The 120,540-nt window shown below is 40.7% G+C and overlaps 3 protein-coding genes, 1 long non-coding RNA gene and 1 other non-coding gene across 15 annotated transcripts; 2 read left to right on the forward strand and 3 right to left on the reverse strand.

Annotated features, from left to right (window-relative positions):
* Positions 1-10,779: 10,779 nt before the first annotated feature.
* Positions 10,780-83,235, reverse strand: TECPR2 (tectonin beta-propeller repeat containing 2). Of its 6 annotated transcripts, none has more exons than XM_030558709.1 (20): positions 83,148-83,235; positions 75,255-75,537; positions 74,983-75,111; positions 73,126-73,257; positions 69,273-69,430; positions 67,439-67,751; positions 62,134-62,266; positions 60,149-60,628; positions 58,299-59,290; positions 57,396-57,579; positions 55,428-55,601; positions 52,425-52,605; positions 50,742-50,883; positions 47,523-47,763; positions 44,624-44,713; positions 40,317-40,550; positions 34,699-34,847; positions 14,372-14,513; positions 13,332-13,481; positions 10,780-13,042 (listed from the first exon to the last, which is right to left on the reverse strand). In XM_030558709.1, exons 2-20 carry the CDS (start codon positions 75,507-75,509, stop codon positions 12,885-12,887), a joined length of 4,437 nt encoding a protein of 1,478 aa, XP_030414569.1. In that variant the 5' UTR covers positions 75,510-75,537; positions 83,148-83,235; the 3' UTR covers positions 10,780-12,884. The 6 variants fall into 6 exon arrangements, 5 of the variants coding, with proteins under 5 accessions (XP_030414569.1, XP_030414568.1, XP_030414567.1 ...); XM_030558708.1 differs by having other exon boundaries at positions 34,699-34,862; XM_030558707.1 differs by having other exon boundaries at positions 40,302-40,550.
* LOC115649774 lies at positions 69,721-76,280 on the forward strand. The gene is made up of 3 exons (XR_003999911.1): positions 69,721-69,789; positions 74,881-74,888; positions 76,266-76,280. It is a non-coding gene; the product is annotated as an uncharacterized LOC115649774 (long non-coding RNA).
* CINP (cyclin dependent kinase 2 interacting protein) lies at positions 82,819-91,997 on the forward strand. Of its 5 annotated transcripts, none has more exons than XM_030558716.1 (5): positions 82,819-82,935; positions 84,730-84,898; positions 85,711-85,837; positions 89,249-89,378; positions 91,684-91,997. In XM_030558716.1, the coding sequence occupies exons 2-5, from the start codon at positions 84,822-84,824 to the stop codon at positions 91,884-91,886; spliced, it is 537 nt and encodes a 178-aa protein (XP_030414576.1). In that variant the 5' UTR covers positions 82,819-82,935; positions 84,730-84,821; the 3' UTR covers positions 91,887-91,997. The 5 variants fall into 5 exon arrangements, with proteins under 5 accessions (XP_030414576.1, XP_030414572.1, XP_030414575.1 ...); XM_030558712.1 differs by lacking the exon at positions 82,819-82,935 and adding an exon at positions 83,152-83,285; XM_030558715.1 differs by lacking the exon at positions 82,819-82,935 and adding an exon at positions 83,281-83,361.
* A 4,385-nt stretch (positions 91,998-96,382) lies between these two features.
* ZNF839 (zinc finger protein 839) lies at positions 96,383-113,742 on the reverse strand. Of its 2 annotated transcripts, none has more exons than XM_030558719.1 (8): positions 112,812-113,742; positions 109,393-110,223; positions 104,894-105,145; positions 103,946-104,038; positions 103,427-103,579; positions 101,392-101,532; positions 99,025-99,163; positions 96,383-97,789 (listed from the first exon to the last, which is right to left on the reverse strand). In XM_030558719.1, the coding sequence occupies exons 1-8, from the start codon at positions 113,655-113,657 to the stop codon at positions 96,783-96,785; spliced, it is 3,462 nt and encodes a 1,153-aa protein (XP_030414579.1). In that variant the 5' UTR covers positions 113,658-113,742; the 3' UTR covers positions 96,383-96,782. The 2 variants fall into 2 exon arrangements, with proteins under 2 accessions (XP_030414579.1, XP_030414578.1); XM_030558718.1 differs by having other exon boundaries at positions 109,291-110,223; positions 112,812-113,741.
* Positions 113,743-115,026: 1,284 nt separating this feature from the next.
* On the reverse strand, positions 115,027-115,100 carry TRNAI-AAU. The gene has a single exon. It is a non-coding gene; the product is annotated as a tRNA-Ile (tRNA).
* Between the last annotated feature and the right edge of the window lie 5,440 nt (positions 115,101-120,540).

The raw sequence follows: 120,540 nt of genomic DNA on the forward strand, positions 1-120,540 counted from the left end.
TAATATACCATCCTCTCCACTTTCAGTGCTTCTAACCATGCCCTTCAAAGCTGAGAGGTATTCAGCCATAGTTGCCTCTGGGTTACTGACCCAGAGTGACCAGATATATTCAGCAGCAGGCCCTTGTGGACTTTCTACCAGGCTGTTTTGTTTTTCCCTTTTGGAGCAGGTCCATTCCTGTTCCATCTGAACAACCAGGCTTCAAATTCTTCCTTCTGCACAGGGGGTAGGTTTTAGCCCTGAAAAGGTTCTTAGTCTCTGATGGCTGCTTGTTCCAGTTTCCAGGCCTGCCACTTGTCCCATGGCCTGGGTAAAGGCCTTCAGGAATGAATCTTCTGTAAGAGGGTGAGAAGATGGGGCAGAAGGACTATACACTGCTGTCAAATTGTTTTCCTTCTTTCCCATTCTCAGGAGCAAATGTTGAATTTCTCTTTGAAAATCAGGTCTCATCTGATGGTATAGGAGGCATAATAGGCCTAGTGCCTACAGTTTGTAGAGCCCACTTCATCCCCAATTATTTCTCTAGGTGCCATCTGCACCTCAAACCTCATGGACCCAGAACAGAAGGCATCCCATCTCTGTTCTTCCTCTCAATAGGTTTTGCCAAGGAAGGTGACCTTTCCCAAGACCTGTACAATCTGCGCTCTGGAGATACTCTTGCTAAAGCTTCTCACACCACAGCCTATTGTGGATCTACTTTATCCCCTTCACACAACTCTAGGACCTGTCCTCTATCCATGCTGACTAACAGAGGGAATGTTAGGGGCATGAGTGTTACAAGTGGTGGTCCATATGAGGAATTCAACTGGAAGGTCTCTGAAGTTCAGGACACTGCCCCTCCCAGGGCAGTATGTAAGCTATGCCTGCTCAGTGTGGCACTCTGTCCCCCTCTAGTAGTGGCTATGCCAGCTAGAGGAGTATCTCTTTTGTCTCAGACAGTAGAGACTCATGCATTAAGATCAAGAGGTTCCAGGGATGTTGGCATTACATTACGAAAAACTTTCTACCTCTAAGGATAGTTAAGCGCTAGAATAGGTTGCCAAGGGAAGTTTTGGACCATCCTTTAAGGTTTTTAGAACAAATTAGCCAAACACCTGTCAGAGATGGGCTAGGGATACTTGGTCCTGCCTCAGCACTGGAAGAGGGACTAGATGACACTTCAGCTCTTTTCTAGCCCCACATTTCTATGATTCTGTTTTAATTTTAGAAGCAACAAGACAATTTGGATGGGGAAAGGAATCAACTTGTCTAATTAAAGTGGCAAATCATTTAAAGGAAAAATTAAAAGGCCCTTTTAGATCATCTTGTCCCTTCGTGTCAGTGCAGGATTGCTCCTTGCTGTATATTTTCCAGTGCTCTGTGAAGTCATAAATGCCTCAAGCAATGGAACTTCCACTATTCCCCAGGAAAGACAATTGCAGAGTCTAATAAACCTTATTGTGAGGAAATATTTCCTGTTAGTGAGCTTGGCCTTTTCTTTACTCCATTTCATCCCATTTCTCCTAGTTAATCCCCTTTAAGGATGTACAGACAAATGTATTCCCCTACACTCATCCCATCAGCTATGCTTTACTCAAGCCATACATATTAGGTTCTTTAAACATGTACTCATGAGTCATTCTCTGCAGCCACTTAATCATTTAGGACAGTCTGCTCAAATTTCTTTTAGGGACTGAGGTGCTTAGGTGCAGTCTCCATCATGTCACACAGAAAGAGGAGCTAAAAGGCTATAAGACAAGATGATATAGGAACTTTAAGAATTGGATCATTTATTTTGCTCCAACAGAAGTTTTACTGAATGGTAAATCTCCCATTGACTTCCATGGGACTCCAGTTAAGTCAATATTAGACATTTTTTAGAAGCCCACACTAAACCCTTATCTTTCCAAATAGAAGTTATCTTTATAGCTGCTTGCTGGCTTCTATATCCTATTGTGTTGAGTCCTCACTACCCCTTGCACATGTAATTACTCAGAGAAGGCCTCACAGACACCAAGGGAATTACCAGTTGCTGTCAATGGTTGTCATCAACAAATCCCAAGACGTCACTTAAAAGTGGTGTTGAACTCAGGCTAGTTGTTGCTGTGGACAGGACAGGACAGCTCTCTGCACCCTTCCAGGAGCTTTGTAGAAACCTTGGTCCATCAGGGCTCAGTGCTGCTCCCCGAAGGGGTGATAACAATAGTTTTGCTGCCAGAATGGCCAGGAATCCATTTCCAGCGTGGTTATAGGAAGTGTGGCTGAGACCTGGAGGAACATGGTATCCCCCTCATGCTTTCTATAAGGTGCTGATGTGACGCTATTGATATAAACTGGGACCATATAGAACATGGTTTGCAACCAAGGTCCTGTAGTGGCACCAAATCCTATGTAAAGGGGGTCATATAAGGTGTCTAAGACCAAGTTATGGGTTACTGGTTATGATTATGTTGTCTGTGTGTCTGTATCCTTTTGTAGTTGAAGTTATAAGTAGTGGCTCTATACTGTCTGTATTTCAAACTTGTGCTGTGTTACTGGGAAAGATCCCAGACAAGTTGGTGTTAACTCTGCTTAGCCTGCTTGATGGCCCATTAAGGACCATCAGCTACACAATTGACCCATTGAGAGGAGGCAGATACGCCTTGTGACTCAGCAAAGTATGCAGGGACTTGCCCATGTGACTCCAAACTCCATTTTGCTGTAATTTTCCACAGTAAGAATAAAGAAGTGTTCTTATACCTGGAAGTGCCTATATAAGGCTGATGCCTCATCTCCATCTTGTCTCCAATCCTGCTTCCTACCTCTGGAGGGACTTTGCTACAAACTGAGGCTCTACACAAAGGACTGATGACCCATCCCAGCAGGGGATGTACTCCAGAGACTTGATTTGAACCTGCAGTTTACTCCATCACTGCTACAAGCCTGAACAAAGAACTTTGCCATTACTGTATGTAGTTGATTCCATTTAACCAGTTTTAGCTCTCATCTCTATCTTTTTCCTTTTATGAATAAACCTTTAGTTTTTAGATTCTAAAGGATTGGCAACAGCGTGATTTGTGGGTAAGATCTGATGTGTATATTGACCTGGGTCTGGGGCTTGGTCCTTTGGGATCGAGAAAACCATTTTCTTTTACTGGGGTGTTGGTTTTCATAACCATTCATCCCCAGGACGGGTGGCACTGGTGGTGATACTGGGAGACTGGAGTGTTTAAGGAAATTGCTTGTGTGACTTGTGGTTAGCCAGTGGGGTGAAACCAAAGTCATTTTTGTCTGGCTAGTTTGGTTTGCCTTAGAGGTGGAAAAACCCCAGCCTGGGGCTGTGACTGCCCTGTTTAAGCAATTGGTCCTGAACTGGCACTCTCAGTTGGGTCCTGCCAGAACTGCATCGTCACAGCTGAAATGGTGTTTTTTTTCCCCACCTGCACTAGCAGCACAACGGTTTTCAACATCACTTGAGAAAGGGCCATGGGGCACCCACTGCTAAACCACTCTCAGCACTGGGTCACTTTACTAGTGCAAATAAGGCCTTGCTGCTTTACCAGCCCCACACCTGAGGCCCTGCTTTGCTATCTCCATCCTTCCAGCCAAGGAAACTGAACATGTCAGCCCCCATAAGTAGCTCTTGATCATCACTTATTGAGTAATGCCAGGTACAGTCATCCTGCCACCAACCACTGATCAAGCTGCCTCTAAAATGGATCACAGAGCACATCCCTTGCTTACATGGACCATGAGAGAGACATTGGAGTACAAGCTGGACAGGGACAACATCGCATCTCACAGCCCAGACGGCATGAGGCAAAGTCTTAGACTTACAAATGCACTTAAAGACAACCCCAGGACCTACAGGAATCTGAGTTTTACCACAGAAGAACATGAGAGCAGGATTTGACCCTTAAAGGTGCGATAATCCCACAATTTCCATTTGTTTGTTGCAATCGCTATGCTAAGAATATAACCTAAGGAAATGTCAGTGATCAGTAACATTAAGATGTAATCCAAGACCAAAAAGAGGCTTTGCCTAGAGAATCCATTACTTGAAAAAGAATAGTATCTGAACAGTTATACCAATGCTAATAGATAAAACTAAGCTCATGTTCATAGAAGGTGCCAGGTGGGTCTCTCCTTTAAAGGCCAGGAACACAACATATATGTATGTACTGCTACGTAGTGGTGTTCTTTAGAATTATTTATTCTGATGAGTAGGTGCCTTAAATGGAAACCAAGAGAGAAAAGAGTCCTTTGAGGCAGTAGGAAGCAAGAATCACAATGAGCAGAAGAGTCTGGGTGCAGGCTCAGATATCATGGTAAAGACACTCAGATACTACAGGGATGAAAACACTATAAGGCTAGGGTCCTCGCCCAATTTTCACTGAAAGTCAATGGGATTTGGGAGCTTCACTCCTTTAAGATCCTTTGCAAATCCCTGCCTTGTTCCCTAGACAGAATAGGACTTGCACTGCTCCCCAGCACATTGACCTTTTAACTGAGCAATTGCATATTACGGGGGGAAATTCACCAGCATGCAGAGGGCCAGTCCTGGGCCTATGCACCACTACAGTGCTATTCTGAAAGATTAAGTGGGATTTAAATTGTTCAGAGCTGGCAGCTGACACCAGGGATTGAACGAGGGCTGTCTAGCACTAAAAGCATGGCCTGTACAGCTTGAGTTAAAGAGCCGGGCTCTAGAACTGAGAGTTGTAGTAAACTCACTTCCTTTGTAGATCAGACGAAGCAGACAAGGGACACAACATGCAGACCAGGAGGCCTTCTGCACTAGGATGAATTTCACCCAAAATGAACTTCCTTATGGGAGATGTTGAACTCCATGGCATGACTCCTAAGGATGCTCTTTAGATAATGTTCCTCTTCAGATTTCTGAGCCCTGCTCTGGTCTAAAGCCATGCCTAGACCTAAAACTGGCTTTGAGAAATCCGTGATTGCAAAACTCAGGGATTGAATGAAGCATGGCCTTTTAAATGAAAGCTGAGCCCATTGCTCAATGCAACCCTCTCAGTTCACATGGCAAGAAGCCTGTCTTGCCCATGCACAAACTGTCTGCCACAGTTCCAGTTAAATACAAGGTTTTAATTAAAACAGGTACCAATGAGTCTCCTTGCTGGCAGCACGTGGGTTGCTCAAAAGTGCCATAAAGCATGAATTAGCAGAGCAAGAGCTATAATGTCAGAGCTAACACACCAGTTCCAACCTGGCTTTAATAAAGGGTGAACAATCTGACAGCACTTTAGTGGAAGGAAACAGCTCAATTGCCTTTTGGTATCTCTTGCTGTGGGGCAGTTATGAGCAGTAAGGTGGGTGGGAGGAGAGAGAGGGGAAATCATGAAAGGAAGGAGGCTGGCGCACAACAACACAGGCAGCAGCTTTTCTCAGATGATCATTTGGTTGGGTGTCAGTCAAATGGAGTAGTTACATTCAGAGCATTCACCCTCCTCCAGAGAGTGCTTTACATCGGTGCCATGTAATCAAGCCATTTTGTGGGTGGGGCGGGTGCGTGGGGCTCTTTCAACTAAACAAAGACTAGCATGAAAAGACAGTGAGCTCTCTCGAAGGCAATGGGATTTGGCTCTCTGATTTCGCTGGGCAACAGTTAGGTCAGCCAAATACAAGGCTTTACCAATTTTTTAGATCCCTACTGCATGCTGATAACATTTGAAACAATCATCCAGATAATCTGTGTGGAAGTGCAATAGATCTCCTACACCAGTACTTATGGCATCCCTATTAATATCTGATGAGGTAAGCATTTTAGTACTACAATTACAAAATGAATTAACAGAGATTAACCTGTTATGATAAAGTGTTACCCTGACAATTTATCATGCTCTCCACAAACTCAAGAGAATTAGACTTTCACCACAGGCAAACTATGAGTGCAATATTGATGACAGGTCTTTGCTGGCTTATTTCTATGTATAGGTCACACAGCAGTTGCTCTTACAAAGTTCAAACTATTATACAAATGTGGGTGTGAAATTGACACATAGTTGATATACAACCTTAGGGCTATTTTCTCTGAAGGGGATATTCCAACACACAAGCTGCAATCTCTTTTTTATTCAAAAGAGATGCAGAAGTAGACAGTGGCAATTTAGAAATCCACAAAACACCATCTCATATTTCACTGAGAAGCAGCTTTCCTTTCTCTGTATCTGCAACATGGAAATCCCACATACGGTTTCTTAAATATAATTTCACTGTATCTACTCAGAAAACTACACTACACCAATCACTAGCTTGTCATGAGGAGACAGACTAAGAACAGAGAATGGTGTTTGAAGGCCATATGTAACATTTAAAGAAAAAGTCCTCATATATTACAAGAAGGTAGAATTGAGAGTGTCTGGGAAAAAAAAATCTTTATTTCTCCTGCAGGCCCCACTTGTTCACTAGTATAAATATAATTTTATGGCTGATATAAGGTTTGTGGCAGATCTATTAATAGCCCTTAAAGCCATTATGATCTGACCGCCTACGTAACACAGGCCATAGAATTTCATGCCGCAATTCCTGCATTGAGCCCAGTGACTTGCATATGAACTAGATCATCTCTTTTAGACAGACATCCAATCTTGATTTAAAGATTTAAGGGATGGGGAATCCATTACAGCCCTTGCTAAACTGTTCCAATGGTAAGCCTGAGAGTATCACCACTCTGCAGGCTGGCTATATGGCACATTTTCAAATCCTTTAATCATTATTACTCTTTGAACCCTCCTCCAATTTCTCAACATTCCTTCTTGAACTGTGTATACCAGACCCGGACGCAGTATTCCAGCAGTGGTCACACAGTGCCAAAGACAGAGGTTGTCATAACATTGGAGTGCTATTGTCTGACAAAAGACCCGTTTGTCACAGCTTAATGGTTCCTTGCTTAATATGCAAGCTACTGCCAGGAGAGAACAGAAAAAAAAATTCTCTCTGGTTCCTTTTAAAACCAAACCCTCTCTGCTTAAAAGCCCCTAGCAGAGAAAAGAAAAATATAATATTCCTACTGGCTTCTATCTATCCCACAACGCTGCCACTTATGTCATAACATTTTTTTCCAGATCTGGACCTTAGCGTCCAAAATATGGGTGTTAGCATGAAAACCTCCAAGCTTAGTTACCAGCTTGGACCTGGTAAAGCTGCCACCAGCCAGGAATCTATACAGTGCCTGGCACACTGTGGTCTCCCCAAAACCTTCCCTGGGGGACCCCCAGAAAAAAAAACTCCAACAAGTCTTAGGAAGAAGGCTTTATATAAAAAAGAAAGAAAAGGACATAAAAATGGTCTCTCTGTATTAAGGTAACAAATACAGGGTCAATTGCTTAAAAAATAAATAAACAAACAAAAAGAATACAATTTAAAACATTTCAGCAACTACACACATGTAAATACAAAAAAAAAACCAATATAAACATATTGTCTAACTATTTTTGTACTTACAACTTGAAAACAAAAGATTAAAAAGCCAGGAGACAAAAAGATTACTCTCATAGCCGAGAGGGTCAGACCCAAGACAAAGAAAGAACTCACACACAAACTTCCCTCCACCCAGATTTAAAAAAGTCTTGTTTCCTGATTGGTCCTCTGGTCAGGTGTTTCAGGTAAAAAAACATTAACCCTTAGCTATCTGTTTATAACAGAGGTAATATAGCCCCTCTACTCCTAAGAAAATGTCAGGACCTTTGCTCAGTATCACAGTGTGCTCATTTGCACTTGAGCATCCACATCACCATCCACATCTTTTTTAGAGTCTCTGTTTCCCAGGATAGAGTACCCCCTTCTGGTAAGTATAGTCTACGATCTTTGTTCCTGGAGGTACACACTCACATTTAGCCACATTAAAATGCATATTGTTTGCTTGTGCCCAGCTTACCAAGCAATCCAGATCGCTCTGTTTCAGAGATCTGTTATCTTCATTATGCCACACCGCCAATTTGTCACTTGCAAACTTGATCAGTAATGATTTTTTGTTTTCTTCCCCCCCATCATTAATACAAGCATTAAATACCATAATGCCAAGAACTGATCTCTACAGGACCCCACTAGAAACACTCCACATTTATAGTTACCTTTTGAAACCAATTGAGTAGCCAGCTTTCAATCCATTTAATATCTTTTTAGTTTTTAATCAAAACATCATGCAGTACCATATCAAAAATCTTATAGAACTCTATTACATCAACACTATTTATTAACCAAACTTGTCATCTCAAAGCAGGATATCAAATTAGTCTGACATTTGCCATAAACCCATGTTGATCAGCATTAGTTACATTACCCTCCTTTAACTCTTGATTAATCAAGTCCCATCTCAGCAGCTCCATTGTCTTACCTGGCATCGATGTCAGACTAACAGGCTTACAATTACCTGAATTATCCCATTTACCCTTTTTAAATATTGGCACAACATTAAGGAAATTCCAGAAGACTGGAGAAAACAGAATAGAGCAGAGGTTTGTTACAAAATTGATGGCCTTGAACTCAGAACTGGATTTGCTACAAAGCATTTTTTTATGGGGTGCTCCCTAAATCAATCCAGAACTCAAAGAGGTGCAATCTGTAGTGGCTTGTTAAGCAGTGCTTCATACTCAAAGAAAAAGACTCTTTGAGCTTCAGGATCTGCATGGGCTGCCTATTGGTTTCGGGATGATTTAAGGGGCTGGTTTCAGTCTCAAGAGCCTGCCACCTTCCTATTTGGCAACATCTACACTGGGAAAATGTATTGTTAGAAAATGTTAGCACAAATATGAAACCTGACTTGGCATCTAGAATAGACAGGAGCAAGTCATGTTTAAAAATGTTTGGTGGTCATGGCTGTGATCAGGAGAGGCACTGAATGGAATCCCCCTAGATTGAAAAGTGAGGGGACAGCACTCCCCTCCGGTCTGAAATAGCCAGTCTACTAGCGTTCAGGACAATCTTCAGGGTTCTTCTACTTGTTGGGCCTGATGCAGAGGGAGGAGCATGATGGGGTTGGGCATGTGTGAGGGTGGGGAATTCTGTAGCTGTTGAGGTTTGTTGGCAATTGTGGGAGTTTTCTTGTTCTTGCAATTTGTGTCAAGGGTGCAAAGGGGCATAGGGAGGTGCTGCTTTTTATATTTGTATAAATATTTTTTAGAAACTGAAAACCTGCAATTAAAAGTTTATTTCCTTAGCATCAGGAGAACTTTTAGAAAACAACATACATACGTATATAATTCATCTATTACACAATTCTCCTCAATGCTTTTGACAGTTCAAATATTTCCAACAAACAACTTATTTTCTTCTGTTCAGTCCTGCAGTGAAATCAATATGAAAATGAAACTATTTTTGTCTGCCAAGCGCAGTAATCTATACTGCACCCATCCCGGGGCACCTGACCTGTAAACTTTTACTCGTGTGTCATAGAAATAGATTGAGGTTAGAAGCAAAAGATATAATTTCACTGCAAGATTCAGCAGAAGCTGGGTTTTCAGGACAAAAGCTATACTGATCCTCACTGAAAACACTAACATCTGAATCTAAGCAGGAGAGCCAGTATGGTCTTGTGGTTAGAACCTGGGAGTCAGAAGCCATGGTTCTGGTGCTAATATACAATATACAAGTGCTTTGAGATACTGGGATATTTATAAATGCTAAGTATAATATTGAGGGCACAGATATTGTTTGAATCCTCTTCATGTATTTCCTATGCGAGACCTTCATTTAATGTGCAAATAAAACTTCTGTACATTAGCAAATAGAGTATTATCATGATATCACAGTAGCATCATGATATCACAGTAGCAAGTGATAAAAACATAGGAATGGCCATATGGGTCAGTCCAATGGTCCATCTAGCCCAGTATCCTGTCTTCCACCAGTGACCAGTGCCAGATGCTTCAGAGGGAATGAACAGGAGAGGACAATTCAGAGATCCCGTCGTTTAGTCCCAGCATCTAGCAGTCAGAGGCTTAGGGACACCCAGAGCATGGGATTGCCTCCCTGACTATCTTGATTAGCAATTGATGGACCTATCCTCCATGAACTTCTCATTCTTTTTTGAACGCAGTTACACCTATGATCGTCACAAGAAGTTCCACAGGTTGACTCTGCATTGTGTGAAGTACTTCTTTATGTTTGTTTTAAACCTGTTGCCTATTAATTTCATTGGGTGACCCTGTCTGTCAATTACCTGTTACAGAAGGCCAAGATCAAAGGCCTGAGCTGTATACAGAAATGGGTGATCAGCCCAGCCTTTGTTTTGATTCTGAATTTAAGGCAGATAAACTTGTAACCACAGGAAAAACGCAGTTGTTGGTTTTCAAGGTGCACTTCAGTCCCTCCTATTCTCTCCCTGTAGCACATAATAGTCTAGTCTCCTGTAGGCTGTAATACTTGGCCACATTTTGGCTTTTGGATTTAGTGTGCGGGCACTGGGTGATGTCCTGTGATATACAGGAGGTCAGACTAGATGATCTAGTGGTCCCTTCTAGCCTTAAACTCCAGGACTCTGACTCAGGACTAAAACCTACAGAGCCCTATGTTGAAGTTGGGGGTGACCTGTTTGCAATAAGGTAATAATGTTTCTTACACTGGGGATGGCTTATGTTGTACAGTACTCAAAGCACTTTGATGTATGCGTATGATGCTTTGAAAATCAAAATTGTGTTCTTTAATGTACCCAGTCCCCATCATAGTGTCTGGCGCTTCTGGCCATTGGTGGGTGGTATTTCATATGTATGTTTCTCCAGCATCAAGAGGAGCTCCCAGGATGAACAGACTCCCTCTTCTATTTGTCAATCATAATAATTGAGGCTCTGAACACAGTAGTTTGAAAAAAGTCTAGTTTATTGCACTCTCTCTCAAAGCACAACAAAAATAAAAGAAAATCAAAAGTATTGAAATAAAGGAAAGTAAGGAGGTTAAAAGGGTTTCAAATTATTACCTGGGTTTAGGTTTAATCAAATTAAACAAAGTCCCACCAATTTAGAAGGGCTTTCAACACCAACTAATATTAATGAACAAAGCAAAGTACAGTATTATGCAGTGTACAAACAGCTAGCAAGCTCGCGCCATTACCAAGATGACTTTTTAAAAGTGTAATAAAAAAAAGCGTCAGTATTAAATAACACCGTTCTATCTGAGCATCTGGTCCTTGACAGGGAGTGGGGAAGATGTCTTGTCCCTCCTCTGAACTGGCTGACTTGGGAGCTGCCACAAGATACTTTTAAACTGCATTTCCACTTGCCAAGGGGTTCTCAAAAAAACCCTGCCATGCTTGTATAAAACAAACTGGGTAACTTCAGAAGCTGAATCCATTAGAGTGCGGTGCCAGGAAGACTAAAAAAAGAAACTCTGTGGCAGTCTCTATATACAGATGAGAAAGAAATCAAAACAGATCAGCTGTCAAAAGGAAACAAACCTGACCTCTCCCCAATCACCACAGATTTAAAAATCAGACAGAAACAAGTCAATAATACACATGCTATATTTAAAAAAAAAAAGAGTGATCCAAGTTAGTTCTCTCTCTACAGTCAGATTTACATTTAAACTTTTCACTGTGTCTATTCCAAACCAAGCACAGAACGTTCAAGAGCTATTTTGAAAGAGCAGAGGTTAAAAGGAAACGTCTTTCTATGCATTGACTCCTCGGTTCTCCATACTGAATTCTCTCTCCACTTTTTCCTCATCTCCTCCTCAAGCTGGCTCATTTGCAGCATTGGTTAACAGCTGTTTAAACATTCTGATGATGTATGAGTATAGAATGAACACAAAAAATATTCTTCCGCTTACATCAGTGAACTCAAGTTCTTTTCATCTACAATTCTAGTCTTTAAAAATGAGGTATCCTTTAGAGAACATTTAGAACATAAAGAAAAATAAACAGCACTGATTAATTTATTCAGCATGTTGCCCAGTTCATTAAACACCTCTGCTGCAACATTTGTTAAGACACTTCAAACTTTAGCTAATGTAGCTAAAAATCACAATATTGTTAAGCACCTCCCCACAGTATCACAAACTTTTTATGGGTGATAGAATTATTTATATATATATAAATAATTAATTCTATCAATTGCCATATTTTTTAAATTGCCTGAATTCAGTACTTTAAAAAAACGAGTCTAGTCCATAAAGCGCTGGCTACAGGGACAAATACAGTGCATCAGGTACCAAGAATGCTGCCTCACACAATCCCCTGCCAATATACCAGAAACTTTGCTGCTATTCCAGCCCTGGGCCTCATGGAGCAGTCAGTCAGCTTCTTGATGGTATGTGGGGTGGACAAATATCCACCTGAGATTACGGTAATTTCAAACTTCTCATCTGTGAATGAAACCAGTTATCGAACCCAAATGTCCAGAGATGGGAGGTCAATGAAGCACTGGAGATTTTGAAATGAAAATGGTCCAAACAATATTCATTTTGACACCCGTGCTGTAGAATGTTTTTAGTCCCTATTGGGATCATCTTAAATTGGTAGACACGACAGACAGATGGCATTTCTCTAACTAGAGTTTCAAGTACAGGAAGAAATTGAGAAATATTTAATGTTTCTGCTATTGAGAAATATTTAATGCAACAGAAAGCCTTCTCAAAAGAAGAAGTACATATATATTAGTGTGCATGCTGTTGTAAAATATTCACTTTCATTGCTAATAAGGTTAACAGAGTTATATTTCCAAATGAGCTGCTAGGGTAATACAATTGAACAATTTCAGTATGCCACACTTACTGTCTCCCAAGAAATACTGGAAAAAACATACGAATGCACAGTTTGGGGGTTATTTGACAGATCAGTTGTTTAGTTAAAAAAGTGCTAGTATTGCATTTTAAATACAAGTGGCTTTAAACCCCAACATTTTCTATGCATGTTACTGGAAATACAGGCATTGCTCTCTCGTTATTCCACTGCCTCACATGCTTGAGTGCCTTCATATCACTTCCCATTCATCTTCAAAATCATCGGGATGAAGCAAAACAGAAGTGTCATTACTTTTTTGCAAGCTATGAGAGTGGCTGAATGTTTTCGTCAGACGTTGAAGAAGGTATCCTGAAGAACCAATCGCCCACAGTTCATCTAGAGGTGTCACTGCCAAGCAAAAGTTATCCAGATTTTAATCAAAGCAGTATGTTCCAGTTGCAAACACTCAAAAAGTAGCTAATATTTCACTAAATTTTTCTAACTAGACCCAAGAAAAAAAATTTGGGGAGGGGAGAGATTATAAAAGCTAAATTAATGAAAGAGTCATGGTCAAATAACAAAAGAGCAGCATTTAACAATAGTATTTCTCTTTACTAATAATCAATTTGAGAACACACGCTAGCTATCATAAGATCAGTCAGTGAAGGTTTCAGCTCATCATGCAAAACTGACTTGCCTGTTAAACAAGACACGCTCCCTGGAATCTTCTTCCAGTAGTCTCCTGCTGGGTTTTTGTCAGTAATGCCATACCGACGTGCTACATCTCCATTTGGACAGCATGCCCAAACAGTTCTTGTACTTATAGCCAGCTGACATGCCTGCAACCCTAAATGGAAACACATGAAGGAAATAACAAAATGCTTTCTTTTTAAACTGTATGTAACAGTTTCATATAAAGGTACCAAGCCTGTCAAGTTTTCCACATTTCTTTCTTGACTGTCCCTTTGACTTTAAGACGGTTGCTCAGGCATGAGGGCAGAATTTGGACTTAAGATGGACAGGATAACTTCCTCAATATTATGAAAGTGGGAATAATCTTACATTTATTTAACACCTTTTAGCCAAACTGAGCTCAAATAGATTGTGCAGACTAACTTGTGCTCAGCAGTCATTTCTGGCGTGGAATGTGGGAACTTTTTAAAAGCACACAGCAACACTACTCAGCCATTTAGAACACGGGGTCAGGAAGACTACTGTATCCAACTTCAACCAAACTTTTTGGCAGGCAGATGGAATTTGTCCAGGACAAGGGGATTAATACATGCAGATTTGAAAAATGAGATTAAGTTTTTAATAATCACATGGAGGCAGGACCCTGGTTTTTATCACATTCAAAGACAGAACTTCCAGGCGCATAGCAGGCCCAGATACCTTGCTGAGCACTGCTTTAGTACCAACTCAGAGGGAAGAGTGCACCACCAGCATCACTGATTGCGACAACTTGGAAATGGTGCGGTGCAGCCTGTTCTACAATGGAAACACTTCCAGAATCTGAAATTTCTCATCAAGGGGCACTTACAATGTTTAGTGAAAGTGAGACCATATTTAAGAGAGACATAGTCAAGATAAGGATTATCTGGTAACCAAATAAGTCTCGTTAATTACAACAATCTAGCACGCTTGGCATTGGAACAGCTCACTAACAAAAACAGAATTAAAGTGTTTCAGGGATTGAATGTGTGAGGAAGCACATAGGAATATCATCATTATTTTTACCTGGTACATGTTCCCAGTCAGTTCCTACTGGCATTTCTTCTGTAATTCCTATTCGTACATGGACATTCCATTTGCTATCAATTGCCCATAGGATCTGATCATTTGGACTTGAATGAACACTGACCAAGTTTATTCCCACTGGCTAGAAACAAAAACAGTACTTAAAGTCTCAGCCAGTACAACATTTAAAACAGATCAATTCACTCTCTTACAGATATCTGCTATGGAAGTAATAAAATGTCAGACTACAGACAAAAACAAAACAAAACAACCCCAAACCCTGACAGTTTTGCAAATACAGACCACATTGCATAGTTACCATGTAAAATGTAATGTTTCCTCTAAGTTAACATGTTAAGGTTGCAAAAAAGGAAATAATCTGGGCCAGCATAAATTGATGCTACTTTGTTTTCAAAATCTAATTGTTATATTTTAATTTGCAACATCCAAGCTCAGTAACTGCAAACCTAAATTTTATTGTTCCAATGTTCATATAAGCAAATCAGTCAGCGTTGCAACTGGGATACGGCAAGATTAAAAATGATTTGTAAATTCAGTAGAAACCTTCCTATGCAGAGCAACAAATGCACCAATTCATTATTTTCTTACTGCCTTCTCAAATTCTCCTAGCATATTTACATCTTGACCTGGACATTTTTAAAGAGTCCAACTGTCTCAGATTTGGGACCATTTGGTGACTTGCCTCCACTGTTCCCACCCTCACTATTAGTAAGGGGGTCTGGCTCTGCAGGTTATGTCTACATGGCGAGCGAGAGGTGTGATTTGACACATACTCATGCTAGCTAAATAGCAGAAGAGGTGCAGGATGAGCCATGCCAAGTACAGACTCACCAGCTTCAGGCAGGTATGTACTTGGCTACCCTGCTACTGCAGCTACATGGCTATTTATACTTGAGATAGCACAACCATGTATACACAAGCAGAAGAATCACACCCCTAGCTTGTAGTCTAGACACAGCTGCAGATACATCTTCTTAGGTCTGGATCACCCACATTTTCACTAGAATATCTGAAATCCTAGTTTCCTGGGAGCCCAAGTGAAACATTTATCTCACTCTTCCCAGGGCATCAGTCTTTATTCAGTGAAGACTCCCACTGAACTCTGGGGAGCTTTGAATGAGCAGGGGGGGGGAAACTTATCTGCCCTTCAAAACCAAATGTTTCTGACCAGAATGTTTGTTGTGTATCATATAAGGAGGTGTTTTGTAGCAAGGTAAGAGTCAGGAAGCTTAACAAATGCAAATATAATCTGAAAAAACTGCATATCAGAGCAAAAACAATGCTTCCCTCTAAATGAACTTTAGAAGGGCTCCATTGAATGACAGGCAGATACAGCTTTAAAAAGGTCAACATCTTACAAGGAAATGAGGTATTTACAATCATGTATTTATAATCATTTGTAAGCACCAAGAGTCTAACAGGGTAATAAGTAATAGTCAACAAGGATTTGTCAAGAACAAATAATGCGACACCAATCTTATTTCCTTCTTTGATAGGTTTACTGGCCCAGCGGATGGGGGAAAAAAGATGTAGATGTGATATAACTTGATTTTAGTAAGCCTTTTGATCCAGTCTCGTGACAGTCTCATCAGAATATGAGGCATATGTGGTCTACATTATATTACTATGAAGTGGGTGCACAACTAGTTGAAAGACCATCGTAACAGAGTATATCTATCAAGGGTTTGTTGTCAAACTGGGAGGATGTATCACTTGGGATTCTGCAGGAGTTTGTCCTGGATCCAATACTAGTCAATATTTTTATTAATTACTTGGATAAAGGAATGGAGAGTGTGCTTATAAAATTTGTAAATGATACGAAGCTAGGAGGAGTTGTAAGCACTTTGGAGGACAGGATTAGAATTCAAAATAACCTTAACAAGTAGGACAATTGGTCTGAAATCAACATGATGAAATTCAGTAAGGACAAGCATAAAGTACTACATGTAGGAAGGGAAAAAAAACCAAACCAAATGCACAACCACCAAGTGGGGAATAACTGGCTAGGCAGCAGTACTACTGAAAATAATCTGGAGGTTGTAGTGGGTCATAAATTGAATATGAGTAAACATGATGTAGTTGTAAAAAAGGCTAATATTCTGGAGTATATTAACAGGAGTACAATATGTAAGACACAGGAGACAATTATCCCTCTCTACTCAGCACTGGCGAGGCCTCAACTAGGATACTGTGTCCAGTTCTAAGCACCACAGTTTCAGAAAGATGTTGCCAAATCGGAGAGAGTCCAGAAGAGAGCAACAAAAATGATAAAAGGTTTAGAAAACTTGACCTAAAAGTAAAGATTTAAAAAAACTGGGCATGTTTAGTTTTAGAAAATATGACAAGGGGAGGGAGAACACCTGATAGCCCTTAATGTATTTGAAGATGATTGTTATAAAGATCAATTGTTCTCAATGTCTACTGAAGGTAGTACAAGTAGTATTGGGCTTTATCCGAAGCAAGGGTGATTTAGAAAGGTAAGATATTAGAGGGAAAAAAAAGAACTATAAAAGGAGTTAAGCTCTGCAATAGGCTTCCACAGGAGGTTGTAGAATCCCCATCACTGGAAGTTTTTAAGAACAGCTTAAACTAAGTCCATCCCTGACAGGTGCAAGCATTCTTGGCCCTGCCTCAACACAGGGAGTTGGATTACAATGACCTTCCAAGGGTCCAGCCCAGTGATTCTGTGTTGTCACATATGTGCTGGATTGCATTGTCAATGTGAGATACACAGTTGCAATCATCTCTGCAGGTACCTAATTTAGGAGCACACACATACATGCACAAATCCACACATAACCCTGTGCCAAACTGAGCTCGTGCACATGCGGACTTGCCTGCTTTGCATTTAACTTTAAAATTCTGGCCCAATGTCTGTCTGGCCCTCTTTCTGACACTCCCCCCCGCACTTCTTTCCTTTTCAGGCTGCCTTCATAGCATTCTCTAAACCAGCTCTGCTTTTTATCCCTATAAAGACCATCTCAAGATGCCTACTATAGTATCTGCTTTTTGTGACACGCTTTTCATGTAGGCTAACTGGCCAGCGAAGATCAGGCCTACACAAAAGCATATTCCTTCTCTACTAGCTGGGAACTTGGTCTTTGCAATCTTTATCTCCTAGGAGATATACCAGGAGAGGCGGAAGGCAGGTCTCATGCAACATTTCATCTACCAAAGAAAGTCTATGGCATTTCAGGAACTTAAATCAAGCTTTTTTCACTGTAAGTGACTCATCAGCGTGGACATACCATCAACTTTACCATGACATTTTTCACACCTACATGCTATATGCTCTTAAATGCCCTTTAATCTATGCAGGGAAGAACAGTAAACACACCCTCTTATCCAGTCACCTGGTATTTTTAATATATATTTCTAGAACGTTTTGTATACTTTATACTTATGCTAAACTGTGAACCATGTTCCCAGGGTACCTTGCTGTAACGCCAATATGCTAATAGGTGAACTCAACCTCTGGTCTGTGTATCTGCAGAATCTGTCAGAGAAGATGTACGTTGTGTTGAAGCTTGTCAGATATGATAAGTGTAATACGTATAGCTCGCAGAGTGTACTAAGGAAGAAGATGGATGATTTTGTTGACACTTGACCAACATGCCTCTGCACCAACCTATGGCAGTGCAGAATATCTCCAATTTTGCTGACTTTTGGGTAAACTATGTTCAAAACAAGATAAACTGGTAAGAAGTTGTGCATAAGTCTTGGCTAATGTTTCATCAATCATAAACAATTCCTGTATAAACATAAACAGGCTTGAACTCAGACTTTTGAAAAGAGGGTAAAGTATGGCTTCTTTTCAAGTTGTGCTGTTCTAGGTTTGACAGATAAAGCTGAATGAGCCAGGATTATTTGACATCTCATCAATAATCTAAATCAAACCTTAACAGTTAATTTTACCAATTTCATTCCTGATGGAAATCTGAGTGCTTAGGTATGCACTTGGAGTGATGAGTATCTGCCCTCATAAGAACTTATCTTTCATACCTCCTATTACAAACCTGAAACACATGCTACGCAACTGGGTTTTCCACAAAGTTAATTACACAACTGAACTCCCAAGTAACTCCTTATCATGGACTTTAAGAGAACAATTTAGAGAGTCGTAATGGAGATGTAAACTTTCTAGCACATCTTGTTAAAAACTTTCCATTGTGCTTAAGTGCAACAGTAAAAAAAAATCACAGATAAAAACATTATAAAAACCATGGCACTAACATGGCACTTGCCAACCATCACTGAGTTTGTGTTGCATCCTTTTGCCCATTCCATCTATTTAGGCGGTAAGCTCTTTGACACACCATTATGTTTGTGTAGTGTACTGCAAAATGGGACCCTGATCTCTGTTGCAAACTCTAGGTAGTATTGTAATACAAATAAATATCCCACAATCTGTGTCTCATACTTTGTGAACATGGAAGAGAAATTAGTTTCCTAACTATGAGTCTAGTCAACCCTCCATGGAGATGGGGGGGGGGAGAAACACACCTTTCCCCATTTCTTTCTCTCCCCTCCTCATCCATCTTTCCTTTTTCTTTCGACTGTTCTTCTTTTCCAATATTGTCTTCCTCTTCCCATGGCTAGTATCAATCTTTTTCTGCCTCCATTCCTTTCCAATATTTTACTGATATATTTACAATTTTTTTAGCCAACAGCCCGAGCCCTGCCGTCTGAGGCCGACGGCCCGAGCCAGGCCCATTTCTCCTGATTACCCAAATTTTTGATTATCCGATCCGGCTCTGGTCCCAATTAGATCAGGTAATCGGGGTTCTACTGTATATGTTTTTATTTTTTCCACAAAATATAAAAACTAAAAGATTCTCTTTAAAAATGTGAATTTGCATTTTTCCATGGCAGATAAATTTTGCGGACCCCTGATAAAGGTAACTAGATACTGGTACAAGATTAGATGGTGTTCTTTTCCCATTACTACTAAGAAAAGTATCAGTGGAGGTATATAAATTGGCTTATGTTTCAAAGGGCAAAAATCTTGCAATTTTAAACTGAAACTATCAGAGACAATTCTCCCTAATGTTTACTTAACTTCTACTTGCGTTATTGGGATTTATACACACTTACCGATTGTAGAAGATGCCATATTTGTAACTTGTACAATGGTTTGGTATTTTAAAAAGTAGCATACAAGCCTCCCAACCTTCCTGATCAACAGCTGACATGCCAAAAACGTATTTATAGGCTTTTATGTGGTGCTCATGACTATAGTCTCCAAGTTCCTCAAAAACACTAATTTAGCCTTATCACTCCTGTCAGGTAGGGGAGTATTGTCATTTTACAGCTAGGGGCAACTGAATCAAAGAGAAATTAATCTATTTCCCAAGATTGCAAAGGAAGTCTGTCTGAACCAGGGTCAAAACCCAGATTCTCCCAGCTCCCAATCTTGTGCTTAATCACACCATTGCTGTGTCTTCACCTATTGGGACAGAGATCCTCACACTCATTTCAGATACGGAGACTAAAACAGACGTGTGGTTTTCAACATTTAATCCAATGTTCCTATAAACAATGAATATTTGGTTTTCTGTCTCTGCCTACAAAATCATTTTTTGAAAGCAAGATGCTAGCAGAACAGAAACTAAGTGCTTGGGAAAAATCAGAGCTGATTAAGCAGTTTATAAATACAAATAAATGAAAAAGGAAACACGACAACTTCCAAACATCAGTTGTGAAACAACATCAAGAAATGACAAGACATAAAATAGATACAACAGAAATGTTTTTCACTAGCTCAGTAGTGCTTTCTAACGTGTAAACGATGATCCTATAGAAACAAGTGGCTTTGGGGGCATATTTCTGAAGTACACCTTGTGAGTAAGGTGAACGTGCTGAAAGACAAGAATTGCTTCCTGGAAGAACAGTATGTATATCTCCTTTTCATAATGCACTGTTTTACCTTTAGACAATACGTTTGGCTAAGTTTGGTTATTTGGTCAAACATTTTTCAAAATAAACCACAAGTGTAGCAATACGTGTAGCTAATCTGACAACAGTATGAATCTTCCTTCCATCTTCTGCTCCTAACTCATAAATGTACCAGATTTCTAGAGTTTTTTGGCACCTAAGCTTTAAGAACTCCATATTACGTTAAACATCTTGAAAAGAGGATGGGCCAATCCTCTTGACCTCTCCTATACCCATTTCAAACTTTAAGCTCCAAAATATATTTCTCTCACAAATATTTTAAGGTACAACATACGAGACCAAAAAAAAAAAAATAGCATGTACTCAAGCTGGTCATGCCTAAGTCTACAATTTTGGCATGGACATTACAAATTGTGAATTTGTGGAGGTGGGGGAGACTTGGAGAGAAAACCCATTCCATACTCATGCTGCAGCCGCAGCTCCCATCCTGAGAGGCTGATCCCAGCTTTCCACATCTGCCCCTCTGTAGAGTGAGACAGAAGGGCAAACTGGCCAAATCTGAGTGGCACCCACACAGGAGCGGCCACTGTAGGGTAAATGCGGGATGGGCTCTCCAACACCCACCTCCACTCCAGCCATTTCCAAGATTTCACAGGCTTTATTTGGGCCATTGAAAACCACACCACTGAGAAATGTATTTTCCTTGAGGAAATCCCTGAAGAAGCACATGGCTAATCTACAAAAAGAGCAAAGCTACATGACTCCTGCCAGGAAGGCTACTGTTTGCTCTCCAATACCTGCCCACCCACCCCTGTGCCTTTTCATTTTTCCCCCTGCACTTCTGCTGTGAAGTTGACCCCTAAAAAAAACCAAACAAACCTGTGCTCAACTAATCTATAAGTTCTCTCTAAAGAATATTCAGTACAATATACTTCTCAATAAACACATCAAACAGAACACTGCGTGGAGTAGTATAATGCTTTTATGGGCACAGCTTCTTTACTCGCAAAGGTGAGAGTTATACAAGTCATCCTAAAGGATTGCTAATAGAGTCCTTATCCCACCATATCTCATCGTGTATGTTAATGTTTTACAGAAAAGCCACTATGAATATTTTAGAGAGTTTTAAAATATTTTGCTGGTATTCTATTTGAATCTATTTGAATCCTTTCACTTCCAGGTCACCTTAATGCTTGAGTGAAATAGAAGTGCTAAACACAGGTATATGGTTGCAATAGAAATACTATTTGGATATGAAGTTGTTTTATTTAGTATTAGTACTTGACTATCAAGGACCAATTTTCCAAAAGGTAGAGGGTACTTTGGCATGCAAACCCACATGCATATTTTTGCATGCAAATACCAGATTTGCGCCTACAATTACAGTAATTGGACTTGAAAATAAAGGAATTGCAATACAAACTAGTTCATATGAGGACCTCAGTCCTCAGCATTTAAACTTCTGAACCTCAATAAGATCACCTCCATAGTTTTGGAAGGTATAGGATGCCTCATTGAAGGAAAGAAGGGATTTCTCAGAGAAGCAAGCACTCTAGATTCTAGTTTCAGCTCTGTTCTATGCTGTATGTGATAATGGTCATTATCAAAGCAGTTTTTAAAAAGTGTTAATCCATGTTATTTAAACATTCTTAAGAGGTTTGTGCTGAAAATGCCACAATGGAGATGGTAAACAGAACCCTGCTAATTTTACAAGCCAACACAGTAGTTTCTCACTCTCCAAACTCAACAAAGTAAATACAAGTGACCTTGAGAAGCCATTTATACAGACGGAGCAAAAACTAGATACACCTCTTCCCCAATATAACGCAACCCGATATAATATGGATTTGGATACAACGCGATAAAGCAGCGCTCTGGGAGGGCGGGGGTGCGTCCTCCGGCGGATCAAAGCAAATTAGATATAACGTAGTTTCACCTATAACACGGTAAGATTTTTTGGCTCCCAAGGACAGCGTTATATCAGGGTAGAGGTGTATTCCATTAAAATCAAAGATTAGGGTTAGGGTCTTCTTTAAACAGCCACTGATCCAGGACTGAATATAGCTCTGAATACAAGACCAGCATAATTTCCATACTTGCTTTAACTTGATTCATATTTGAGAGGACAACCAGGAGAAGTCTTGGAGAGGGGTGTTGTTTTTTTTTTGTTTGGTTGGTTGGGGGGGGCATTAATTATTTTTTTAATCTCAGCTGCTTGAAAAACAGCTCACATGTTTGAGCACAAGTCCAAGTGGAGAAGCTGAGGCACCCCTCAGATGCACACTCTTGTTTAACTTTAAGAACATGAATCGCCCCACTGGTTTCAGCAATATGAGTCACAAGCTTAAAGTGACAGTTATAAGTGTGTTTATAGTATTAGTTACATAGGGTACGTCTACACTGCAAAAAACCTCATGGAAGCAAGGCTCTGAGCCTGTCAATTGAGACCAACACAGCTACACCACCACCACCCAGACAAGAAACTCTACTGTAATGCACAGGCACAGCAGGGCAGGTATAAGATTTGTGCGCTGAACTTCCTGACTTTGGTGCAACAAGAAAAAAAACAAACTGTGTTAATATGACTAAAGGCTGAGATTTTAAAGATTAACATTGGGGAAAAAATTCCAGTGTTTAAAAAAAAAAATGTACCATGTGTTTCTTTAAAAGGTTCACCACTCAATCAAGTACTGCTGGACAGGTTTTCTTCAAACTTCCCCCCCACAAAACCACCCACCAGCCAATCCATTTCCCCTTAAGCGAACAGTAAAATTTTTGAAATTACCCTTTGAACTAAAAAGTTATACACCTTTGAAAACAGGACTTTATAGAGAACCTGCTCTCTCTCTCTCAATCACAGTTAAATGCATATAAAGATAGCTGAACAGCTATAGTAAATATTAACAATGTGTTCCACCTAAAACAGTCATAATGCCAGATCTGGCCATTGCAGAATACAGGAAGTTGGTGAGTAAAAAATAGATCTTGATTAATCTTTCCTAACAAAAACAATGAACCAGGAACATCTGCACCCAAAGACAAGAATCTGTGTCTGTTATTACTAGTCCAATCTGAAAACTACAAGCAAATGTTGCTCAATAGATACTCTTGTTCTACAGACTTTGTCCCTTTGAAGGTCTCTCACTTCAGTACTGACTAGATCCAGTCCTTCTTGGCCTTTAAAACCGGATAAGCTTAAGCCTACTCTGAAAAGAGCAGCACTGACTCTTCTCAAGCATCCAGAAACTGGTGCTTAAATTAATTCACAAAAAAATTTAATTAATGCCACGATTAATCATTTTATCTCTAAATCTCACATGAAAAGTCTCTACTCAGCAAGTATTCCATCACACACCTAACTTTAAGCCTGTTAATTTCAAGGTAAACACTTGCTTTTTGGGCAAATAGCCTAAAGAGAAGAAAGTGAAAATACCAGTTTAAGAGGAATGTTTTTAAAAGTAACAAAGAAAAACATCACCATGTACTGCAGTAATCTAGTCCCAGAGTCTCTAGGGTGTGGTCACAACATTTTTGGTACCGATAAGAGTAGCTATCAAACACATAACAGGCTGCACGTATACTTCCTGCACCATGACTGCAGCAATATCTTAAACAAAAAATACTGGAAGGCTAGAATTCCTAGCAAAAGCAGCTTAGAGTTTGTTAATATTGGCTTTCTTGACCGGTAGAAGGAGGAAAATACTGCGTCTCACTGGACAATGGACTCAGTTTGAAACAAAGACTTTAAACAGATTTAAAGTGTTGTAAGAGTGTGACTGTGTATGTGCGTGCAAGTGTATATGAATGATTGCCTGCTAATTAAAATACTTCAACTACAAAGATGGTTTCTAACAGAATAAAATGCTGATGTTAAGGAAAAGCAAATACTTGAAACGAGACACTATGGAATTCTACATCAGCTGAATAAGCCACTTTAGTGGTAGCCCTCATATGCTGTATTTATCCAGTTTCATTTATCTATAACATGTGCTGACTAAAACATTCATGTGGAGCATTGCCAAGTCATTGTTTGCCTTTTCCCTCCCTCCCTCCCGATTGAAAAAGACAGTCCTCTAGGAAAATCCTCTCCTCCATCACTGCCTTGAATAGAACCCACGTGGCTAAAGAGGGCTGGCACCGATTCCTCCAGAGGCTATCTGGACTAGTCTGTATGTTAGTCAGACACGAGTTACAAGAGTGTACTACCTCCCTGGCAGTATTCACAGCAGCACCGGAAAACATCTCTGGGATAGTCAGGCAAAATCTATTCATATTGCAAATGAAAACAAATATTAGACTTGAGATGAACGCTTCTGTGCTCCACGGTAAATACCTTGAAGACTAAGACAGATTCTAAACAAACGTAATTCAAAATTAAAGATCACCTCCAACACAGAAATTGTTCAAAATGACATTACTGTAAGTTTCACTTCAGAAGAGCTCTTTCCAAAATTCCAATTAAAGTTCATCGTACCCAGTAAAGGCATGACCCAAGGTTAGAGTCTGATATTGTGGAGTTCTCAGCACTTCCTGCTATGTGCTGAGCATTCTCAAGACCACTGAAATTAATGGCATGAGGTCACTCAGAGGTCAGAGGTCACTCTGTTTCATGGGATGGGGGCCTGCATGAGAGAAGAAGGGATAATTGGGCACAGACCAACATATTTACATGCTATATGTTTAACCTTAGCCAGAGTATGGTTTTGTTTCTTTTTGTCCTCTTACATAAAAAAAGAGGAAAATACCTGAGGATTAGTACCAGTGAGTCAATCATGTTTCTATTTCATCTGCGAAGAGACTAAGCAAGAACCAATACTAAAGAACCAGGAAGGTACATAAAAGAAATGGAATCAGACAATGTTATTTTGTTCTGCAAAAACTTTACAAAAACTGAACAGCCTTACCAGGTCACACCAATGGTTCATCTAGCCCAGTATCTTGTCTTCCAACAGTGGCCAGTGACAGATACTTCAGAGGGAATGAACAGACCTGAGCAACTATTGAGTGATCCATCCCCTCTTGTCCAGTTCACGTTTCTGGCAGTCAGATGCTTAGGGACACCCAGAGCATGGAGTTTTGTCCCATCTTGGTAATTGCCACTGATGGACCTATCCTTCTTTAACTTATCTAATTCTTTTTTGAACTCTGTTATACTTTTGGTCTTCACAGCATCCCCTAGCAATGAGTTCCACCGGTTGACTGTGTGTTGTATGAAGAAGCACATCCTTATATTTATTTTAAGCCCACTGCCTATTAATTTCATTGGGTAACCTCTAGATCTTAGGTTACATGAAGGAGTAAACAGTCACTTTCTCCACACCATTTATGATTTTAGAGACCTCTATCACATTCTACTTTAGTCGTCTCTTTTCTAAGATGAGCAGTCTCAGCCCTGGTCTACACTACGAGTTTAGGTTGAATTTAGCAGCGTTACATCTATTTAACCCTGCACCTGCCCACGCTGCACGTTAACCCAAAAACTGCAGCCCCTCCTTTTAAATGGCCAATCCATTTTAAATGGCCAACCCAAAGGCTGCTTGGTATGGGAAACGAGGGCACTGCTGTTTGAAACCATTCCCACATGTTATGAAGGTTAAAGAAACCAAAAGACTGTGTCTTACCATGGCTGCCTGCAAGTCAAATTCTGTTGCCCAGCCCTGCATGTGTGATCTCTCACACCAAACCGGCATACTCTCAGTAAGAGGCAAAATGTGACCTTGTACCGAAAGCACATGTGCTATGTAATGTTAACAGCAAGGTTTACCATGAAAAAGTCTACCCATTGTTCTCTAAAATGTCTTTTTAACTACCAATCTCCCCCCTTTTTTTTTTTAAACTCCACCAGCTGCAAATGTTTCAACGCTCACACTATCTTCTCCTTCCTAGAGGCTAGTGAAGATTAGAAGGCAAAAAAAAAATGCACTCACGATGAAATGTTCTCTGAGCTCATGCAGTCCTCCCACACTGAAAGAGCACAGCAGAATGCATGGAGGCAGACAATGTCAGAGTCCAGGAAAGCACAATATGAACGTGAGGACAGGTGGCGGGCTGAAGATAAGTGGTGGGCTGAAGATGATAGGTGGTATCAGCTTGCAGACAGAAGGCAAGAGGCAACGGTGAGGCTACTGGAGGAACAAACTGATATGCTCTGGCGTATGGCTGAGGTTCAGGAAAGGCAGCATGAGCACATACTGCCGCTACAGCCCCTGTGTAACCAACTGCCCTCCTCCCAAGAATGCGGTGAGGGAGCCTCCAGACACCCAACCATTTCACCCCAGAGGACTGTCCAAGCAACAGAAAGCTGGCATTCAATAAGTTTTAAAGTGCAGTGTGGCCTTGTCCTTCCCTCCTCCCCCACCCCACCTCGTGCTTCCTTCCTCACCCACCCCTCCCAGGCTACCTTGGCAGTTATCCCTCTATTTGTGTGATGAATTAATAAAGAATGCATGAATGTGAAGCAACAATGACTATTGCCTCTGCAGGCAGTGACTGAAGGGGGGAGGTGAGGGTGGTTAGCTTACAGGGAAGTAGAGTGAACCAAGGAGGGATGGGGGTGGGGTCATCAAGGAGAAACAAACAGTACTTTCGCACCATAGTGTGGCCAGTCATGAAACTGGTTTTCAAAGTTTCTCTGATATACACCACGCCCTCCTGTACTCTGCTAAGCACCCTCGTGTCTGGCTGCGCACAATCAGCGGCCAGGCAATTTGCCTCAACCTCCCATCCTGCCATAAATGTCTCCCCCTTACTCTCAGAGATATTGTGAAGCGCACAGCAAGCGGTAATAACAATGGGAATAATGGTTTCGCTGAGGTCTATCCGAGTCAGTAAACTGCACCGGGGGCTTTTAAACGTCCGAATGCACATTCTACCACCATTCTGCACTTGCTCAATCTATAGTTGAACAGCTCCTGACTACTGTCCAGGCTGCCTGTGTATGGTTTCATGAGCCATGGCATTAAGGGGTAGGCTGGGTCCCCAAGGATAACTATGGGGATGTTGAAATGCTTAACGGTTATTTTCTGGCTTGGGAAGAAAGTCCCTTGCTGCAGCTTTTGAAACAGAGCAGAGTTCCTGAAGATGCAAGTGTCACGTACCTTTCCCGGCCATCCCATGTTGATGTTGGTGAAATGTCCCTTGTGATCCACCAGTGTTTGCAGCACTATTGAAAAAGTACCCCTTGCAGTTTATGAACTTGCTGCCTTGGTATTCCGGTGCCAAGATTGTGATATGGGTTCTGTCTATCGTCCCACCCCAGTTAGGGAATCCCATTGAAGCAAAGCCATTCACTATGATCTGCACATTTCCCAGAGTCACTACCCTTGATGGCAGCAGCCCTTTGATTGCGTTGGCTACTTGGATCACAGCAGCCCCCACAGTAGATTTGCCCACTCCAAATTGATGCCCAACTGACTGGTAGCTGTCTAGCGTTGCAAGCTTCCACAGGGCTATCACCACTCGCTTCTCAACTGTGAGGGCTGCTCTCATCTTGGTATTCTTGCGCTTCAGGGCAGGGGAAAGCAAGTCAAAGTTCCATGAAAGTGCCCTTACGCATGCAAAAGTTTCACATGCCACTGGAATTGTCCCAGACATGCAACATTATGCGGTCTCACCCGTCTGTGCTTGTTTCCCGGGCCCAGAATTGGTGTTCCATGGCATGAACCTGCCCCATTAACACCATGATCTCCAAAGTGCCGGGGACTGTACTTTGAGAGCAGTCTGTGTCCATGTCCTCATCACTGCACTGCTGTCGCCTCCTTGCTTTTGCAGGTTCTGGTTCTGCATATACTGCAGGATAATGTGCGTGGTGTTTACAGTGCTCATAATTGCCGCGGTGATCTGAGCAGGCTCCATGCTTGCCGTGCTATGGTGTCTGCACTGAAAAGAGGCGCGAAACGATTGTCTGCCCTTGCTCTGACAGATGGAGGGGCGACTGATGACATGGCTTACAGGGTTGGCTTACAGGGAATTAAAAATCAATAAAGGGGGTGGGTTTGCATCAAGGAGAAACACACAACTGTCACACACAATGGCTCCCTCAAGGATTGAACTCAAAAGCCTGGGTTTAGCTGGCCAATGTTCAAACCACTGAACTAACCCTCCCCCTACTATTCACAGAGGGAGGAAGAGGGGAGCAAATGAATACAAAACAAATCTGGTCTCTTTATTGTTTTGATCCACTCCATCTCTCTTTTACATCTTAGGCTGGTAGCAGATGGTGCAGTATGACTGCTAGCCATCTTCATCTCCTGGTTGCTTGTCAGAAGATGGTGCAGTACGACTGCAGGCAGGATTGAATCTCCATAAGACGAAACTTAAAGAGAATGATCTGGAGTCACTCCCATTTACATCCAGGTGCCCCTGACCGACCTCACCGAGGTCAGCTAAAAGAGGACCCAGGAGACGACGATGACTACCAGTTGTAATGCACCGTCTGCTGCCAAAAGGCAATGAGCTGCTGCTGTGTAGCAATGCAGTACCACGTCTGCCAGCACCCAGGAGACATATGGTGATGGTGAGCTGAGCGGGCTCCATGCTTGCCGTGGTATGGCATCTGCACGGGTAACCCAGGAAAAAAGGCTCAAAACTATTGTCTGCCGTTGCTTTCACAGAGGAAGGGAAGAAGGGGGGCCTTGACAACATGTACCCAGAACCATCTGCAACAAAGTTTTTGACCCATCAGGCATTGGGATCTCAACCCAGAATTCCAATCGGCAGCGGAGACTGTGGGAACTGTGGGATAGCTACCCACAGTGCAACGCTTTGGAAGTTGACGCTAGCCTCAGTACTGTGGATGCACTCCGCCGAGTTAATGGCCTTAATGGTCTTAAGTGGGGACACACACAATCGACTGTATAAAATCGATTTCTAAAAAACTGGACTTCTATAAATGCGACCTAATTTCATCGTGTAGACATACCCTCAATCTTTCTAACTTCTCCTCATATGGAAGCTGTTCCATATCCCAATCATTTTTGTTGCCCTTCTCTGTACTTTTGTCCAAGTCTTTTTTTGAGATGGGGTGACCAAAATTTCACACAGTATTCAAGATGGGGGCATACCATGGATTTATATAGTGACGTTATATGTTCTATTATCTATTTCCTCATGGTTCCTAAAATTATTAGCTTTTTTGACTGCTGCTGCACATAGTTCTCTCAAAACATCTGCCCTATCCGCTATAACTCCAAGAGCCCTTTCATGAATGATAACAGCTAATTTAGACTCAATCATTTTGTATGCATAGTTGGGATGTTTTCCCATGTGTATTACTGTATATTGATCACCACAGAATTTAATCTGCCATTTTCCTGCCAAATCACAAAGTTTTGTGAGACCCCTCGTAGCTCTGCAGTCAGCTTTGGGCTCAACTATCTTGAGCAATTTTGCATCGTCTGCAAACTTTGCCACTTAACTGTTTCCCTCTCACTGTTTACAGTCATGTTTCTTCAAAAGCAGTTTTAAGGATTGGTTACGATACACAATGAAATGTGAATGGGTCATAGATTTTTAACATTTGTGCCAGAAAATTATCTTAGCATTCTAACTGTGCTAAAATGGGTAAGTTTTCTGCTGGTGATAAAGTCAAGTTGAAAGACCAGACAAAAGTACGTAGATTTATTGTTTGTTCTCCTGTGTGCTTAGGAGCCCTAATCATGGACCAGGACCCCAATGTGATAGGTATAGTATGCAAACAGAACAAAGAGCATGTCCCTTCCCTGAGGAGCTTATGATTGTCAGAAGTAGACTGGTTAGAGGAAATGTAGAAAAAAGTCTTCAGTATTCACCAACTCAGACTACAAGAGAGCATCTACAGGCAATTACATGAACTTCAGCAGTACTCATCTGCTAATTAAAGAAAGCGGATAGCAATTACACAAAATAGTCAAATAGTAGCCATCTAATTAGGTAAATCCTTTCCCTTCAATGATAGCCAGAGAGTAAATGAAAATCTTAGTTTAAAAATGGTAACTTCATACCACCTTCTTCTCTCCACAATGTCTTTGTTATAAAGCAGAGTAGAGATTAATAGGTGAATTGCTTTTCTCTTTTGTAATTCTGTACCTACTTTATTATTTCTTTACACTGGGTGTCTTGGAAGTACTACATTTATATTTATATTTCATAAACATTCTATAACACTGTATATCTGGACACATGATATAGTGTAGCATTATCTTTGTATTGCATATAAGCAATAAAATCAAAGGCCTTCTGTATATGCTATAATCAAATCATACCACGAAGAGAGATTTTTGACCAGTCTAGTCAACGGCCTTATATAGCAGCTCCCTTAGGATAAAGGCATCAATGACAGCTTTAAACATGTTTTGTAACTTTTAGAAGTGTAGAAACTACAAAATGGAACAGGCAGAAGTCTAGAAAACCACTGGTCAAGATTTTACAGCACTTAATCTAGTCTTCTTGCTGACCACAATTCTAAGGTGTTGGATAAGACAGGAAAGCATGAAACAAGATGAAATAGCATACCTTCTTTTACATGAAGTGGCACAACAATCATTGTACAGACTGTGGGGAAGAGGATGGAGAGAAGAAGAAAACAGGAATGCCTACATATCCACTTTAGATTAGCTAATCAGATTCACCTTTCTTAAAAACAGAGGTGCGGTTTAATTGTTAGCTGATTTTATTTTGATTAAAGTCTTATCAAAACTGTATTGTTTCTGAATACAGCCCATGAAACTGCTTGAATACTGATATACAAGGAAAGCTATGATAGTACAGCTTCTGAATACTGACATTATTAAAGCAGAGCCAGTAGTTTATGGGTACTTCATGAATCCTAAGCTCTGGGATACAGAAGACTATTTTTTACATTCATGAGAGACTGAATTTTAAAACTAATTACATACATTCTATATTTTGAGAGAGCTTCTGTACCTCAAGCAACTGAAATGCAGTTTTGCCCTTTGATTTTCGTCTTTAAACAGAAAATATGATTGAACTATTCGTAAATATTTCTGACAATACTCTTGCTGCTATGAATATATAGTGATGCAGTATAAACTCTGTGTCAAGTCAATTAAGGGACACATATCAACTAAGGAGCAGCTAATAATAAAACTAGGTATTATTCCCTATTAATCAGTCATTGATTTGTTACATTTGCTGGTCAAATGCTACGTTAAAATATATAAACTTTCAAATGTTCTTATTTTGCATTCAGTCTTTCACATGTGCATGAATAATTGCTCTTTTAATACTCTTGTAATGACTTGATCTAATACCCTGGAATTGCCTCAGGACTGTTATGTAAACAATGAGTTTTCATTTTCCCTGCAAGAAAGAGTTTGAATGTTTTGCCTTTTGATATTGACTTATTAAATCTGCAATGCTGAAATTTGGCAAGAGGACATGAAAGAACTACATTGCTCTGGGTATAAGAGTTATCAACTGGAAACACCACATCTTATGGGAAGGCGCTGTCACCCAGATGCTTTGGGAACTGTAGCAAATAACTTGTTGTTCAGCCTTATCCAGTTGGTAAAAGCTAACATTGTCAGAGGTTACTTTAATTTGATATTTTTGCTGTTGGAAAGCGCAAAGTAGAAAACAGGTTGGTGTTGCTTTTCAATTTTTGTTTTTATTGTTAAGCAATTTTACCTATGGGAAAAGCTCATAATTGGGTTTGGGTTTTCCCTCCCTCCCCCCTTTTTCAACATAGTCCATAGGCAGAAACTATGCCTTTCACTGATTAGGTCAGAATGAACCATATGCAGCAGCCCTAGAAGGGTGAGTGATGTAATCTACCTCCTATTGCTAAAGTCACTGTTCAAAGGACAGTTGGTGGTAACTTATTGGTCTGCCCCTCTCCTTTGCAAAACACCCTCTTCTTCAGAATTGGCCACCTGTCTGGCTCATGTCCATTAATCCCAAGCAGTCAAGGAGTCTGAGCACTGCTGTGTTAAATGATGAGGTGCAACTGAGAGCCTCATTTCTCTGTTGCCTCCTCCCCTTTTCTGCTAATCCCCTGAGGGAGGTGGAACTGGCAGCTGGCTATCATGAGATAAGCAAAGCTAAAAGGGAACGATGTAAACACAAACTATTGCAATTATAAATGCTGGGATTTAACTTCATTCCATATTATGAATTTTTTAGAACACTGCATTTTAAAATATTCAAGAAAAAGTCTGTAATGTTGTTAATGTGACTGGAAGATTGTGGTTTTCTCACAGCAAGAGCTTCGCATTAGCCACTTTTTGCTCTACTAGCAAATTAAAAAGAAAACTCCAGACACCACCTCCCCAAATTTTATAGTTCAGGCTTCCTTTTTGTCCTCTTTGCCCAAGCAAGTGTTATTCAAAACAAATAATTATACAGCAGCACTGTACTTACCTATATCTGGTAAGCATTGGTATCTGGTAAGTATTCAAACCTTGGTTCTATTACATGCCTATAAAGCTGCTTTGTTAATAAAATCTGTCATTTTTAGTAATGATGGGAAACAAGACACTTTATGAGCTTTGCAGAAGTTAAGAAAAATTCTTTAAAATGGAGTTACACAAACTGGGGGGGGGGTACTGGGCAGGAAGAGTACCATTTTCAGGATATGTTACCTGTAGCATTCCGAGATCTAGGACTTATAAAGTTTAAACCTGGCAATTGCAGCCCAGCAAGCCTAACTTCAGCGCTGGGCAAACTGATAGAAACTATAGTAAAGATCGGAATTATCAGACACACAGATGAATACCATTTGTTGGTGGAAGAGTCAATGTAGCTTTTGTAACCAACCTAACAGAATTCTTTGACAGAGTCAACAAGCGCACGGATAAAGGTGACCCAGTTAATACAGTGTACTTGGATTTTCAGAAAGACTCGACACGGTTTGTCACCAAAAGGCTTAAGGAAACTAAGTAATCATGGGATAAGAGGGAAAGTCCTTTCATGGGCTAATAATTGGTTAAAAGATAGGAAACAAAGGGTAGGGATAAATGATCAGTTTTCACAATGGCGAGAGGTGAATAGTAGGGTCACCCAAGGATCTCTACTGTGACCTGTGCAGCTCAACACAGTCATTAACTGTTCACTCCCTTTGCCAGATCATTAAGTGTCAAAGTTTGCAGATGATACAAAGTTATTCAAGATCATTCCAAAGCTGACTGTGCAGTGTTACAGGGGAATCTCACAAAATTGGGTGACTAGGCAGCAAAATGGAAGATGAAATTTAATAATTGGAGATATACCAATCTCCTAGAACTGGAAGGGACCTTGAAAGGTCATTGAGTCCAGCCCCCTGCCTTCACTAGCAGGACCAAGTACTGATTTTTGCCCCAGATCCGTAAGTGGACTCCTCAGGGATTGAACTCACAACCCTGGGTTTAGCAGGCCAATGCTCAAACCACTTAACTATCATCCCCCCACCCCTAATTCAGTGTTGAGAAGTTCAAAGTAATGGACATTGGAAAAAATAATTCCAACTTTATATCTAAAGTGATGGGGTCTAAATTAGCTGTTACCACACAATTAAGAGATCTTGGCATCATGGATAGTTCTCTCAAAACTTCAGCTCAATGCAGTAGACAAAAAGGCTAACAGACTGTTAAGAACTAATAAGAAAGGGATAGAAAAGTAAGACCAAATATCATAATGCCACTATATAAATCCATGGTCTAGTCACACTTTGAAGATTTTGTCCAGTTCCAGTCTCCCCATCTCAGATACAGTGGAACTGGAAAAGGTTCAGAGAAGGACAACTAAGATAATCAGGGGTATGGAATGGTTTCCATAGGAGGAGAGACTAAAAAGATTAGAGCTGTTCAGTTTAGAGGGGAAAAAAAAAAAAGAGACTACTAAAAGAGGATAGGATAGTGATCTATAAAATTATGAACAGTGTGGGAAAAAAACAAGTATTTTCCCTTTCCACAATACAAAAAACAGGCGTCATCCGATGAAATTAACAAGCAGCAGGTTTAACATAAACAAGAGGAAGTACTTTTTCATACAACGCACAATTAACTTTTGGAACTCATTGCCATGGGATGCGTGATGGCCAAAAGTATAACTGGGTTTAAAAAAAGAAAAAAAACCTAGCTAAGTTCATGGAGGATAGGTCCATTGATGGATATTATCCAAGATGGCCAGGGATGCAACCTCTGACTGCCAGAAGCTGGGAGGGGAAGACAGGGTTGGATCATCCCAACTGCCCTGTTCTGTACACTTCCCCTGAAGCTCTAGTTCTGTACACTTCCCCTGTCTCTAGTCAGAGACAGGATGCTGGGCTAGATGGATCATTAGTCTGACCCAATATGGCAATTTTTATGTTCTTAATTTCAGACTTTTGGGGGTTCTCCAATGCTTTTCCTTCTGAAAAGATGATAGGTGAAGTTCCTTGATTTTCAAGACTGATAGCTAAATTACCACATTTAAAAAGTTATGATTCACTGTTTTACCTGTACAGGTGGCTCAATCATTATCCACGCAGGAAGCATCAAACTTGGGTTTAGAGGCTGAGTTCCTACACGGAAGTAAACGCCGCCACTAGTATCACACGCCCAGATGTGCTGATTTCCACATGCCAAACTGGTCAATTTTATAGCTCCTAATGATGAAGAGACTGTTAATAATTTGGCATGATTTTTTTTTAAATTCAGCTAATCTCCACTGTAGAACCTGACATTTGATTTTACAGAAATCTCTAAAAAACTAACATTCAAAAAAGTTATCAATATAATCTATGCATTTTTGTACAAGGGAGAACATTTGCGTACAGTCTAACTATAAAGCAAAAGGGGAAAAAAATGAAGATCTCATTTACATTTCATGCATTTATTCTAGTGATTTTTTTCTCATCTGTCTAAAACGGCCTATTTCATGCAGTATCCTGCCATTGTTCAACAACATTTTGACAATGCATCATGTTCTATCACTGCTGCTAGAGAACAACGCAATTCAAACAATTATCATCAGGGAGTAAGAGACAGAAATCATATGAAATATAAATTTTTTCTATGCTTAGAGACACAAACTTTCACGTGACCTAAAGTGAACTCTCTTCTGTAGTTAGTCATGCTTATAGAATCTTAATGGTCTAGGTCTATAAATACATGTCAGCAATGAACATTCCAAATGTTAGCAGCAAATGCTAAGGGTGGGTTAATATTTCAAGGTTAACAAGTCTTTATTACTTGTGTTGAGTATAAAACCTATTTGAAAAAAGTGTCTCCCTATCTGTGTCACACAACTCTTATTTTATAGTGGTCACAACAAAACTATCAATGCTTTAATCCTACATAAACAAGCAACATGAAGACATATAACGCTGAAACAAGTGTATTCCAGAGTTCTTAATTTTATTCTCTCTTTCACAACCGGATTACAAATACCCATCTAATTAAGCTGTGAAATGTCTATGATTTTACAAGGATGGGAAAGAAAGCCTATAGGATACTGTAGACTGAAATGCTGTGATCTTGGTAATTCTTACTCTTTCATATTCATTTACTTTTAAAAACATCCATTACGGTTAACATTTGGATTTTTTTCTAGTGTTAGGAAGGCATGCACAATGTTAAGTAGTGGAAGACATGAACTAACAATGCTGTTAGGCTGCATACTGAATGCTTTGGTCAGATGCCAAATTAAAGAATCTGAGAATAAATCTCACTGGTTTACTAAATGTTCGCTGATCGAGATACTTGTTAATCAACATAATGTTCACTTGGGGGAAGTGAAATCTGGCAACCAACTCTTCATAAAGCACATCACAATACTTTTCACTTTGATTAGAAGATGCAACTTTATCCCTTAAACTGTACGCTTATAGCATTTATCCAAGTACAGATTCTACAATGTATTGATAAAAGTTTGTAGTAAAAAGACACAAACATTATACAGCTTTAACTTTTAGTTTGTTAGAATGGTGAATGGGATTCATTCTTATATCAAGACTATTTGGTATTTGACTGTTTCTGCTTATGGGCTCAAAGGAAAGATTTTATGGCTTATTTCTAAACTCCTTTATTTTAACACTATTACTATTATACTAAAATTAATCAGAGTTCAAAATTCTGTTGCAAGGAGCACAAATTTCTACAACAGTTAGAGGTCTGACAGACAGCTACAAAGTCACTATTAAAATAAAACCTCATTACTCCTTGCAGCACGAAGTATATCTGTCAGCAATCGTTTTATGAGAGAGAAGGTGGGTAAGGTAATATATTTTATTGGACCAGCTTCTGGTGGTGAAATAGACAAACTTTTAAGTTCTAGAGAGCTGAAGAATAAATAAAAGATATTACCTCACCCACTTTGTCTCTCTCATTCTGGGATCAATATGGCTACAACTACAAACAGCAATAGTTTTGTCAAATGATATCTCAGCTGTTTAAACGTTTTGATCCAAATAAGCATCAGCTCATTCAAACATGGAGTCATATGTCACTTACATGGCACTGCAGGTATTACTAACCTCTAAAGTAAAATATGACATGCCAAAATACAATCACTATGCAGACATTTTCAGCTTCCCCACCCCTCATTGCTTTTACCTTAGGGAAAGGGGATGCTAACCACCGTTCATCCACAAAAAAGGACAGAGGTATCTCTACACTGATTCAGATACATTGTTTATTGTTGAATTGTAAAGGTCATTCTTACTGTGTTTAGAAACCTTGAAAATGATAGTGTAAACCTTAATCAAAACAGTTTACCAGATACTATTCTATAGTACATAGTGTAAGGATTGGAGAAAGTTATAACTGACATAATACAAAATATTTCAGCATTTATTCTGGGAACATGCTCATCCAATTTCAAAGCCTGCATCTCTTTTTACAACAGTTATATTAATGTTTCAAGACAGTTTACTACTTTTAAAACTTTTCCATGAATAAAATTTGGCATCTAGATTTGACAATTATTTTATAGTTATTACATTTCTTGGGCCACAACGTAACAAGCTAAAGACCTGATTCAATAATTCACTGCATGTGGATTCACTGCTGTGCCTACACAAAGCCCCACTGACTGCAAAGGTGGACCTGAATGCATTAACTTGAAGGACTATGTCCCAAAATGGTGGTAAGATAATGTAAGATATTTTATTGCACCAATCAGCTACTGTCAATGATTTCTTGGCCTTTTCCCCCTCCCAATGGATAACTGATCTATAGCAGAATCATTTTTTAATTCAGTGGTCACCAACCAGTTGGTCACGATCAACTGGCCCATCCTAGAGGCTCTCCCAGTTGATCATGATTTCTGGTGCTGTAGCGGGGCTGTCGCTAAGGCAGGCTCCCCACCTGCTGGCCTGATCCCACATCACTGCCGGAAGCGGCCAGCGTGGCCCCACAGGCAGGGGGACAAGGGTCTCCCTCCACACACTGCACTTCTCTGCAAGCACCATCCTCGCAGCTCCCTTTGGTAGCTGTGGTGGCGGTGCTCGCAGAGAGGGGCAATGCACGGAGCCACATGTCCTCCATCCTTCTCCCCCAAGGGCTGCAGGGGCGCACTAGCCCCTTTCAGGAGCGGCGTGGGGCCAGGGTAGGCAGGGAGCCTGCCTTAGCAGGGTCATACTGAATTGCCAACTAGGAGTTGCCAGAGGTAAATGCTGCCTGGGAGGCGGCCACACCCCAGCTCCCTCCCGGACCCAGCACCCCATACCCCCTCCTACACCCCAAAACCTGCCCCAGCCCTGAGCCACCACCCTGTTCCCCCTCCTGCATCCCAACTCCCTGCTCCAGCCATGTACCGATCTCCGTATCCCAGCACTCTGCCCCAGCCCGGAGCCCCCTCCTGCACCCAAACATCCTTCCAGAGCTTTCACCCCACACTCCCTTCTGCACCTCAAACCCCTGCTCCTGGCTCGCCCAGAGCCCCCTCCCACACTGTGAGCCTCTCGGCTGCAGGCCAGAGCCCACACCCCTGCCTGAACCTCGCCCCCCTACCTCAGCCTGGTGAAAGTGGAGTGAGCAGGGCAGGGCTTTGGGGAAGGGGCGGGGTAGATCCTGACATGCCCTTAAATTCAAAAAGTGATCTTGGGCATATAAAAAGGTTGGAGACCACTGTCTTAATTCTTAAATAATGTATTAACTAATTGAGAATTTTGTTTATATAAATTAATACTAGAAGGTATTTAAAGTGATTTGAGTCAGTTAACCCACAGATAGTGCATTACAACTATTGTAAGATACACTACAATAACATCTATAATTCACTGTAAAGATATGACTAATCAAACTTTCTGTGAAGCCACCAATGTATGCCAAGAAAGAAAAATACCAGTTTAAATACTCCTGACGCATCATGACAGTTCCTGTAGTCTTTTCAAGAGTTTACATATTGTAGCAATGACTGAAATGACTCCCAGATGATAAGCCAATTTATATTTTAGTGTCCATCCTCCAGCCCTCTCTCTGCTCACTGGCTCCCAAAGACAGGTTTCTTATGCTACAGAATTATTTGCTTAGTACAGTCTGGAGTCTTCTACTACAAACCTCCCTGATCCACCACCACCACCACATGATTTACATCTAATGTGTCATTAAGTCCTGGATATCTCAGAAGTGAGAAATGTACCTGAACGGATCAAGTGCTGTGTGGGTACTGTATGTAACAGAGTGGGGAGACCTAAGGTCTATTCCAAGCTCTGCTGGGTGATCTCGGACAAGTTACTTCACTGCCGTGCCTCAGTTTCCCTTTCTGTAAAAGGAGGCTAGTGATACTTACACCTCCTTTGTAAAGTGCTTGACATCTACCAATGGAAAAGCTATAACAGCTAGGTATTAACCATGAAATTGAAATATCACCACCTAAACTGCTAGAAAATAATAACTATGATTATAGAAGAGGTTCAAAGCCCTGCTAGGCAAGTGAGGGAGCCTGTTGGTGGCCTCACTCACGAACCAGTGAGTGTGAAACAGCTTGAGAGGCATTCAAATTTAAGACATCTTGGCAGCTGGGAGTCAGTCCAATTAAAAAAAAATAGGTCATATTCCACGCTGAAAACTTGAAGCTTTAAACATGGACAATGTTTTTTCTGTGCATAACTTATGATTATTTTTTTAAAAAAACAAAGATTAAAAATGTTAACTGTTTATGTAATTGTTACATAAAATGAAGTCTGTTGCTTATGCTTGCTTAGCTTAAAACTCGCTGAACTGATTTTCATCCAACTTTAAAAAAATTCACCTTTGATCTTATGCCAAATGCAGAAAATTTCATCCCAAAGGAAATGTGAAGTTAAGAGCCAATTTGGTAGTGATGTTAGAATGGACTTCATTCTTAATTATGTCACCTTCGCATGAATCAATTCACTTGTCTCCAGGAGACTTGCATACAATATACTGTGTCAGCTAATGAACAGTGCACAACATTAAAGACTTTAGGACGGGAAGTAGAGACATAGCCAACTCAGAGACACTATAAAAGAAATACACAGGTAGAATAAAATTGGCTAAACTGCTAAGTAACCAGGACAGCCCATTGCTTATGAAGAGAATCATACTGGGAGAATGTTTTAATGACCACAAGCAATCAAAGACTATGGTTTTATGTTTCATCCAACCAAAGACAGCAATTTCAGCAGCACCATAGTCCCCAGTGTCATGCTGAGGCATAAGTTCAGTATCAACTTGAACAGAAGAGCATCACCAACTGAATCACTAGCACTGCCTTCTGAAACAGTTTTCCTTGAAGGGCTCCCACCCAAGTACTGACTGCTTTGCCTGATAAGATCAGACAGACATGAAAACAAAACAAAACAAAAAATACCCTTTGTAAAATAACAGCAAGTGAACAATGAACACTTAAATTCTACCTTTATAGCAAAAGGCTATCTAAAAAGCATGCCTGCTATTGGAAAACTCTGGGATTTTTTCTGACATTTTATGAAGTTGGAAAATTATACATCTTTACTAATACAGCAGTTATTTTCAGGTGTTATTAAATCCAATAAATCTTTAAATTTAAATTGGTATTTGCAAAGCCAATGAAAAATGCAGGAGAATTTTTTTTTAAAAATCTGTTTAAAAATAAGTTGAGTCTTTTCGCTTACCACAAAAAGCCATACCTAGCTGAGAAAGGTCCAGTTTTGTCCAGTGCATCCCAGCTGGGCAACTTGGTGAAAGTGTTCTGATAAAGACCTGTCCTTGTTTATCCAAACCCCATATGGCATCCTGGCAGGCTGAATAACACACCATTTCAGCATCAGGCGGTAGCTGAACTGAAGAAGGATGGAACTGGGGATTCTGATCACTGACACAAAACAGATCCTTGTTGTTTTGGCATAGCCACAGAAAGCTTCCTATGGAGACAACATGTGTGTTACTGTTAAAATCACTCCTAATCCACTCTCAAAAACTTATATAGTTGCTTCACTCTACCATTAAGTGCTGAGTGCATTTAAAAACAAAACTATCAGTCTTCTGAAATGTATTCTTGGGTCAAGATTTTCTAACTTAAATTCCTAGATTTAGGCATCTAAAATAAGTGGCCTGATTTTCCAAGTGCTGAGTATTTAACACTTATTTGGGAGTAAAAATTAGTGTATTTACATACACACACACACACACCTGCAACCACTTCTTTCTGTCATCCTTCTACTTGCTTGCAATCTCTTCTCCCAAATTCCATTGCTGTTTTCGTTTTTCCCCTGTACGACATTAGCACTTGTTCAAAACCCGAGTCTTGCCTAAGCAAAAGGTGCTAAACAGGTCTAGTCTAACACCTCAATTTACATACAAGTAGTAAACAGGTCCTCAAGAAAAGCAGGAGGAGGAGATGGTAGGAAACAGAATAATTTGCATTTTAGCAAACAAGTGGGAGACCAAAGAGCACAGAGCCTTCTTCACCACCAGACTGCACGTTGCCTTCCTCACTGTTTGGATAAACTTTACTTTGAGGGGTAACCTTTAGAATAATCCACTTCAAACGTTCATTGGACTATAAAAGAAAGTGGCAGAAAACCAAGTTCTCTCTTTCATCCAAGACAACAGAGGAACACCTTTGGGCCTCTGGGAGCGATCCTGACCAAGGAGTAGGTCAGTCACTATCTTGCTGGAAGACTCTGGGTGAAGGAGGCCATCTTAAACAAAGCCTTGAACCAAAACATGCTAGATTAAGTTTTAGACTTTTAGATGGAGGTTTTCACTTTTATTTGCTGGTAACCATTTCTAACAATCTCATATACGTGAATACACTTAAAATCCTACCTGCTTTCATTAATAAACTTGTGTTATTTTAACTCTAAATCAATCCAGTGCTGTATTTAAACTGAACCATTCGGTAACTCCAGTTAAAGCAGAAAACTCTTGAATATTGACTCCTTAATGGGACAATGGACCTTAATATCCCTCTGATTGGTCCAGCCCTGTCCTGGAAATTTCAGAACATATGTTTCTGGGAAAAGTTGGGGCTCGGAAGTCACTATGCCAGTTGTTAACCAAGGCTGGTGGAAGCCAATGGAAAGCTGTGGTATTGCAGATGGAGGCCCATCCTGGAACCTATTTTTCTTTTGGGTGAAGAAGTAATGGGAGTAAAATCCCTTCCCTGTGTTGAGGAGGAACTTGTTCCACAGCACATAAGTGTAGAAGACAGTTTACTTCTTGTCATAGAAGGTGCTCATGAGAAGGATCCCTGAAGAGGGACATGGAGGAAGGGAAGTAAAGGGAAACAAGTAGCCCATGTGTATGATTTCTAGGGCCCACTTGGTGGTGGTGATGGAAGACCACGTCGAGTAAAAGGGAGTAAGACAGTCCCTGAAATGGAAGATGGATAGTGTCATCAGCACTGTAGAGTGGGGAAGTTCATTCAGATCCTTGACCAAGCCCTTACCTTTCTTGCTAAGAGTATAAGGTTAAGTAACCAAACTGCTAAGCTAAAACTATGCTAGTAAACTATTTTAATGCTAAATGAGCTAACTTTGTGTCACTGCTTGGAACACCATCTCAGGATGGTCAAAAAGGAATTGGGGGGGGGGGGGGTCAGGTGGTGTGCACACTAGATGAGGTGCCAATGGCGCCATAAGACGGGGATCGTGCATGCTGAAATTCTCCAATCAAAGGCACAGAGATGCACCAACATTTGAAGTGGAGTACCTCTTGTCATAATATAATTCCCAATTCTGAACCTTAGCGTCCGAAATATGGGTACTAGCATGAATTCACCTAAGCTTAATTACCAGCTTAGATCCTTAGTGCTGCCACCAATTAGGACTTAGAGTAGAGTGCCTGATAAACTCTGGTCTCCTCCAAAACCTTCCCTGGGGACCCCAAGACCCAAATTCCTTGAGTCTTACAACAAAGGGGAATAAACCATTTCCCTTCCCCCTCCTTTCTTCCTCCCAGCTCCTTTCCGCCCTGGGTACACTACGAGATCACCGTGATTCAAACTCCTTGAATCACCACACAGAGAGGAATGATACCTTCCCCCCATCTCTTTTCCCTTCACCCAGAGACAATCCAGATTCAAACTCCGTGAATCTAAAACAAAGAGGAAATTCACTTTTCCCTTCTCCCCCCTGCTCTCTTTCCCTTCTTCCCACCAATTCCCTGGTGCACACGGACTCAGTTCCTTTGAGCCTTAACTAGGAGAAAAAAATCAGACAGGCCTTAAAGCAAAGCTTTTAATAAAAAGAAAGAAAAAAGGTAAAACTTTCTCTCTGCAATTTAGATGGTAAAAAGTTACAGGGTCTGTCAGCTTATAGAAACTAGAAAGAAGCCTCCCCCACAGCAAAATACAATTTAAAATACTTCCAGCAAACTACATATTTGCAAATACAGAAACAATCAAAAGACTATAACCACCTTTCTTCCTAAATTACTCACTATAAAAGACAGTAGCAGGGAGATTGGCAAGAAAACTAGTTGCCCGTCTAGTCCCTTCCAGGACCCAGAGAGAACAAAGCAAAACCCAAAAAACACAAACAAAGGCTTCCCTCCACTGAGATTTGAAAGTATCTTGTCTTCTGATTGGTCCCCTGGTTGGGTGTTTGGTTCCCTGTTTGTTAACCCTTTACAGGTAAAAGAGACATTAACCCTTAACTATCTGTTTATGATACTTCTGGGGCATCACTTGAAAAAAAAAACCTACAAATTTGCACCATGGCAGTTTACTGCTTGAAACACAGTAAACTGCAAATTATAGCTTACTTTGTCTACTGGTGGCTGGTCATGAATGGCAGAAACTGGGGCAACTACAGACAAGGCCTGAAGCACCTTAAATATTTCAGAAGTGTTTCCTTAACATGAATCCACCCACCTGCCTAACAACATACTGGACAGATTACTTTCAAAATGTATGCAACTAAGGGAAGGTTTATATATTTTTAGAGAAGTTACATTATGTTTTTAAAAGAAAATAAATAGAATAATAATTTTTTCAGTCCCAGAGACAGAGAAGGATGGATGTGGTTAAGGCACTGGACCTAGAATCAGGAAATCTGAGTTCCATTCCCAGTTCTAAATACGTGATCTTGATTATTTTGGGCAAGTTATTCTCTCTCTCAGTTTCTCCTTCTGTAAAATAGGGATAATATTTCTCACAGGAACATGGTGAGGCTTAGTTTATATCTGTGATGCTGTGGTGAAAAGTATATAAATACTTAAAAAATAAAATAGAGTGGTTTCTTTAATGTTGTGCTGCAGTCTTCCGATGATGATGGCAAAAACTGAAGGGAGTGTCAGTTCACCCACTGGAGAGCTTTACTGACTCCAGTAACCTAACAGGTTAGGCTGCCTAGCCTCTCTCCCTCTAACTGGGTAGTGCTGCTTTAAATTAATAGACTTCCCTAGCACCAGTCACCATTAGCAGCAAGTGTACAGATTAGAAACCCAATACAGAATATGGTATTGCGGGCCCGAATTAGCATAAGAACAAGTATGGTAAAATCCAAATGGTTGATGAGAAAATGTGGATTACAAAGACTCCACTCCCCCTTTCTCCCCCCACCGCCCCCGATCTTTGGTGGCAGACCTACTGATCCCACCAACTCCTTAGCATCTATGCACACCATATCCATTAAAGCTATATTTGTTTTTCCCTCCACATTTACTGGCTCAGCACCCCTCCAAATGAAGGCGATGTAACTTCAAAAAGACACTAAACACGTTATTCCTTGCATGAGCCAGTAAGGATGCTCAAAAAAGCAACACATCTTACTGAAGGCCATTCCACTGCAGCCTCACCATGGTTTTACCTCCAATAACTAAAACAGCAGGAAATTCTAACTTGTTCAAAAAAATATGGGATTTCTGCACACTTAATAGACAAACTCTGGACTAGTTCAGCATTATGGAACTTGTTAGCATCTCAGCTATCAGCTCTAATGCTTGAAGTCAGTTAAATTATGGTATAAGCTTATATTGAAAATTCACAAACCTTCTTTAGTTGGAGCTGTGGAAGCTAACACAAAAGCCCATTTTGTGGCAGAAACCGTACCTCGAGGCACAATATTATTCCAATATGTTCCTGAAAAAGAAAGCAAAACAATGATCACCATGATCACATACTTTGCAACTTAAATGTTATGACAAATTCTTTTGTTGGAAATTTTTTTTTAAAGATCTGAGGATTTCTGTTATAATCAACTATTACATTTATTTGTTTTAATCAATATCCAATATTGCTGTGCCAAAAAACATTATAAAGCCAAATGACTATTTATTAAGATTGAAGAATCCCCATGTTTCCCACCAGCTCATGCTCATAAGTTTGAAAGACTGTTTTCTTGTTAAAAAAATAAAAACATCATTTTTCATTATTTTAGTGCATTTATGTCACTAGATAGTTTGTTACATCATCCTGGATGAACACCAAATCAGCACATAAATGAAGAAGTCATCGCAACTGGGATTCTTTCAGGTTCAATGCTGAAACATTTGGCAACTGTTCACATTTGTGAATTACATCAAGTAGTAATGAAATCTAAAGCCCAAAACAGAACTAAAATCTAGTGCAAAGATTGTATCTGCTGCTTCTCAGCCCTGTGTGGAAGTTCCTCTTTATTGCAAGCTTATATGAAATGATCCATTAGGTCACCTTTTGTGCTAAGCATTAGCAGCAGTTTTGACCCAATACTTACAGCTGAAGATTGTGCTGACTCTTCAGCAAAAAGCTTTGTGACCTTTGTAAATCTAAACAGACAAAAATAAGAAGGATGTTCTTTCCCATCAAATACCAAGTCTGTTACCTGCAACCTTCTGCCCTTCGAGGGATACTTATCATGCAAAATTAATTATAGTTGTGTAAGGCTAAGATTTAGTCATAGGTATTTTTAGTAAAAGTCATGGACAAATCATAGGCAAAAACCAAAAATCCATGGCCCATGATCTGTCCATGACTTTTACTATAAACACCGACAACTAAATCTCTGCTCCTGGGAACCATTGCTCAGGAGAGCCCTGGGGCACTGCTGCTCTGGAGGGCCCTTGCTCCAGTGGCATGGGCTGACTGCCCCTGGTGCCTCACTGCTCAGGTGCTCCCTAGGGCTAGGCACCCAAGGCTGTCCGAGCAGTAGACAGTGCTGCTTGCCCCGGGGCTGCTACAAAACCCCCCTGACGTGGCTGGTCCTGGGACCAGCTACTCAGGTGGTCCTGGGGTCAGCTGCATTAGTTGCTGCAGAAGTCACAAAGATCACAGAAAGTCACGGAATGTGTGACTTCCACAACCTCTGCGCCACAATCAGAGCCTTAGTGATCAGTAATGTCAGTCATGTATTAGTCTCCTGAAATACAAAATCCAGTATGTTGCCCATTCCCATTTAAATGACAAAAACAATGTTAACTTCTTGCACTTATGGCCAAATCTCACCTAAACTGGACTGACTGGGTACCATTCACAAACTGAAAGATCTGCAGAGCAAATAAAGTCAGACTTTGTTGGGAGGACACTATTCTTTTTTTATTAGACAAATACAATTCCATGCAGATGTTTTCTCTTTCAAGTCATTGGTATAAAATACTAGTAACTCCACAAGTCAAACAAATCTAAAAGAAAAACATCTGCACAACCTGCAGAGATCTCTTCTGATGGCTTAGATGTCAATCAACAAGCTTTCCAGTATCAGTTTTCTGCAAATCTTCTCTTAGGCTTGTTTAAATAAATGTCAAGCACTTTTATCTAGTTTAGTGTTTGAGTAATCATGAAATCTACTCTTAAATCTTAATGACACACTCAGAGAGAAGGAACAGGAGTATTTTTTGACAGAATCCCTGTGTAAATACTGGGTACAGTACTACATAATCGTTCATGTCATCTAATGAGAGAGAATCCTAAAGGAGCGTCTAATCTGGCATTTTTTGGCTATTTTGCTGCTATCAAGAGGCCATCAATAAACTTTTTTGGTAGAATAAGAGAATAATTTCTATATTCAAGTTTAGACATATAGCTTTAGGAACATCTCTCACAAAAAGGACTGAGATAAAGAATATAGCTCTGAGCATCCTCCAACAAATCTATGGAAATCCTCTTGAAAAATATAGTTTGAGCAGGATTCTTCACCTGGTTACTCCAAGAGGGAAAGTCTACTTACATTGACAGAACAAATCAGAATCGCTTGAAGACACAGCTGAAAAGGCACCTAGGCCTGCAGATGAAGCCAAGATTGTGTGAGATGAGAGCACAAAGGTTAGAGGCTTCTGGCAGTAGACCAAATCAGTCATGAGCTACAACATTCATCAGCCAGGCTAAAGTCATTAAGTGTCTTGTTTAGTGTTCAGCATGTTCTCTCATCAGATCATAAGTAGTAATACATGGCTCATTTTCCTAAAGTGATCACTATACTAATTATTATTATTATTATTATTATTATTATTATTATTATTGTGTCTACAGCACCATACATAGGTACTGTAGCACCTAGTAGCCCTAGTTATGGAACGAGACTCCACTGTGCTAGTGCTATAGTGCATGGTTGCGTGAGATCAATATGTAATGCTCTTTAATTCAAGATATGGACGCATGCAGTGAAAGAAGCAATATGACCTACTTTTTGGAAAGCATAACAAGCTCTGAGCAACAGGCTCCCAAACTTACCTTCTTCACAGTACTACTTTTAAAAGGACAATTACTCAAACCAAATGTTAAGACAGCATCCCGCAATACTGTCTGCATTCCCACTCTAGTTTAACAAACAAAAGCTTTTGCAGTTTGCTCTTCAATTTGCTGCAGCTGAATGTTACCATGGGTAGGCTAGGGGAATTGTAGGGGATGCAGAGTGGATGCGTTAGTTAGTTTATTTGATTTTTAAAAAACCCAACAGGTGTAAAAATGCACCAACCTATTAGACTTCCCTTTGCTACATGGAACTCGTTTTTGCCTGAAGAGATCCAGACCCCACTACTGTTGACTCCAAGAAGGCTTGGCTGACATAGAAGCTGCTGTGACCAAAATGCCATTCGAAGTTTCTCCGCCACTTTCTCTACTGGAGCCTGGGCTGCTGTTGCCACTGTATGTGTTGCATGGATTATTGTCTGGAAGAGGCTGCATTGGTCAAACACGACGTAATCGGTAATGCTTACCTGGAAAAAAAAATGTTCTGGGTAATCAGTTAAACTAGGGGTGAGTTAAAGGATCTTCCATAAAAAGCACAGCAAACTAGATACATTGCAGAGGTGACGCATGGTGGGAGCGCCCATATTTTTCCCTTAGCCCTGCTTCATCCCCCACAGAGAAACGTGCTGGGGGGAAGAGCAGTGACTTAAGGCATTCTGTGCTGGTCGATGAGTTTGGCCACATAGGCTGCGTAAAGGGAGGGCATGGAGCAGCTCCCCAACTCACCACATAGTCCGCGTGGAGAAACTGACCAGCATGCACAGAGCGCCTGGTGTTAGTGCTCACCCCCTTCCACCTCAGCACCCTAGGGGGCCAAGGAGGAATGTTTGGGGGAAGCCAGGTGTTCTCTGCTAGCAGGTCAGTTTCCCCCTCATGATCAATGTAAGGGGAGGACAAGAAAGCAGTGACCCAAGAGAGCCAGGCAGCTGAACTGCTTCCTAACCATCTGTGCAGTGTACAGCCAGTTGAGTGACAGAGTGAATTACTCCTGGAGGAATTGGAATTTTGCATTTGGCTTAGCTGATGGGGGTGGGCATGAGGGAGAAGAGAAACAGGACTTCCTCTTCCCCTGGAGCAGCTGAGGCCAAGTCAGATTCATCCCCAAAAACCTCCCTGGCTGCAGGAAGCTCTGCACCCCTCCCCCAGTTCCTGTCCCTAATCACTCCTCAGCCATGGAGGGGGAGGCACTGTATAGGGAGCTGTCCCCTCCCCCACAACCTGCCCAATCCCTTTGCATTCAGACCTCTCCCCACACACAGAGAACTTCCTCCACTGAGCCCCTCATGCCTAGACTCCCCTGTGAAGCCGCTCCCACACACTTGAATCACTTCCCCATTTAGCCTCACCCACCACACCTGGATACCCCACTGAGGTCCTCCTCCCCACACACCTCGACCCCCCACCAAGCCACACTCCCCCACACCTTGCCATCCCAAATACAGAAGTCAAACTACACTTATGATAAAAAGATGCCTCCTCTGCCTTCTGAATAGGGTTCAGGAGTCTCAGGAACAATGTTCCTGAGTGAACCTCAGGAATCTCTCTACTGAGTGAGTGGAGGAAGAAACAAGTTTGAGTCCTCTTGAGTTTTTATGTATTTAAGTTTTAGGAGCCTTGATTATAAACCAGAATCACATAACAGATAACAGCTTCCTATATAAATAAAACAAAAACCCAACTAACCAAAAACAAACACTTGCCCAAAATTTCTTAATATTTTTATCTACTTCAAGTACTACAGAACTCTGCTGCACCTGAAGTCCCTTCATTTGGGGAATGGTAAGAGGGGAAAAAAGAATCTCTCCTCTTTCCTGAAATTGTCCTGGAGCCTGACCATGGCCGGCTTTAGGCCGATTCACTCGATTCCCCTGAATTGGGCGCCGTGCCCAAGTCCCGGTGCGGCATACTGGCAAGAGCCAGTGCGCTGCATCACGGTGGCCTGGCTTCCCAGGGGCCAATTTAAAGGGCCTGGGGCTCCAGGTAGGGGCTGGAGCCCCAGGCCCTTTAAATTGCCACCAGAGCCCCACTGCCGGAGCCCTGGGGTAGGGTTGCAGGGCTCTGTGGATTATTTAAAAAGTCCGGGGCTCCCGTTGCTTCTACTGCCCCAGCCCTTTAAATAGCTGTGGGAGCCTCACCGCTTCCCCAGGGCTCCCACGGCTATTTAAAGGGCCAGGGAGGTAGAAGCAGGGGAGCCCCAAGCCCTTTAAATAGCCCCCAGAGCCCTGGGATAGCGGGGGCCTCTGGGGGTTATTTAAAGGGCCAGGGCTCCAGCTGCCTCTGCCATCCCGGTCCTTTAAATAGCCACCGGAGCCCCACCGCTTCCCCAGGGCTCCTGCGGCTATTTAAGGGACGGTAGAAGCAGGGGAGCCCTGGGCTCTTTAAATAGCCCCCGAGCCCTAGGCTGCTGCTGCTGCTGCTACTACTACCCTGGTGGGGGAGGGAGGAGGAAGGGGCACTTCCTGTACAGAGTGGGCTGTACCCCTATATCCGCATCCGCTGCCCATAGCCAGGTCCTGCCTCCAGCCAGCCCTGCACCCCCCCCTTTTTTTAAGTCATCCCTGCCGGGTCCCTGCCAAAAACGTTCCAATTGGGCCCTGAACTTCCTAAAGTCGGCCCTGAGCCTGACAACAAAGAGATGGATCTTCATATAGCTTCATTTAGCTTCCCCAGTGGCCCTGACTCAAGAAGGTGAGATACTATATGGTTAATTGCCCAAGCTCTATTATAAGCAACTAAGTATAACCATGCTTTAGAGCATTCAAAAAAAGGAGGTAATTCCTGCTTTTATGGGAATGTGTATCAAGGTAAGACAACTTACTGACGAAATGAGATGTCATCTCAAAACCATGTTGTCCATGTTGCTCCAATAACAGATTCCATATACACACAGAGAAAGATATTTTTGACTAAACCACTCGGGAAGGACAGGCGGAGGAGTGGACAATCCGCCTCCTCCAGAGATGAAATGGGGAACAAAGACCCAAGAGCATAAGTAAGGATGTGAACAACATGATCAGGGATTCCATACGGATTCCTGAGAATAAGCCCAGTAAGAATTGTTTTGTCATCATTTTCTCTCACAGGATCTGTGGCTGAAGGAAGCAGCCCTATGTGGTTTGGAAATAGTTGGATTAGGTGAAAAGCAGCCTCCCTGCATTATTTTTTTTAATTATTTTTATTTTTATTTTGGCTAAAGGAAACTGTCCTGTCACTGGTTTTATTTTTTCCTCTGGATGATACTGGAATTTTACCAACGTCTTTCGGGGAACAGATTTAAAAGGGGCCTCAGCACCCACAGTCTGGTGGTTCCATTACAGGTGTATTAATAATGCTTGTAAGCCTCCACGCAATTATTTCTTGGTATTTTTAGGTTGGGATCCCTACAAGAAAATATCACAATGATGGGATGATGGACTTTACTGAAAGCTGAATAAGGAGTACATACTTGCCACCAATGGTCATCATCTCCTTGCGGTTTCTTTGAAACTACACCAGTTCTGAACCATAGATTCCCATGTACATCCAAAGCCCATAACGTCTGTTGGTCTCCAAGAGTTATGCACACTGGTTCCAAAGCTTGCATTTCACTGCAAATGCAAAACACGTTTTAAAATACATAACACATTAAAATCTTCCTTAAAACCTTCAAAATGAATAAGAAACTAGAGTGGAAAAGAAGTTCTTCATATGGTACTACCAATGTGTAAAATAAAACACGTCTTTGGACACATCTCCATATTTATCCAGTAACTTAAAATTTATTAGATATCTTCCTCCGAGTATAATTCAGAAAGCAAGATAAGCCTCCGGGACTTGTTCTATGTGAATATCAAGACTAAAAATATCATAATGGACCAGTGTTGAATTCTTCAGCACATAACAGTATAGAAATGATAAAAATAGTAGCTATTGATTTTCTGCAGAAACCTTAAAATGTAATGTCACAAGCTTTTTTTATTTTGTTTCTCACCATTGTGACTAGAACATTAAGAGCACAGACAGCATAATCTTGAACTGGTTGTGACTATACAATAAGGACAGAAGCTGACCTTGATTACAAAAGCTTCCTGTAAGAAACAATCACATCTAAACTCAGAGAAAACTTATCACTATAAACAGTATTTTTAAAATAAAAAAAGTTAAGTTGACAATCCTATTCTGATAGTCACTTCCAACATGCCTTCCAGAATAGCTCAGAAATCTCAATTTGCATTGATTTGAACAGTCCTAAACAGTCTCAGTCAAGTCTGAGAACATGCAGAATACCTGGTTTATAAGTCAGTCTTGTGTATTTACATAGAAGAGATTCAACTTTCTTTGATGTAATAATTAGATGCAAGTTGCAGATTTGAACATTAGTCCTCCCTCCCTCAAATCTTCCAAAAATAAATAAATAATAAATAAAATTGAACAGGTTAAAGGCTAATTTTAAAGTAATTACCTATTGGGAAAGAAATGGCATTGATTTATGCAAGAATGAACACATTTCCCTACATTTTACAAGATAATATAGGATGTAACTACTCTCTGGATCAGGAAGGCAGAACAAACTGGTCTGTTGCTGATAAAGCTAAAAAGCAGGAATTCTGGTGCAACTGGCTACAGAAGTAAAATATACTTCCCAGTGTAGCCGAGGTGAATTTGGGGGTGAGATATCCAGTGCAACTTCTAATCTCATAAGTGACTGACTGACAAAGTCAACTGTAAATATATACATGTATTCTTGAAAAATCAAATATTTAATATTTGGAGATCCAATTTAAATAATGGGAGCACCATTATAGAACAGATGAAAGAACTAAACAGTATTTAGTATAAAAAAGGCCTATTTCATTAATTCACATTTCAAGGATTCTTCCACTGTTTTCCTTCCCATATACAATTCTGTTAAACATTCCCCATTCACGACCAATAAATGTCTTCCAAATAGTGTCCTTTTTTGCTCACTCACTGATTAAAAGTGTGATGTAACAAGATGCACTGATAAGGGATAAGGTAACATGAGGATTACAGTTTGGATGCAAAAAGCTTTATAAGCAAGAGGTAGGTGGTTCAATTACTGTAAAATGAAATACCCATGAATGAAAGCAAACTCTTCTGTCATTCTGATTAAACACTGCCCAATTACCTGACAAGATCACACTTCCATTGTTCTCCTTCAGGACAGAAGCTGCTCACTCCCTCTCGATAAAGAAGTGCCCGCTGCTCAGTCAGTGCCCACACTACATTGTTTCTGGATGTAACCTGAGATAGAGGATACATACAATCAATCTTCACTGCTCTGGCACATGGACGATCCACACTCAGGCCTGGAAACAAAACAAAGAAGAGAAGGCATGGCTGCTGTAATTCATCTGGTAAGTTAGAGCACAAAGGAAAAAATTCAATGAGCATGTTAACATTTTTTTGTATATTCACTTTACTGTACTCTCCATAGACTTAACATTTAGTGTAGGAATGTTCAGTTTATACTTTAACAAACTAAACATTGTACATCAAGCTAGAATGTTTCACTCAAACATTTTCAGTTTAGTAACTTCGTGGATAGCCCACCATTCTCATTCTGCAATTTCCACTCCTTCCCTCCTCTGAGTGGCAGTATCAGGAATCTCCATTTAAAAGATGTTCATCAATAAACAGACCAGAAGCGAAATGGAATGATTCAACAGGTGAAAACTCTTGTAATATCAAAAGTTGTTAGACAATTATTGTACACATTTAGACATATCTATTCTTCCAAACTGCACATCATCCTGTCCAGAACTATATACAAATTGGATTTTCATGTCTGTGAAAGAAAAGCTCAAGAGAGAATTAGCTTTTTCTCAAGTTCTCATGCTAATGAAGCAAGAGGCAGCTGACGATTATCAGTCTAGGGCCTGGTCTACAAGGGGGGGGGGGTATCGATCTAAGATACGCAACTTCAGCTACAAGAATAGCATAGCTGAATTTGACATATCTTAGATCGACTTACCTCCTACCCTCATGGCGCAGGATCGACGGCCACGGCTCCCCTATCGACTTCGCTTCTGCCTCTTGCCCTGGTGGAGTTCTGGAGTCGACGGGGAGCGCATTCGGGGAAATCGATTTATCGCGTCTTGTCTAGATGCGATAAAATCGAATCCCGATAGATCGATCGCTACCCACCGATCCAGCAGGTAGTGTGGACATACCCTAGGGGATACCAAAAAGGAAGTTATAGTAGTCAGCTTCTAACTTTGGGACACAAGTTCCTGGTGCAACTGTTAGATGGGATGCTGGAGGTACTGACGGGATTGTTCTCACCTCACCGTTATTGTCTTTCTTCGTGGTTGCCTTGTGTTAAAAGAGACACACACTGGAGGATTTACTTGGGCATCTAAGTCTATCTATGAAATCCACAAATAGTAGAACACAAGCTGTTAAACTATTGCCCAGCAGGAGAGGAAAATACCGATTAAAAACTCCACATAGCTCTCCACATGTGGAACCAAACTCATTCACTACCATCACTATCACTGCTGAATAGTAGTGCATGGTCCTGGGCAAGTTGCTTTAAATTGCTAATGGTGTTGACTAATTAGCAAAATCATTTAAAAGGAGGCTATCCTTGAAAATATGCTGGATATTTAAGTTTCCTCAAGTAGAGCAATTACAAAGAATGTATATATGTGTTTTTTTTATTACATACATATTAGATATACATGAGAAAACTGAACAAAGAATATGACCAATTTTAAGTGCAAGACAAGATTTCCAACAGGCTATCACAATTCTGCCTTGTCGTTCCATGGCAGGCTTCCATGACTCTGCCCTCTTCTGGTTCCCCTTCTAACTCTCAAATAACTTCTTCAGAGTGTCCTTTCAAGGGCCCTCCTCATCCCCTCTCCAACTTTCTGTGGTTGTGCCACAGGACTGTCCTTGCTCTCCCTCTTCTCCCTCGTCTATGCAGAGATGGTCTGTAATCTCACGCGTAAATACAAATTCAGCCACCACCTCTCTATTCCAAGCCTGTCTCCTTATGTACAAATGAAAATACAGGCCTCTTTCTGACCTCTAGATTTCTAGCCATCAACCCAAGCTCAACATGGCTAAAATAGAGCTTAGTCGCTTCCCTATTGTACCCCCCTGCAATCTCTGTGGACAACTCCACTATCCTTCCAGTCACTCAAGCCCATAACCTGCATGTCACCTTCATCTTGAACCTCCCTCCCAGTTCTCAAATTCAGGCTGTGTCTAAATCTTGCTATTCTTTCTCTATAGGGCCCTTCCTTTCCATCCACACAGCTAAAACTCTTGTCCAGGGTCTCATCATCACATCTTGATTACTGCAATATCCTTATCTCCGGGCTTGACAATGCAGTCTTGCCCCACTCATATCCATTCAGAATGCTACTGCAAAAATCATTTTCCTAGGCCATCACTTTGACCATTTCACCCTTCTCTTTGCATCCCTCTTCCGGTTTCCCTTTCTCTATCAAATCAAACAAACTCGTCTTTAATTTCAAAGACCCGGACAGCCTATCCCCATCCCACCTATTATCTCTCATTTACTACTGAGAGGTCATCTCTCACCTCCAATTACCCATTCAATAAATTTTCAAACATTTGCATACTTTCTTCCTTGTTCTCTCTCATGCTTGGGAGAAGCTCCTCGCAAAACATCTGCAAAACCACCTCGCGACTTACATTCACAACCATGCTTAAACCCTTCCTTTACTTTGATGCCTACAAAAAGCCTGGCAATCGTTACAGAGTGCTAGACCCCAGCCTATCATGCTGACCAACATGGTGTCACATTGTTGCTTTGTGCTCCTGTCTGTATCCATCTATTGTCTCATTTTACACTCAGATTATATAATACTGAGGGGAGGGATTAGGTTTTTTGTTCTGTATTTGTACAGCGTCTAGCACAATGGGGTGCTGGCCCACGATTTGGGCTAGTTGCTATGGTAATGCAAACAACCTTTCCCTGGCTTGTATTGTAACATCTCATAACTGATTCCCAAGATAAAGGATTACTCTGCCATGAATAAGTAACACAGTTTTATTCTGGATTCGGAACATGGCTTAAACCAAATCATGATGATTTGACAGATTTACGCACTTCTGATTCTCATTTACAAAAACTGTAAGGCAACAATTTAAATACCTGTTTGCAGATACAGATCTCCATTAGTTCTGATAATCCAGGCAGTGTCATCACTTAAAGCTACAAATACTGTCTGAGGTAAAGCCTCATACCAGTGGCGCTTTCCTTTTATGGTTACTTTTCCACAGGCAAATGCTTTGTTAGTTTTCTGTTCAATCTTCCAGAGAAGAGCCCCTGTATAAAAATGAATGGTGGGTGATACCAAATATTGATTATAACTTTAGAGACAGCTGGTCTACTGTACACACAACAAAATGATTAACAGAAAAGATTAATGCCAGCCAAGTTAACAGAAAAATGCAAAATTTAGCAAATTTTTATTAATCTTACATAACATTACCTTTTAAAAATGTTTTAAAGTGAGACAACAGTTACCAGCTTTACAGAGAGTTGCTGAACCATATATATTGCCACAGACTAGATGTTACTGAAAAATGTTTTCAACTCATTCACTCTCTAGCCATGGTTATTTTCAAAATATCAAAACACACAGCATCCAGTGCCAAATGAAACAAATATTAAAAGGCCAAATTTACAGATGGCCCCAATGCGCGCATACACACACACACAGTCATACAATTACTAATCCCATGGCTAATCACAGTTGTCAGGTTAAAAAATAATTTCATATATGCAGAACAAGGCAAATTTCTTTAACATGTATATTCTCTATTAGCTCATTAGCAGTAGTAAGGTTAAAGTTTATAATCTCTGTAGGTCAGCCACTGGTGAGTGACAGTCAAATACTTGAACAGGTGTGACATTCCACAGAGCAGAGGTCAGTGGTACAAGCAGACAGAATTTACAGATGCAATTTCAGGGGCTAGTTTTCAAAATCTGGCCCAAATTTTGCTTTGTAAACAGTCCTGTCATAAAAAGGTAACAGCAGCGTAATGGAATTCAAAATCTAAATATGGCATGCTCGTGAGTTTAAATCGCAATCAGAGCAGCATCCTGATACATCAATAGCCTTTACACAGAACAGGAAAGTACAATACCCAGAGTTGCATTTTCTCGTCTTTGGTCTGTTTACATACTCTTATAAATGCTATTATATCTCCATCAGGGTTCAGTCACTGACCAAATGTGACAATTTAAAGAAAAACTGAAGAAGTACTTCTTCCTATCCTTTAGACAGGGCAGTAAGGTTATCAGCTGCTTTAAGGGGCAAGAGACAGAAGAGAGATCATGCTATGGGAGACTAGAATGAGAAAATGGTTGAGAAACCTGCTTACAATCATACCAGCACTGGAGCAATCTGGAAAGGTGAACAGAGTACAAGTTCACATCCAAAACCTGTTCCCTCCCACCACCCCAACTTTCATTCCCAGGCCACAAAAAATAAATTTTAAAAAAGTCAGTCACAATGTAACAATGTGTGTGCTGCAAGAGGGGCGGCAGGGTGGAGAGAGAAGGGGGGTGGTAAGTTCATTTTTATATTTAATCTACATATTAATTAGAAAGTCTTATTTAGGAGTAGGTATTTTTCTAATAAAACATGATGTTTTGTTCAGAAAATAACCTCTATTATTTCACAATTTAACTATAAAATGAGAATCTCAAATAAAAAAAGATTCAATAATGCATCAGCAATACATTTAAAACTGTTCAACAAACAAATTCATATTCTGCTATTTTGAGAACAACCATTTATGCTAGAAAACAGTACTTTAATATTCCATGAATGCAGTCACATGAGCCAAGATAGCCTTTTAACAACTTTTAAAAGAGACAGTTTGTGCACGTGAATTACGGAACTTGGTCCTGGTGTGTTTTGTAAAACAAGTCAGATTACAGACAGCAGAGCAATCCTCAATGACTACTATAAACATTGATACACAAAGTACTGGGATGAGAGGGAATACACGCCACATGTAGTTATACAGTTATATGAAAAAGAGCTTAATTTGCACAAATTTATAGATTAATTTTAAAGGTTAACAAAAAGTAAAATGCAGTTTAACCAACCTGAAGGCGAGACTGCCACCTGCTGGACAGCGTCTTCAAACTTTTGCCACCGCAGACCTGCACTAGGTAAAGCACTACAGTAGAGACTACCTTTGTAGTCCAGGCACCAAATATACTTTTCTGAGACAACCAGGCTGAGTATCCCATAGCCAGGGCCAGAATATCCCATCCAGCTTTCTGCAAACTAAAAACTGGAGAGTCAGAACAATGTCAGGTATCTTCAACTATACAAGAAAACAGTCATACATACAGCATTAAAGTCAGAGTTAAAACTCCCATCATCAGCAGTTCAGGATCAAGACCTTGGTAGTAAATTTCACTCTTTCCACTGTACAGTCCATTAGTTAAAATTTGCTATTTCTGTGGCTTTCTTCCACACAGCAATAGTGAAGGAGAGAGAAAAAACAGAGGAAGGAAAAAACTCAACATTTTAAATAATACGAAAACCTAGTCATAAGTTGTAACTGACAATGTCTCTTTCAGCATCAGTGTGCTCACACTATACAAAACATGAAAAAAAAGACATACTAGTCCCTGCCCTGTGAGCTTACGATTGAGAAACTCAAATGATTGTTCTACCTTAGAGTACTTTTTGGTATTGTACTGCTTTCTGGTGGGTTCACAACAGCATTTTCGCATAGGAAAAACAACTCCTTTTGAAGAGGTGTTAACAGGCATTTCTCCCTCAGCACACTGAAAACACAGCCCTCTGTATATTGTTTTGAAGTCTGCAATAATAATTTGCATTGTGTATTGGATACGCTTAGTTTCCCCCATTTGAATTATACTTGCTGGATCAATGAGAAGAAAACACTTCTATAAAGAACTGAAGAAAAACGTTTGTGATTGCTTCTTCTAGAATACTGGCATCTTAACTATTTTAACTGTAAATAGAACACATACCTGATCTGATTTTAAGAGCATTATTTCATCTAGGCTTGTTCTGGTCATATCCTGGGAAGTAAAACTTCCCCCAATTTCTGTCACACTAGTCTCTGAAGATGAATATGGTAGTCCATGCCCATAAATATCCTCTTCATCACTGGATGCAGATCTCTCAATCCTGGTATCATGGGTGTTGGTTACCAATTCAGCAGCAGCAGCACTACACTTAGCTTTGATTGCATCCTCCAAGTCCCATCCAGAAACTCTCTCTTGTGAACACACATCTTCCCTAGAGATGTCAGGCTGGGGATCTGTAGGGTTTTCTGAGGCAGTATTTATTAAACAATGTGGCTGCTGCTCTCCCCTGTGAACTTCATCACTTCCCTCCTGTGTCAGTGATTTTTCAGCACCACATGTGGTATTAAAACCTAAAGACACTTCGTCTGTGATCTTAGTTTCTTCAAAAGCATTTTCAGTATCCTTCAGATTTATTCTAGCCAAAGTTTCATCTACTTTACATAGCACAGGAAAATTCTGTTCCTTTTGGGGTAATAATTTATAATGGCATTCAGTATTTTCAGAAAGCAGGCTTGGATTACATTCTGTATCTTCGCTACCCCATACGTCTTCAGTGAGGCTTAAGAGAGGGTTGGATGTCTGAGTAGCTGTAACAGCTGGTGTATTCATTCCACTGTCCCTGTTAGGAAGTTTTAGTAATTCAATTGTACCTCCATTTTCTTCCGAATCTGTTGCTGTACTAATGCATGGAGACTGAAGCACACTGAATGATTCCGAGTCATTATCCTCCTGCAAGACAGCATGTGACTCCACACTGAACTCACTTTCCTGATCAGGAGAACCTGTGCTCAAGTGATCTATACTATAGCTCATTAGGCTAGAAGTCATGGACAAGAAATCTGCATTTAGAGAATGTACACTATCACCAGAAAACTGACGCTCATAATTTGGTGTACCTTCCTGAGAGCTGTGGTTTTTCCTGGTCACATTTTCTGATCTCAGAGAAAAAAAAAAAAAGATAAATATTCTTATTAATAAAACTAATCCAAGTTCAATGAAAATAAAAGAACGCAAGTATTTCTACTGTTAACGAGCAAACAGGAAACTTGTATTTTAGAAGATGGAGTTAGTCCAAATTTTGACACACTAAGAATTATATCACTTCTCCGTTGGGTGGCACAAACTGACACAGTGAGAATGCAGGAGTATTGTACTCACATATAAACAACTTGATTAAGGTTTAATTAGAATGGTCAATGTAATCTTAATAGGCAAGAATTCAAAATTGCAATACCAGATTATTACAAGGAATAAAAATTGACAATATAATCTAATCCATGGTATATAAAGAAATGCTTTTTATCTGGCAAAGAAGTGTTACTATTAGCACCCATAAACAAGACTATAAAAACAGTAAAATATTTCAAGTGTAACAAAGATGAGATTAAACAATAAAACAGAAGTGAGGTTATTAGCATTAACCCTTTTTATACTCATTTTTTCTGCTTTGCATAATGTTACAAATAAATGTAAAAACAAATTTAAAATTAGAATAGAAATAATAAAGAGCAAGTAGGGCTGCAGAGAGAAAAATGACACCCTCTTGTAAAGATACAAGTTTATTACTTTCTTAATGGGCTTTCATCAAGTGAAAGGGCAAGACTACAGACCAATTACTGTTAGGTGACAAGTAATGATTACTGAAAGACATGTAACCATAAACATAAGGCTTGTCTTTAAAACCAAACAAAAACTTATGTTTTCAGTGAAAAAGATACCAAAGGTGACAATTATTCTAAGAAGTGGCAGAGTTCGAGAATGGCGGGGGGTGGGGGGTTGTTTTTTTTTACCTTGTCTCTTCTTTTTCTTCTTTTTCACTTTGATGGGTTTTACAATAAGTTCCTGGTCAAAGTCTTCACAGCTGATTACGCTGAACCGTTGTGAAGAAGGTTGACTCTCTCTAGGCACTTCAGACAATGGTTGGTCTCCACTTGTCAGGAGACTAGAGCCACTGTCCACAGAATTGACTGAACTGCTCCTGCTTCTTGATTCACTTACTACCGAACAGCCTCTTTTTTTTGTTTCACTGCTTAAGTCCTCCACTCTATTGAGACTTTTCTCCAATACCAGTGTTGTTTCCAGATCATCTTTCATTACAGAATAAGAGTCATTTTTATCACCAATAATTTTGGGAGAAGGAACCATTTTTATTTTTTGATGTGTTTCCACTGAAGGGCCAGGCAATACAGATACAACCACAGATAGTGGGCTCTGCAATTTGGGACTCAAATCTGGTAACGGACTCAGCAATTTTGAATCTGCATCTGAAACTGACAAAACAAGAAAAAACAACTCTAAGTTAAGTAATTAGAAGTATAGCTCTTGGATAGCGTCCTAAGAAAAGTAAGGTTTTAAATTCCCAGAAGGTATCTGTCTAAACCAAGAATATTTCACATCAATACTGTGCAGTAATCTTATGTAGCTGATCTATATTGAAATGACGTTATTTTAGCAATAGCTCAATTCATGCTCCAATGTCTGGACAAAGCTTCCATTAATGTTAGCCGCAGTTATGTCTGTATATTAAAAAAGAGACATAGTCCTTTAAGTTTCAGGGCCCGACTGTGTGCAGTGCTGAGAGACCCTGCACCCTCAACTCCCATTGTCTCCACTGAGGCGTTTAGCATCTTGCAAGATCATGCCCCTAAATTTAATCCCCCAGTCAAACCATTGTGGCCAAAATCAAAGAAAACATGTTCCAAGAGGACTTCTTTCCAATAGCACACAGAATTAGAGGTTGCATATTTGTCTGGATCTCTAGTCTTGCATTCAAGAGCATTTTAAGAACGTAATTGTCATGATTTTTTTTTAAATGTTCTGGATACAATAGTAATGTACAAAAACAAACACAAGAGGCCTGTGGATGAAGCGCTGCTTACATAACAAAGCTATGCTTGCACATCTATGCATTAAGATAAATGAGAGAGTAAGTCTCTAGATTTTGTAGAGACTGTTGTATATCTTATTCAGTAGTATTTTGTTTGTACTGGAGCAAGGATTAAAAACCACACACACAAATGGCATTAAGCAGCCCAAATGATATAACTGCAAGTAATGCCTGAGAGATGTCTATTCTCATACTAAAGTGATATGCTCTCATGCAGTGCAGATATCTGAATCTGTTTCCATCTGTGGATGCATTTGATATTTTAAAATTGTTCAAGTGCATATTTCCTTCTGTTTTATTTTTTCCATGATTTTTCATACTGCCTTTTTCCACTACAGAAAGAGCACCAGTAAGATGAACAAGTTCATTGTAACTCTGTAAGACCTTTGTTTTACACAATTTCATCCAGTGCTTATGATCCCTTCCCATACTTATGGCCACTTTTATGAGCACAAAGAGTATAACTCATTATCCAACACACCTACAAGTAGAAATTAGAAAAAAGACTGTCAATGAAACATTACCAAGGGAAGAGATAATGCACATCAAGAGTGTGATCCACTCCAGAAACCACAACCTCATATGTAGTTTTTTGGAGACTGCTACCAGATGGAGTAGGTTAGAGTAGTTCCCAAGTCATGGCCAATGCACAACCACCTTCATAAGCAGAGAGCGATAACCTTTTCCCTAATGGTTACCTTTTTAAGGTAGAAAAAGCAGACATTTGGCTCAGTTGAGAATCTAGGCCTTTTGTAATCTTAAGAAACAGGGAGACAATTCTACAGAAGTTACTAGAGGAAGTTTCTTTAAAGGAATAGTACAAGAACACTTTCCATGCACCATTTTCTTTAAAAAGGTACAAATTAAAGTTGATAAATCTATACAAACCTATTGATAAAAGTCCTTCAGGTCTACTTGAAATTCTTATTATGTCTCTATCTCCCTTTAAGAGAAAAATCTCATTGTTGGTACACGACACAGACACAATATCACCAGATCCTTCCAAGCCACCTATCATAGCCTGTTAAAAAAAACAAAACAAAACCACATACATGTAAAGAGCATTAATTAAAAAAAAGATTAACTACCAAATTCACGGTCCATTATGGTTAATTTCACAGCCACAGGACTTGAAAATTGGTAATTTTCACATTTTCAGATGTTTAAATCTGAAATTTCAGTGTTGTAACTGTAGGGGTTCTGACCCAAAAGGGGATGGGAGGTCACAAACCTGTTGTGGGGGGGGGTCATGGTATTGCCACCCTCATTTCTGTGCTGCCTTCAGACTCTGGACTCTGAAGGCAGCAACTGCAGAGCTTCCTGCAGCCCCAGGTGGTTCCCAGAGATGGAGGTGGGTCTGATCTCCCCCATGCTGCTGGAAGCGCCCCAGTCATGGTGCTCCTAGCTGCTAGTCCTGGCCAGCTTGGGAGGGACAAGACTTGCTCTTCCTCTCATGGATGCTCTTAGGTACCTCTCCCATCTGCACAGAGCTCCACAACATCCCTCCTCACTTCTTGCCTCCGTTGCTCTGCAGCCGCAGGGGGAGGAGGCACTGTAGAGGGTGCACCCACCTCTTCCAGATGCAATTAGCAGCTTATTTCAATAAAATAAAGGGGGGGGGAAAAAACCACGTGACCTTGACAGGATTTATTGATTGACACTTTACAGCAGCAAATAACACTCACAGCTCAACTCTCTGATTGGTAGATACGCACATCTGAAACAGTTTTGTAGAGTAGTGATCTCAATTGAGTAGCCTCAACTTAAGGCTGTGGCTCTCAAGTTTAACAAAAACAAGTGAAAAAAAAAGAGTTCTGGTTTCAAATATCATTAATTGAATGTGAGCATGGAGCATCCAGCAACTGTCTTTCTTCATACCCTGTCTCTGTGCTGAACACACCTGCTGTGTTTAGACACGGCTCTCTCTGCATCCACGGAGTTAGTTGGAATTGTCAGACAGCGCCAAACTAGTCTTGCAAGATGGGGGATTCTGCCTCCAACTGAGTTCCAAAATTGTAGCACAGGCAAACTACAGTCCGCTTTTTTCTTAATATTTTTGTAAGCAGACATCTCCAGTATACAAGTCTTATCAAAGTCAGGAATCACATTAAGCGAGCTTAAATCCATCATCAACAGATGCATTTGTGCAGGGTCAAAGATATGCACTGCTTTTAGGAACCCTGCCGCAAGTTACCAAAACTTCTGAGCTGTTTTTGCTACAATCGCTTGACTCTTTCCCATAGCAGTAGTATTGTCTGAGCTTCTTTGCCATGCAAGAAAACACCTGCTGAGTATTGGCATTTAAGTCAGCATTGTCAGAGTGATTTTCATTTGACTGTGCTTCAGCCCAGAAGAGTATATCCATTACTTTGTTGTACACTTGGTGGTTTGTGCCATGTCAAGATTCAAACCAAGTTGTTAAGTCCATGAGTCCTGTGGCATTTTTGGCAACAAACTGAACTTCCTCATTCAGCTGAGCATCATTAGAAGGATTGACAGTTCTGTTAAAACCTGCGTTTTCATTGTCAGTTCTTCAGAGATGAACTCTGTACTACTCTGAACTGAAGTACTACTCCGGTGAGCTGCATGGAACTGTACAGCCCAAAACCAGGAATTCCAACAAGTAACTACTGGCTCTGGGAGAACTGCAGGTTTTTGTTCCCCAGGTTCAGTTACGTTTGCAATGTACTGCCTGTATCGAAGTTTGCAACTAGGGCAGTGTTTAAAGATCTTTTTAATGTAGCTGACCAGTTTATCAAGTTTACCAAATTCACATCTCCACAGCTCACTGACAAGAGAATTTATAAGTGCATTACATGTAATATGGACAGCATTAGACCTTGGAGAACTGATTTGAAAGATTTTGTCATACAAGTTATATTGACACTTATGAAAACAGATACTTTGTTAAAGTTCGCAGTGTTTTTTGAAACTGTTTTAATTATTGCTTGAGAAACTGTAGTATAGTTAACAGCAACCAAATAATGCAGTCAGTGAGCACTGTTAGCTTTCTTGTCTGTACATCTTCAGCCTTGTCAGAAATAAAATCAAACAGAACAATGTTGTCTTACTCATCTGTGGACTCGTCTGAAATAATTGCAAAAGACTCAAATTAATTAATTTGAGACTTCCTGTCCTCAAAATGTGTAGCAAAATCCTTTGGAAGGTAGTTCTGTTGTAGCTTATTTACCCTTAGTAAGCAACCGGCATTTTGCACATTCCATTGAATGAACTCACATGCAGCTTTGAGTGGTCAAGTTTTTCCTCCAATCTCAGAGCTCTCTGTTGCCTTCTTTTAAAAAAAGAATTTGTATTTTGTTATTTTAAACTTTTCATTTACCAGAAATGCACTGTCTGCAGCCCTCTTTCTGCTTTGATAGGTTTCTGAGTTTAAGAGGCACTGAACCATTGCCCGATGTGTGTTATCCAATGAAACATTGCGGCTTGCACAAAATAGTTTATCACCATTGGCATGTAAAATTCGTCATGATTTACTTTGGACACTCATTTTATAGTAACTGCACATCTTCTGGTAGGCAATCAATTGAGATCAATACACTACAAAACCTACCCAATGTCCATATCTATCAATCAGTGAGTTGAGCTCTGAGTGTGATTTGCTGTTGTAGAGTGACTGAATTTTTTGATTGACAAGTGCACCTTTCTTTTTATTTTTATTGAAATAAGCTAATAATTGCATCTGGAGAGGAGCGGGGGCAGCTTCCTGTACAAATGTCTCCTCCCCAAGCAGCTGCAAAGGGAGCGGGACAGGAAGCAAGTGTGAAAGAGGAGGTGCAGAGCTATCTGCAGCCTGGAGAGATTCTCTGCAGGGCTGCTCTTGGTAAGAGCAAGTCCTGTCCTTCCCCAGCCCTGCCCAGCAGCTGGGAGCCCCCTGCTGGGGTGTTCCCTGCAGCACAGAGAAGATCAGATCCAACTCCACAAGCCTCCTCCAGCTCTAGGAACCTCTGGGGCTGTTGCCCAGTTCCAGAGCATCCTGCAGCGGGGGAAGCCACCCAGGGGTGGGTCTGGTTCCCTCTCACCCCCGTCCCCCAGAGCGGCTGTCCTATCCCTCCCCAGCCCAACCGGAGCTAGGAGCCACCTTTGCTGGCGCACGCCTAGGAACAAAGGGACATTGGATTTCATGGGGAAGGGCTTATTTCATGGCCTGTGATGTGTTTTTCATAGCCGTGAAATTGGTAAGGCCCTACTTATACTATTGATATGCTGGGAGAATCAGACAGGTTTTAGCATGTTTTTTTCTTATTAAAGGTTTATTGGATATTAAGTAAGTCTATAGTTATACAATCAGAAAAAGAGGAGAAAGCACTCCACAAAGAAGGAAAACACAGATCATGGAAAAAAGAAACAGAAGAGAAGAACAGATGGTTTCCGTATGATTCTTAGTGAATGAGTAGCATGTAAAGTGGAATTAAGATACAGAGTCCAATATTTTCAAAAATAGGTGATTAAAAGACAGGCTTCTATGTCCATATTTAAGCATCTAAATAAGTGGCTTGATTTTCAATAGTGCTGAGCACCAGCAAAGAAGAATTCATACAGAGACCCCAAACACAAGGAATATTTAAAAAAATGCAAATGATGCGTACAACTACCAGACATTATCATAATTTTACGCTACTGAGGATTTTGACACTAACCACCCACTCATTCATTATTTCCTGTCCAAGAGGTTTCAGTCAAATCACTGAACTTCAACGAGAGTGGTTTGGGGAGGGAGAAGAGCTCTCCTGACCACAAATCACCAATATAATTTGTACCAAAAATAGAGGGATAGCCCAATAATGATACTACTAAAGGTGTGTCTTCTCTCTCACATACACCTTTTAAATTGGAGAAACTGCTTACAGCTTTCTCTTTATAGAATTCAGAGTGGTAGCTGTTTTAGTCTGTATCAGCAACAAGAACAAGGAGTACTTGTGGCACCTTAGAGACTAACAAATTTATTTGGGCATAAGCTTTTGTAGGCTAAAACCCACTTCATCAGATGCATGCAGTGGAAAATACAGTAGGAACAGGGCCAGCTTTAGGCCGATTCCGGCCCCGCGCCTAAGAGGGCCCAGCGCCCTAAAGAAGAGAGCCTAACTTAGGCACCTTTTTAATTTTGACTCACTCGGCGGCGGTTTGGGTCTTTGGTGGCGGGTCCTTCACTCACCCTGGGTCTTTGGCAGTATGTCTTTCAGTGCCACGGAAGACCCGGAGCGAGTGAAGGACCCGCAGCCTAAGAGCTGGACTGCTGCCGGATATTTGAATCGGGCCCCGCACTTCCTAAAGCCGACCCTGAATAGGAAGAGAGAGAGAGAGAGAGAGAGACACACACACACACACACACACACACACACACACACACACACACAGAACATGAAAAAACGGGGGCTGCCGTACAAACTCTAATGAGAATAATCAATTAACATGGGCTATTATCAGCAGGAGAAAAAAAACTTTTGTAGTGATCATCATTAAAAAGTTGGTGATGATCACTGCAAAAGTTCTTTTTCTCCCGCTGATAATAGCCCACCTTAATTGACTACTCTCGTTAGAGCTGGTATGGCAACCCTCACTTTTTCATGTTCTCTGTGTATATATATAACTGTATATCTTCCTACTGTATTTTCCACTGCATGCATCTGATGAGTGGCTTTTAGCTCACAAAAGCTTATGCCCAAATAAATTTGTTAGCCTCTAAGGTGCCACAAGTACTCATATTCTATAAAGAAAAAAGAACAGAAGTGCAATACTTGTGGGGGGGGTGTTAAGTTTGCAAAGGGGTGATGAGGGTAGTGGAAGAGAGAGGACAAACAGTTTGATAATACATTATTATACACTGACAACTCCCTTAAGCTTTTTTTCTTTAAATATACAGCATGAACAACTAGAATTTTAGACATATGTACATTTTCCTAGGTATGTGGAATTCACTTTAGGCAATTAATTTCCATGCTTTAGACTGTAAACCTTAGATAGTATAAATCATTGGAGATATTCGATATCTTATCTTTATGACAAAGTTAATGTAACCAATTCTAAAACCTTTTATTAAAAAAAGTTTAACACCTTTTCTTAGGTCACCACAACACAACAAATGCAGACAAATATGCAGATACAGACAGGAGTTAATACTGATATGATGCCAAACAGTTACAGAACGAAATATTCATCCACTAGATACACCTACCTGGTTCATTGTGTCAAATAAATAGATACTATATTCACTCCAGCTCAGCACCCATCCTTCCTGGGAAAGGCAAGAAATGAGCCCAAAGTGTTTCTCTGGGAAGCTGTAATTTCCTTGGTTAGATGACTCCAGCCGAGGATACAGTTCAAAGGGCTTTATTCCTCCAGCAAATACATCTTTTAGAATAAAGGTGGCCTGCACAGTTCCATGGACGTCAGACTTCCAGAGGCGGAGCCCAGGTCTTGAGGCAAATAGTGTCAGGTCACTTTGCTTACACAGTCCAGGTATAAAACATGCTCCAAATTTGCCAGTGCTAAGATGTAAACAAAGATCTGTAAGAAACTTGTAATCAATTAAAAAAACTGAAAAAAGAAACTAAAAGGTATTTAGTCACTGAGTTTACAATCACAAGTTGAACAAAACAGGGTTTTCCTTTGCTTCCATCAACAAGGTATTATGGAAATCCATAGTCTGCAACACTAAGTTTGAGTTAAAATGTGTTAATCAAGGATATAGCCTCAAAACACTGAACTGTTCTCTCACCTCTAGGAAAAGCATGGGTTGGAGAAGACAGAAAGAAGAGTGTTCTCCCAACATCTCACAATCATGATGATGCCCTCCTTCCTCAACTCTTCCCAGAAAAGAGATTCCTTATTGCAGTGATCCTTCCTCCAGAGGGAAAGTCTGCACACTGCTCCAGGATATGCTGAATCGTCAGCTGACTGTAGCATCACTAGGGAATGATGGGTAACTTCCAGCCTCTGCAAACGGTGGGCAGAACTCAAGTCTTGTATTCTGATCCCCCACAAGCCAATGGCATTGCAACCTCTGGAAGAGTCCCCTCACTTACAGAACTAATCCAGTCACAATAGCTGTATTAGAGTTACTATAGCCCAGTGGATGCACAGGATGTGGGAGACCCAGGTTCAATTCCCTGCTTTCCCATGGACTTCCTATGTGACTGTGGCCATGTCACTTACCCACTCTATGCCTCAATTCACCCATCTGTAAAATTAGGGTTCCTGAAAGGAGATGGACACTACCAGGACAAAAACTGAACATTAAAATGTCATGAAAATGATGCCTCTACAACTGAATTAGTCACAGGATACACACATGGGCATATTCCTAACACGTCTGTTATAAACATTCCTTCAACACTCAAATATCCTCAGGCTGTGTAAACATATACAGTTACTCACAACATCTTTCAGTTCCCAGACTGTCTTTTTTCCTTCCATATCCAGTAAAGATTAAGCAACAGGACATGCCAGAAAACCACGTTACGAGATTTTTTTTTAATATTATAAAAACAAAGAAAGTAATTTCAACTTAAGTCACCTTTTAAAATATTTGCTGTATCCTTTCACTATTAAAGAGTCAATCATAGCAGAAAGGTCTAACTGAGGCTGTTCTATTACTTTCATGTTACATAGGAATTCTAAAAGCTCACAAACAAAATTGAACCCTCTTTGGTGACCGCTATGTTTGTATCAAGCCACAGCAGCTCCCAAGTTGGTGGGAAGAAAGTTACACTTTATAGTTTAAATGGAAAAAAAAAAATCTAGACACAGTAGGGTTGCCAGAGAGTTACACAGGCACAGTCTTATTTTTCAACAAGGCACAGTAATTTCACTGAAAAAATAATAATTGAAGGAATAAACCTAGTTAAAACTCTTTAGGATGGGTATTAATATAAGTGGCTGCTGTGGCTAATAAGCTTGAGCAGAAAATGATTCTGTATTAATTTCACTGCTCAGATCACCGGGTCTCTACAGTCTATTCTGAAAAGCTAGAATTAACAGATGTGCCTGCATTAAGATTTGAGAGTTACTTTTTTCTGGGCTGTGTTCCAACTTGCTTGACAGATTTTTCTTCTGTGTAAAAAAGTAGTGTTCTCTGTAAAGTAGAGACCAGCAGCACTTTCTGGCTATAATCCAATTGTACAATTGAAGATGGCTCTTCCAAAACCAGACTGGAGTTGCAAATACCCTTTAAAGACACATGAAATTAAAAGTCAAGCCCTTTGCAAATTAAAATATCTGGTAATATTTTTTTTTAAATCAGAAAGTGTACCGATTGCTTTAAGTACTAACTAGGGCTGTTGATTAATTGCAGTTAACTCACAGGATTAACTCAAAAAAATTAATCACGATTAATCGGAGTTTTCATTGCATTGTTAAACAATAGAATACCCATCGAAACTTATTAAATATTTTGCATGTTTTTCTACATTTTCATTTAAATTGTATTCTATGTTGTAACTGAAATCGAAGTGTATATTATTTATTACAAATATTTGCACTGTAAAAATGATAAAGAAATAGAATTTTCCAATTCACCTCATACTAGTATTATAGTGCAGTTATTGTCATGAAAGTGCAACTTACAAATGTGGGTTTTTTTTGTTACGTAACTGCACAAAAAAAACCCCACAATGTAAAACTTCAGAGCCTACAAGTCCACTCAGTCCTACTTCCTGTTCAGCCAAAGACAAACAAGTTTGTTTACATTTACAGAGGAGAATGCTGCCCTCTTCTTATTTACAACGTCACCAGAAAGTGAGAACAGGTATTTGCATGGCATTTTTGTAGCTGGCATGTAAGTACCTTGCAATGCCAGCTATGCTAAACATTCATGTGCCCCCTTCATGCTTTGGTCATTATTCCAGAGGACATGCTTCCATGTGGATGGCACTCATTAAAAAAATAATGCATTAATTAAATTTGGGACTGAACTCCTTGGGGGAGAATTGTATGTCCCCTGCTATGTTTTACCTGCATTCCGCCATATATTTTGTTATAGCAGTCTTGGATCATGATCCAACACATGTTGTTCATTTTAAGAACACTTTCACTGCAGATTTGACAAAACACAAAGAAGGTACCAATGTGAGAGTTCTAAACATAGCTACAGCATTCGACCCAAGGTTTAGGAATCCGAAGCGCCTTCCAAAATCTGAGAGAGATGAAGTGTGGAGCATGCTTTTCAAAATCTTAAAAGAGCAACATTCCAATGCAGAAACTACAGAACCCGAACCACCAAAAAAGAACATAAACCTTCTGCTGGTGGCATCTGACTCAGATGATGAAAATGAATGTGAGTCAGTCCGCACTGCTTTGGACTGTTATCGAGCAAAACTCATCATCAGCATGGATGCATGTCCTCCAGAATGGTGTTTGAAGACGGCGATCTATGAATCGCTAGTACATCTGGCACGTAAGTATCTTGCGACGCCAGCTACAATAGTGCCATGCCAATGCCTGTTCTCACTTTCAAGTGACATTGTAAACAAGAAGCAGGCAGCATTATCTTTTTAATCACGCGACTAATCGCGATTAATTTTTAACTGCTTGACAGTCCTAGTACTAACAGATTAAATAATACTCACTTTCAAAAACTGTCCCTTGAAATTCATCCGAATGAATTTCAGACTCTGACATCCCACTCGTCTGTGTGAATTATACGTATAGATAATGTATAGAATTATACGTAAAGTTCAGTTTCTACTGCCATACTAGCTATCACATTTGTCTGAGTTCAATGGGAACTCCACTACACATTCCTCCCCCATCCACATTCCCCCATCCAACTGATGGAGTTCATAAGAGAATGAGATGCTGATCTAATTAGTGGTATTAAATCCTGGAGGGTATATCTACACTATGAAATTAGGTCGATTTTATAGAAGTCAATTGCGTATGTCCACACTAAGCGCATTAAGTTGGCAGACTGCTACTGTGGCTAGCATCGATTTACGGAGCGGTGCACTGTGGGTAGCTATCCCACAGTTCCCGCAGTCTCCGCTGCCCATTGGAATTCTGAGTTAAGCTCCCAATGCCTGACAGAGCAAAAACATTGTCACAAGTGGTTTTGGGTACATGTCGTCAGTTACTCAACCTCCGTGAAAGCAACGGCAGACAATAGTTTCACGTCAGACACCAGGGTGATTAGAAGAGCACAACAAGGTGTGCTGCACATCATAGAGGCTTTGAAAACCAGTTTCATGACTGGCCAGGCTTTGGTGTGAGAGTTGTGTGTGTTTCCCCTTGACGCAAACCCACCCCCTTTGTTGATTTTAATTCCCATTAAGCCACCATCCTCCCCCCTTCAAAATAAAGTAACTATTGTTTTGAAACCATGCGCTCTCTCTTTATTAATTAAAAAAAAAAATTAGATGACAGTCAAGGTAGCCTGGGTGGGGTGGGGGAAGAGGGAAGGACAAGGCCACACAGCTTATTGTAGCCACACTAAAAATAAAACTGTTTGAATGACAGCCTTCTTTTGCTTGGGCCATCCTCTACAGTGGTGTGGCTGGGTGCCTGAGCCTCCCTCCCCCACGTTCTTGGGCATCTGGGTGAGGAGGCTATGGAACGTGGGGAGGAGGATAGGCAATTATACAGTGGACGCAGCGGGGGGTCTGTGCTCTTGGCTTTCCTGCAGCTCCAACAGATGCTTGATCATGTCTGTTTGCTCCCCCATTAGCCTCAGCATTGCATCCTGCCCCGGCTCTTCGTGCTCGCTTAATTCTTTCCTGGCTTCTGCCACTAAATGCCTCCATGCATTAAGCTGCGCCCTATAATTGTGAGAGGACTGCATGAGCTCGGAAATCATGTCAGCAAGAGTGCATTTTTTTCGCCTTCTAATCTGTGATAACCTCAGGGATGGAGAAGATAGGGGAGCGTAGAAACATTCTACACTCTACAATTCTGGGGGGACTGCATGGTCACCTGTGCTGCTGAATTCGCCACACTGACCAAACAGAAAACGAAATTCAAAAGTTCCCGGGGTTTTTCCTGTCTGGCTAGTGCATCGAAGTTCAAAGTGCTGACCAGAGCGGACACAATGGAGCACTCTGGGATAGCTCCTGGAGGACAATATCATCAATTTGCATCCACACTACCCCAAATTTGACCCAGCAAAGTCGATTTTAGCACTACTCCCCTCGCCGTGGAGGAGTACAGAAGTCAATTTTAAGAGTCCTTTAGGTCAACAGAACAGGGTTGGTTGTGTGGACACATTCATTTTTAAAATTGACTTAACACGGCTAAATTTGACCTAACCCTGTAGCGTAGACAAGGCCTTAGTGTCTGTCCAGACTAGAAAGAAATGAGGTTAGATTGGGAGAGCATTTTTCCCTCAAATAGATGCAACTTAATACCTTTATCCTCAGTGTAATTGGTCAAACTAAACCTTTTGTAACACTTTACTTATACAGTCCCTCAGGAAGATTAAATTCAGTGGTAGTATTCTGCAAAGCCACCCAGTGGACCCCAGCTTCATTTTCATCGTACACCCCGGGCTACTGAGATATGAAGTGCTTCTGGAGAAGCACTGGATCACTGTGGTAAGGAAGTGCCTTGTCTTGCTGAATGGGAACTTTACCAGAGAATTAAAAAGGGGCACTGGATGGACTCTCAAGGAAGCCGCATCCAGTATACTTCAAACAGATAGTTGGTGGGCATGACTGGGTGAGAGGGAGAGTAGACGCAAAAGTAGGTAAAAATGGGAGGAGACGACCACTGTCTACATTAGTTGTAATGAAGAAACCACAGTGCTCTCCTTGCCTTACATATAAACAACTTGACTACGAAGAATTGAAGATTTACCCATCTGCTAAATATTTAATTAATATTCTTTCAGAAAATCTTAAAACCAGAATTCTAACCTCCAAAAGAAATATCTACCTGGTCTAAATCCAGAGCAGAATAGACAATTTTCCCTTTGTCATCACCAGAGAATAATTTCATTCCATTGGGACTCCAAGCTAAGGCTGTGATGCTGCTTTTGTGGATACCAGCCACATCAAATCTCCGAAGCTGCAAATTGACACCAAGGGAATACAAAGAAAGAGTAATGGGGAGGGGGAAAAACAGACCCTGGGCATATTCAGTGACTCAGCTTTAAGTATTAGCTCTGAATTGACAAAACTAAGGTTATCTTCATTCCTAATCAGCAATTTTATTTAATTTCATCATACATCAAGCATTGCATGGAAGAGATTTTGACCAAGCTCATTGTTTAAGAGTACTACTGAAGAAAAAAATAATATTTTCATAAGATTAATACATGATTAACATATACTCACAAGATATTTCATTATACACAGATTTCCTGATCCTCACTGTTTTAGATGTGCAAAATCATTATACAACAATTTATTAGGAAAGAACAGTTATTTGCCCTACAGTAACTGAGTTTCTTCAAGATGATGATGTAACTGAAGATCCCACTGTAGATGTGCACACAAAAGCTCAAAACCTTTTTTCTAATAATGTCTAGTGGGATCACAAATGCACACAGGCATAAAGAGTGAAGCGGCCACAACTCTCTTTCAGTTCCCTTGCAAAATGAAGACTTTGTTAACGGATTACTCCAAAACCGGGGATGGAGGGTGAGTTGTGGAATCTACATTATCAGCATGAAGAACAACACCTTACTGTAGGGTAAGTAATCATATTTCTTGGTCTGTGTATCAGTGTGGATCCGGCAAGCAGTATCCTCTTCAGGATGGCAGGCATGAGGACTATTAGCTGCATTAGTCAAACAGAGAGTAAAGTATAGCCCCCCCATAACTTTGGGTCTGATCTGGCAGCCAAATCCTGTGCACAATGCTTGACACAGACCTGAACAGGTTGCGCCACATAGCAGTTTCTGGATATTGGTATGTTGCAAAAGCATGCTGAGGATGCTGCTTGGGCTCTCCTGGAGTGAAGGGCACGTCAGCCAGCTGATCACACAGCAAGATTCAAAATGGGTAACACAGTTTAAGTCTTTGGGATAAAATAGCCTGACATTTGTGCTGGCTAGCTATAGCCACAAATAGACTTGGGGACAGCCTGAAAGATTTGGCCTTGTTAATAGAATACTGAAGAGCCAGAATGCTTGAAGATAATGTCTACTCCTGGATCGGAAGCTACCCTCATAGGTTTCTCGAAGGGGGGTAGTTTGAGTCTTACATCTTGGGATTTCTGGTGTGGGATGAGAAGTGGCAGACAGTATATTTCTTGGGGATATCTGCTTACCCAAAACAGAACAGGCATCTGCTATGTTCATCTGTGATGGGTATTAGCCCATTGCAAGAAATGGTTTGAGCCCAGTGGGTTTAGAATCCACAACTAGCAGTTAGTCTGAAGCACCTCACGCTGCTCCCCTAATCTGTCCTAACTGCTTCTTTTCCCTTTTGGGGGTGAGGGATAGACAAACAGACAAATCAAGTGAAGAAATGAATGAAAAGTCGAAACAAACATGACATTTCTTCACCAGAGAAGAATTCTGAAAATCAAAAGCAAGTGACGTTGGACACAGTCCAGATTACATCTCACTGCCACCAGTAATAAGAGGGAACTGAGGAAGAGCTTCCACTATCCCACCCTTTACTTCCTCATATGGTAGCATGAGGCAACACAGATGGCATGAGCAGGCCTGATGGATACTGTTAGACAAATGAGTCTGAGCTTACGCATCTGCCATGAGACCCACATCGATAGTCAAAGAAGATCATACTTAACATCAAAGAAGTTGTAACCAAATTTAACATTTACTTGTTTGTTTCTTCCAGGTAACAAAGAGACAAGTTGAAAAATTGCAACCCGGCCTGAAACTGTACCAACAGCAACAAGATCATCAAAGCAGTTCAGCAACTTTACAGCAGTAATAGATTCAGTCTTCCCCTGTTGAAATAAGAAAAACAAAATTGCAAAATTAAAGAAGTTTCCTGAAGGAAAGACCTATAAGTGCTAATTTGCCACCAACAGCTAAAGAAGTATTGAAAAACTTCTGATGATAAAGCCAGGCACAAAGAGTTAATTTTTACCTCAAAATTGTATTTTTTCATCTGGTTTAAATGTCTGCAGTACAGATAGAGCATTCCAATGCTACTGCCCACAGCAATGTAGTCCTCATTGGTATCAAGTGCTGTGAGGTACACCACAATGGAGCGAAATCCCTTTTGGACCTTGGTAGGAATGGCATTCAGGAGATAGTACAGGGGGCAAAACTCCTTAAATATAACTGGCAGAGCTGCAGATGCCATGGTAAAGGTTAGTTTCAGTAGTTTACAGGCTGGCATAAACACATTTACTTCACACTAAGGAAACCTGAAAAACAACAAACACCTTTAGTTAAAATGTATTCTTTCCAAATGAGCTAACAGAATAGCTGTAGTTCGGTACAAACAGCAACCAATTAAAAAAAAAAAAAAAGTCTCACTTAGTAGAACAAATCATTCTACAACAAGAAACTAAACATTTCCGCTCAAATTGAGCCAATATTACCACCAGCACCAAATGGTGTACATTGTAATTACCCAACAGTTGATAAGCAATTTTCTCTCCAATCTTGACCAGAACAGATCGGCCTAGACTGAGCCCAAATGCAGCATTCCACTCTCAAAAGAATGGGAAAAACATCAACTGACTATGGTACAATTCATTCCTATTTGGTTACTGAAAGAGTAAAATCATATTAGCATAAAAGTAAAAACTGAGTGCTCACTACATGGCACAAAACAAAACATGCAAGTACATGCAGGAGAAAGACCCCTATAAACACTGGGCTCAATCCTAAAATCACAGAGTTCTCAGTTTCCCTGAATTATAAGAAGAGCATAGGACTGCAAGCTTGTGTCTTTTGACTTTTATACTAAATGGTGTCTATGTCCAATTCCTTAATCCCACCACAGGACTATAATTATATTAGGTATATATTTAAATTGCCTTCATATTTAGCAAGTAAATATAAGAATAAATATTAGCAAGATAATTTGTGGGAACAATAGGGGCAATTGAAAAAGTGAGGGGACTCCCAATTTGACAGGCACATCCAGAGATTTGTTTAGTTATTTCATTTAAATAAGTGACAGGGAAAGCAGTTTAAAAAAAAATAGTGTACACAAGACTTTCCTGTTATGGTTAAACAAGAAGTTTATAGAATGTTTAGGAGAGAATGTGGTATCCTCTCAGGAGTAAAGGAAAGAAAAGCTATAGTTTGCTTCCCTTGAAGTTTAAATGTATGATGATCTTACTGTACTAACTGTCTCAGTTGCTTTCTGAAATCTTCTCCCCATTCATATGGTATGCCAAGATATTAAATAATGCAATTAAAAACTGAAGCCTGTCTGCTTACAGGATCACAGCCTTGATATAAGTCTTTTTTTATTATTATTTGCAGCAGCTAGTCTCCTCATGGATGACTTTGAAAGACAGGAAAGAACAGAAGTCTTCTGGTTTCAAACTTCATTATACCAGAGGGTATTTTGATTAGTAAGATAGTTTTGATCCAGCCAAAAAATATCTACAGTTTTTTAGGCAAGGAATTCTTTATTTCTGGGGAGAAGAAAGGCTGCTATATGATCCCAAAAACAACTCTGAAGCTTAAAGAATTTTTTTTTTTAAATTCTAAAAATGTCTACTATTGTGTGAAGCATTCTGCTATAGTGACCATACACATGTATAGTTTGTATCCAATTGTGCCTGGACTGTATGTTTTCTGAGGAAAGGAAATGTTATTTGTTTGGCACACTGTTGGGAAGCACCATGCACATTACAGTGCTATATAGACTGATTTTTTTAAAAAATACCCATCACCATTTTAACATCTCCATTACTACGAATCAGTTCGGTGTCTCAATTTATTTCATTGTTATTTTCCCAACAGAATTCAGTGTGCTATCTTTGGACCCTGAAACACTTACTCTTACAAAATTCACTTTTTTGGCTTGATTTCCACCACTAATTCTCCATTTCACTCTTATAGCTCAAGGCCAACTATTATTAAAAACAAAAATCTATTAAAAGAAACAAGATGCAAGAAAACAGTTTATGCAACCTGGGACGTTGCACTCCATATGTTTTATGGAAATTTGCTAATGAGTGTGAATATAATGTAACTGGATTATGCTTCATGCAAAAGATCTTTTGTAAGGTATCATTACAAAGCTTATAATCTATGGAGTGTGTTCATCCTATTTGTATGTATGTATCATTCTTGTATCTGAAACTAGAAATATGAAGTATTACTCTGAGTTCCTATTTTAATTATGTAAAGTTGGGGCCATTAATAGTGGCTTAGAATCTTGATGGCTCCCATTTACTATGACAATTGGTTGTAGATGGTTTATTTATCTGCAAGCCTTCTTGTGGACATGGAGACCATGTGAACATGTCACATGATACTGGAATCCATCTTAAACCTGGTGCCTTTCCATTTAGAAGGAAGGGTGGGAACCCAGAGAAAGACAAAGGATTCCCACCTTGTGCCAAAGCTATAAAAAGGGGGTGGAACAGAATAAAGAGGGCTGCAGTCATGAGAATCTCCTAGTTATCACCTGGGCTGGAACTAACAAGAACTGTATCGGGGAAAGGATTAGTCCCAGACTAAGAAGGAGTCTAATCTGTGAAAGAAACTTACATCTCTGAGGGTGAACATCTCTGAGGGTGAGATTTACCTGTATTCAGTTTCTTAACATATTAGGCTTAGACTTGCGTGTTTTGTTTTATTCTGCTTAGTAACTCACTTGGTTCTATCTGTTATTTCTTGAAACCACTTAAATTCTTATTAAACCCAGAGTAAGTGATTAATACCTGGGGAGCAAACAGCTGTGCATCTCTCTCTATCAGTATTATAGACAGCGGACAATTTAGGAGTTTACCCTGTAAAAGCTTTATACGGAGTAAAACATTTATTTGGGGCTTGGATCCCATTGGGAGCTGGAGATAGGTGACCTGCTGAGTGGTTTTCAGTTAAAGCCTGTAGCTTTGGGGGCATGATTCAGACCTGGGTCTGTGTTGCAGCAGACTAGCATGTCTGGCTCAACAAGGCAGGGTTCTGGAGTCTCAAGCTGACAGGGAAAACGGGCTCAGAGATAGTTTCAGCACATCAGGTAACAGTCCCAAGAAGGTCTCTGTGATCAAACCTGCACACAACCTATAAAGCAACATCTCCTCCCCCTCCAACTGCTGTATTCTCATCCTACCATGGGATTTTTACTAGTTTACCCATCTACCTAAATCAAAGTCTCCTTGAGATAAGAACTGAGAGTGAAACCCAGGCCCCACTTAAGATAATGGCATTTTACCACTGATGTCAATGGAGTCAGGATTTCACCTTCTACGTTGTTATAGTTTGAATAGGGCCATACGCACCCAGGGATGCCATATGAAAAAAAGTTATCTTACTTTAAAACACTATAAAAGTTTCCAGAGACTCTCTAATACATTCAAATATTAAACACTTTATCAGAGATTATTGAACCTTTGTGACAAACTGCTCATATGAGTTCTCCCACTGACTCCAGTGAAACTATTCTTGAAAGCGAGGATTGGATCAGGCACTATGTCTTACGACAGAACTTCTGAGAATTCATTTTGGCTTTCTCCAACATAAGTCATAGTTCATTTTATAATTTAAGAAGTGTTTATAAAAAGTACAGCAGCAGTGTTTGTGCTTGTGAGGTTTAGTTTATCATCTTACAATACCCTTGTGAGGGTATTTGAATATTATTCCCCCCTCCCCCCCCCTTTATAGATAGAGAATCTGAAAGTGGCCTTGATCCTGCAAGCTGTCCCACCTGGGAAGACCCTTGGACCATCTGCATACATACAAGGGTACACCTGCTTGGAACAGTTAGCATGAGCAGTGCCTAAATTAATTGTTCTGGACCATACAACACATAAATGGCAAAGCCAGGACTAGAAGAATTTTGGGATACATGACTACCAGGGATGGGTTTTATGTGTTTTAATGGTGTATGTTAATTTGTTTTTGAGCTGGAGGATAGTGGTGGCTTAATTTACAGAGGACGATATCAGATTAGAAGTATCATCCTTAGTCCTTTACATGAATTCCTACCTCAACCCAAGATGGTTAAAACTAATATAGTTATCAGAAAAACAAATCTATGTTTGACTCTTTGTGCTACATTTGGCTTGCACAATTAAAAACAGTTTAGGCAGTTTCATTTTCTAGTAGTTACACAGTTCAGCTTCAGTTTGAGGTACTACCAGACTTTGAGGTACTCCAAAACTAAGAAGAGTCGTCTTTTTTTTGTTTTAAACAATGAAAAATTTTTTGTTTTGTAGGTTATTAAACACAATGAGCCTAATCATCACTGTACCCTGCACAGTCACTTACCTCTGTGAAAAATGAATGTAAAAGTATAAAACGCTCCACAATCAAAATGGCTATATTTTATACCATCTTTGCACAAACATAAAAGCTCAAGACAGAAGAGAATCAGGTTTCAAACATACATCTTGAATTTAAACTACTGGACAGTGATCTTCGGACAACACATGCTTTCTTTTCCTTATTGATTATTCGAAGACAGCATTTGTATCTACTTTTCCCCCTTCATTACTCATATCAGGGAAACTGAAAACAAATGGCTGGCATAACCTGTTTTCCCAGACCAATTTTAGGAATGGTTCTGCATATTCAGTGGAATCAGCAATTGTTATTTTCAAAAACATAATTGCCATGTGCGACAAATCAGGGCAGGGTTGTCATAAACAGATAGCTAAGGGTTAACGTCTCTTTCACCTGGAAAGAAGTAATCTGAAACACCTGACCAGAGGACCAATCAGGAAACCAGACTTTTTCAGGTCTGGGTGGAGGGAAGGTTGTGTGTGAGTCCTTTGTTTTTGGGTTTTCTGTCTGTCTGTCTCTCTCTCGGCTATGAGAGGATTTCTGTTTCCTGCTTTCTAATCTTCTGTTTCCAAGTTGTAAGTACAAATATAGTAAGGCAGTAAGGATTCTATTGTTTTCTTTTGTATTTACCTGGGTATAGTTGCTGGAGTGTTTTGAATTGTATTCTTTTTGAATAAGGCTGTTTATTCATATTTCTTTTAAGCAATTGACCCTGTATTTGTCACCTTGATACAGAGAGACCATTTTTATGTATTTTTCTTTCTTTTTACATAAAGCTTTCTTTTTAAGACCTGTTGGCGTTTTTCTTTAGTGGGGAACTCCAGGGAATTGAGTCTGTGCTCACCAGGGAATTGGTGGGAGGAAGAAGTCAGGGGGAAATCTGTGTGTGTTAGATTTACTAGCCTGACTTTGCATTCCCTCTGGGTGAGGGGGAAAGAGAGATTAGCTCTCGGTACTTCTGTTTTCCAAGGCTGGAAACGGGGAGGGTGGAATCCCTCTGTTTAGATTCACGGAGTTTGCTTCTGTGTATCTCTCCAGGAACACCTGGAGGAGGGAAGGGAAAAGGTTTATTTCCCTTTGTTGTGAGACTCAAAGGATTTGGGGCTTGGGGTCCCCAGAGACGTTTTTTGGGGGGACCAGAGTGCCCCAAAACACTCTAATTTTTTGGGTGGTGGCAGCTTTACCAGGTCCAAGCTGGTAACTAAACTTGGAGATTTTCATGCTAACCCCCATATTTTGGACGCTAAGGTCCAAATCTGGGACTAGGTTTATGATAAGGGTAACAGACATTTTGCAGTGGAAATATAAGCAGCATGAAGTGCCTTACAATTTAGGCTCCAAGTCTGTCATGAGGTCACAGATTCTTTGACTTTTCAGGACCTCAGTGACTTCTGCAGCCACTGGTGCCACTGACCACGGGGCCAGACGCACTGGCCGCTGCTGGGGCAGTCTCAGGCCACCACGTACCTTTGCCCATCAGAGCGCCACTCCAGAACACCCAAGATATAGTTGGAGTATATAGTACAAGTCATGGACAGGACATGGCCCGTGAATTTTTCTGTACTGCCCATGACCTGTCCATGACTTTTACTAAAAATACCATGACTAAACCTTAGCCTTACTTATGATGCATTCCACACCTCCTTGAAGAAAAGGCGCTCCTCCTTCAATCCACAAACACCACAGCCAGCCTCTCTGGCTGTTACTTCTCTACTACTACTTCTCTAGTCTCAATAATGGGGACTATGGCTCAGCAGCTGTGAAACAGCAAAAAGGAAGATAGTCCTGTAATTAAGGGACAAGACTGGGAATCAGGAGATGAGGATTCAATTCCATGCTCTGCCACAGACTTGTGTGACCGCAAGGAAATTATTGCATCGCTCTGTGCCTCAGTTCCCTGTCTTTACAATAATATTTCCCCTTTCTCACCCTTTGTTTTGTCTATTTAGATTTAAGTTCTTTAAGACAGGAATCATCTCTTATTATGTATATGCACAGCACCTATCACAATGGGCGCATTTGACATGCGCGATTTCTGCTTTATGTGATCGGCAAGAACAAAACATAAAGAGAGAGAAAAATAACAATTTACATACTATTTCTGTAGTGCGGGCGATTCCGCCCGCCATTACACTCAATGTAATTTTGACTACACGCGGTTTTCGCTTTACACACTGACTGCGGAACGTAACCCCAGCGTAAGATGAGACAGGCCTGTAGTCTTACTGAACTCAGTGGAATTACTCATGAGCTTAAAGGTAAGCATATGTATAAGAGGTTGCACAATCATGGCATTAGTTTGCACTATTGCTATTTTTCATAATTATTCATTTCTAAGGTGTTTACCAAAAAACTAGCAACTTGAAAAACATTTCAGTGTTATTGTATTGCATATATGACAGCAGCAGAACAAAAACTAAGCTTCCATAGTTAAAATATTAAATTACCTATAGCTCATATTGACCACTCTAATCCTCTAGCCCATGTCAAATTGCAACAGTTTTCCCCCACAAAATCTTTGTACAGGGACACCAAGGAAAGTAACAAATGTTACTTAAAAGCATTCATGTGACCTCAGAACTGGGAACTACACTTATGAAAGTGGGCACACAAAGTTTATTTGCAGGTTAGCTTAAAATAACTTCCAAATTTGTGACTTCAACTACAACAGCATTAACCTTATTGTGCTGATGTCGCAACCACGTTACGAGACTTTATTAACTAACTAAATTTCTTATTCATAAAAATAAGCACAAGTCAGCACATTTTAAACTATTATTAAATAGTCTGACATTCTCTGTCCTGCCTCCATCCCCACACCCTGCAAACTGTTTTAAAGAGACACCACAGAGAAATTTGGTTAGAAAGTTAGTTTCATTTTCTTTGTATTTAATTCTCAAGTTTAAAAAAAAAAAGTTTCCCACTCCACCCTCCGAAGAAATAAAAACTGGGATGAGGAGCGTGAAGCTGCACATCATTGTAATTAGAGAGCCAGGTAGACAGGGTAATCTCAGGGAAATCTGGACCAACTTCTGTTGGTATTACCTTCCCCAGCTTGTCTCTCTAATATCCTGGGACCCACACAGTTACAACTAGGATGCATACATCCTTCTAACGCCACCCCAGGTTTTACAACGTTTACACACTAGTTGACCAGATTAACCGAATCAAGAACAAAACACCGGTCCTGGTCATGCGCAACAGATTCCCCATGGGGAGAATTCAACAGGCAGCAAACAGCAGAGCAGCAGCTGCTTCACGGGGCTGCCGAAGGATGAAATGAAGCGGGGCTAGCAAGCACCTCCAGCCCCTTTGCTCACCGAGGGAAGCGGAGTTTAAAGCGGGTGCAAGTACCCACTGCCTCGCCGAGGCGCGAACGATCCCCACCTTTTCCAACAGCAGAGGGGGGACCTGGGGGGCCAGTTTCCCTATTCCAGCCTCTCCTGGAGCCCGAGCCGCAGAGCAGCAAGGGGAGAGGAAAAGGGGCGGGTGGGGGAAGGGCTGATGGAGAAAGAGGGCGGAGGCGTGAGGAGCAGCCCAGAGCCGCGGCTGCCTGACTCACCTCAGCAAGGGGCCGGGCCCCTCATGTCTCGCGGGAGGGCGCGCGCTGCCTCCCCGAGGCCCCGGGCGAGGGAAGACCAAGCCGCCGGGCCGGGCGCGGCTGAGCGACGGCTGCCGGGCCCGGGTGGGGGGACCGGACGTGAGCGCACTTCCGAGGGAAGGCGGAGCGCGGCGCGGCCGTGGGACCTATCACGGCGGGGCTCGGGGTATGGCTGGTGAGCGAGGCCCGCGGCCCCAGGGGCGCATGGCGGGAGAGGGGTGTTTGTCTCCCGCCGGGGTCGGGTGCCGCAGAGGGGCGCTGCCTTCATGGTAGACCCAGTCCTGCCCCCCCCCCCCGTTTTCCCTCCGAGGGCACGTGAGCCGAGCTCCGCGCGCAGTTCGTCAGTTATAGTCCGTTATTATCGTTACGTTTCCAAATGCCAAGGAAATCGACCAACGCGGGCTGGGGCTGTAGGGCCTCGATCCCGCGGGACCGTCAGCCTGCGCAGCCAAGGGGACGGGACCCCTCCCGTGCGTAACGCTCAGCGGGTGGCCAGGTGTCTAAGCACACGGAAACCCCCGAGTCTTCCCAAATGTTTCTTACCGCCCTTCACTGCCTTGCCTGCTAATGTTGTATCTCAACAAATTAGCAGTGAGGAGTGTTAGTAAAGTGCCAAGGTTGTTAGTTTAATGTTCGTGAAGCACTTTGAGATCCTCAGATGAAAAGTAATTTAGCTGTGTAGAGAATTAGCATCAATTGTATGTACAGTCACACTCAGTGTATGTTTATAAATAACAGTATTATTCCTAGCGGCCCTTCCTCTGAAATCTTAGCTTGCTTTGTATTGTCCAGAAACTGTTTATGTGATGAACAGTAAAGTTGAGGACAGAAATTAGGTTGTCATTTGAATTGGCAATGATTGCAGATATGAGTGACTACATAGATGAGTAGTCCCATTGAATCAATGTTCCATTGAGGCTCACCTGTGTTAAATTAATCATGTACCTACATTTTTACAAGATTAAAGCCTTGCATTGTCATTAAAATCCTTTAAAAATATAAGGTGGCCCTATTGAAGTCAATAGCAAAACTCCTATTGCCTGCAGTAATGCCAGGATTTCACACTTCCTGCCCCTGGACAAACCTACTGAAATACTAATGATAGAGACCACAAGGTGAAAAATACTGGGTCCTGACAGAGTTAGTGACTAGCCAAGAAGTGCTACATTAAAATTTGACTTCAGAAAATACAGCCATTACTTGTATTGGCAAAATATTATAGGATTGCTTATTAGTGGTTTTACAGCATTAGTTAGGTGCTCTAATGGAATACGTCAATATGCAGTTTATTTTTTTCAGTACCCTAAGAATGTGATTATTTTACACTGATGGTGAAAGGCTGACAGGCTAGAAACTTGATTTATGATTAGAGTTAGTAGGATGCACGTAAACTACATTTTACTGAGTCAACATTCAGGAACAGAACATTGAGGAATATACTGCATGCAGCCACATACAACTATAATGACAACATAAAACAGTGCATTGATTTGCTATTGTAGATGTGTAAGGGTTTGCATTTTCTCTCTTTTTTTTTAAGCAGCAAAGAGTCCTGCTGCTGTTCCTCCAAAAAGACCTGTCTTATCTGTCAGTGCAAGAAAAATTAAAGATAACGCAGCAGACTGGCATAATTTAATGATGAAATGGGAGACGCTGAATAATAATGGATTTACTACTGCAAACAAAATTGTAAACTTGAAAATTGGCACACAGTGAGTATGTTAACAGGTCTTGCAGATAATGACACTGTAAAGGTCACTTTTACCGTGAAACTAGTTTGTTTTCCTGACTGGGCAGCTTTACAAAAAACCAACAGAGTGGACAGGTTTGGTATTCTATACCAGTAGCATTTTGTGATTGTATAAAATCAAAAGATTGAAATTTAGGTAAGGCTGTTTATGGTAAAACTTGGATAACCTCATAAGGGCTGTATTTGCAGCAAAATGTTTTTATACATACAAATAATAAATATTCAATATTTAAAATGCTAAATTACAAAATTAAGGTTTGATCCTAAAAAACCCTTTCTTAGGTGAGTTTTCTCTGACACACAACTCAGGTTACAAGATATCACTGAGGTCAAGAGCTTTGCAGAATTAAAAAAGGGATTGGCTATTTACAAGAATAACAAAAACATCCTGAGTTACAATAGTAAAGATTTTAAAAAGCCAATAACTTTGGAAGGGACATAATTCCTGCTTCAGGACATAAGACAACCTGTAACTAATGGGAATTAAAGAGAAACTTTCCTTTTCCTAGTGGACAGGCTGTTCCTTCATTGCCTAATGTAGGGTTCTTGTACTTTCCTCTGAACCATTTGGTACTAGCCACAGCTGAACACTGAACTAGCTAAACCATTCATCTAATCCTGTACAGCAATTCCTTTGTACTGTTCATATGAGACAGGGCTTGTAGGCTCAAGCCTTTTGTTATGTTGTGTAGAGGATAGCATAGACTTTAAATTCCTACAGTCTGTGAGTAAAGGTGTGCACAAGTATTTACACTAATATATGCTTTTGTTTAGATTTAAAGATAACAAGCTGGAGATAGAATGTGACAACATTGCATCTGACTGTGGAAAGCTGTCTCCAAACTATAATGAAGAACTTGAGATGTTCTGTGCAAAATTGCTTGAGACCTTGGAAAACATGGTAATGTTCATTTGTTTATCTTTCAAACTGTACACTCCCTAACCTGATGAAGCCATTGTTGGCAAGTGCGTTTGTCCACTAACTAAATCATTTTAAACTTTTACTGAAAATAAACTTTCATAAGGCTTTCATTCAGAGAATGACTCTAACTTTGGATATGCCTGATTACAAGTACTGTGTACTATGTTTATGAGATTGACTTGAAAATTTAAAAGTTGATTTTACATCTTCTCCTGGCTCCCGCTCTATTCCCCTTTTCATAGTATGATTTAAAAAAAAAATCTGCAAAATAATACAATGCCAATATTGTACCTATTGTCTATTCTTTCTCATCCTAAACGTGTTAAAAACAAAACAAGCATCAAGTTAGAAAGAGGATAGAACAGTTCAGACCTAATATGATGTGGTATCAATAAGCATATGTCTATGCAGCAATTAGAGGTGTGATTGCAGCACGTATAGGCATACCCAAGCTAACTTTAATCTAGTTCGAGTAACAGTAGCAGTTAAGCACAGCTGCACAGGCTGTACAAGCCCACCTGGGACCCTGTGTACATACATGACCAGCGATCCCATGCAGCTGCAGCTTCACTTCATTACTCACCCATGCTAACTTGAGCTACCTAGCGTATGTCCACATGTGGTAGTCACACCTCCAATAGCAGTGTAAACACAACCTAAGAACTATATTTTGTTTGATTGGACATAATTCAGTTTCCAGTTTTCCTAAATGCAGTTCTGTGTTACAGCTCCCATCTCTTTAGGGAACAGACTGGACATTTGTTATCTAACCTACTTAATGAGTGGACGCACTATTACGAATTGTCACCCCAATAATTTTGGAAATAGCCAATACAAGTGAAGATAAGTGACGTTCCTACTGTAATAGTAGTTCATACCTTCAGAATGGTATAGTAACCTAAATTAAAAATAGAGAAAAAGTAATACAAATCAAAAGAAAAAGTGTACAACCTATTCATTTTGCAGAAATAATTTCATGCACCTCATTGTTAACTTACCCTGAATTTTATTTCTTTATTATAATAACTCTAATATCCCTTAGCTATAAAGAAAAATGCCTATTAAAATGATATTGGTTTTATGTTAAATTGAGCAGTTCTGTGCAAACTGGAAAAAATTCCAATGATTGGTATAAGCAGGAAAATATTCCAGGTTCCTCATCAAGTTTGGTTCTCTGGAGAAAGTAAGAGTAATGCTTCTGTTTCTTCGTTTGAGGGCTTGGCTACACACAAAACTTCAAAGCGCTGCCGCGGGAGCGCTTTGAAGAGTGAGTGTAGTTGCAGTGCCAGCGCTGGGAGAGAGCTCTCCCAGCGCTGCACGTACTTCACCTCCTCATGGGGATTAGCTTGCAGCACTGTTTACACTGGTGCTTTACAGCACTGTATCTTGCAGCGCTTGGGGGTGTTTTTTCACACCCGAGCGAGAACGTTGCAGCGCTGTAAAGCGCCAGTGTAGCCAAGGCCTGAGTTACTGTCATGACTTAGCCCATTAAATGCACATTGATATAAGTTGTCATTCCTATTGAGCAGTTAAAGTCCAAGCATCTTTGTGTTGGATTAGACAATGCATATATACATATGTTATTTTCCACTGTTTGTAATCAGATGTACCATATATTCAGGAGTTTACAGCATGACCATGATGCTCCTAAATTCTTTACTGTAAAATGCTGCTACCAGCGTCAATTATTTTATTAATGGTTTAATGGATTTCAAAGCCAGTTGGAACCATTGTGATCATCTACCTCCTGTATAACACTGGCCATAAAACATCCCCAAAATAATTCCTAGAGCATATCTTTTAGCAAGACATACAATCTTGATTTAAAAATTGTCAGTGATGGAAAATCCACTAGACCCTTGGTAAATTGTTCCAGTAGTTAATTACTCTCACCATTACAATTTTACACCTTATTTCTACTGTGAGGTTGTCTAGCTTCAGCTTCCAGCCATTGGATCATGTTATACCTTTCTCTGTTAGATTGAAGAGCCCTTGTTAAATATTTATTCCCTGTGTAGATACTTATAGACTATAATCAAGTCACCCTTTAACCATTCCCTTAAGATAAACAGATCAACTCAAGGAGTTCAGTCACTATAAGGCATGTTTTCTAATCCTCTAATCATTCTTGTAGCTCTTCTCTGAACCCTCTCCAATTTATCAACATCCTTCTTGAATTATGTTCATCAGAACAGGACACGGTATTCCAGCAGCGGTCACAGCAGTGCTAAATACAGAGATAAAATAACCTCTCTACTCCTATTTGAGATTCCCCCGTTATGCATCCCAGGATCACATTAGCTCTTTTGGCCACAGTGTCACACTGGGAGCTCACGTTCAGCTGATTATCCTCTACAACCCCCAAATATTTTTCAGTCACTCTTCCCCCATCCTATAAGTATGGCCTACATTCTTTGTTCCTAGATGTATATACATTTAGCCATATTAAAAGGCATAGTGTGCTTATGCGCAGTTTACCAACCAATCCAGATTGCTCTGAATCAGTAACCTGTCCTCTTCATTATGTACCCCATCTCCAATTTTTGTATCATCTGCAAACTTTATCAGTGATGATTTTATGTTTTCTTCCAGATCATTGATAAAAATGTTAACTAGCATAGGGTTAAGTACCTATCCCTGCAGGACCCCACTAGAAACAGACCTACTGAATGATGATTCTCTATTTACGGTTACATTTTGAGACCTATCGGTTAGATCTATCAAGTGTTACCTTAGATAATGCACAATAGTTAATTCCCTTCTACCTTTCTAATCCTTCAAGATTACTATTATGGAAGAGTGCTCACACTGCAGTTAGCACTTACTATCCTAATTACTGGCCGTCTTCGGAGGGAGTAAAAGATTGAAATTGCATAGAGACTGAACTATTTTTCCATACCTAGAGGTGATTCAATCAGGTTAAGGCTGAGGGACGTTGGTAGGGAAGTTTGCACTTTCAGTGCCTGTGCAGTACCTGTTCTGTAGGAAAGAGCAACTTTCACCGTCAGTCCAGCTGCTTTCACCAGTACCAAATTGTTATAAAGGAAGAAAAACAAGAATATTGAGACAGAGCTTTACTAACTTTCTGGGTGGTAAACTTGGATTTAGGATTAAAAAAAAGGACTGAAGCTAGGGAAATGATTAAAATAGAAGTAAACAAACTGTACATGCAATGTTTGAAACACCAAGTGTTTCTCACATGAAATCTCTATATTAGTCCCACTAATAGCTATTTTTTGCAGTCATAGAAGTGAATTAGAAATTTCATGAATCTGGCTGAGGTAGTCACATAAAGTATTTTTGAACTTCATTAATAGTTAATATTTGTAAGATCTTAGTAGCATAAAATGCCCCAAATGTTTATTAACTTGAAACTCTAATCATTCTCAGGCAAAAATACAACAGAAAATGGAAAAACTGTGTTCAACTACTAAAGGAATTTGTGACTTAGAAACATATCATTATGAAAATGGAGATTGCAGGACACCACTCTTTCACACATGGCCCACTACGTACTTCTGTAAGTAGAATATTGTTTACTTGTAGTTATCCATTAGTATTTCCCAATGAGGAGCATTTTAAAGGACATTGGATGTCATCTGAAATTGATATAGTAATTTAGAAGAACTAAAAAATATGCCCTGTTAACTTTTATCTAGATAAGATTGTAACTTTGCCTTATGTAATGAGAGAGTCCGTCTTCCTAACAGAGTAAGCAATAGAGAAGTTACTGCACTGGTTCTCAAACTTTTGTACTGATGACCCCTTTCACGTAGCAAGCCTTTGAGTGCGACCCCCTCCTCCCTTATAAACTAAAACCATATTTTTATATATTTAACACCGTTATAAATGCTGGAGGCAAAGTGGGGTTTGGGGTGGAGGCTGCTGCTCGTGACCCCCCATGTAATAACCTCGTGACCCCCAGAGGGGTCCCACCCCCAGTCTGAGAACCCCTGAATTACTGCAGTAATTAACTTAAAGCAGTGGTTCTCAAACTATGGAGCGCACCTCCGTAGGGTGTGTGGGAATGTGTCAAGGGAGATGCGAGCTGTGAGATTTTTTTTTAAGAGCCTTGGCTGTTAGCCCCAGGCAGCTGGGGCTCCTGCAGCAGGGCTGTGTACACCTGGGAGGAGGGGATAAAGGGGCTAGATGGAGCCCCACCGCCAGGGCTCTCCTTCTTCCCTCCTCTTCCCCCGTCCCAGCCCTCACTGGGAGGCAGCTCAGGCATTTCCTCTTCCCCACCCCACCCCAAAAATCCCTCACCTGGAGATGGCAGCCGCTCCAGCTGTCAGTCCCTTGGTAAGGGAGGCAAAAGTAAGGGTGGCAATGGGGCATAAAGTCTGCCAAATAAGTTTGTGAACCACTGACAGGTTATTGCCACTGACAGCTCATGTAAATTGCAAAGCAACTCACACATTATAATTACAGTGTTAAGACATACAGACAGATCCAGTTAAAACAAGCAGCTGCTGCTGCTAGAAGTGTCAAAGCGGCAATAGCTACTCCCTACAAAGAGCAAAAATATCTGTGGTCTGGAAGCATTGAGTCCTATTCTACAGTCCAATTTGTAGAATTGGGTTTATTCTTAGGTGGGAGATGGGAGTTCGACCTTAGTTAATTGTAAGACACAGAAGAGTTTTAAAAGGGCTCTGATCCAGAGGATGACCAGACTGAGGAAGGAGAAGGCTCATCACTCTCTACCACCAAAAATAGGGAATGCAGATCCTTCCAGCATTCACTTCGTAACAGAGTGTAGGTGAGGCCTTCTCTGCCCTTCCAGTTATTTAACAATCTAAAAAAGCCTAGCAGGCTTCAAGTGTGTCTGTCTGACAAGCATCATTACTGCAGTTTTACAGCTCTTGGAACTCAGGAACTGGATGGCAACAGATTTGTTTCTCTGATTAATTGGAAGTAGTTCTTTTGTGCAGTGTGTCTCATGCTCCTCAATTCACTGCCCTAGAATAGTGGGATTCTCATGTCTTGGTTTCTGCTGACCAGAAGACTGGCAGGAGAAAGGGGATTTGCTGGACCCTCTGTTGTTGAAAAAGTCCAAAGAAATGTGGTTGTAATAATTTTACCTACAATTCTGGCTGAATTCCATGGGAATTGCAGGCTTGAGCCCTTATTGTCAAATATTTTGTTCACTTTCTGGGTCCAGCAATTCAAGTGACAATAGCCAGATACATTTTAAAAAAATATCCTTACCAGCGTTACTAGTAACTCCCGCACATTAGACAAACATTTCAGTTTCAAATTATTTTCACCATTTATTCTTCACTCACAAATAGTGTAGTTAGTTAAACAGATCAGCATTACTTCCTGGTGCTCAAGCACTTGCCCACTGTTTGGGTTAATATAGTATGCAGATTGTGGTTTAGTTGCCCAAAAATATCAAGGTATCCAGAAAATTTATGCAGAGTTTTTATTCAAAGTATTATAAAACCTTTACATTTTTAAACCAACGTCTCTTTAAAGAAATGGCTTAAAATAGTACCATTTTTATAGCTGTTTCTAAGATACTACTGTTGATGTAGAAATAAAAGGGGATTTTATACTGAAAAAGCATCTGTGTGGTAGAAATATATTGAATACATGAGCAATAAATTTGGCATTTCATATTGCAATGAAGAGGAGTGGTGTTAACTATTGTAAAGATCAGGATGGCTGTCTTACCTAAAGAAGAGGGGATAGTTATAAAAGCTTATATACTGTAATAGCTATTTTTAAAAAAATGATTCGTATAGCACAAGCATTGATTTATTACTTTTTCAGAGCTGCTTATATACGATTAGAAATGGTGCACGTAATTGTTCAATCCTTTTCAGATGAGGTTTCTTTCAAGCTCACTGAAATGTACAAGAAGGAAATACGACTTAAACAAACAATTGTGCAAGAGATTGCTCATACGGCTGACCAAGATCTTATGATGGTTTATTTATCGTCTTGGTTGTACCAGCCCTATATTGAGAGCAGCAGCAAACTACTGCTAGAAAGCATGTTGCTGGAAACAGGACATAGACAAGTGTAGCATTTAAGACTACTTCTAAAGATACTCATGTGACACTGAAGCAGCAAAAACTGCAAGGTTAATTATATGTTGTATTTTTATAAGATTATTAAAATGTGTTTTTCCTCTGTTTGTATTTGTTTCATTTGTCACTTCTCTTGGTTGATATAAAGCAATTATCTGAGATACCTATATTACCTCCTTCGCTGTAGTATCTGAACACCTCACAATTTTAGATGTGCTATTATCCTCAAATTGCACATGGGGAATCAAAGTAGAGAGAGGCTAAGGGCCAAATCCTCAAAGGTATTTATTCAAATTCAGTTGAAATCAATGGGCATTACGTGCCTAAATACCTTTGAGGATCTGGGTCTAAGGTCACACAGAAGACTGTAGTGGAACAGGGAACTGAACCTGGCTCATGGAGTCCTAGGTTAGAGCCCTCACCCCTGGACCATCATTCCTGACACCAAACTTGACACCCACTGAATGTCTTGCTACTTCTGTTTTGAACTGTCACACTACACCAAATCAAAGACAAAACATGTTCTGTTTTTTTCCTTGTGTACATACCACATAGATTTTCCGAAGTTTCAGGGTGGCATAGGCAATTACTAAGATCTGAAACTGTACCACTGTGGCATGAGAGTTCTGCCATTGATTTAAATAGCTGCAGAGTCAGTCTCTTAATGAAATAGCTTTTGTTATAGTGAATATATACAAATCTAGAAGTATCACTATATCCAGCTTATTCTCGCTTCCCCCAAACAATAAAATGCCCCCTCTGTTCCTACAATATGACTTTCCTACGTTGAAAAACTACAAGTTAACGAAACTATTACAAAAATTGTAGAGCTATTTATAAGCACCCTTAGATCTGCTTCTGCCAGCTGCAATAAGATGACTGTTAGCCCAAAACAAACCATTGAAAGAGGAGCCTGTCTTCTCTGACATGCCAAAAATTGAATGATCATGGAAATATTTATAGCTTCACTCTAAGTGGTCCCTCCAAGACATGGATGAGCCTGCTGTGGTAGCCATTGTGCTCTCCAGCTGTCAAACCAGCCCCTTTTGAAAGCTCTAAACATTTTAAAACTTTTGAGATTATACATGACTAACTTTACACCAGAATTTTGATTAACCTCATTAAATAAGTAATCAGAAAACCCTTTGCGTTAACAGATATTGCTATATTAGAAATTGTGTATACTTTTCTCACTTAAAGCTGCTTCAAACTGTAACTACAGAGTTCATAGTATCACTACTTCCTAGCAATAAATGCAGTGAAGTGTTATGGGACATTTCAAGTTCTCATGGATGTTTACAATGTACTTGCAGAAAAAAATGTGTTAAATTTTCTCCTCATACTATTTGGGCAGATGGTCTCCTTTGAACAGAGGAAAGGATTGCACCTGACAGGCTTGTAAGCTACTATACTCTCACTGAAGTTCTAATCATTAAAAGAAATTCTAGAGCAGCAGATTAAGAAAATCAGCAATAAGTAATGAATACAGCTTAGATACCAGTTAAATATGAGTCAATAGAGTAACACTGTTGCAAAAAAAAAAAAAGGCAAAAAAAAAAAAAAAAAGCAGCAAACATTCTGGGATGTATTAGCAGGAGTGTCGTAAGCAAAACATGAAAAGTAAGTCTTCCGCTCTACACCGCACTGATTAGGCCTCAACTGGAATACTGTGTCCAGTTCTGGGCACATTTCAGGAACAATGTGGACAAATTGGAGAAAGTCTAGAGAAGAGCAATAAAAATGATTAAAGGTCTCGAAAACATGACTTATGAGGGACAATCAAAAAAATAAAGCTATGAGGTTTGTTTAGTCTTGAAAAGAGAAGACAGAGGGGTCATAACAGTTTTCAAGTATATAAAAGGCTGTTACAAGGAGGAGGGAGAAAAATTGTTGCCCTTAACTTCTGAGGATAGGACGAGAAGCAATGGGCTTAATTGCAGCAAGGGTGGTTTAGGTTGGACACTAGGAAAAACTTCCTGTCAGGATGGTTAAGCACTGGAATAAATTGCCTAGGGAAGTTGTGGAATCTCTGTCATTAGAGATTTTTAAGAGTAGGTTAGACAAACACCTGTCAGGGATGGTCTAGATAATACTTAGTCCTGCCATGAGTGCAGGGGACTGGACTAGATGACCTCTCAAGGTCCTTTCCAGTCCTATGATTCTAGATACAACTTACTAAAATTATGAGAGTGGATGTACTGTATTCATGGAAACAGGTTTCAGAGTGGTAGCTGTGTTAGTCTGTATCAGCAAAAAGAACGAGGAGTACTTGTGTGGCACCTTAGAGACTAACATTTATTTGGGCATAAGCTTTCGTGGGCTAAAACCCACTTCATCAGCTGCATGCAGTGGAAAATACAGTAGGAACACATATACACACAGAGAACATGAAAAAATGGGTGTTGCCATACCAATTCTAACAAGACTAATCAATTAAGATGGGCTATTATCAACAGGAGGAAAAAAACTTTTATAGTGATAATCAGGATGGCCCATTTCAAACAGTTGGCAAGAAGGTGTGAGTAACAGTAGGGGGAAAAATAGCATGGAGAAATAGTTTTTACTTTGTGTAGTGACCCATCCACTCCCAGTCTTTATTCAAGCCTAATTTAATGGTGTCCAATTTGCAAATTAATTCCAGTTCTGCAGTTTCTTGTTGGAGTCTGTTTCTGAAGTTTTTTTGTTGGAGAACTGCGACTTTTAGGTCTGCAACTGAAGAAATGAGTTTTGCATTTAGTTCTGCACATGGTAAGATCTGTAGATCACTCTTATTTCTTGCAGCAGAAAATTCCAGAATTTAGGTCCAGCGCCTGTGAAAATTGTCATCTACGTTCCCGAGACTGCCTGTTGGTTAAGAGTTTGTTCTGATGGAATGCAGCCATTATGCAGGGTCACCATTGCAGTGGAAAGGGTGCTCTCTCAGGTAGCAGTCCTAACCACATGAAGTCTTGACACTCAAAATCCTCAAACTAGATACTTTTCAGGGGGGAGTCAGTGCAGAGCACAGCATGGGGAAAAGTTTTCATGATGACTCAGGTTAATAGGATACTGTATTCTGTAGTAATTGGGGCTTCTTTGAGGTATGTTTCAGTCTTAACAACTTGCAAGAATCAAATGAAGTCATAAATACATAATTAGTGTCCAGCTTACATCTCATAGGCTATGGCCAGTCTAAGTTTCTGGCAATGAAGTGGCCATTGTTTGCCATGGTTTGCCCCAAACTGCAGGCTAATCCAACAATCTGAATGATGTTAAACAAGAGGCAAGTTCTTCAGAACACTTCAATCGAGATCACAATAAGATGGAATACAGCTTTAGCCTGATGCTCTTCATTCAGGTGATTTTGCTGCTTCTGTGTCTCAGCTCTCAATACAGTGCTGCTTAGACTGGACTAAAGGAGAGGTCATCTGCATATTGCAGGTACTTCCCTGTTCTCAGTAACTCTCACCCAACCTCATACAGATGTTGAGAAACTTGGGAGGACAGAGTCTTGCAGGCTTTAGAGGTAGAGGACCAATTACCCATTGTGACCTTCTGAGGTCAGAAAAAAGAGGAAGGTTCTGAGCCATTTAAGGATGGTTGTGGTCACCTATGCAGCTTTTTAGAGCAGACAGGCTTATTTGGGCAATCAACAGAATCAACGATACTAATCAGGATGAGTATGAATGTACTTCTATTATACAGACAGGTGGTGGTCATCCACCAGAGCACTAAATTTAATGGTAAGTCACTACCATGTTATGTTCTGAAGCCTGACAGTGAGATCAAAGATACTAGCAGCTAATGGGCAGCAGAAACTTTTGTTGCTAGCTTCTCCCTTACCTTGCTTAGATAAGTGGTTAAAACTCAGTGCTATGTGTGTCTATGAGAAAAACTCTTTAAAATATGATGAAGACTGGGATGATCTAAGGGTAGAGGTCTGCTTTGTTATTAGCAAGAGCAAAGCTTATTTAATAGTGATAGGCTCTGAAAGATGGTGCTTCTGCTTGGCCAAAAAGATGGGGTCTTAGACAAGGCTCTATCAGAGAGAGAGAGGAACCTGTCAGAGGAAGAAATTGAGAAAAAAATGCAGATTAATGTTCAGATAAGCATCTCACAATTGGTTGTCATACAGCTTCAGCACTGTTTGACTTTACCTTGCATCTTAAACAAACCTGGTCAGATACTCTTCAGAATGGTAGTAGGAATTAGATAATGCTTTGGGGTTCTATAGGACTGGTATCTTTGCATGCTATCTTGCAGAAGTCAACAGTGGATAGTAGGCCATGCTGATCTGTGTTGTGATCTGGGAGTTTATACTGTCACTTTTCACAGTATCATTTTTGAAAAATGAAAGTTTACTTGGAATACTGAAGTGCTAATAACTTATTTTTCCAGTTACACATGTGTGACAAGTCAAAGGCACTAATAAAATAACTTGAATATTCAACTAGCTGCAATTAAGATAAAACGCTCTAATACAGGTAAGATAAAACCTAATATATATAGAAAATACAGCTCCTTTTAATGTTTTTATTTTGCCTATAAACAGGTTGCCAGTATACAGCATATCACTGACAACAGGCAGTGCAACACATTATATTGCATTTCTGTTAGCCAAAGAGTAAAACTAACATAAAACAAAGAAGGTAATAGTGCATCAAAACTGGGGTTGACAGGTATCCACACATCCCCTCACATACACTCAATGAGGCGCACAAGTTGAATCAAAAGTCATTCCTTAGAATTTTTGGTTGCAATACTGCTAATATAAACATAAGTTATAAAAAAGTAGAGGTCATAGAAATGTTCACAAATAAGTTAATTTCAATATTCACATTAGAAAAATATACATTTGATATGATCAGTCTTTTCCAGAAGAAAGCATGTATAAATAAAACAAGTTTTTATATTTATGGCTCCACTTCACTTTGTGAGAGCAAAATATCTTCACTTTGGCCACCTGTTTCCATTGCCAGTAGTGCTTCCACAGTTTCCAAAGGAACCCCCTCAGGGGTGCGAATGTGCATTGTAGTACCATCAGCATTAGTTACAATCACAATGCCTTCTGCTTGAGACAGAACAGCAGTACCTGGATGAGATAGAATAAGCCCATCTGCAGTCTGAATAAAGATCTGTTCGTGTCCCTGAGACATGAATTCATGGCTCTCATCAGCAATCTCAAAGGCTACAGTTTCACCTACAGTAACTGCATTCTCTAGCTCATGTTGTCCAGCATGTTGTTCCTCTAGCCCACAAGAGAATTCATTCAAGTTTTTAATTGGACTTTCAAGATTCTCCTGAGTGCATATGGAGGTTTCCTGTACAGGATTCTGATATGGGTCAGTTTGAGTCTTGCATGAATGATCTACTGGCACAATGCTTGTTGAAAAGACCTTTTCAAGTTGCTGCATCTGATCAGCAATATCAGCATCATTAAGTTGTTCAGACTGTTCACTGGTAATAGTGTAACTCTGGTTTTCTTCATCTTGCTCAAGTTTCTGATATTTTCCATTATGATCAGTTTCTTCATTCATTGACAAGTTGGTACTCTGATTATCAATCACATCATCTGATACCATGCTGTTACAAAATTCAGAACTTGTCAGTCTACCTGCTGTGTTCTCATTTACAAAGTCTGCTTGAACAAATTCTTCTGGTGAGCTATCTGCCTCAGCATGCAACAATGCTTCAGTACATGGTGGAGATGTGTTACTTGTACTATCTGGTCCCTGTATACTTACGAGTTGAGAACATTCCATTCTCATGGACTGAAAGATATCTGAATTTGCAGAGTTAATTCCAGCTTCTAAATCAAGTGATTTGTGTTGCTCCTCAGTATGCTTTGCACTTCCAATTATGCAAGGAGTAATACCTCTGTCTTCGGAGAGCACAATCATCCCATTTAGTGGATTAAAACCTGAACAGTTGGGGAAAAAAAAATGTTCCAGCATGTTGTGCAACAATATGATTTTGGACTATCAAAAGTAATTTTCTACAAGCATCTTTCTAAGATTTTATCTAGTTTTCCCTCCATCAAGAAGCATTGGATTCTTAGAACAGAATTATGCTATTGCCCATATGAATAATGCTACAAAAATTACACTTTTCTAAAGAGTCAGAAGTATACTTCTACTCAGGCTCTAGAAGTACTTCTGGTAGGTTCCATATTTATTCTCTCAATGGCTCCATATCAAGTGACCTTAGTTTATAAGAAAGGATGGTGATGGGTTTTTGTGTCACAATCCTGAAAACAGGATCAAAGATATGCTGGATTCTTTCCATCATGCATGTCACTAGTAATAAGAGATGCAACAGCAGGCCAAATTATGCCCGTTCTGGCACCTGTGAAACTTTGTTACCTTTAGTAGGTTTTCAGATGTATTGTCGATTGGACCTTAGTAAAAAAAAAATCAAACTCAGTAACAAACACTGATATGCCAAGTCATTCAATTTTAGCTGTTTCCTCCTCATGGTTAACAAGAGTCAAAACTTGTTTTTGTCATTAAGATATTGACTACACAGGAGACCTGTCAAGTAAGAAAGTGCCATTTTTATATAGTCAGGTTTTAAAGTGGAGCTGCATCTTAAACTAGCACAAACCTGAGTGGAGATGCTAATGAATCAGATACTGTTTAACTTTATTGACTTCTTAGATAAATGGAAGTACAGAAGAAAATCCTCTTGTAAATGAAATAAGAGGAATGTGGTCTTGTAAGGGATACTTTAAAGGAGGAACATGGAATATCTAAAAAAGTGAAAGGGAAGGGGCAAAAATGAGCAAAAGCACAGAAGCTTGTACTAGTGGCAAAAGAACAGCTATATAAAGAGAAAGGATTAAAAGGTGTAGTTCTTACACTGATTTTATCTACACTCTGACCAGCCCCACGTTCTGTTTTTTCTGTGTTTGTACAGTCCCTAGTACAACGGGATCCTGGTCCATAATAGGGGCTCTTAGACACTATGATAATACAAGTAAATAATATTCTTAACTCAGACTTCTCAGCTAAACAATCATTTAAGGACCTACAGAAACAAGTGCAAGACTAAGTTGAAGGCATGGTCGTGACATCTTTAGAGACAACACAAGATAATGAAATTAACTGAACTGCACCAAAACAGAACAGAGTTGGTAAATTAGAAGTTAAATGTTACCATCTTTTGTAGTCAGTGTAGACAAGTTCCAGCTCTTTTCCTCTTCTCCATTTTGGCTAGCATAAACATCTTTCACATTCTCCAATATGCCTTCTACTCTGGTCCTTTTAGCTGATGGCAACAGTTCTTCATATGAACTCTGTCAATACAAAAACTAGCAGGTTTGAGATCACTTGCAGAAACAGACAATTTGTGATCTTTTCCAGTACTAAGTGTAACATTACTCCCACCTACAACAGTTTTTCAAAGCTAGGAGGCCCCTAAAAAATTCTAAACACAATCTAGAACTTTTTAAAGATGTTTTCTTGTCTTAGTTTTGATGTCTGTTTTAATAAACCTGGCCTTGCTTCACAATTTCAGGGATGGGCCTGAGAGAAGTCTCACTAATAAGATCTGGGACAGCTCCCGCAAGGAGTACCTACTATAGAAGAAAATCTCTCCTCCTTCCCCTCTCCAGCTTCAGTAAAGGGCAGTGAGCTCCCTGCTCTGAGAAGTGAGGGGGGGGTGGGGGTGGGAGGGCTGAGGTGGTCACAAGTTTAAGCACAGGCAGAAAAAAGGGAAGATGTTGCCATCATTCCTCTCTAAAGGCAGCTCTGAGGGCTCGTCTACACTACAAAATTAGGTCGATTTAATTTAGGTCGACCTACAACCACCACAGTAACTCAGTCAGCTGTTGGTGTCCACATTGCCCTCCTTCTGCCAGTGGAGCACATCCTCACCAGTAGCGTTTGCACCGACTAAAGTGGGGCATTGCGGGGCACTGACAGCCACTGGGGCTCACAGCTGGAGCCCTGGCCTCAGGGTAGCAGCCCCAGCTGTGAGTCCAACTGGTTCAATTTCACAGCATGGAGCCTACCAGCAGTGAAATTGACATTCTTGTCTATTTCATGGCTGTTATCCTCTCTGACTCAGATCTGTGGTGCTCTGAGAACCACCCCCAGGCTCAGCACTGGGCAAGGCTCACAGTTGGAGACAAGAAATTGGCCAGGCTCAATTTCACAGAACCAAGACTACCAGAAGTGAAATTGACATTGTTGTCAATTTCACAGCTCCAAGTTATAAGCAGATGCTGCTGATCAAATGACAGCCAAGAGGTGATGTAAGTAACAGCAGCTGCATGAACATGGTGTCTGCCCTAACTACACCAACAGAAGTGCTACGCCTGTCATGGAGGTGGAGCTGTTATGTTGGTGCAGCAGGCCACTTATTTGGGTGGAAGCAGCATTCTAGTATTAGTATAGACACTGACATAATTATGTCAACATAAGCTGCCTTACATCAACCTAACTCTGTAGTATAGAGTAGACCAAGCCTGAACTGAGGCTGCATCAGAGGAGGGGAAACGATCTACTCGCTGCTATAGCCAAAGGCAACAGATTAAATATGCTAATCTGATCCTCTCAGAAACAAATGGGCTGGTTTCACTCACCACTGTTAGCCATCTAATTAATTGCAGCACTCACTTCTCCCCCACTACTTAAATTTGCGTGCTGACCACTCCACCTTTTCCAACTCAAGCTACTGTTCTCTTCCAATAGCATGATACTTCATGTCAGCCTGCCAGATCCCACTTTAGACCAGGGGTTCCCAACAAAATGTTGGGTGGCCTCAGAAAGCCGCCCATGAACTCTTGCTGGTGGTCGCTCTGACAAATTTTCCTAAAATACTTAATCTTTAGGAAAACACAAACAAATTATATATATATATATATATATATATATATATATATACACACACACACACACACGTGCAAATCATTGCAATTTATTTATGTAGGGGGGGTTGCTGCCTCCCCCCACTGCCCCCAGACCTTGCTGCTTCCTCCCTCCCCCTCACTGACCCAAGCTCCCTTCCACAGCCTCACATCCCAGGTTCATTCCACTCCTCTCCACCACGACTCCCAGCAAGGCCTGCCCTGCTGCAGTACCACTGCCCTGGGCTGAAACCCAGAGCCAGAGCCCCATGGGTAGAGTGGAGGAGGGGGCTGAAGTCCGGAGCCCAACACCAGAGCAGGGAGGAGGCCGAAGCCCACCCTCAGAGTCCCAAGGATTAAGCTGGGCAGGAAGGTGGGGAAGGGGGGCAGCTGAACCCAGTCCCCTGGAATAGCACATCCTTAATGAGGGAGTGAGGGCAAACACACAGGGAAAAGCAAAGCTCTTTACCTAGCTAATTTTGATATCTTTTTCTTAAAGAAATACCCTCCAATAAGATATTTCAGTGTTACTGACTCAGAAAACTCTGTTACATCTGGAAACACTGCTAATAGAAGTCAGGTAACAGCTGTGAATATTCAAGAAATAAAATTATATTACCATATTTTAAGCAGCTTTAACTTGTTTATATGTTAAATTCACACTTATTCTGTACCTCATTTGCTCGTTTTTTCCCTGGTATCTCTGTAAACATCTGCTCACCAACTGTTTTAATTACACATTGTGTGGAAAAGTCTATAGCTTGTATCTTTTGTTTTCCAAGAAGCTTCTCTGTAATTCCTAGTGATTCAGCAACCTATAAAATAATTAGGGATAACAGAATATAAGTGTGGTTTCCCCAACACCAAATTTTCAATACCTACATAGTCAAATATGTTTCTAAAACTGATCTAGAAAGCCATTCAACACTGGGGTACACTTTATCAGTCAAAACATGTATACAGCTTCTCATGCTATTAGACTACAATAATTTCTACAATTAGCATCCATTCAAATTAAGCATCTCCTATATAACAGCTAAAAGTAAAAATTAAGAAAAAAATATCAAGCTTAGAGCAAGAACTAGGAATGTAGGGGATATGGCTCATAGGCCCAGAGTAAGTTACTGAACAGCAGAGTTTAACAAAGGACACTATAAAGGTTGTTCAGGACTTAAATAAGAAGTTCTCCCAGTCTCTCTCTTTTTTTTTCCTAAATCCCTTTGAATCTTCAGACTCAATACACATTCTCTTACCAATTTTTGCTCTATTTTGTGCACACATTGATTTCTCAGTATAGGGTTTCTCATGAATGCTGGACTTTTTTTTTTTTTAAATAAGCACATTACAGCATGTGTTTAAAAAAAAAATCAAAGAATTATACATGGATTTTGCAAAGAGAAGCAAAAAAGGTAGGTCAAATTTTGAGCCTACCAACCTTGACAGTGTCACTTTAAACTGGTGCAATTTCATTTCTCCATAGAGGAAACATCAAGATTGAGCAGTTACACAAGATAAAGTCAGATGAACACATGTAATAGTAATACAAAGCAAACTTTTGGTATATATTACGATTCTGCCATGATTTATTTTGAAAAACAAATATTCGATTAGCCAGTGCCAAAACTGCATATTGTATTTCATTTTTACCTAGGATTACTCTATCTGTGAAATACAATTTCCCCTCTTCCCTTCCTCCCCTGGATTTTCCAGTTTGTCCTGTCTTCTCTCCATCTCACTCAAATTAAGATCTTTGGAGCAGAGACTGTCTTTTGTGCCTTGTAAAATACTGATCATGTTGTTTGCACTTTAAAACTTTTGCTAGCAGTAATATGTACAAAATACTGTGTTATTCACTACTGAAAATTCAACGGTGATACACAATTACTTATAGAGAGTCACGTTCATCCCAAGCATCAGGAACTGTAAGATGTGAGAGATTCCAATATAACTGTCTCTCTCACCCAATGCTAAGAAGTGGAGTAGTGTCTGGAAAAATTGAACTCTTTACACCAGCACAAATCTTTATTATGTTCTCCACAAACAAGCATTAAAAACTGAAATGCTATTAAAGAACTAACCTTTCTTGTGTTACATGCCTCAGTTTGATTATGTTCTGTTAATGAGCTTGCTGAATTTATACTTTCATTGAAAAATTAAAAATAAATAAATTTTCAAATGGTTCAATTATAGGGTCTCTTTAAACTGTAATGTTTACTGGAAAATAAACTTTGGCAAATATAATGGATTTGTCTGCAGGGGGCTCTTTGCATCTCTGTCAGATCCTCAAATACCACTTACTTTAGCTCATCCCCAAGGGCCTCATGTCATGGCCACTTCCTTTCTAGGGATGGAATTCTGTTAATGCTCCTGTCCATCCGAGATTATGTTGAGTCACCGAAGTACCCCTGGGCAGCAAAGCATAGCTTCACACTACTCTAAGCACCTGGGGTTTTGATTTGCATTTTGCAGTTTGTGGTCAGCTATCAACTACGGCTGTGGTTTAATCAAATATTTTCTATTACTAATCAAATTCCAAAAGAGAAATATTTTTTAATCTTTTGGTATGTGTTCTTCAGTTTATACTTTATCTCCATTTTCTCTTACCAGGAAGTTGTTTTTCTGTTCACTTATGCTATATAATGCTTAGCAAGAGAGAAAAACATTGCTGAACATTCCCTAAAAAAAACCCTCCAAAATGTGTCCTCTTACCTTGGGATCTTTTATTTCCACAGGCTGCTGATAACTCAGAAAATTAGAATTACTGAAATGGTCTTGAGACATTTTCTTTACCATATTATGTAACTCTTCAAATTCCCTATAAACATCTGGAAAAAAGGCTTTTGCTGGGTAACCTTTTTCAACCTAAATAGAAATAAACAAGAATATTAAATATGAAATCTAATTAATTAAATCAGCAACATATAGATTTGTTTTGCCTAACACTTTTTTCAGTCCTCATTTTATTAACCTTACCAATCAGTCCAGAAAAGAAAGGACTGTGGAATCTTCAGAAATAGCACTGATGAAGCAGGCATCAAAAATTAAAAGTATAATCTGGCAAACTATCAACCTTTGACTACATGAGACTCAAGGGTGAACTCTAAAATGTCTTCAGCCTTCTTATGTCTAACATCAAACTCAGATTAATTCCCAGAGAAGTTTTCATGGTGTACCTGAAAGATAAAATCTCCAATAATTTAGTGTATGTACATGATGAGAAAAGCTCACCTTCATCAGTAGAAATTCATACACTGTAACAAGCTTTGTCAGGCGGGGAAGAGCCAGCTCCATTAAGTCTTCATTGTCACATTGTTGGATTAGCTGGTAAAGATCAAAATAGTTTCTTTAAGGAGGGAAGCCAATATATGCTAATCATCCCTTAATTCATAATGTAAAAATCTCAGTTCTCCACTATAGGACACAATAGTCACTATCAAAGAAATGGCATGTGGTAAGGACCAATTCACTTTCCTTTACAGGATCAATAAAATTAAGTGGCTTTAAGAATAAATCTGAATTGAAAGATTTGACCAGAAAAGTTAAGAAGAGTATGGTCCAGTCTTTCGACACAAGCAGTTAATGATCAGTCTCAGTAACAATTGTGCACTCATATGAAAAGAAAAGTAGAGCTTAATGAATTAAGCAAATAAGCACAACCATAAGCTCAAACCACAGTAATGTGCAGGAAGCTCAGAAAAACATGACAATTACTTAGATTGTAAAGAAAAATATTTTTAGAAAAAGATGGACTCCTTTTTATTATACATATTTTTATATATTAATAGAAACACATAGTAGCAGTACTAATTATTTTCCCCCAAAACAGAGCCAAGAGTGCATCAAATTACTAAAAGGCCAATAACTATTATCCACAGGGCCAGTTTCTAAAAAAAAAAAAAAAAAAAAAAAAAAAAAAAAAAAAAAAAAAAAAAACTATATCTTTTACCAATAACTTGATTTAGATGTTTTGCTTAAGAACTTATTTAAAATTTCACTTCGGTATTTAAATAACCCCCAGGCCTCTTCATTTATGCATATACATGTCTAGCTATATGTCAGACATACAGCAGGTCCTTGGAAAGCACATCCTCACTACATTTTGATTAAATTTATCAGATTTGGGGGCAAGCAGGGAAAAAAAAGTACATATGAAATAGTTACAGAAAGGAACCGTACCTCTTTTAGTCCAGCTTTTCTTCTAAATATGATGTGTTCTGTTGACATGTTACTAAGCGACTTAGAAGGGGACTGACCAGATCGATTAAGTCTTCCTGAACAAATTGATCTTCCAGTCATCCTTGGACGGCCGCGTCTTTTAGATCGTCTGCGTCTTCCAGGTCCATTTGGCATTCCAGGTCCCCGATGTACTAAACCAGTCTCATTTTGTTGTGCCGCCAACAAAGGTCTGTCTGCTGCAGATTTACCAGTCTTTATATTAAAAAAATAATAATACAATAATCATTAAAACACTCTCCCTCCCTCAATATGCTGCTGAGAAAATCTGTTTAAAATATTTAGTGAAATTATTCAATTAAATGCTCTGAGTATCCCTAGTCACTCTTTGCCAGAAGCTGGGAATGGACAACAGGGCAATCACTTGATTGCCAGTTCTGTTCATTCCCTCTGAGGCATTTGGCATTGGCCACTGCTGGAAAACAGGGTACTGGGCTAGATGGACCATTGGCCTGAACCAGTATGGCCATTATGTTCTTAACTTCAAATGAGTTTCATTTACTATGCAATTTCAATATTGTTAGATATGAGTAAGTACAGCTGCATGAATATTTGGAGGATTAAATCAGGAAGAGGCTACGGACACAGCTGTTTCTGTAATTTGTTGTCACTATTTGTAATGTTAGTTCTCCTGCTGATCCATTAATACACAGAAGAAAGGAAATTTGAGCATAAACAAGAGTAGCTATGGTCTTGTCAAAGAGCTGCTTGATAAAGAGAAAATAAAAGGGTTTATATTATTAATTTAGATTTAAAAATAGCCTAATAGATCTAAACAAAAAGCTCTAGTTGCCTTGATGGTTAGCTTTACAATATCATGATCACTCAGCAGCGTAGGCGCAGACTTCCCCTCTGCTCAGTGGGTGCTGGACCGCCCCCTACCCCGACCCCACCCATGCATGACCCTTGCCCCACCCCCTTCCCCCAAGAAGTCCCCGCCCCTGCCCTACCTCTTCTCTGCTTCCTCCCCTGAGCGCATCGCATCCCCGCTCCTCCCCCTCTCTCTCTCTCTCTCTCGGAAAGTCCTAAGCGACACCAAACTGCTGTCAGGCCGCAGGGACAGGGTGGGGGGCAGGAAGCACTGGGAGGGAGGGGGAGGAGCGGGGATGGAATGCACTTTGGGGGTGGGAAGAAGACGAGGAGGGGGGAGCTTGGCTGCTGGTGGGTGCAGAGCACCAGCTAATTTTTCCCCATGGGTGCTCCAGCCCCAGAGCACCCACGGAGTCAGCGCCTATGCTTAGCAGTATTAAGTTCATATATGAATAACAGACTCAATGCAGCAGCAGCATTAAGCAATCAAATAGAAGGAAAGAAATTAACTCAGCCAACCAGAATACCAAAGAAACTATCCACTATTCCAGAACCATACCTTCAGCTTTCCCCCAAAATCCTGTCAAATGAACAGTTTCTGCAGTGAGCCCAGGAAGTCATCAAATTCAGGCTATCCTGAATTTTGTGTTTCCCTATTTTTAAGAACGTAAGAACAGCCATACTGGGTCAGACCAAAGGTCCATCTCGCCCAGTATCCTGTCTTCTGACAGCGGCCAATCTCAGGTGCCCCAGAAGGAATGAACAGAACAGATAATCACCAGGTGATCATCTCATTGCCCTTTCCCAGCTTCTGGCAAACAGAAGCTAGGGACACCATCCCTGCCCATCCTGGTTAATAGCCACTTATGGACCTATCCTCCATGAATTTATCACGTTCATTTTTGAACCCTGTTATAGTCTTGGCCTTTGCGACATCCTCTGGCAAAGAGCTCCACAGGTTGACTGTGCGTTGTGTGAAGAAATACTTCCTTTTGTTTTAAACCTGCTGCCTATTAATTTCATTTGGTGACCCCTAGTTCTTGTGTTATGGGAAGGGTAAATAACACTTCCTTATTTACTTTCTCTACACCAGTCATGATTTTATAGACCTCTATCATATCTCCCCTTACCTGTCTCTTTTCCAAGCTGAGAAGTCCCAGTCTTTTTAATCTCTCCTCATACGAAGCTGTTCCATACCCTAATCATTTTTGTTGCCTTTTTCTGAGCCTTTTCAAATTGCAGTGTATCTTTTTTGAGACGGGATGACCATATCTGCATGCAGTATTCAAGATGTGGGCATACCACGGATTTATACAGAGGCAATATGATATTTTCTGTCTTAATATTTTATCCTTCTCTTAATGATTCCCAACATTCTGTTTGACTGTCGCTGCACACGGAGTGGATGTTTTCAGAGAACTACCCACAATGATTCCAAGATTAGTGGTAACAGCTAATTTAGACCCCATAATTTTATATGTATAGTTGGAATTATGTTTTCCAATGTGCATTACTTTGCATTTATCAACACTGGGCAACAAAACAGCAGATGAAATTCAGTCACCCAGTTTTGTGAGATTCCTTTGTAACTCTTTGCAGTCTGCTTTGGACTTAACTATCTTCAGTAGTTATGTATCATCTGCAAATTTTGCAGCTTCACTGTTTGCCCTTTTTTCCAGATCATTTTTTAAAAAACTGTTGTTGTGGTCTCAATACAAACAAAGTTAAGCTCTGTAAGCAACAGTAAACAATGGATAGGCAGGAATATAATATTCACTACACCAAAAGAAGTTACAAAAATATAAATTTTCAAAAATACTCTCAAAGCTATCATAGAAAAAAGTTGGCAAAACAGAGTCCAAGAATCTCTCACTGAAAGCCACTTTTGTTCCCCTAGCTAGCTAGATTATTAAAATGAAGGTCCTAAAGATTAATTACCATTTGAAGATATTTATAAACTGCCTGATCACATTAATGTTACAATAATTCAAGTATCCTCTCAGTTCTATGAACGTATCTTAGTTCTAACCTTCAATACTTCTATGCTCCAACAATAGCCCCCCTCTTTGCACAGACTCCTCAAATTTAGTGCAGTTTTACCTATTGACTAGATGCAAATTACCAAATTCATTCAACTTCGACTGAAGTTTTTAATTTGAAGTGTGGGTCACAGGTACTGCTCTTCCTCCATAATCTACCTGCATTGATAATCCTTTTAATGTTTCTCAATAAAGATAACTGACAATGGCTTATGGCCAAACGTATAGTTATTTGGCAAGACAGACAGACAAGTATCTACCCTGGTGACTCAAGCAGCCACAATAATTAAGACCATTTATAAACTAGTAAGTCATTCAGTTACCAAGGGGAAATTTTGTGTGGCTCATATTTGTCAGCTAGAAATTTCAGATTTTCTGTAGCACTATATTCAGTAGCACTATATTCAGCCAATCAACAGTCCTAAAGATTTTATGGCAAAATAAATTCAGAAGACCACATTCAGGTTTTTCTTAAGTTCCCATCACCACAATATACAAATACTGCACAGGCAAATTAGATCTGCATAATGAGTCAGTTGACTTCATGGAGCTTTCTGTTATTTTTCCTTCACAAGTTGTAGAAAACTCTGCTTTTTGTTTGTAATTATCTACTAAGCTTGTTATGTCTCAGGCTACCCACATTCACACTTCTGGAAGCAACGTCACATTCACAAAAACACAACAAATATAACATTGCCGCATCCAAAAGAACAGTCTTCCTAAAAAGGCAGTTGTGATACAATTATATCTCCACTTTTTACAGTGGAGACTTTCTTTTGCAGCAAGGCGGCTACAAATACCTTTCATTTCTATTGACAAATGCACTTTACTATGAAATGGACAGTTTAAAACCAGTTTCATAGAACCTCTCCAACTGAAATTACTTACATTTTTCTAACTCAGGGAACTGTATTCTACCTACCCTAGATTTCTGTTGATAGTTTCAACTGCAGAAGTTATGCTTCACTTCCAACAGTACACTATGTAGCATAGCTGTCCACTGACAACTGAATTTCACCCTAGCAGAGGCTGTATTTCAGTGACGGGTCAAACTGACTCCTGAATATAGAATCTTCTTTTTAAAGCCTTTAAAAATGAAATATACATGAACTGCAGAGTGTTTTTTCTTTATGTGAATGCTGAGAAATAAGTGAGGTTAGTTATAAAGTCTAAGTCTTATTCTCCCCCTGGAGGTCACTAAATTTTGTGTTCGTTAGTTATTTATTTTAAAATTTAACTAATGGTCATGCATATTTATTGCAGTTTCAGACAAGCAGATTGCAACTTTTCCTAATTCATTCCTATACTCTTTTGGCCATGCACATAGGCCACTACCTTTAATCTATGAAAATAATTTCCATTGCCAGCAATAGGAATTCAGTATACGAATTAGTGTAGAATAAGGTTCTAAAATTGCAATAATGTTGGAGTGAAATTGCCTGTATATTGTTTATAAAACTGCATTATGCAAAAAGCAAACTACTACTTTACCTGTTGCTCAGTCTGTGAAGAAGCAGATTCTTCCAAACCAATAGCTAGTGAATTTTCATTATTTAAAGTGACAGCAATTGGTTGCGAGAGTGTCAGACTCACAGTTTCAGCATCTGCTCCTCCAGAAATATCCAGAAACACACTTCTATTAGTTTTATTCATACAGACTTTTTGCTGTGAAGACTCCAGTTGTCCATGACCTGGATTAAGTTTATAATGTCGTGCTAATCCTCCTTTTCCTATGTAGGATTTTTCACAAATCTGACATTTAAACATTTTGGGCTTCAGGTTATAATTCAAAGGACTGAATAATGTATCCATTCCCTTTGCTTTCCCCTCATCGTCATCTTCTATGCTTAGTTCGGAATAGTCATCAGAATCAGACTGATGACCATCGGCCAAATCTTCTGTTTTAATGAATTTATAATCTTTCGCTTTATATTTTGGAGGGCGTGAAATCCGTCCACAACGAGTCTTCACTTTCAAAGATTTTTTTAGCTTTAGTTCTTCTTTTTGCTTTTTCTCAAGGCTCGATATAAGAGTATTTGCTGAACTGGCTGCCACCAAAGTAACATTTCGAGACTCTGTAGCAGACACTGTGGCACATGTAGTTTTTTGTCCATTCAGCGTCTGGTGTGTGGGAATCTTAGTCACTGACACTGGTCCATCAGGGGCTAAAGGTCTCTGCACAAGTAGCTGAACTGGAGGCTCAGAAGAACTATGCAAGAAAAACTGTTGCTGCTCAGTTCCTGTTACAGGCTGTATCCTAATAATCTGGGGATTAATAATATTAAGTCTAGACAGACCAGAATTCCTACCAACTGGCTGACTCGGTGTAATCGCTTTGGACTGGACTTCTGCAAGAGGTGGCACTGGCTTTTCATTTTCCTTCATCTGTCCCGGCTGCACTTGAACACAAATGGCTTCTAATTGCTTTAGAGGGAAAAAAGTTGAAAATGTAAAAGTACAATATTATTTATCAAGATTTTACATCTTTGTGTATAAGACCTTAAAGTGATATCTCATCCAGTTTTCTTACAACCCTCAAGGAACATATTTCCTTCCTTCCAGCTACTAAATTATCATATAGTTGCATTTGTTGCTTAGATAAGGAATTTCAGTTTACTTTGTATATCATATTATTTTATTTTTAATTTCCATCAACCATGAATTTAGTTGCCAAAAACTAAGGAATAATTTCTGAAAATGGATCTGTTGGGCAGAGCCCTGTTGAAGTCAATGTGGTACACTTGTGCAGATTCAGCTGCAAGCTCTAGCCAGGCCTGCACAACATGCGGCCTGCGTGGGCTCACTGTGCGGCCCGTGGGCAAGTCACAGGGTGGGGCTGCTGGGTTTGCCCGCTGCCGGGGGGCGGGGGGAGAACGACACCCTGCCTCACAGCCCTGCGCACACGTGCCGCACTCCAACTGCTCTAACGGCCAGAACAGCATGTGTCTCCATCTCCCACTCTCCCCGCCCGGCCTACAGCGAGTGCATCACTTCCAGGGCCCGCTGAGGTGGGAAGCGCTGGGCATGAGGCAGAGCTCGTAAGCAGAGTGAGGGGAGGGGCACCTGTCCTGGGCTCAAGCTGCAGCTCGGAGGGGGCGGGGGGACTGGGCTGAAACCCCCTTCAAATCCCCCCCTTCAGTTGGGGGCAGGGCGGCTACTGCGCTGGTTGGTCCCAAGGCGACCTCCGTAGTGATTGGGGGTGGGAGGGTTGAACTGTCTGTGGGCAGCCAGGATATCCCCAGAGGAGACACGTACGCATGCGCGCGTGTGTGTCGCACCTGACCTGCCCCAACTGCTGCCCTCTTCCCTGTTCCAGGGACCTTCCCCCTCCCCAGCCCCCCGTGCTCCCTGTGTTTGTGTGTTAGACAGTCACATCCAATCCCTACACACTGCCCCCCTTTCCCCTCCCCTTATTTTATGGGGATGATGAGCCGAGTGGGCAGGCAGTGGCGGCGAGGCTTTATACTTGGGGGGGGCAGGGGAGAGAGTTCCGGCAGGGCTGGAGGGGTTCGACCCTCAGCTGTTTTCTTTGGAGTAATATGGCCCTCACTGCTTTACGAGTTGTGCAGGCCTGCTCTAGACCTATGCTGTGAAATCTGTTAACTGAACAAGCACATCTCACCCACAGGACAACTACTGTCTATTAATTTCGCAGGCCAAATATTAGGCCACAGTTATACCCTAATAAATGCACAGTTGAAAAATCCTTAAGCTGATATAAGCAACTCAGGCCTCTGGCCTATCACCTCCTGTCTGTCCTCTTCTCCCCACCCTATTTATTTACTGTTGTCTTGTTTTTTAAAAATCACATCACAGGGTTAGCAAGGGCCTGAGCAGAGTCAAAGCCTGTCTATTGCCTCTGACTTGAAAAGTGTCCATTTCTCTAGCTGCAAACCACTCATCAAAGCACTTATGCACATGCCAAACTACAAGCACACAAATAATCCCTCTGATGCTATGCAAACACATGCTTAAGAGCTCTGCTAGATCAAGGCCTAAATGCACAGCTCTCCACTTAAAGGAGAGTCTACAAGTCAATTGTTTCTAGTTTGGAAAATAACTTTCCACAATTAACCAAATACTATCCCCAAAGAAATGGATCATTGTTATTATTTGTATTACAGCGATGCCCAGAAACTCTGATCATGGACCAGGATCCCACTGTGCTAAGCACTGTATGAAAGGACAGAACAAAAAAAAATGTAGCCCCTGCCCCAAAGATCTGAAGTCTAAATTCAGTCCAGACTTCTAATTTCAAACTTCAAACGTTTCTATTATAACACCACCTGTTCAAGAGTGTGCACAGAGATTTTTCTGTTTTTAAAAATGGTCTTCCATAATACAAACACAGCTGAATGGATGTTACTCACTTTAAAAAAAAAAATAAAAGTTACTGTTGGGCAAGAACCAAACATGGAACATCTTAGCCCAAAAGGAAAATATTTGGGAAAGTTAAAAAGTGCATGAAAACAAAAGTTACAATAGAAACAGATTTAAAATCTCAAGTGTAGCAGGCAGCCACTGTAATAAAAAAAATCCTCATAGATCAATGGGTTAGCACAAACTAAGTACCCCAAACATTCAGTTGCTAGATACGCTAGACTGACAGGTTACACTGGCCTAGTCGCTGTAAAGCAGTTCTTACAAATCAAGTTGGACAACTGTGCTTATTCTGCCAGACTAGAACATAGGTTATTCTGGCCAGCGCCTGTCATCTCCATTCAATAGTATACGCTCTACCTTGTTAGAAATTGAGCTGCTCCCAACACCAGTATTCCAGCTATGAGCCTGGAGAAATCTAATTCCAAGGCAGGTTAAACTGAACAGGAAATTAGGGTCAGCAGTGGAACTAGTGCAATAGCACTCAGCACAGTTTCATCACTGAGAACGGGCCATGACTATTCAGTGTTCAGCACATTCTAGTACCCAGGCCCAATTCTATATTGGAGACCACTTTCCCATTCACTTGGCCCTTGGCTTTCCAAAGATATCCCCTCTTCCCCTTCGTTTACCTTGTGTACAAGGCACCTGGTGGTACCGATAGCTTTGCCCTGCTGAAGGGCGACCTGCTGGGCCACATTCTGCAACTGCTGTGCTGCATTGTGCATGATACTGGTCACTGGCTGGGATCCGGAGGCAGCAGTCAGACTACAACCCTGTGGGGATCTGCTGAACCCTGATGCTGAAGGCACGACGCTAATCTCCTGGGGTAGCGAGTACCCTCCAGCTCGGGGAGGAGACAACAATAAGGACCCAATGCCAGCTCCAAAGGAGGGAAGAAAAGGCGGTGGAGGCTGCTTCTGGGCCTTGCTCACTTGTTCGATGACCCTCTGCAGCTCCTCGGGGGCCAGGGGCGTCGCTGTGGCCTGCTGGCCAGGAGGCTGAGCCAGTGGCTCGGCCTGGCTCCTCTCCGCGGGCAAATTCCCCGTCAGCCCAGCTGCCTGGTTCTCAGTCGCCACCACCAGCTGCTCCTCCGCGCTCAGCTCAGCCCCCTGCTCCAGGCTCCCACGCGGCTCCAGGTACAGGGTGGTGCCGACGGCGCAGGAGCTGGCAGCCAGGCTCTGGGCCAACTCCTCGGTCACCGCCAGCACCTCCGATCCCTCCTCGGTGGGGGATCCAGCCTCCAGAGGGGGCAGCAGGCCCCCGCCCTCCTCAGGCTCCAGCGGACCCAGCAAGTCACCCCTGGCCGCGACCGCCCCAGGTGGATACCCAGGTCCCAGCAGGCCAACCCTCTCCCCGGCCGCCGCGCTGTGGCGAGCCCCGCGGGCGGCGGCCGGTCCGGGGGGCTCTTCCTCAGCAGGAGGCGGCGGCGATGCCACCGCCGCGCTCTCTCCGCCCCCATTCTCGGGAGCCGCCATCTTGGCAGCTGTAGGGGGGCGGGAGACGCATTCCACCCCCAGGTCTTAAAGGTGCGGAGCGAACCTAGAGAAACCGGCAATACGGGAGCCAATGGGGGACACCGCTGCGGTCTGGACACGTCATCGTGGAAGGGGCGTGGTCATATGGACGACTGGGACCCAGCAGGGACAAGACACTTTTGAAAGCGTTTTCCTGTGTGATGGTGCTCAGAGTACTAGTGTAATACACAGTTGAATTCGGTATACAATCATTCAACAGCATAGTCCAGGGCAATTCAACACAACAGAGTTTAATTCAATTCAGTGCAACACCCCGCAAGTAGAATTCAATACAGTGCAAATCATAGGGCGTCAGTACGTCTGTATAGACAGATTTGATACACGATGGGATAAACAAAAAGCATTTGAAACTGATTATAGTGCTTTTAAAAGTAAAAATAAGGGGTGTGGGAAGATCTCAAGCCTTTTTTTTTTTGTTAAGTAAATGGTATCCAAACCAAATGTCAGCCTGTTTTCTGAAACACACAAGATATAATCCCCCGATTCAGAGGTTTTAATGGAAATGTCAGGTCAACTTTACCCACAAAGGTATTACCTCATTGTCTTAACATTTTGGCTCTGATCCTGCGACTATATGTGCACGTGCTTACCCCTCAGATCTATGGGTAAGCATAAAAGTACATGCATATTTTTTTCACTGAGTAGCACTCTGAGTCTACCCTGACTTTTAATCATTTGATTAGAAATGTTTTCTTCAAATTTTTAATCTGAAGTAGGGAGTTTTCTCTGCATGACAATATTTTTATAACCAGTTTTCAGAGTAACATTAAATTATTCAAGAGAATCAAGAGACACCAGTTTTCTACTTTTAAACGTTCGAAAGCAAAAATAAAGAGACTATTTGAAATTTGGGGAGGGACTATTTTACATCCACAGTTTATTTCTCAGCTTACCTAAATGTGCTGTGTTGTTACTCTTTTACTGAATATTATTTTGTATTGCATCAAGTAATGTGCTATAAAAAATATGAAAAGTCAAATATGAGTGTGCAGATAGATGCAGGCATAATGGATACACTTGTGTTTCTGACTGCAGATAATGTAACTGTGGGTGCATAAAATTCTCAGGCAAAGGTTCCCCCTAAAAACTATTGTGCTGCATTGTAAGGTTGTAGCTCTCTTAAAAAGCTTGATGGAGAGGCAGTTTAAACCTCACCCTTTTGGTAGCTGATTGAAAGTAAAATAATCTCAGTCGTTATTTTATAACGTTTTAATTTTAATATGCGCATGTTAATTTGCGTTTTTATCCATCAAAACATTAATGGAAAGTCAATAAAATATAAAAAAAATTAAGAAAAACCACTGCTTTGTGGCCCGTACGGGGATCGAACCCGCGACCTTGGCGTTATTAGCACCACGCTCTAACCAACTGAGCTAACCGGCCACTTCGTGTTCATGAGCTTGCACTGATCATTATAAGAATAACAAAGATACCATGGTTGTCACTTCTCCCTTTCTATTTTACTGTAGACCAGCAGTAGGCACACGAGCTGATTTTCAGTGGCACTCACACTGCCTGGGTCCTGACCACAAGTCCAGGGGGCTCTGCGTTTTAAATAAAGCTTCTTAAACATTTTTAAATCCTTATTTACTTTACATACAACAATAGTTTAGTTATATATTATAGACTTCTAGAAAGAGACCTAAAAACGTTAAAATGTATGACTGGCATGCGGAACCTTAAATTAGAGTGAATAAATGAAAACGCGGCACAAAACTTCTGAAAGGTTGCCGATCCCTGCTGTAGAGTCTAAATATCGTCCCTTCCCAAGACTGTGTATTCAGTTCCCACCCCGACAGAGAGTTCTCGGGATCCAGACTCCAGATCTTCTAGGTTCAATAAGCATATTCGAGCCAGCTATTGCATAAAACCGCCCAAAGGGTTCAGACTGGGGACCATAAGTACGTGGGAGCAACAATCCTAAGGTACGAACAGACAGAGGTCGCATTCATTCAGGCTAGATTCATAACTAGTAAGTTATACCCCTCAAATAGCTTTTTAACAGTGACTCCAGTTTTATTTCATTAAATCGAAATATTTCTTTTGCCATTTATTATTTATTTTTAATTCCCACTTATTTTACATACTGCTTTTTAAACAAATATTGCATTGGTAAAATATGTCATGTATATTATTTTCTTTCTATAACATTTGGGTTTATTTAAAATATATATTTATTTTACATTAAAATAAGCTTGTATTATTTATAGATGGTCAGTCCTGCAGCAAATCTTGCAGTTTTCAGGTGAGATTGCTCCGTAGGCCATCAAACAAGAAAAAGAACCACCAACAGGGGGAGTGCAAGTTAGTAAACCAGTAATTCTGTTTACTGTACATGCATCAAATCCACTATTTTTCTGTCTAATGCTGTAGGTTCTCTGGCAAAGCTGATGAACTTCTAACTGGATTGCAGCCATACCACTTTGACCCCTAGCAGGTTCACAGTGAATGACAGGTGGTAAGGATCAACTGTAGGCTTAACATACCTACCTAAATATGACTCTGAAAAGAGGAGGTAGTACTCACTTTACATCTAATCATTGTTGCTATATTTAATTTATTGAATAAATATGCACCTATCTATATAGTACTATATACTTAATATACTTCTAAAATTGTTCATTAACCAGAAATGTTATGTGACTGTAGCAACGATTCATAGGACTGGAAGGGACCCGGAGAGGTCTTCTAGTACAGTCCTCTGTGCTCAAGGCAGAATGAAGTATTTGACCATTTCTGACAGGTGTTTGTTTAACCTGCTCTTAAAGACCCCCAATGACAGATATTCCACAACCTCCTTAGGCAATTTATTCCAGTACTTAATTGCCTTGACAGTTAGGAAGTTTTTCCTAATGTATAACCTAAACCTCCCTTGCTGCAATTTAAGCCCATTGATTCTTGTCCTATCCACAGAAGTTAAGAACAACAGTTTTTCTCCCTCCTCCTTGTAACAACTTTTTATATATTTGAAAACTGTTATGACCCCTCTGTCTTCTCTTTTCCAGACTAAACAAACCCAATTTTTTTGATCTTCCCTCATAAGCAGGACCGCCGAGAGGATTCAGGGTGCCTGGGGCAAATCAATTTTGGGGGCCTCTTCCATAAAAAAAGTTGCAATACTATAGTAACATGTATTTGGAAATGTAAAAAATAACCAGTGAAATACATTCAAAAATTATTTTTTAATAATTTGAAAATACACAAAATACATGATTTAAAAACATTAAATGCTTTAATGGTATGTATAAATTTGCAATTACATAATGGGCTGTCGCTGGGTGATGGTGATGGATGGTGCAAATGGACTGTCGCTGCCTGGGGGTGGTGCTACTGTTACCCAGGGCTGGGTGGGGAGTTGGGCTCTGGGTCAGGGCGTGCTCGGCTCAGAGGGGCTGGGCTCAGAGCTGGGGGTCAGGGCTGTGGGGAGCTGGCCTGGGGGGTGCCTGGCTCAGAGGGTCTGGGGTCGGAGCTGGGGGTCAGGACTGTGGGGGGACGGGGTCAGGGTGCCAGGCTCAGAGGGGCTTACCTTGCCGCTTACCCCCATCTCCCCCACTCCCAGAGCCTCAGCAAGCCACATCCACGAGCTCCTGCTGCTCGGCCCACCGGAGCTCGCAACCCTGTCCCCTTACCACGTGACTCCAAGCAGGAGGACCTCAGGCCCCGCCCAAGCGAGGCCACTGCAGCGCTGTCCAGGGCCACTCCTGGACGCGGCGCACTGAGGCACCGGAGGATGGGGGAAGGCGAAGGCGGAGGCAGGAGGGAGCCTCCAACATTCTTGTGGGGGCCCCTGCAGGGCCCAGGGCCTGGGGCAAATTGCCTCACTTGCCCCTCCCCCGGGCGGCCCTGCTCATAAGTCATGTTTTCTAGACCTTTAATAGTTTTTGTCGCTCTTCTCTGGACTTTCTCCAATTTATCCACATCTTTCCTGAAACGTGGTGCCCAGATCTGGACACAATACTCCAGTTGAGGCTGTATCATCATGGAGTAGAGGGGAAGAATTATTTCTCATGTCTTGCTTACAACACTCTTGCTAATACATGCCAGAATATGTTTGCTTTTTTGCAACAGTGTTACACTGTTGACTGGGGAGCACCCACGGGAAAAAATTTGTGGGTGCTCAGCACCCACCAGCAGCTCCCTGTGGCCTTGCCCCGCCCCCCTGCTCCAACTCACCTCTGCCTCCGCCTCCTCAGCAAGCGTGCCGCTGCATCCTGCTTCTCCCCCCTCCCTTCCAGCACTTGCACTGTGAAACAGCTGATTTGCGGGGCAGGGAGGGAGGGAGGAGGAGGGGGGGTGTGGTGTGCTGGGGGAGAGGCAGGGCCGTGGAGGGGATTTGGGGAAGAGATCCAATAGGGGCAGGGAGGGGACGGAGTTAGGGCGGGGACATTGGGTATAGGGTTGGAATGGCGGCGGGGCCAGGATGGGGTGGAGTCAGAGCAGGGCCATGGGTGGGGAAAGGGGTAGGGGAGGCACGGGCACCCATCAGCGCCAGAGAAAGTTGGCGCCCATGCTGTTGACTCATATTGAGCTTGTGATCCACTATGATGCCAGATCCCTTTACGCAGTACTCCTTCTTACATAGTCATTTCCCATTTTGTATGTGTGCAACTGATTGTTCCTTCCTAAATGGAGTACTTTGCATTTGTCCTTATTGAATTTCATCCTAATTAACTTAAAACCATTTCTCCAGTTTGTCCAGCTTATTCCAAATCTTAATCCTATCCTTCAAGATATTTGCAACCGCTCTTAGCTCGGTATTCTCTGCAAAAATTATAAGTGACAGGTTTCAGAGGGATAGTCATGTTAGTCTGTATCAGCAAAAACAATGAGGAGTCCTTGTGGCACCTTAGAGACTAACAGATTTATTTGGGAATATCAACAGAGGGAAAATGACTTTTTGTAGTGTTAATGAGGCCAATTCAATCATGGTGGATGTGGCTCACAGATACTCACAACTTCTTGTTAACTGTTGGGAATGGGCCACATCTGCCCTGACTGAATTGGCCTCCTTAGCGCCTACCCCCCACTTGGTAGGGCAACTCCCACCTTTTCATGTGCTGTATATTTATATCTTCCTACTGTATTTTTCACTCCATGCATTTGATGAAGTGGGTTATAGCCCATGAAAGCTTATGCCCAAATAAATCTGTTAGTCTCTAAGGTGCCACAAGGACTTCTCATTAAAAATTGTAAGTGTACTCTATGCCATTATCTAAATCACTGATGAAGATACTGGACAGAACTGGACTCAGAACTGATCCCTGCAGGACCCTGCAAGACTTGATATGCAAGGCTTGATATGCCTTCCAGCTTGACTGATAACTACTCTCTGGGAACATGCATCCGATGAAGTGGGCTATAGCCCACAAAAGCTTATGCTCAAATAAATTTGTTAGTCTCTAAGGTGTCATAAGTACTCCTGTTCTTTTCTCTGGGAACAGTTTTCCAACTAATTATGCACTCACCTTATATTAACTCCACCTAGGTTGTATTTCCCTAGTTTGTTTATGAGAAGGTCATGCGAGACAGTATCAAAACCTAACTAAAGTCATGATATACTACATCTACCACTCTCCCCCACATCCACAAGACTTGTTACCTTAAAACTTTTAAAACTTACCATTAAAACTTCATATTTCAAATTTGTATTAGACTTTTACATTTTTAACTGAAAACACAATACTGATACACTAGTACTGTTAAAAAAATACAAGCCTAAGTCACTGGTTTCTACAAGAACATGTGTGAAAGGGCCAAATAATTCTGCAAGTTTGAATATATATAATTTCTGTGGAATTCTCCCAGTAAGCCCCACTTTTCACAAACTGTTTTACAGTTACACTGAGGTGTGTGTGTGTGTTTTATAATACTTTGTTTCTATAGCTTTATTTAAAATAAAAAAATGTTTATTTGTACTATCATAGGCAAGCATGGGGCTTTACAGAAATGCATAACAAGATGCATTTACAATCCTGCTCCTGTAAAGGGACTACTCAGGCAATTACAAATGTTAAGTGTTATAGAGACAAGGTGAGTGAGGTAATATCTTTTATTTGACCAACTTCTGGTGGGAAGAGAGACAAGCAGACTCTTGCAGCAGTCACTCCAAAGACGACATAGGAATTTGTGAGGATGTAGGGGCCCAGGTGAACAGTGCAGGATCACAGCCTATTGTAGACAAAGCAGCCTACAGACAATGCGGGCACGGAGAAATACAATTCACCACAAAGGTGACTCAAGAGAGTTTTCATTGTGTAAGAGTACAGCAAGCCAGACTGTGGTGAGGGCCTGGGCTGTATTACTGCAGTTATCTAGACCGTATCTGCCTCAGCAAAGGACTTGACCAGGAGTAGTCAATAGGTGGACCACGGGCCAAATCTGGAACACCAGACACTTTTGAAATGACTGTGAAATCTTTTTATTTACTGATTATCATCATTATTGTTATTGTGGTGTGAAAAAAATGTTCCTCTGAAGTCTAGACCTTGACAAAAAATAATTGACTACCCCTGCGTTAAGACATCGCTGAGCAGTGTGACCTTCCCCTGCCTTGCGAAGACCCAGGTCTGGTGCTACCATTAATGCAAACTAGGCAGTTGCCTAGGGCGCCAAGATTTGAGGGTGCCAAAAAGCAGTGTCCTCAATTTTTTTTTTACAGTGGTTCCTCCCCAAGCACATGGCTGCTGCTCCACTTCTCCTGCCTCTCAGGCTTGCAGCGCCAATTAGCTGTTTGGCACCACAAGCCCTGGAAGGAGAATTAGAGCAGGGGCTGGTGTGCTTGGGGAGGATGTGGAGCAGAGGTGAGCTGCGGTGGGGAGATGCC

The sequence above is a fragment of the Gopherus evgoodei genome, chromosome 4 (assembly GCF_007399415.2).
Source record: "Gopherus evgoodei ecotype Sinaloan lineage chromosome 4, rGopEvg1_v1.p, whole genome shotgun sequence".
In the NCBI taxonomy this organism is placed as follows: domain Eukaryota; kingdom Metazoa; phylum Chordata; order Testudines; family Testudinidae; genus Gopherus; species Gopherus evgoodei.

Bases quoted from the DNA above. Each gene is read 5' to 3' on its own strand.
- CINP (XM_030558712.1), top strand. From the start codon at position 83,171: ATGTCTCGCGGGAGGGCGCGCGCTGCCTCCCCGAGGCCCCGGGCGAGG. The intron at 84,899-85,710 runs GTGAGTATGTTA...GCTTTTGTTTAG, and splicing joins AACTTGAAAATTGGCACACA to ATTTAAAGATAACAAGCTGG. The intron at 89,379-91,683 runs GTAAGTAGAATA...AATCCTTTTCAG, and splicing joins ATGGCCCACTACGTACTTCT to ATGAGGTTTCTTTCAAGCTC.
- TECPR2 (XM_030558708.1), bottom strand. From the start codon at position 75,509: ATGCCAGCCTGTAAACTACTGAAACTAACCTTTACCATGGCATCTGCA. The intron at 60,629-62,133 runs GTTTGTATAGAT...TTGTTTTGTCAG, and splicing joins TGAAGGACTTTTATCAATAG to TTTCAGATGCAGATTCAAAA. The intron at 50,884-52,424 runs GTAATTGGGCAG...TTGCATTTGCAG, and splicing joins TGGAAGTGTGATCTTGTCAG to TGAAATGCAAGCTTTGGAAC.
- ZNF839 (XM_030558718.1), bottom strand. From the start codon at position 113,657: ATGGCGGCTCCCGAGAATGGGGGCGGAGAGAGCGCGGCGGTGGCATCG. The intron at 110,224-112,811 runs GTAAACGAAGGG...TTCCCTCTAAAG, and splicing joins CCAGGTGCCTTGTACACAAG to CAATTAGAAGCCATTTGTGT. The intron at 101,533-103,426 runs GTAAGAGGACAC...ATTATTTTATAG, and splicing joins TGGAAATAAAAGATCCCAAG to GTTGCTGAATCACTAGGAAT.